The sequence below is a fragment of the Xenopus laevis genome, chromosome 4L, assembly GCF_017654675.1.
Source record: "Xenopus laevis strain J_2021 chromosome 4L, Xenopus_laevis_v10.1, whole genome shotgun sequence".
In the NCBI taxonomy this organism is placed as follows: Eukaryota; Metazoa; Chordata; class Amphibia; order Anura; family Pipidae; genus Xenopus; species Xenopus laevis.
In genome coordinates this window covers 8,000,826-8,126,592 of record NC_054377.1, presented here as the reverse complement: position 1 = coordinate 8,126,592, position 125,767 = coordinate 8,000,826, and the positions used below count along the sequence as shown (strand labels likewise).

General features: G+C 41.0%; 3 protein-coding genes across 3 annotated transcripts; 2 read left to right on the top strand and 1 right to left on the bottom strand.

Moving 5' to 3' along the window:
* Positions 1-1,574: 1,574 nt before the first annotated feature.
* LOC108713452 (ETS homologous factor) lies at positions 1,575-27,592 on the top strand. Its single transcript, XM_041589757.1, has 9 exons — positions 1,575-1,826; positions 11,775-11,874; positions 12,749-12,991; positions 20,059-20,118; positions 20,355-20,414; positions 20,897-20,965; positions 22,331-22,396; positions 25,307-25,502; positions 26,923-27,592. Exons 2-9 carry the CDS (start codon positions 11,778-11,780, stop codon positions 27,020-27,022), a joined length of 891 nt encoding a protein of 296 aa, XP_041445691.1. The 5' UTR covers positions 1,575-1,826; positions 11,775-11,777; the 3' UTR covers positions 27,023-27,592.
* A 26,579-nt stretch (positions 27,593-54,171) lies between these two features.
* Positions 54,172-69,584, bottom strand: apip.L (APAF1 interacting protein L homeolog). The gene is made up of 7 exons (XM_018257327.2): positions 69,377-69,584; positions 66,556-66,656; positions 61,092-61,140; positions 57,203-57,320; positions 56,474-56,609; positions 55,323-55,490; positions 54,172-55,190 (listed from the first exon to the last, which is right to left on the bottom strand). The coding sequence occupies exons 1-7, from the start codon at positions 69,422-69,424 to the stop codon at positions 55,091-55,093; spliced, it is 720 nt and encodes a 239-aa protein (XP_018112816.1). The 5' UTR covers positions 69,425-69,584; the 3' UTR covers positions 54,172-55,090.
* Positions 69,585-69,901: 317 nt separating this feature from the next.
* On the top strand, positions 69,902-120,564 carry pdhx.L (pyruvate dehydrogenase complex component X L homeolog). The gene is given in 11 exon segments (NM_001093954.1): positions 69,902-70,039; positions 75,642-75,725; positions 79,938-80,038; positions 89,264-89,427; positions 91,258-91,356; positions 97,322-97,496; positions 98,091-98,238; positions 105,303-105,361; positions 111,274-111,432; positions 118,740-118,804; positions 120,064-120,564. Coding segments are annotated over 11 exon segments (1,437 nt in total). The 5' UTR covers positions 69,902-69,921; the 3' UTR covers positions 120,329-120,564.
* Positions 120,565-125,767: the final 5,203 nt, after the last annotated feature.

Here is a 125,767-nt window from a genome sequence, read left to right as displayed (position 1 = left end):
CTAATAATACTGGGCCCAACAGCAAATTCATTTTAGTGCCACAACATATCCAGATGTTGACCTGTTTTCCCAATAGATGTTAAAATGTCTCATTAATTAGGGCCTCATGGGGCCCCCTATACCTCCTGGGCCCCCCTGCAGCCACAGGGTCTGTTTCCTCTGTAGTTACACCCCTAGCCAGGTACCCTCAAATTTTAAGGTATTTATCAAAGGTCGAGGTGAATTTTCTAATGAAAAAAATTCGAATTTCGAGCTATTTTTTGTGTACTTCGACTAGGGAATACTCCAAATTGGAAAAAAAATTGCATATCGAAATTTATCATGTACTGTCTCTTTAAAAATTCGAATTCGACCATTCGCCATCGAAAACCTGCCGAATTGCTGTTTAAACCTATGGGGGACCACCAGGGGCGTAACTATAGAGGAAGCAGACCCTGCGGTTGCAGGGGGGCCCAGGAGTGTAGGGGGCCCAGTGAGACCCTAATTAATGAGCAATTTTAATATATCTTGGTAAAATAGGCCAACTTATAAATATTTTGGGGCCCTAAATTGAATTTGCTATGGGGCCCAGTAACAACTAGTTACGCCACTGGGGACCACCTAGAACCCACTTGGAGTCAATTGGCGGACGTTGAAAAATCAAAGTTCTTTTGGGAAATACTTTCGATCGATAATACGCTATTACTTTGATTCGACTTCGGCCGAATACAGAACTATTCAATTCGAAAAAGGACCCATTCGACCGAAAAAAAACCTTCGACTTAATTTCGGTTGGTCTTTCTAAATTCGAATTTTGAAGTTTTTTCAATTCGAAATTCGACCCTTGATAAATATGCCCCTAAGTGTTAGGGGCCGATTCACTAAGGGTCGAATTTCGAAGTAAAAAATACTTCGAAATTCGACCCTCGAATTGAAATCCTTCGACTTCGAATATCGAAGTCGAAGGATTTAGCGCTAAACGTTCGTTCGATCGATCTAAGGATTTTTCGTTCGATCGAACGATTAAATCCTTCGAATCGAACTATTCGAAGGATTTTAATTCAACGATCGAAGGAAAATCCTTCGATCAAAAAAAGTTTAGCAAGCCTATGGGGACCTTCCCCATAGGCTAACATTGACTTCGGTAGGTTTTATCTGCCGAAGTAGGGGGTCGAAGTTTTTTTTAAAGGGAGAGTACTTCGACTATCGAATGGTTGAATAGTCGAACGATTTTTCGTTCGAATCGTTCGAATCGAAGTCGAAGGTCGTAGTCGAAGGTCGAAGTAGCCCATTCGATGGTCGAAGTACCCAAAAAATACTTCGAAATTCGAAGTATTTTTCATTCGAATCCTTCACTCGAGCTTAGTGAATCGGCCCCTTAGAGTCCCAACAGAAGCGTCCCAGTCCTCACCAACCCCCAATGCCCTACACGTCTCTCTTTCTTCTATAAAATAACATTTCCTGTACAGATATTAGACATAAAGAAATATATTTCCACCCTCAACGGCTTCTCCCCCTTACGGTGCGATGTCATCTTGTCCAACCAGTTCTTGTTGCTTTACCCGTATGTAAATGAGGCAGCCAATGGCATCCTGCTTTATTTGTCCCGACCTAATGAGATATAAAAGGAAGTGGCGAAAGGGAAAAACCCTGATTGGCTGATTGGATCCCCGTATCAGGCACAAATATTTAGCAATAAAGTCCCTGCCCGTACGAGTCAGAGCAGTCAGAGTGTGCTGCTATTTTATCCGTCACTGCTCAAACCACGAGTACAATAAGTAGCATCCAGCCTCCCTCCTGCTGCCGATTTGCTCTCTGCAGGATTCCTTCTATACACCTGTCAGCAGGTACGTTCCTCCGTCTGTAACAAGTACAAGCAGAGATAAGGGGAGTAGTAAAGGGCCACGGGATCCCTGGTATTGTCTTTGTAGAATTGTATTTCTGCCATTGTTTTTGGGAGTTTTTTTTTTATTTATTTTTTTATTAATGAATTCATTTATTGATTGGCTGCCGGCACTGCATGTTTCCGAACGTTTTTTTTCTTTTTGGCTATATATATTTATTTAATACGTATACGTTTTTTTGTACGAGTTCATTTGTTTTAAAATAAATTGTATTCTTCATTTTTATGGTACTGTGCTTTCATGAAGAATTAAAAAAAACAACAGTATTTCTTTATTAAAAGGGTGGTTCACATTTAAGTTAACTTAATGGGGCACATTTACTTAGCTCGAGTGAAGGAATAGAATTAAAAAATACTTCGAATTTCAAAGTATTTTTTTGGCTACTTCGACTACGACTTCGACTTTGAATCGAACGATTCAAACTAGAAATCGTTCGACTATTCGACCATTCAATAGTCGAAGTACTGTCTCTTTAAAAAAAACTTCGACCACCTAAAAACCTACCGAGCATCAATGTTAGCCTATTGGGAAGGTCCCCATAGGCTTTCTAGCCAATTTCTGATCGAAGGAAAATCGTTCGATCGATGGATTAAAATCCTTCGATCGAACGAATAGCGCTAAATCCTTTGACTTCGATATTCGAAGTCGAAGGATTTAACTTCGAGGGTGGAATATCGAGGGTTAATTAACCCTCGATATTCGACCATTAGTAAATGTGCTCCAAGTGTGTTATAGAATGGCTAATTCTAAGCAACTTTTCAATTGGTCTTCATTATTTTTATAGTTTTTTAATTATTTGCCTTCTTCTTCTGACTCTTTCAAGCTTTCAAATGGGGGTCACTGACCCCATCTAAAAAAACAAAACAAACGCTCTCTAAGGCTACAAATGTATTGTTATTGCTACTCTTTATTACGCATGTTTCTATTCAGGCTTCTCCTATTCATATTCCAGTCTCTTATTCAAATCAATGCATGGTTGCTAAGGTAGTAAACCCTAGTAACTAGATTGCTGAAACTGGAGAGCTGCTGAAAAAAGCTAAATAACTGAAAAACCACAAATAATAAAAAAGGAAAACCAATTGCAAATTGCAAATCTCTACATTATACGAAAAGTTTATCTTAAAGGTGAACAACCCCCTTTAATGGTACTGTGCTTTTGAGAATATTTTTTTTTTAAAATTTTTATTTATTTATGGCACTGTATTTTTGAGATTAATTGTTTCAAAAAATAGTTATTCTTTTCTGGAATTGTGTTTTAAAATTATATATACATATATTTATCCATGGCATTGTGTCTTTGAGAGTATTTAAAAAAAACAAAAAACCTTAATTCAGGTACTGTGTCCCAAAGCACACATTATATTATAATGGCAGCTGTTATTTTATTAAGAGAAAGAATTAGATAAGCAATAACTAGAAGTTAGCAAAAAAGAGACAATATAGGCAAAATTTTGGCAATTAGGCACAGAGATAGTGGTCACCCTTGTCAAATGTTGAAAATGACCAAAAACAATCATTTGAGCATCATCAAGTACTGATTTAGGTTCAAGTAAATGAATTCCTTGTTTTTAAAATGAAATAGGTATGGGATCTGTTATCCATAATGCTCAATACCTGGGGGTTTTCCAGATAAGGGATCTTTCCGTAATTTGGATCTTCATAGAAGTCTACTAGAAAATCATGTAAACATTAAATAAACCAAATAGGCTGGTTTTGCTTCTAATATGGATTAATTATATCTTAGTTTGGATCAAGTACAAGCTACCCTTTTATTATTACAGATAATAAGGAAATCATTGTTAAAAATGTGAAATCTTTGATTAAAATGGAGTCTATGGGAGACCTTTCTGTAATTCGGGGCTAAAGGATCCCATACCTTATTTTAATGTCCTGGTAAGAATCTACTTTCCATCATCGAAATCTGATGATCTAATAATGATATATGTAAAATACACATAAGAGTGGGCATGTAGAAGTAAAAGCAAATCATACCCACTTGAGAGACCTCCGTAAATCCATAAACAATTCTACATCTCCTACAAGCTGACACTACAAGCCTTTCCAGGGCTCCAGGGAAAATACTTTCGGTTCATAAGAAAGGAACTAGCGAGGACGGAGTAAGATTTTCGCTGCAGGTTTTTTTGGGGAACTGAACAATGGACTGAACTCTTTACCTTTCTTTGTTGTGCTGCAGAAATAAGTTGTGGTTTGATGACGTGTTCAGGACAGTCGGTGGGAGAGTAGGAAAAAAAAAATGTAATAAATCAGTTTGCAGAATATTATGTTTTTCTTAGGCTGCCCCATGTTAATATTCCTTAATGAACAATCACTAGCCTGTTATCTGGTGGCTGGGAAAAAAATAAAAAATGTAAAAAATAAAAAAAAATGATGTTTAAGGTTACTGTGGGATTTCATCTTGTGTCGCCTCTGGTGTTTGTAAGCAGAAACTATAGTTTTACGGACAAGGGAGAGAGTATCTGTTAACATGAAGTTATTTGGGGACAATTGACTTTATAGTAAATGAAGACATTTAATATGTTCTTAGCAGGGGACAGGTTATAACACGCACAGTAGGTGACACGTGCATTGTTACAGTTGTACAAACATAAGCCCAGCCTGTATACTGGCACCCATGTAATACAATATTAAAGGAGCTTCTGCTATGGGAAAGCAGTTTGTATCCATGGGATGGACACTCAATGCAGCTAATAAACTTATTTAACATTCGCTTTGGCTTCCTGCTGTAGACATTTGTATAACCGTATTCATTATAGGGAACAAATATTCCTGATTTGTAATAAAGGCTTATTTTCATAGTAAATGTTGAGGGTACGTAGCTTTTACAGTTGTCCTACAACATTTATCAACAGGTTCATTGTTTGTTGACACTATAACAGCCTCCTAAATGGTAATCCTAGTCCTTAAGAGATGTGTTGTTTTTGGAGAATTCTTCTGCTGTTGTAATGTTTATTTTAGCTGCTATAGATAGATGATTGATGGATGGATGGATAGACAATAGACAGACAGACAGACAGACAGACAGACAGACAGACAGACAGACAGATAGATAGATAGATAATGTATAGATGGATGATGGATGGCTGGATGGATAGATAAATAGATGATGATATGGATGGGTGGATAGATAGATAGATAGATAGATAGATAGATAGATAGATAGATAGATGATGGATGGATGGATAAATATATGATGATGATATGGATGGATAGATAGTTGATGGATGGATGGATAGATGATGGATGTATGGATGATGGATGGATTGATAGATGATGAATTGATAGATAATGGATGGATAGGTAGGTCCATAGATAGAAACATAGATGATGGATGTATAGTTAGATATTATTAACATGTATTTATATAGCGCCAACATATTGCGTAGCACTGTAGATAGATAGATAGATAGATAGATAGATAGATAGATAGAATCATTTACTGTTTCTGACCATTGGGGTTGCCGTTTCTTTTGAGTTTATGAAATCCCATTATTTTAACATGTCAACAGCAAAATTATCCAGAGGTAGCGATGATGATGATGGCTCCTGATATTGTGCCCCAAGAGTAGTTATTCAAAGTGAATGTGGACGAAGGGGCAAATTTATTGAAATTCTAATTTGGGTTTTTGCCTCTATTTGAGGCAATCTCTGCAGAAAATGGTGAATTTCATTATTTTTGAACTTGAGTTTTTGAAATTTTTAAGGTATATATATATTGATATACTCAAAAGATTTGGCAGCTAAATCCTGGCAAGCCTTATAGAATATCAGTCAATAGGAGGATTTATTTTAACATTTTGAACTTTTTTTTCATGAAAAGCAAAAATGGATAACTCAAAGTCTGTTTATAAAGCACTAAACCTGGAGAAATCATTTGAAAACTCAGATAAGTTTTCTTCCAAATTTGCCTGTTTACAAAGCTTCAACTTGGAAGGAAATTTTCATTCTAAAAATAATTGGAAATATTTTGGAAGTCAGAGGACTTTGCTGTTTCTTCTCATGTTGCCCTGTTCGGGAACTTGTTTGGCAGCTCATATCTGGAGAAATTCCTATATTTTCAATTCTTTTCACAAAAAATAAAATGGCTAATCTGGAATGCCTTCAAATCCGAAGGAGATGTTTGAAGCTTCACAAATAGACGTCGTTGTAAACTGGTCGTTGAGTGGAGATTGGGCTTCTCCTGAACTTTAGCAAATTGAAATGGCAACGCTAGAGGTAGAGCTGGTTCGGGAATAGACAGCACAGTAAGTTTTTTAACAAACCACGCCTTCTTTTAAAGATCCCACCACCTTGTTAATGCATTAATGTTCTCAAGTAAGACACGGAGACTTGAGGTGAGACCAGGATATAGAGGTTCTTTCATTAGGTAGGCCCTAAGCAGTGTTGGACTGGCCCATCAATGTACCAGAAAACTGGGTCGGACTAAAGGTGGCCATACACGGATAGATCCGCTCGTTTGGCGATGTCGCCAAAGGAGCGGATCTCCCTCCGATATGCCCACCTTAAGGTGGGCAATATCGGGCTGATCCTATCGTGGGCCCTAGGGCCCAACGATCGGATCCTAGCGTTCACCAAACGGGCGGTCGGATCGCGGGACCGCATCAACGAACAGATGCGGCCGCGATCCGACGGGATTTTTAATCCCATCCGATCGAGATCTGGCCGACTTTCGGCCAGATCTCGATCGGGGAAGCCCGTCGGGGGCCCCCATACACGGGCCAATAAGCTGCCGACACGGTCTGTCGGCAGCTTTTATCGGCCCGTGTATGGCCACCTTTAGTCGGGTTGCCACCTTTGCTGATGACTAAACCCAAACACGGGGGCGGGGCAGATAACATTGGGGTGGGGCGGTGATGTAGGAACAGGCATGATGACATCAGAAGTGGGTACAATGATGTTAGTCGAGTTATGACACCAGGGCAAGGTTATTGCATCACTTAGATGCAACTGGCTGGATTTCTATCCAGTTTTCACAATGTTTTAAATGGTTGATGCCCAGTTGAAAGCCACACAGGTGGCACCCCGATCTCTATCTATATTCTGCCTGACGATTAAGCCCAATCCTTTAATTACATGTATGAGATCTTTTATACAGAAATCAGTTATCCAAAAAGCTCTGAAATACAGCAATGCTTACTTAGGAAAAAAACATTCTTACTTTTGATTGATTTGCTTTTTTTTTGTATCTGTATAATAAGAAAGGTGAGTATCTTAGTATTTAAATGCTTTTCATACAGTTTTGGCCAGAATATTGTTAGGGTTTCATAAGGTTGAAAAACAAACAGAAAGTTCGGTGCCGAACAGGCCTTACAAAAACCAAACTTTTTGGGTCAAAACAGGTGGCAACCCTAGGACTGAGGCATCTGGTGCTCACTAGGGCTGAACTCAAGGGATCCTCCTCTTAGGGTTCTCCCTACACTGTCCCTTGCCTCCTTTCTGCTTTACTCTAGGCAGGGTATGAGCCTGGGGTACAGGGCTCTGAGAGGGAGAGTGGGGTCTGGGCGGAGAGTAAGCTTGGGGTTTGGGTGGGGAGCGAGCTTGGGGGATTGTGCCTAGGTTGGTGGGGCCCACTAGTCCAGGGCGCACCAAGTTTTCTCCCAGTGTCCTGCCAACCCAGTCCGGCACTGTCTGAAAAACACCCATTTAAGCCCAGGGGGTCACGTCGCATTGGCTGCCTATACCATGGCCTGTGGTCCAAGGCTTTCAGGTGGTCCCCTGGCACCCCAGTCTCACACTGGCTCTTTAAAAATGGGGAGAAGTGAGTGAAAAAAATGTCACAGTAAAACATGTATCTTGTAGCCCTGAGTAACGGACAGAGTACTGCAAGACCACGTTCCTTGGGTTCCTTCCCATATTGCCTTGGACTCCTTTATGTCTCATGCCAGCGCATCATAAAGAAACCCATAATGCAATGGGGAAAATAAGGAGTTACAGTACTATAGGAAGGAGTTAACAAACAATCAATCCCTAGTGCAAGAATTAAGTTACACCGGTGTAGAACTGCAATTAGTAACCAAGGTAATGAGACCCAAGCACTAATTACTCTCCTCCTAATGATACGCCTTGGCCTTGGCCTTTCCCGGCTTTTCTAAGACAGACACAGGAATACTGCATTCCGTCCAGCATTGCTGAAATACAACTCCCAGCGTCCTGCAACCAGAATTGCATTTTAGCTGCACAGGGCATTAGCAGCAGGATACTCATGCCTCAAAAGTTGAGATAGACCCCACCACCACCCCCTTCCATTAGATTGTGGGTGCCATAGGTGCAGTTTGCTTGAGGAACCAGGGAAACCAATGAGTCCCTTCTTCCCTAAGCTCCCACTGTAAACTCAGGGTCTGCACCCCCTATGGATAAACCACTGATGATGGCCGAAGGCTCAAGTTTTCGTGTGCAACCATTAAATCTTTCCAACCAGTCTGGGGAACAGGGCAGAAATCAGCGGTCTGAAAAATTCTCTCGTATTTCCAGTATGATCACGACAGAGGATGTGGTTCTTGCCCGTCGCATTCCCTTAACATTTAAACATTTAAACATACATAAAAAAAGCAAAAACAGAAGTAAAACTGTGATTTTATGACTTAAAAGGTTTGTGCTGCAAACTGTCACCCAATGTCACCACGAGCCTCCAAATGGGACTTTCAATGACAAACCAGGGGCTTTTTATCTGAAACCCAAAAAATAAAGCCAAGATCTTTGCTGCGTTAATGCGAAAAATCCCTCCGGAACAAAGTGGGAGCCGCACACGCGCCTTCCTAAAGCCTTTTTTCTAAGTGATATGACCGTATAAAACACCTAAATCTTACTGGGGGGGGGTTAGTTATTGCCAATGGAAGAATGTAAAATGTGTTTATTCGTTACTGTTCTCTGGTTCTGGCTCCGGTAAAAATGTTGCAGAACTCAGTTCCCCTGCAGGCTTCGGCTACATTGCTTCAGAAGTGAAAACCATCAGTGCAGAGAATATATAGGCAGCCCTACAGATGATAATTCCGATTCGTTTTTACATTTACAATGAACTTATGTTTATTATTCTGAGTGTTATCTGCTTTCACATCCCTAAGGGGAGAAGAGCATTTCTGGGACTTTGCACCCACAGGTGCGAATTTATTAGACAGGCTCGAATTCGCTGCGAATTTCCACGCTTGGACGCCGGCGACAATCCAAGGTGCCCATTGACTTTAATGTGCGTCTAATTGTTGCCGGCGTCTGAATAGTCATCGGAATTCGAATTTTCAAGGGATATTCGCAAATTTTTCAGGAGAAATTCGCCCCTTAACTAGTACCACTTAATGCACCTACTTGATAATGTGCAAGTGGACATCCATTGCATGCATGCTGTTCAGTGATGGGTGAATTTGTCCCCTTTCGCTTCATTGCGGATTTCCTGTGAAATTCGGAAAACTGCGAAAACTTAGCAAAACGCAAATTTTGACGCCAGCGTCAATTTTGACGCCTGCATTAAAGTCAATGGGTGTCCGAATAATGTTGACTCGCGACAGTTTTGACGCCAGCAAATTCGCACCTGTCAAATTTATTCGCCCATCATTAATGCTGTTACATTAACTGGAGATCAGTGGTATCACCCAGACCCAGGGATTGCGATGGGCAAAGCAAAGACTCCCATGCCCCCCTGCCCTTTGCCTCTGACCTGCCCTTAGATAGAAGGATTATGGAGGTGGCCCCCCATGGGTTTTTTGCAGGAGGTCCCTATGACGTTGCTGGAAAGTCACCCTTTTAATTGGTTGCTTTTGGCCATGTTATTGGTGGTATTACATCATCAATATAATCACCATAAAGTGCTGATGTCTGGGTCCCCACCCTAAGTTAAGAATTCTCCGGTTGTAGGTTTTAAGAATGTCTATTCAACTACACATATATATATATACTGTAGATATACTGAATAGTATAGTAGGAAATGAAAATAAAATAAAGTGCGAATGGGTTAATTTTAGCAATTCGGCAGAAATTCATAAGAAGGGATCGGAGCTGTTGAGGCAGATGCCTTTCTTTGCTTTGGATGTTTATTTATTAGCAAATCAGAGCTTATGTGAGACGGTATCAGAGCCGGGAAACAGGTGAAGAAACCCGCTGAGTCTGCCAAATCAAACGGCTTGTCCTTTCATTAGTAGCCACAGATAACAGCTTGCTTGCCCACCTGCCAGCGCGGCATCCACTCAACGCCTGGTTTTATGGCGGATTCATTTTTATAGCCCTGTACCTTTCAAAAACATCCATTACTGTGAGCATCCTTACTTATCAAACAGAACAGCCTTGTATATCTATATCTATATCTATATATATCTATATATACAGGTATATCTATATCTATAGATACAGGTATATATATATATATATATAGTGAATAAAGTACCCCCTCTTGTAAAATATAAGGATATTATAAGTTACCGAGGAATTTCATGACCATATAAAAACACGAGGCCGAAGGCCGAGTTATACAGGTCATGGAACTCCGAGGTAACTTCTAATATCCTCATATTTTACAACTGGGGGAACTTTATTTATTATAATACACAAATTTTAGTGAGTCATGTGACAGAAATTACATCACTACTCACCGTTTATAACTGATGACATCACTACTCACCGTTTATAAGGATATAATTTACAAGATATTCATGGCTTTTGTGTATTATATATATATATACAATATCCAACCTTGTACCTCTTGTGTCCTTTCGACAGAAGGACATAAAGTTATAGGAACAGGAGACGCATCTATACACAGAAATAAATGGTTAACGACCACAAGCACTTGCATGGCATTTTAACACACACAAGCTTGAACATGTTTTTTGCTACTAGGATGCTAAAGTAAATACTAAATAAAGAAATCTACCCGGGACCTGTAACTCATAGCAACGCATAAGCAGTTTTATGGGATAACATAACAACTAGTTTGTTGGACCACTTTTTCCTATATTCAGTCCTCAGGCTGGGGTTTGTATTATATCATGAAACTATTAGCAGACACTTTGTAATATTATTTAGAAGGCCATAAATGAAGGGAGAAGTCACATGGAATTCATGATGTGTATAGCCCTACAGTGTTTATAGAATCTGCTACCATGAACTTTGGAGACAACTTCCTTTCTCAGGTGCAAGTGGTGGCTTGTCCATATAAGCTTGTGTCTATAATTTCCGCTTTGTAATAAACTTTGTAGGGCCATAGCCCAAAAATAATTTTGCTTGCCATCTCCATTTTTCTGTGGTGGAGACTGGCTTAGACAACCTGGGACTGAGAATCACCAGGATCATAACATAGTTTAGGTGAAGAAATTTGACTGCAACCAATCATTTAGAAGACTGCATCTTCATATAAAGAAATAGGTAATGGTGAAGTCACACTCATACAGTCACCATGCAGAAGACAATGTTGGGTCACTCAGAAGATTCTATAAACTTCAAAAATGGTCTGCGTGGTGGGTAATCCTTTGGACCAGCCATGCCGTGTTCACCCAAAGGGGATAAAAAGCTCTAAGAGGAAATAGCTTGTAAATAATTTGTGGTGATATGAATTATATCTTGTTCTGCTTTCTGTCAAGGTGAACCACGTGGGAACATTAATGTTCTAAAACACTTCAAAAAAGATTCACTTCCCTCCATACTCTATATACATATATATCAACTTGCCTTCCATCCCAGTGAGTAGACGTTTATAGAGTGGGGATAGCAGGTATAAGATGTCAATAGTAGGTCAAGAAGGTGATGGTAGGACAAGATGACACCAGTAGCTATTTGTATTAAAGCTGTCCATCCTGCAGTTGTCCTGTTATGGTAAAGGTACAGCTGTGGTCCATCACCAGCTGAAGAGCCCTGACTCTACTAAAGATGTCCTTTCTTCTTCTATTTCAGATCATGATTTTACAAGGAAACAGCATTATGAATATTAACCATGGCACAAACCCGCTTGTTCACCAACCAGTCTGGAATAACCCATACCCTCCTTGCGATGGTAAGAACATCCAAGCTTTGGATGGAGCAATAAATGTCAAGAGATTTGGTTCTATCTGAGAAGCCATAGATTCTGTGTTTCCTGGGTGGAAGTTGTCACATATTAATATGATGGATCCATTTCTTTGTGGTTCATCATTAGAACCTCTCCAATTATAAGCTTACAGTATCATTCAGAAACTACCCAACACTACAGAAAACATTCACTCTCTAATGTTTCCTAACTTCCCTAATTCACTTGTTTGGGTCCCCACTAGGAAGGCTTGCTCTAGAACAAAAGGTTTGGGGATTCATTTACACATGAGGTCATTGGAGATAATCCTTTATAGTATTCTGACTGGGGAAACCAAGGTGTTTTGGGTGAGGCTTCAGGTGCAATTTAAGGATTGGAAGGAAAGGGACAGTCAAGGGAAATGCCCTAGTCCAGAATGAGGTCAACAGAGAAGAAGAGAAGGTAAGGTTGGAACCAGAGTATCTTATTATATCAGTTATGTATTCCATTGATCAATCTAACAAGTAGGGATGCAACAAATCCACTATTTTGGATTCAGCCGAACCCCCGAATCATTCGTGAAAGATTCGGCCGAATACCTATCGTAATTCAAATCCCAATTTGCATATTCAAATTAGGGGGAAAACATGTTTTACTTCCTTGTTTTGTGACAAAAAGGCACGCGATTTCCCTCCACGTCCCCAATTTGCATATGCAAATTAGGATTCGGTTCGACCAGGTAGACGAATCAGAATCCTACTGAAAAAGGCCGAATCCCGAACCAAATCCTGGATTCGGTGCACCCTTACTAACAAGTGATTGATAAGTAGTATAACATTATAATGGGAGAAGAAATCCTCTGACCACATGTTTTGTTTCCCAGCTGCAGGCTATTTTGGGGGTCAGTGGCAAGACGTCCATCCTCAGTACTGGAGCAAGTTTCAGGTGTGGGAGTGGCTACAGCAACTAATAGACACCAACCAACTGGATGCCAACTGTATCCCTTTCCACGATTTCGACATCGCCGGCGAGCATCTGTGTAACATGACTCTGCAGGACTTTACACAGGCCGCGGGCTCAGTCGGACACATTCTGTACAACAATCTACAGAATCTCAAGTGGAGCGGTGAGTAAAGTGGTTAAGGGTCTCTGAGTTTGCTCCAGCCATGAACCTATAACCCAAAATTGCCATAGAAATGACATTGCCGTTGGTCCTCAAGTGCCATGGTCTACGGCCATAGTCTCCCAAGACTTCTATAGCCTATTGCATTATTTTTGGACTGGTCCAGCAATGATTACTCCTTTACATAAAAGCTTTTGGAGAGCTTTGTCTTAGACAACAACTAAGTTTTCCATATAATATATATATATAATACACAAAAGCCATGAATATCTTGTAAATTATAGCCTTATAAACGCTGAGTTATGATGTCATCAGTTATAAACGGTGAGTTCTGATGTCATTTCGGTCACATGCCTTCGGCCTGTTTTTATATGGTCATGAAACTCCTCGGTAACTTATAATATCCTTATATTTTACAAGAAGGGGTACTTTATTCACTATATATATATATATATATATATATATATATATATATATATATATATAATACACAAAAGCCATGAATATCCTGTAAATTATATCCTTATAAACGGTGAGTAGTGATGTCATCAGTTATAAACGGTGAGTAGTGATGTCATTTCTGTCACATGACTCACTAAAATTTGTGTATTATAATAAATAAAGTACCCCCAGTTGTAAAATATAAGGATATTAGAAGTTACCTCGGAGTTCCATGACCTGTATAAAAACACTCGGCCTTCGGCCTCGTGTTTTTATATGGTCATGAAACTCCTCGGTAACTAATAATATCCTTATATTTTACAAGAGGGGGTACTTTATTCACTATATATTTACAAGGACATGACATCAGCCAACGGCAATAAATGTGCCATTAAAACAAAGCGATTACTTCTCTGAGAGTGAAACCCCACTAAGTAAACACTGTATCAGGCCGTAGGAGGATCTAGAAGACAGACTAATCCGCAAGAAATTGTAACGACCGGAAAATCAGGATTTACTTGATGCTGAGAATCACTGCTGAATTCAAATATCTGAGAAAGAAGTTAGAATTTTAACGTTCATTTTTGTTCTAGACTTTAGCCTCGGGGTTGTCATTAATATTGCAGCAAAGGAAACAATACAGTAGTTTTAGTTTAGTATCAATAGAGTTTTTAGGGAATTTCTTATAATAGCCTTGTGGATAAGAATTACAATGTTGATAGTTCCCCTTTAAAAATGTATTCATTTAAAGGAGCGTTAGATTGTGAACAAAAGCGTTGCCAACAGATAATTTATATCTTCATAAGTGGCCTATCAAAGAATATTATCAGATTGGCATAAAAGTCCAACAAGTATTTCCCCTTTACATCTTTTCCCTCGAGCCGCCATTTTGTTATGGTCTGGGTGTCACTTGTTGATCACCCACTACTGTTAATTCATTGGCTGATTAAACCTAGCATGTTTGTGTGCACTTGGTTTGTGTGTGAGAGCACAGAATGTCAAACAAGCTAAAAAGACTTAATTTACTACTTAAGATGTTATCAAATGCGATTATCCAATGACAAGTGGAGGTGGATTCATTAGGGTAGTTTCAACTGCAGCAACCAGATTGCTGAAATTGGGGAGATGCTGAATATAAAGCTAAATAACTCAAAAACCAAAAACAATAAAAAATTAAAACTAATTACAAATGGTCTCAGAATATCACTCGCTACATCATACTACAAGTTCATTAAAAGATGAACAACCCCTTTAAGTCACATTTTTTTCTCTCAAATGTGAGTATTCTTACAAAAAAAGGTTGAACTGGAAAAACCTAAATTTTGTTAATCATTAGAATTAGAATAGCTTTGTTCCATTAAGTTTTATCAATTCCGAATTTAATTTTGAACCTACCCCTCCCATAGACATATATAGAAGCTTTCCAAATTTAAGATGTCAATTTAATTTTCTAGATTTTTTTCTTTGTTTGGCAAAAATCTCAAAAATTTTAATTCAGAATAATCTGAGATTGTGTTTTTTTTTTGCTTAGACTTTCTCGATTGCTAATGCATATTATGTTAACTGCTGGCAAAAAGTTGCAGATAAAATTCGGGAGGCCCATTTATGAAAATTCGAATTGGTGAGGTTGTCGAGGTTTTTTCTACTTCGAATAAACTCACAATTTAAAAAAAAATCGAATGTTTGCTCATTATTTAGAAAAAATCTGAATGTAAAGAACTTGATTGACTAAAATCGTGGAACAAACTAGAATAGCTTGAATTTATTATTGAGTTTATAATCTTAAAAACTCGAATTTGTGAGTTTAATTAAAAATGGCATGAATTTTATCTAGGACAACTCCCATTGATTTTTACATAAACTTGCCAGCTTTTAGGTGCCGAAGTTTTACATTAGAGTTTTTTGTGCCTAATAAATACCAAACATTTGAGTTTTTGAAAATATTAATTGAATTTGTTAATTTTTGTGCAAACAAAATAACTAAAATTGTGGCAAAAAACTCGAATTGTTGCCAAAAATCAAATTAGAACTTTGATGAATCACCCCCTCAGTCTTCCATTCCTTTTTACAAATTAAACTCTTTATAATAAATGTGAAAAGTAAAATAGCTCGAATGTTGAAAAAATATACCTTCCATGATTTATAGAGGCTTGCAAGATTTTAGCTGCCTAATTTTTTCGATTTCGATTTTTTACAAATGATTAATTTCACAAATTTTAATTTGGAAAACTAAAATTCCAAGAAAAATTGAGATTGCATGTAGGGATGCACCGAATCCACTATTTTGGATTCGGCCGAACCCCCGAATCCTTTGTGAAAGATTGGCCGAATACCGAACCTGAATCCGAACCCTAATTTGCATATGCAAATTAGGGATGGGAAGGGGAAAATTATTTTATTTCCTTGTTTTGTGACAAAAAGTCCCTCCCCACCCCTAATTTGCATATGCAAATTAGGATTCGGTTCGGCCGGGCAGAAGGATTCGGCCGAATCCGAATCCTGCTGAAAAAGGCCTAATCCTGGCCGAATCCCAAACCGAATCCTGGATTCGGTGCATCCCTAATTGTGTGTTTCTGCGCACCATCCTTTTTTTTTTGCAGAGAAAATGCAATCTTGAATTGCAATAAATCGGCCCCTTGCTGTTAAGAGAATATCATTTTTTTTATGGAAAGTTTTTATTTATGTGATATTTCTAGAAATGTTCAGAAGCATAATTCCCCTTTCAGGTTTGTAAAAGAATTATAGTCCCCAGAAATAACCAACGAATAGTGATGGGCGAATTTATTCACCAGGCGCGAATTTGCGGCAAATTCCTGCGATTTGCCACCAGCGAATAAATTTGCGAAACCGCATGGGAAAATTCGCCAGTTTTTTTTGGATGCCGGCGCATATTTCCCACAAAATATGACCTTTTTTTGATGCCGGCGTCAAAAACACGGACGCCTGCGGCAAAAACGAGACGCCGGCGCCATATTGCAAATTTCACAGGAAATTTGAAAATTTTTCAGCCAAACGCCCCAAATTTGCCCCTCACTACTAGCGAATGATATTTAGAACAATCATGAAATGTTGAAGAAATCCAATTCATAATTTTCAATTAAATTTCAACTCAAAATTATTTACGTATATGAAACAGTGATTTAAATATGGAATGTAAATATTTTTACCGACCTGCAGTGTTCAGGCGTATGGTTTCCCTTTCGTGTTTGTAAGATATTTGGAACAACATTTCTAGCAGTGTTCTTCAACATTTGAGCTAAAAAAATGTGTTTTCGGGTCTTCATTAGAGAAGTGAAAGGTCAAATTGAGAGTCTGTTATGCAAGATTTTGAGATTTCCTGCTTCCTTTATCTCCAAACTTTTAAGCTCATTGTGAGCAGGTAAACTGATTTCAAAGAAATTAATTCCATTTTCCTCAGCCTTTAATTGTTTTGGGGAAAAGGAATTATGCTTTGCTTAAAAACGGAGAGTGAAATATTTGGGAAACATACACTGAAATAGTAAAATGTTCAATAAATTCCATTTCTTGCCCCATTTTAATGTGTGGGAAATGTTCACTCTTTTTGTTTTGCATTTATTTTCCCGAAAGCAGAAACCTGTGCAAGTGATTTGTTGAAATTCGTTGATGAATTGGCGAAAAGTCTGTCAACATTGTAATTACAGTCAAATTAGGGTTTCAATGAATAATTGATTAAATTTGACTACATTTCTAAATCTGTCATCTATAAATCAGGCTCTAGAGCTGGCAAGAGCTGGCAACACCAGATACTTTAGAAGCTCAACTTTCCACAAAACTTATAAACACACAAAGAAATTGTGGCATTTGTGAATTTATAACATCTGGAACTTCAACCTGATACCAAGCTCAAATTTTTTTTTTTAATTCTAAGGAAATACAATTTTTCACTAGAATTGTATGTTTAAAAATGAAGGATTTACATAAAGAAACCAAATCCCTAATTCCTTGTTTACGAGTATTAAGATACACACCCTGGCATGACTACCTCTATTCTTCCTCCTTGGCAGAGCTAAATACTCTAGTATCCAAATTAGGAACCTGTTGGGCCAAGCCATATTTTCTTCAAAGTGAATCTGACTCTCTAGTTTCCTCAACAAACTTTTTTAGTTAATCAGATGCAAAATACATCAGGCCAATATAAAAGAGTTCAACTTATGTAGGGCTCCTATATTCCTGTTGATTATTAGACCTGTAAGGCATCTTTCTAAATTTAAAAAAGGCCAGGGTTAGATCATAATGCAGTGATCCCCAACCAGTAGCTCGCGAGCAACATGTTGCTCCCCAACCCCTTGGATGTTGCTCACAGTAGCCTCAAAGCAGATCTCAAAGCTTATTTTTGAATTATTTTTTATTTTTTTCAGGCTTGGAGGCAAGTTTTGGTTGTATAAAACCCAGGTACATTACCAAACACAGCCTCAATGTAGGTTTACAATCAACAAAGGGGTTACCAAATAGCCAATCACAGCCCATATTTGACACCCCAAGAACATTTTTCATGGTTGTGTTGCTCCCCAACTCCTTTTACTTCTAAATGTTGCTCACGGGTTCAAAAGGTTGGGGATCCCTGTCATAATGTATCCAGTCAAAGGATTAGCACATTTGAAGAGCTAAACCAACCTGAGACCAATCTAAGCATTAGAAAATGTGCAGGTATAGATCAACCAGGGCCCTATTAGACCAACCTGTGCCTACCAAGAAAATGATAACATCCATATGGCCTGACCAACTTGTACCAAATAAGAACATTAGAACAATCACAGGCTTAGGCCAACTTTTATCTAATAAGAACATTATAATACTAATGGGGCTACCACCTTGTGTCCAATTAAAACATTAGACCTTTCAGAGGGTACAAGGCACAGGCCAACCTGTGTCAACCAAGAAAAGTATAATATTCATAAAGCTTGACCAACTTGTACCTGGTAAGAACATTAGAAGTTTTATAGGGTTAGGCCAACTTCTGTCATGAACACCCACGGGTCAAATTGTCTCCAGAAAGAACATTAGATCATTTATGGAGCGACTTCACTTTGTGTCCAATAAGAACATTAGAACACTCACAGGTCAACTTGTATCCAGTAAGAATTTTCAACCTGTGCCTAAAAAAGTATAGAATCATAAAGCTTGACCATCTTGCACCTGGTAAGAACATTAGAACTTTCCTAGGGTGCTAGGCCAACTTGTGCCCAAGAAAATTATAACATTTATAATATAGCTTGATCAACTTGTACCTGGCGAGAATATTATAACATTCATAGTGTTAGGCCAACTTGTGCCCAATATTGAACACTCATGGGTCATCTAGTTTTCAGAAAGAACATAAGATCACTCATGGAGCTATGACACCTTGTGTCCAATATTAACATTATAACACTCACAGGCCTCATGGGGCTACCAGCCTGTGTCCAATAAGAACATTAGAATTTAACAGGGCTATAGGAACATTAGAACTTTCATAGGGCACTAGGCCAACCTGTGCCCATCAAGAAAATTATTGGTTAGGCCAACTTTCGTCCAATAAGAAGAATTGAACACTCACGGGTCAACTTGTATCCAGTAAGAACAATAGATCACTAATGGAGCTAGGCCAACGTATGTCCAAAAAGAACTTTAGAACACTCACAGGGCTTGCAATCTATCTATAAAATTATTGCATTTATATAGCTTGACCAACTTGTACAAGGTAAGAACATTAGACCTCTCATAGGAGGATAAGACTTGAACACTCACGTGTCAACTTGTATCCAGTAAGAACATTAGATTACTAATGTGGCTAGACCAACTTCTGTCAAATTAGAACATTAGAACACACACACAGGCCAACTTATGTCCAATAGGAACATTAGAACATTCACAGGCCAACTCATATCCAGTAAGAATTTTAGATCACTTATGGGGCTAGGCCAACTTGCATCCTATAAGAACATTACAACAACACTCATGGGGCTACCAACCTGTGTCCAATAAGAACATTAGAATTTCACAGGACTAAGCCAACCTGTGTCCAATAAGAACATTAGAGCTTTCATAGGGCACTAGGCCAACCTGTGCCCATCAAGAAAATTATTGGTTAGGCCAACTTTCGTCCAATAAGAAGAATTGAACACTCACGGGTCAACTTGTATCCAGTAAGAACAATAGATCACTAATGGAGCTAGGCCAACGTATGTCCAAAAAGAACATTAGAAGACTCACAGGGCTTGCAATCTATCTATAAGCCCCTTGGCATGCAATCTTTTTTATTGTCTGGGGACACAGGTATGCAATCTTGAACTGACACAGCAATTGTCATTGTTTCATTGTTTGTGCAAGTTCTAGTCAACAATGAAATGGTTTCACAGCAACAGCTCAAGCATAAAATAATGTAAAAGCAAATTTATTTTAGATTTTCTAAGCTTTTTCCCTTCCCACCATTACAATAAATTGCGCTTTCGCATGTTGCAGACGGATCTATAAATATTACTGAATATCCATATGCCATTGTAAGCAGCAGTCCTGTCCTGCTTTATGGCTAAGATTATAGCCTATATCTATATAAAATTGTCATTGATGTTCTTCGGAAAGCAAACATTCTCTGTATTTACCATTTTCAATGATTGTGTTCCTTGCAGGTCAGTGTGGAAGCCAGATGCCACAGTCATTCAACGTTGTCATAAAAACTGAACAAACAGGTAAGTGGAAGGACGGAGTATGTGATTTGCTCAAAGCTCCCGGCAAATAATATTTACATACTTATAAATGAGATTAACCAAGGCGATCAAATATTTAAATATACCTACCCGCCTTGATAAGTAGCTGAAAACTCTCCAGCTAAACAGGAGAAAGCCAACACTACCAGACTTGGGTGGAGAATGCTGGGAGTTAAGAGTCCCCCTACTCTTCTTATTGCTATTATTTTATTTTTTAGAACCTTCTTCGATGCCACCATGGAAGGATGAAGGATATTTTTATGACAACAGCTATGACGGTATGTATGACACAGAGTATGGATCCATTGTAGGCGCCAACTAATGGTATAATGGTTACACAAGGGATGACTATTGGTTTAGCCAATATCCTATTGGGGATAAGTCTCATATTGATTGGCCACATTATTCAGAGGTGCCATCTGATGATCTCCATACGATAACCCAATGGGGGACACTGGTCAACCTGGTGTTCTGCTTTGGCCAGTCAATGTTGGAGCAGTGGGGTCGCGCATTGATCAGCCCTTTAGCAAATGCTAGCCTGAATGTTGGAAGTCCACTAGCCCTCGGGGTTCAGACCATGGTATTATTAGTAGGAGCCATTGCACACCCTACCGGGGGGGATCAGTGGGTCATTGCAAGAGTGGAATTAAGAAGGTGATGGTCAGTGGGACACCAATTCTGCACTGGGGCCTACAAGCTTCTGATTATGCCTCGGCCAACTTCACCTAAAGACCTTACTATGTTCCTCCTTATGTTGTAGAAATGTACGAGAGTAAAACATTCTGCCGGAATCAGCATTCCTTGCCTTCCCCCAGCCCTTACACCATGGGTAAGTAATTAAGCCCAGCAGGAAACTAGAAATGGGGTTGACACTCCTTCGAAACCAGCCACGTGTAAGATCCACGTGCTGAACTCTAACTCGTTGGCAATTCACTTAGATGCCATAGCACGACCGCACAGAAACCGATTCAGTCAGCGGCAAGCAGCCAAATTAAATTCTAATTAGGCAAACGGGAAGTGAATTGAAGATCTCTGGTTTTAAAGGGTGAGGCGGGAACTGTAACTAACCGACCAATTAAAAAGCACAAACATAAGAATTAGACAACACACACCAAGAAGATATTCCATATTCAACCAAACTGAGCTAAGAGCCTACAATTATTATTATATATAGTATTACATCGTTTCAACTGCTATATTTGAATTATCATGAACATTTTTCCAAACATTCACCTTAGTCACTTTACTTTTTGTATTGCATTAAATAATGTACCCCAACCTATTTATAAGTATATTAGACTTTACCTTGCAGTTACATGTCCTTTATGAAAACCTTTTAGTGGCTCTCATTAGTGACTTCTAATATCCTTATCATTTACAGTAGGGGGTACATAAACCATTATAATACATGAGTGATACTCAGAGTTCCCTGTATAACTCAGTCTGCAGCCTTGTGCCTTTATATGGTCACAGAACAACCCCTCAGTGACTTCTAATATCCTTATCATTTACGGTAGGGGGTACATTATCAATTATAATGCATGAGTGATACTCAGAGTTCCCTGTATAACTCAGCCTGCAGCCTTGTGCCTTTATATGGTCACAGAACAACCCCTCAGTGACTTCTAATATCCTTATCATTTACAGTAGGGGGTACATTATCCCTTATAATACATGAGTGATACTCAGAGTTCCCTGTATAACTCAGCCTGCAGTCTTGTGCCTTTATATGGTCACAGAACAACCCCTCAGTGACTTCTAATATCCTTATCATTTACAGTAGGGGGTACATTATCCCTTATAATACATGAGTGATACTCAGAGTTCCCTGTATAACTCAGCCTGCAGCCTTGTGCCTTTATATGGTCACAGAACAACCCCTCAGTGACTTCTAATATCCTTATCATTTACAGTAGGGGTACATTATCCCTTATAATACATGAGTGATACTCAGAGTTCCCTGTATAACTCATCCTGCAGCCTTGTGCCTTTATATGGTCACAGAACAACCCCTCAGTGACTTCTAATATCCTTATCATTTGCAGTAGGGGGTACATTATCCCATATTCTATGAGCTTAATGCTTCCATTAGACCTCAGCTGACCCTCGCTGTATGGAACTTTCCACCGTCTCTATTACACCATCCCTGGCAGGGACTAGTCACTGAATAACAATGGCTTTATTTGTCCTTTAGTCTATACAGAACCCGATGGGAAAAAGGCTCATGAACATCCTCAGAAAGCCAGCACCAAGAAGCACAGTAAGTGATTGTTAATATGCCAAAAAAGGTAAATAGTGGAGCCCTTATCTATAGTGCAGGATGCGTGGGAGGGGGACACCCATTTAATGAAAGAAATAAACTGAACTTTGGAATCGATTCAACAACAGTTACTTTGTCACTTGGTTTATATTGAGCTGTAGGATTATTCAATATTTTGGAATAGGCTAATCAGGAGTCCCATCCATTGTCATAAACATGTATTCACCCTATGTTTCCCCTTTTGTGGCTTAATATCCCCCCTCCCTGGCTGTGAGAAGGACCATCTCTGTGTTAACTTTCGCCCTTGTGTTTCATGTGTTACTACTGCTCTTACACAAGTTACTAGCACTTTACTCTCCCATGCACTAAATGCTCCAGGAAATCTTACGCTGGGCATTCGCGTCATTTGTTGCTGTTTTTATTTTCTTTGCTATTATTAGCTCTTTGAGGAAATAAGTAAAGAGATGACAAAATCCCAGGTTACACCATAGAATCATAATTATATGAAATATTTCCTGCTTCCGGCAGTACAGCTTTGTCATGTTTCAGCAAGATCAGAGGTCCTTCCGTGTCAGTTCTGCCTCTACATTTATATAAGTTGTCTGTCTAATTTTAGTTTATGTTCTATATTTACTACATTCTAAAAATAAACTAGTTATTCTGGGATTGCACTTTGCAGTCTAATTGGACAGCATACAGAGACTTTTGGGCTGTACAATAGTAGGTATAGTAGAGAGAGATGGTGTATATAGTAACAGTGGATAATAGTCTCTGGGAAGGGAGTGTGACTGTGGGATAGCAGGTATAGTAGGGAGAGATGGTGCCTATAGTAACAGTGGATAATAGTCTCTGGGAAGGGAGTGTGACTGTGGGATAGCAGGTATAGTAGGGAGAGATGGTGCCTATAGTAACAGTGGATAATAGTATCTGGGAAGGGAGTGTGACTGTGGGATAGCAGGTATAGTAGGGAGAGATGGTGCCTATAGTAACAGTGGATATAGTCTCTGGGAAGGGAGTGTGACTGTGGGGTAGCAGGTATAGTAGAGAGAGATGGTGTCTATAGTAACAGTGGGATAATAGTCTCTGGGAAGGGAGTGTGACTGTGGGATAGCAGGTATAGTAGGAGAGATGGTGCCTATAGTAACAGTGGATAATAGTCTCTGGGAGGGAGTGTGACTGTGGGATAGCAGGTATAGTAGAGAGAGATGGTGTCTATAGTAACAGTGGATAATAGTCTCTGGGGAAGGGAGTGTGACTGTGGGATAGCAGGTATAGTGGGAGAGATGGTGCCTATAGTAACAGTGGATAATAGTCTCTGGAAGGGAGTGTGACTGTGGATAGCAGGTATAGTAGGGAGAGATGGTGTCTATAGTAACACTGGATTTAATAGTCTCTTTGGGAAGGGAGTGTGACTGTGGGATAGCAGGTATAGTAGGGAGAGATGGTGCCTATAGTAACAGTGGATAATAGTCTCTGGGAAGGAGTGTGACTGTGGATAGCAGGTATAGTAGGGAGAGATGTGCTATAGTAACAAATGGGGTAATAATCTCTGGGAAGGGAGTGTGACTGTGGATAGCAGGTATAGTAGGGAGAGATGGTATCTATAGTAACAGTGGGATAATAGTCTCTGGAAGGGAGTGTGACTGTGGGATAGCAGGTATAGTAGGGAGAGATGGTGTCTATAGTAACAGTGGATAATAGTCTCTGGGAAGGGAGTGTGACTGTGGGATAGCAGGTATAGTAGGGAGAGATGGTGTCTATAGTAACAGTGGGATAATAGTCTCTGGGAAGGGAGTGTGACTGTGGGATAGCAGGTATAGTAGGGAGAGATGGTATCTATAGTAACAGTGGATAATAGTCTCTGGAAGGGTGTGTGACTGTGGGATAGCAGGTATAGTAGGGAGAGATGGTGTCTATAGTAACAGTGGGGTAATAGTCTCTGGGAAGGGAGTGTGACTGTGGGATAGCAGGTATAGTAGGGAGAGATGGTGCCTATAGTAACAGTGGATAATAGTCTCTGGGAAGGGAGTGTGACTGTGGGATAGCAGGTATAGTAGGGAGAGATGGTGCCTATAGTAACAGTGGATAATAGTCTCTGGGAAGGGAGTGTGACTGTGGGATAGCAGGTATAGTAGGGAGAGATGGTGCCTATAGTAACAGTGGATAATAGTCTCTGGGAAGGGAGTGTGACTGTGGGATAGCAGGTATAGTAGGGAGAGATAGTGTCTATAGTAACAGTGGATAATAGTCTCTGGGAAGGGAGTGTGTCTGTGGGATAGCAGGTATAGTAGGAGAGATGGTGCCTATAGTAACAGTGGGATAATAGTCTCTGGGAAGGAGTGTGACTGTGGGATAGCAGGTATAGTAGGGAGAGATGGTGTCTATAGTAACAGTGGATAATAGTCTCTGGAGAAGGGAGTGTAACTGTGGGATAGCAGGTATAGTAGGGAGAGATGGTGCCTATAGTAACAGTGGATAATAGTCTCTGGGAAGGGAGTGTGACTGTGGGATAGCAGGTATAGTTAGGGAGAGATGGTGCCTATAGTAACAGTGGATAATAGTCTCTGGGAAGGGAGTGTGACTGTGGGATAGCAGGTATAGTAGGGAGAGATGGTGTCTATAGTAACAGTGGGATAATAGTCTCTGGGAAGGGAGTGTGACTGTAGGATAGCAGGTATAGTAGGGAGAGATGGTGCCTATAGTAACAGTGGGATAATAGTCTCTGGGAAGGGAGTGTGACTGTGGGATAGCAGGTATAGTAGGGAGAGATGGTGTCTATAGTAACAGTGGGATAATAGTCTCTGGGAAGGAAAGCAGAATGAGTATGGAAGTTGTTTCCAAATGTATCAGCATCAATTCCATAATACATTTAAGTGAAATTATAGTTCCTCTGTGTAATTCTTTCAACAGATCCTCGTGGCACACACCTATGGGAGTTTATCCGTGACATCTTATTGACGCCAGAGAAGAACCCTGGGTTGATAAAGTGGGAAGATCGTTCAGAGGGGGTATTCCGCTTCCTAAAATCAGAGGCGGTTGCTCAACTCTGGGGGAAAAAGAAAAACAACAGCAGCATGACTTACGAAAAACTGAGTCGCGCCATGAGGTATGCCCTTTACCCTGGGAGCCGCCATTAGTGTTTTAGTCCCACCCATTGCTTAGGGTAATGACTCCTGGCCCCACCCCCTTTAAAGGGGCTGTTCATCTTTAATTTAATGTTTAGTTGAATGCAGAGAGTAATATTCTGAGACAATTTGCAATTGGTCTACATTTTTTATTATTTGTAGTATTTCAGTTATTTAGCTTTTTATTCAGCCTCTCTCCAGTTTGCCGTTTCAGTAATCTGGTTGCTAGGGTACATATTCCTCTTGCAACCATGCACTGATTTCAACAAGGGATTGGAATATGAATAGCAGAGGCCTGAATAGAAAGAGGAGTAATACAAAGTAGTAATAACATGTGTAACCTTACAGAGCATTTGTTTTATAGATGGGGTCAGTGACCCCCATTTGAAAGCAGGAAAGAGTCAGAAGAAGAAGGCAAATAATTAAAAAACTATAAAAAATAAATAATGAAGAGCAATGAAACGTTGCTCAGAATTAGCTATAACATAGTTAAAGTTAAGTTAACCATCCCTTTAAAGGGCATGTAAAGGCAAAAAAATAAAATCCCATTTTTACTTTAATGAAAAAGAAACCTATCTCCAATATACATTTATTAAAAAAAGTTTACTGTTTTTTATAAGAAACCTGACTGTATGCAGTGAAATTCTCCCTTCATTTACTGCTGTGGATAGGAATTGTCAGACGGTCCCTAACTGCTCTGCAGGGAAACAATCATACTTATGAACAGCAGGGGGAGTCCCCGCCTTACTTCCCAGCCATGCAGAACTCAAGCAGCTTTGTTTGTTTCCCTGTAGAGCAGGCGGCGACTGTGTAGAGATTTATATTGGATTTTATTTTGCCTTTACATCCCCTTTTCTGTTTCCAACTCGAGCTGCAGGGACAAAGATCACGGAGCCAGATTTAAACAGATAAACTGGGATTCTATTTGGAGGATTATTTTGCTGCAGCCACTGGTTCTGCAGAGTTGGAGAAAGTTTATATTAAACAATATAAAAACTATAAAATCCACATTAGATTACATGACAACACAGGACCCAGTGCAGTCTGTATATTCTGATTATTAATCAGTCTTGCTGTATCGGCTTCTGGCAGATATTATTTGACTTGTGCTGTTTTGATCATTTATGACGATCCCTAAGCAGCCCAGATCACACTGAGCATGTGCACAGTCTTGGTCTTGCAAAGATGTATAACAAAGTTACAAGATGGTGACCCACTGTGGCCAACTTTGAAAGCATAAATCATTTGTTTGATTAGACTTGTGGTGCAGTAAGTTCATGTTTATGTTTAGTATACAAGATACAGCATTTCTAGCCTTATTCTATTTTCGACTTTACTTCCCCTTTAAGCAACTATCAAAGTGTTATTGACCATCTCCACTGTGTTTCTTGTATGGAGCAGGTACTACTACAAGCGGGAGATCCTGGAGCGGGTGGATGGGAGACGGCTGGTGTACAAATTTGGGAGGAACGCCCGTGGGTGGAAGGAGAATGAAGTCTGAACTCCTGGCCGATACCTTGGATTCAAAGACTGTTTTATTTATGTTTAAAAAAAAAATGAAGACTTTGAAGAAGGAACTCAGGAGTCAGTGCCAAGGATTCTTCTTTTGTTTCAAGCAAGAAATATGCACACGGCATTATGGGACATTGGGATGAGGATAGGGGTCGATAGGACTTTGATATGGACGGGAGGAGGGATAGAGCCCTTGGCAAGAGGCTGAGGAGGTACGGACAGGAATCCTACCCCCAGCAGAGATGGTATGTGCTGATGTATTTATGAACTGCAGTGCAGCCTGGCCTGATGATCCTCTTGCTATCAACCTGATGGGGACATTCATCTTAAAGCAACAGCAACTGCCCTTCCTTCAGCTGCCTCGCAGGGATGGTGATGCAACAACCATCAAAGGGTTGGGGTCACTCAGCTGGCTGGATATCGTTGCTCTCTGATACCAGATGGATCCCATTTACATCAAGGAAGGTTCCAGGCCGACCCACTTTTACACCACGCTACTATCAGCATTTTATATCTCCTTTTCAAGTCCTTCCAATAACTGTTAAACCATATACACACACATATATATATATATATATATATATATATATATATATATATATATATATATATATATATATATATATATATACATATATATATATATATACATATATATATATATATCTATATATATATATATATATATATTGTGCTTCCTCAACCTTCCACTTTCCTTAGTGTGGTTATAGAACTCATGCTGCTCATCCCTGACAAAAAGCATGAGCCAGTGGAAAGTTCAGCTGCTCTGTACTGGCTGGCTTATATTCTCTGTCAGCGACAAACAGCATCAATATCATTTGGTTGCACCAGGAGATCGGTTGAGGGAGCACAGCAGATGCAATTCAATATGATATTCACTACAGGTTGGTGAATATACTGTATAAATGTATAGCCATACATGTCTGAAGATGCTCTATTGAGATATATATACAGTAAAGATACAGTGAGATATATATATATACATAAATATATATATATATATATTTACATATATATTTATATATTCATATACATGTAAATATATATATATATATATATATATATATATATATATATATATATATATATATATATATATATATAAATATATAGTGAATAAAGTACCCCCTCTTGTAAAATATAAGGATATTATAAGTTACCGAGGAGTTTCATGACCATATAAAAACACGAGGCCGAAGGCCGAGTGTTTTTATACAGGTCATGGAACTCTGAGGTAACTTCTAATATCCTTATATTTTAAAACTGGGGGTACTTTATTTATTATAATACACAAATTTCAATGAGTCATGTGACAGAAATGACATCAGAACTCACCGTTTATAACTGATGACATCAGAACTCACCGTTTATAAGGATATAATTTACAGGATATTCATGGCTTTTGTGTATTATATATACATACATGTATAATATATATACATAACATTGCTCCGAAAGAGCCTAAACATGTGCGTCCAATAGACCACTGCTCTGGCTCATCCATTAATAAAATACTACAGGTATGGGACCTGTTATCCAGAATGCTTGGGGCCTGGGGCTTTCTGGATAATGGATCTTTCTGTAGTTTGGATCTTACGTCTACTAGAAAATCATATAAACATGAGATAAACCCAATAGGCTGGTTTTGCTTCCAATAAGGATTAATTATATCTTAGTTGGGATCAAGTACAAGCTACTGTTTTATTATTACAGGTATAAGACCTGTTATCCAGAATGCTCTTGACCTGGGGTTTTCCGGTTAACAGATATTTCCATAATTTGGATCTTCATACCTTAAGTCTACTATAAAATCATGAAAACATTAAATAAACCCAAGAGGCTGTTTTTGCCTCCAGTAAGGATTAATTATATCTTAGTTGGGATCAAGTACAAGCGACTGTTTTATTATTACAGAGAAAAAGGAAATCATTTTTAAAAAATGTGGATTATTTGGATAAAATGGAGTCTACGGGAGATGACCTACCCATAATTGTGAGCTTTCTGGGTAATGGGTTTCCGGATAACGAATCCCATAACTGTACATGGGTTTGCTAATATCAGACGTTCAGCGACTGTGCCATACAGACAGAGACTGGTAATAATGTGAAATATTGGGTTAATGTATTTTTACGGCTTTATGAATAAAAGGAATTTTGGATTATTGTAGATTATTCTAATGTCGTTATTTAATATACTGAAGATCCTTGTTGCTGTATCGTCCAATAAGAATAAGGGGGGGAGGCACTGAATAAGGTCAATAAAACAAAAAAAGAAAGCAGACCCTGTGTCTATTTTGGGGGGCCCAGAGGGGCACTTACAGTTTCAATATAAGGCTCAGTTGTGACTACAACTTCACTTCCGGTGACGCAAGGATGGGGGCAGTCGTTGAATACATTGGTACCCAAAGTTGGACTGGGGGAGGTGGGGCCCTCCAGAAAACCCAAGATAAGGGCCAACCCCCCATTTAAGGGCCCCCTCTGGCACACCACCACCTCCAGCACCAGGATCCCTGTGCTCCACCACAACACTTCATAGCTGGTGATGGGTGAATAAAATGCGCCAGGCGCAAATTTGCTGTGAATTTCTGCGTTTTCCCGAATAAATTCTCGAAACTGGTGCGAAAATTCGACAAACGTCAAAAAATTTTTGGATCCCCATTGGAATAGTCACTCGCGGCAAAACCGCCACTCATCAACATTATTCGGATGCCCATTGACTTTAACGCCGGCGTCAGAATTGATGAATTTTCACTGTGAATTGCACGGGAAATCCTATAAAATGTAGGTGCAGTGAAGCGGGAAAAATTCACCCATCACTGTTCGTAGCCTTTCCATTTGAGCGGCCAATGGGACCCAACAGGATCAGCACCCACTGATGTTGGCACCATTTACTACTGGTTCTTGTGCGTCAATTCCGCCTTCTCTTCCATAATGGGCAGGAGTGCTCCTATCCAAAATTCCACTTTTGTGTTCATAAATGAGTCCTCACATGTTATTATCAAAGTTCAGGGGGTCCTACAGTGATTTTGCCCCCATTATTGTCCCTCATTGCACTCATTGCATAGTTTATAGAAATGGACCAGGCCCAGACTGTGGGTTCTGGCAAATGCCAGAGGGGCTGCTGTAAAATGCCATAGACAGTCACTATTTATTGGGCTGGTGGGGGGCTGTTTGGGCCTCTATGTACTTGGAATGCCAGGGTATAATGTGAATCCCAGTTTGGGTTGGCACCTCTGCTATGATGCGGAGGGGGTGGACTGTGACGCAGAGGGGGCCGGGCTGCGGAGGGGTCGGATTGTGACGTTGGGGTGATTGCCATGTTAATCATAGGGAATCCTGCGCAGTTTTCCTAATTTTGAAAACCGGGCAGGCAGTTTGACCCCGGCAGCCCTTCAAAACCCTAATCCCAGTCTGGACCTGAAATGGACCAGTGCTCATAAAACATGAGGCTTGAGGATAGATAACAAAGGGAAAAAGTGCCTAATATAGTGTAGTAGTTTTAACCTTAATAATACACCTTTATGTGATCTCACACTATATGGGGAAAGTGTTCCTTTCCTTTCACCTATTGGCTGGAAACGAATGGAGTTGCGGGACGCTTAAGCAGCGATCCTGGACTGCGGGTTTTCCAGCAAAAAGAGGGACTGTTGGGGGAGCTATTGGAGATCTGGATATTGGAGAACAGACAATATTGGAATAATACTTGAAGGTCTACATTAGGGATGCACTGAATCCAGGATTCGGTTCGGGATAGGAGCAGGATTCTGCCTTTTTCAGCAGGATTCGGCTGAATCCTAATCTGCATATGCAAATGCAAATTAGGGGCAAGGGAGGGAAATCTCGTGACTTGTCACAAAACAAAGAAGTAAAAAAGTTTTTCCCCTTCCCACCCCTAATTTGCATATGTTAATTCAGACCCGGATCCGGTTCGTTATTTGGCCAAATCTTTCGCAAAGGATTCGGGAGTTCGGCCGAATCCAAAATAGTGGGTTTGGTGCATTCCTAGTCTACATAATGTATTAAACGTTTGTGAGTACTCATAGAATGGACATTGGGTTCCGGCTGATGACGTGGAGTACAGGAATCCTAGATACTTTTTATATTTGGCCCTCATTGCATTGACTGCAAATCCCTGCTTGCAACCCTACAGCTTCTCTCCTATGAGGTGTAACAAAAGGGCAAGGGTAAGTGTAGGGTAAATAAAAGCCTCTTGGAATTTACATAGAGCTGTGACATCACGTCCTTTTATTGCCCAGACCAGACGTTGCAGCGGTGAATTGAGTTTGTTCTTATCTGCGGATCACAATTCATGTTCTGGGCGGATCTGACTATGTGATCCAAGTCTGCCGTGGACAATAGAGTGAGAACGTTTGTGCTTTCGTTTATAGATCGTCAGCTTCTCGTGTGTAGCAATGGCAAACAATGATCCTGTACTCCAGAGAAGCCAATGCTGCATGTGAGAGGCACACAAACCCCAACTGGCCGACTACATCCTACTGTTTGAGTAAAATATAATATAATACAATAAAATTGTGCTTAGTACAGGGGAATACATAAGCTGCCATCGTTTTATGGGATCTCTCTGTACAGACTATGAGCAAACTTAGGGGCTGTTCCTGCTGAATTGTGCTTAGTACAGGGAATACCTATGTTGCCATAGTTTTATGGGATCTCTCTGTACAGACTATGAGCAAACTTAGGGACTGTTCCTGCTGAATTGTGCTTAGTACAGGGGAATACCTATGCTGCCATAGTTTTATGGGATCTCTCTGTACAGACTATGAGCAAACTTAGGGACTGTTCCTGCTGAATTGTGCTTAGTATAAAGGAATACCTATGCTGCCATAGTTTTATGGGATCTCTCTGTACAGACTATGAGCAAACTTAGGGGACTGTTCCTGCTGAATTGTGCTTAGTACAGGGGAATACCTATGCTGCCATAGTTTTATGGGATCTCTCTGTACAGACTATGAGCAAACTTAGGGGACTGTTCCTGCTGAATTGTGCTTAGTACAGGGGAATACCTATGCTGCCATAGTTTTATGGGATCTCTCTGTACAGACTATGAGCAAACTTAGGGGCTGTTCCTGCTGAATTGTGCTTAGTACAGGGAATACCTATGCTGCCATAGTTTAATGGGATCTCTCTGTAAAGACTTTGAAGAAATTTAGGGGCTGTTCCTGCTGAATTGTGCTTAGTACAGAGGAATACCTATGCTGCCATAGTTTTATGGGATCTCTCTGTACAGACTATGAGCAAACTTAGGGGACTGTTCCTGCTGAATTGTGCTTAGTACAGGGAATAGCTATGCTGCCATAGTTTTATAGGATCTCTCTGTACAGACTATGAGCAAACTTAGGGACTGTTCCTGCTGAATTGTGCTTAGTACATAAAACCTATGCTGCCATAGTTTTATGGGGTCTCTTTGTACAGACTATGAGCAAACAACAGCCCACTATGACTTTAGATCTCCTTTCAATGGCCTGAAGAAGTTGAAACAGGAGCCAACCCCAGACCAGTCTTTTAACCCTTGAGGTGCTCATGTTTCTTCATTAAATGCAAATCTGGCAACTACACCGTGTGCATATGATACAGGGATATAATGTTGCTTTATGTCTGACCTGCTAGAAGTAGAACCGGTTCTGTCGAGGGATCATATTTCCTTCTCGAAGAAGAAGCGGCAATAGCGATGTCTCGGCATGGGTTAACACAATGACAGTCCCCTGCACAGAATAAGAACCTGCTCCCATAGTCTCACTGTTTGCATTTTGCCCAAGGCTTTGTTAAAGGGTAATAATACATGTCTGTGGTTGTGTGGGAGTAGTCATACTGATACCAAATAAAACTGAAATATTAACCATTATTTTCAATGAGACTGTGCCCCTGGGAGAAAATGTATTATTAACTAATCTCATAGGCACCAAACACTGGTGTAAAAACAGAATTATTATCTCTTGCAAGAGTAAGTGCCATATCCCTGCTCTATAGAATTCAGCCCTGGTTGGTTCTGTTTGGTAAGGAGAAATCTTGAAAGCCCTAAGCTCTTACCTGTTCCTCTTCCATGGTGGACTCTTGAACTACCCGGTACCCTAACTGGACAAAGCAACCCTTTCCTATCTGGATCAGGAGTGCCTGTACCAACTAGAGACTCTCAGAGCGACAGTTTTATGCAGTGATCTTACTGGCATGGCTGGGGTTAACATGCTCATTTTCTGCAGTGATCTTACTAGAATGTATGGAGTTAATGTAGTGCTCATAATTCATTCTCTGCAGTAATCTTACTGTAAAGTCTGAGGTTAAAGAAGTGAACGTTGTACATTTTATGCAGTGATCTTACTGGCATCTTTGAGGTTAATGCGTTTATCATCGATTTTCTGCAGTGATCTTACTGGCATCTCTGAGGTTAATGCGTTTATCATCCATTTTCTGCAGTGATCTTACTGGCATCTCTGAGGTTAATGTGTTTATCATCGATTTTCTGCAGTGATCTTACTGGCATCTCTGAGGTTAATGCGTTTATCATCCATTTTCTGCAGTGATCTTACTGGCATCTTTGAGGTTAATGCGTTTATCATCCATTTTCTGCAGTGATCTTACTGGCATCTTTGAGGTTAATGCATTTATCATCCATTTTCTGCAGTGATCTTACTGGCATCTCTGAGGTTAATGTGTTTATCATCCATTTTCTGCAGTGATCTTACTGGCATCTTTGAGGTTAATGTGTTTATCATTCATTTTCTGCAGTGATCTTACTGGCATCTCTGAGGTTAATGCGTTTATCATTCATCTTACTGGCATCTCTGAGGTTAATGTGTTTATCATTCATCTTACTGGCATCTCTGAGGTTAATGTGTTTATCCTTCACCTTTCTGGCATCTCTGAGGTTAATGTGTTTCTCATCCATTTTCTGCAGTGATCTTACTGGCATCTCTGAGGTTAATGTGTTTATTATCCATTTTCTGTGATCTTACTAGAATTCTTGGGGTTAACACGGAGGCGTATTTACCACGGCCTGTGCCCAAAAAAACGGTCTTAAAAAAACCCCTCACTTCCCCCACTGCTGGAAACTTGACTATAAAATCAGGCAGCAGAAGCAGGGGGTCCCTCTAGTGGTGGACGGCTGAAGTGACATCATTTGTGCATTGCACTATGATGTCACAGGTCCATTGCCCAGAGCAGCACCAGACCTGAATATGTTACTGGGTTAACATAGTACATGTTCTCCATTTTCTGCAGTAGTTCTCATAGCATATCTGGGGTTAATATGCTCAATATCCATTTTCTGCAGTAGTTCTCATAGCATATCTGGGGTTAATATCCTCAATATCCATTTTCTGCAGTAGTTCTCATAGCATATCTGGGGTTAATATGCTCAATATCCATTTTCTGCAGTAGTTCTCATAGCATATCTGGGGTTAATATGCTCAATATCCATTTTCTGCAGTGATCTTAATGGCACGCCTGAGTAATTATGGCTAAAGGCAGTGCCAAATTGGGGGAAAAGGCCTAAAAGTTTTGGCAATGCTTAATTGTGTACATTGTATTGATCCTTCACCAACACTAAATTAGTCCATAAATAATTCTATTCAGGGCAGTTCATTGTTTGATGATGTCATCACAATACCTCCTCAATTACAGTTTTAAAAGGAATATAAAGTGGGGTTGTTTGTTTAACAATTTACTACCCCAGCACCTTATAAAACCCCACCCCGGCTGTTTGCTCTGCTAGTCAGTGAACCATCAGTCGAGCGCAGCAGTCCGAGAATTTATAGGGCACTTACTAACATTTACTACTATGAAATATCTCATTCTCCGGAGGCAGAAATCCTTATAAAACTCACATTAGGATTTTTATGGTCAAAGAAGGAGCCCAAAAGAGTAAAATATTAACAGCAACCCTTTAGTCACCGAGCAGAACAAAAAGCGCATCATCCACTGCTGCTGATGTCACCTCAATAAATGGCAGTTTCGGATGGCACCCTGGCACGGGTGTATGTTTTTGTAGAGGGCGAGGAATGATGGCTCCTCCTACAGCTGTCCAGATTAAGGTTGGTAAATCACTCATTGGCATTAAACGGAGAAATCACCAGTCTTGTTGGCTTTTAGATTGTTGCACCCTAAGGGGTTGTGGAATGGATTGGAAAAGATGGGCATCTCCTTGCTTGCCCCTTTGATTGCCTGTGATTTAGAGAGGGTAGCCATGTACCGAGCTCTGGACTAAAAATGCGGCACTTGGTGCAGAACAGCTTCCACCACTAACCCCTGGTGCAAGTGCCCTATTGGATGCAGAGTTGCTCTCCATAAGGCTGCAGAGTTGATAAACAACGTAGTTTATCCTTTATTATTGACATCAGAGACCCATCAATGGGTTCTACTGTTCTTCAGCAGCCTTGGCTCAAACATCTAAATTCAAATTTGGTACGAGTTCTAGCCTAAAAATGTGGCACTTGGTGCAGAACAGCTTCCACCACTAACCCCTGGTGCAAGTGCCCTATTGAGTGCAGAGTTGCTCTCCATAAGGCTGCAAAGTTGATAAACAAGCTGATTTATCCTTTATTATTGACATCGGAGACCCATCAATGGGTTCTACTGTTCTTCAGCAGCCTTGGCTCAAACATCTAAATTCAAATTTGGTATGAGTTCTAGCCTAAAAATTTGGCATTTGGTGCAAAACAGCTTCCACCACTAACCCCTGGTGCAAGTACCCTATTGGGTGCAGAGTTGCTCTCCATAAGGCTGCAAAGTTGATAAACAAGCTCATTTATCCTTTATTATTGACACTGAAGACCCATCAATGGGTTCTACTGTTCTTCAGCAGCCTTGGCTCATACGTCTAAATTCAAAATTGCTACAATGAAATGTTCCATGAGCACAATGACCCATTGTCCACTGACTGAAGGAGAACACCGGATAATAATAAGGCACAATCACATTTACAGGGATGGCCAATTTGATCTGTTTCCCAAATCAGCTGTCCCTACTTCTCCGTTATGTTCTCTTTAGCTCTCAAATTTTGGGACATTTGGGGGTAATGTAGCAAAAAGTTACAGCATTGTTTCTATCGTTGTTTTTTTTTTCTCAACATTGATAGGGGTCCTATGATCTCTAAACCTGACTCTGGCGACACCAATGTTGATTGCAGTGAGCCCTGAGGCTCCATTTGCTCAATTGGTTCCACCTAGAGAACTTCCTTGTGAGTGGGCAGAGGTTTAACAGGTTGGAGCAGTGTTGCACACACTCTGGAGCCAAAGAGAGATGACTGGCTTGGAAGGGAAGGAGTGTAGTGTATTTCAGGCACATCAATACATGTTTTCTTGTGATTGCCCACCACATGCCGCATTGAGCACAAACATGTACTTGAAAACCATTGTGCTACAGGTGCCCAGCTTGTGAAATGTGTTCCCCCGCAGTAGACTGGATTAGTGGTGGCTCACTAGGACACCTCAGGCACAAGGCCCACCAGGCATTGTCTTCTCTATTCATCGCTCTTCTGTTTTCTAACATTTCTGTCCCCTCTTCTCTTCTTTTTTGCCTCCGCTTATTCCATTTATCCTCCACCTTTCACACCATTTCTGTTTTCCACAACTCTTTGGTCTAATTTGCCCTCATCCATTCTGGTATTACTCATTTTATAGCTACATTGTCTTCTCCTTTTGTTTCTCTGCATCCCTATACCATCGTTCTCTTCTCATCCCCAGTCCCTTACGTTTCTCCCCTCTACACCAATTTTTCCCACCCCATTTATCCTGGCCACCTACTCCAGTTTCTACATCCCCAGCATGCATAGTCCTCTTTGGGGAAAAACAGACATGAAGCCATCATCTCATATCTAAGCTTAGCTAATTGAACAAGGTGTCCAGGTTTGAAACAGCCCAGGACTAGGGGGGAGATGCATGAACTTGGTGGACAATAAGCTCAGTTCACGGAGACTAGAGACCTCTTGACATTAATAGAATCTGTCGCTATTCCAGCAAAACTTGCCACCCACTAGCAAGAATATTACTGAATATTTCATTCCTTGGATGTCCTACATATAGGGACCACTCGGGTGCTAACTAGGTGACCATGCTAAACAGCACACCACATTGTGATTCGACAGGGTGTCCAGGTTTGAAACAGCCCAGAGCTAGGGAGGAGACCCATGAAGTTGGAGGACAATAAGCTCAGCTCACATAGAACTTGTTACTGTTCCAGCAAAATTTGACATTCACCGGCCAGAATATTTTTGAATATTTCATTCCTCGGAAATGATCCATTGAAACCTGCCTATACTGGGATTGTTTTGCCAATAAGTGAAAGCTCCTGACTGTCACCAGCAATAAATTTCCCTGGAATTCTATCCCTCCTCCTGGGGCAGGATCGGCGATGCCGCTGCCAAACTGCAAACACTGCCCTCGTCTGTTTTTGAGGCAATTGCTGTAAAATAATCTGTTAATTGCTTGTTTGTTTAGGTATATGTGTGTGTGATGCAAACAGAACCAGCCAGGCTAATTATAGTTAATGCCACGTTAAACACTAAGCGAAGGACACAAAACAACATGAACTAAATGTGCCAATAAATGACAGCCTACAGCCTCAGTCACCAGCCTACTAAACCCAAGAATATGCACCTCGGTGTTGTAAGAAACCACAGGTAGATTTGCCAAGCTAAAACCATCATCACTTTTCTGCTTAGTCACAGTTCATTTGGTTCTTACCAGTGAAACCAAGTCCCTTATTTACTGATTCTCCTTTATCTATATATATATATATAGCACCAACATGTTTTCCAGCATCTGCTCCAGTGGATCTTCTACTTTGAGGTCCATGTCACATTCACATGCACTAAGGGACACATTTATTAACCTGCTGGATGTTTTTAGAAATGTTGAAGAAAACCAGATAGTGCCTTAGTCTTAATTGAACTCCCAAAGATGTAATGAAGGAGTACTAAACACTGATCCACCATGCCAACAAGGGTTCGGTCAAGATAAAAAGGATTGGTTGACCTCTTTAAGGTGTTTAGGCAGAGCAGAGTCCTGAGTCAAGGGCCCACCACCTACTGCAGCACTACTCCACGACTGCTACCTTTCCGCCACCACCAATGCTGCCGATCATTGGGTGACACCACTTTGACAACACCAACTGTGCTCAGGGTGGTGGGGCCCAACAGAACCAAGGTCAACCTAATTTTCACCAGGGGGTATGACTCCCATCTAACAGTATAGAGCAGGGATCCCCAACCTTTTGAACCCATGAGCAACATTCAGAAGTAAAAGTAGTTGGGGAGCAACGCTAGCATGAAAAATGTTCTTGGGTGCCAAATAAGTGCTGTGATTGGCCATTTGGTAGCCCCTATTTGGATTGTCAACCCATATTGAGGCTCTGTTTGGCAGTGCACCTGGTTTTTATGAAACCAAAATTTGCCTGGAATTCAAAAATAAGCAGCTGCTTTGAGGCCACTGGGAGCAACATCCGAGGGGTTGGAGAGCAACATGTTGCTCACGAGCTACTGGTTGGGGATCACTGGTATAGAGCAAGGATCCCTAACTATTGCCTCGTGAGCAACATGTTGCTCACCAACCGCTTAATAAAGCCTACTGTAGGCTTCCAGTTCCCATAGGGTCTACCAAATAGCCAATCACAGCCCTTATCTGGCACCCCAGGAACTTTTTCATGTTTGCGTTGTTCCTCAACTCATGGGTAAAATAGTTTGGGGACCCCTGGTATAGATTAATGTCATTGGCTCTCTTTCTGCACTGCCCCTTGACCTGCCTTCAAATTCTCCAGACATAGATAATGGGGGTATTGTACTAATACCCACCCCTATTTCGATCACCCTGACTGTAATTTTGTGCCCTTACCACAAATACAGGCTTGGGTGCCATGACATAACTGATTGGATGGCATGGAAAACAGCCTTTTGCACCAATCATCTTACTTATTACATATCTGATACTTCTCCCTGGTCAGGCCTATTTGTATGAATCCATAAGGCTCTGCCACAATCATCTTCTACATGAGCAAAATGCCAACTGTGGGCACTGATCTGTCTCCTGGCAAACTCACTGAAGCCTCCCAAGGAAATACAAATAATGAATAAAAATAAGCCAATATGCCTGGCAGGCTGAATATGAAAATGGAATGATTGAAACGAAATGGAGTGCCCGGCCTGATAAGCCCCGGATTATATCCACCCACTGTGTATAATTGTTGCCCCATTTGTCAGACAAAGAGCTTTTTTATTCGCCTCGTGTATTGGAAACCCAGAATAAATCTCAGCAACAGATGGTAATACACCGGCTCGGGTAATGGGTTAATAGGGTTGAGTATCATTTTATTTTTTATAGTGAGAGAAGCCATTATTGGAGTCCCATTAAGATGAAGTCAGACGGTTCCAGGTTGTGTATATATGGGTGGGGTTGTTCCTATGTACATTAAACGCTCTTTGTCTTCCCATATATGTTTGTGTACAGTACACTGTGTCTTTTGCCCATATGAACTCGCCCTCCTTAGCTTGCCTTGGCACCCATCCACACCACAGCTTGTGCAATGACAGGACTGCAGAACATAATGGGGAGTTCATGTGACACTCGCTGACTCCCACTAGGGCTGCTCCATTGTATAAATCACTTCATATGACCCGAAATGTTTTATATTTCATGTGCCGTTTTTATCATGCTGCACCTTTGTGCCTCTTTGCCTCAGTTCACCCCAGATTTGTATTAGGTAATTATTAGCTGGTCAGCTCTCTTAGTGATGATACAGACAGTAAAAGCGACTTTTACAGGGGTTCAAAATGCAGAGGGAGGGGACAGACCTTTGATTCCCATCTCCTTTAATTCTACTGATACAGAATGGAACCTACAGATAATAAAGTATAATAAAAGTGCATCAAAGAATAGATGTTAAACAGATAGCTAGAATCTCAGCTGCCATAAAGCAGGACAGGACTGCTGCTTACAATGGGGATCAGATAGGATCTGTGCAGCCACTGCGACAGAATGCTCTGTTATACAGATAGCTAGAATCTCAGCTGCCATAAAGCAGGACAGGACTGCTGCTTACAATGGGGATCAGATAGGATCTGTGCAGCCACTGGGACAGAATGTTCTGTTATACAGATAGCTAGAATTTAGCTGCCATAAAGCAGGACAGGACTGCTGCTTACAATGGGGATCAGAAAGGATCTGTGCAGCCACTGGGACAGAATGCTCTGTTATACAGATAGCTAGAATCTCAGCTGCCATAAAGCAGGACAGGACTGCTGCTTACAATGGGGATCAGATAGGATCTGTGCAGCCACTGGGACAGAATGCTCTGTTATACAGATAGCTAGAATCTCAGCTGCCATAAAGCAGGACAGGACCGCTGCTTACAATGGGGATCAGATAGGATCTGTGCAGCCACTAGGACAGAATGCTCTGTTATACAGATAGCTAGAATCTCAGCTGCCATAAAGCAGGGCAGGACTGCTGCTTACAGTTGGGATCATATACAATTTAAATAATTAGTATTAGGCGCTGTTTAACTGATCCCTAAACGACCATTAATCCCCTTTCCCCAGGTATAAATATTCTTTAGTTTATGGGACATTAAGGGTGGTGACACGTAGCGTTCCGGGGAGATTAGTCACCCAGCGACAAATCTCCTCTTCTTCGGTAGACTAATCTCCCTGAAATGCCTTCCCGCTGGCTAGAATGTGAATCGCTGGCGGGATGGCACTCGGATCGCTTTGGTTTTCCAAAGTTTCAATGTGAGGCAACTTCTGGGGGAAGCGATCCGAGTGCCATCCCACCGGGAGATTAGTCGCCCGAAGAAGAGTAGATTTGCCGCTGAGTGACTAATCTCCCTGGAACGCTACGTGTCACCACCCTTAATGTTGTTACAGAGTTTCCCATCCAGAAACAAAGTCATTCAGTAGAACTGGTGACTCTAACAGGTGAGTAGTTTATGTCCCTGGGTGTAAATCTTCTTTAATCCACAAATGTTTACTCACTTACACAATTCCTCCGTTTTCACGTGCTGATCTAACAGAGAAACACGCCCAGTCCAAACCACGGCAAACAGGTGCCTGAATGACCTCATATCGTATCCGGCAATGTGCCTCTTCAATATTCATAGGTGCTGCCATAATGGGGACGCTCAAAAGGGATTCATTTTTGTTTGGAGAGACTACTAATATAGGGTGGACTTTTAATCATATATTTATACAGTATATGGCAGGTGGGTTGATATTCTATTAAAGGGGGTGGTTCACCTTTGAATTAACTGTTAGTATGATGTAGAGAGTGATATTCTGAGACAATTTGCAATTGGTTTTCATTTTTTATTATTTGCAGTTTTTGAGTCATTTAGCTTTTTATTCAGCAGCTCTCCAGTTTGCAATTTCAGCAGTCGGGTTGCTAGGATCCACATTACCATGGCAATCATGCATTGATTTGAATAAGAGACTGGAATATGAATAGGAGAGGCCTGAATAGAAAGATGAGTAATAAAAAGTAGCAAAAACAGAATTACAGAGCATTTGTTTTTTTTAGAAGGGGTCAGTGACCCCCATTTGAAAGCTGGAAAGAGTCAGAAGAAGAAGGCAAATAATTTAATGACTATAAAAAATAAACAATGAAGACCAATTAAAAAAATGCTAAGAATTGGCCATTGAACTGAAAGGTGAACCGCCCCTTTAAAGCTTTTCTGGAGGCAAAACAGATGCTCGTTATGTTATGAACATAACTAATAAATGAGCCCGAGTTTCACTGCATCAAAAGATTTGTAAGACTAATTGACTGGGGCCGAAGGCATGATAAATTGTTTTTAATTCTCACCCACAAACCTGAATTTCAGCTCGAGGGTGGGGAGATACACAGAGTTTGAATTTCCACGTAATTAAAACCACAGATATTAAGCCGCTGACACACCGGCTAAACCAGCATTTAGTTCTGATGTCGGCCGAACAGAAACAATAACTGTGTTTACTGGTTTTAGAGCCACGTTATATTTGAGAAGCTTGGGGGCTGCCCTTCTGGGGAGACTTGGATCAGGGGCAAAAAGGATAAAGTAGAGTGAGATTTGGGGTGAATATGTATTTGATGCCCTTAGATACTCAGTCTAGGGATGCTCTATTTTATGATTCGTCTGAATCTTAAATATTTCACAATAGATTTGACCCGGTGGGGTAACTATAGAGGAAGCAGGGGGCCCGGGAAAAGGGATCTGCTTACTCTATAGCCAATGAGAACCCCCCTTCCCCAGCTGCTCGCTTACTTCTGGTGGGGAAGCAGAGAGTATTGGCACGGATAGTGGGCGGAGTCTGGGTGCATGAGTGGGCAGGGTATGGGTGGGGAGTAGGCGGGGTCCATGCAGGAAGTGGGCGGAGGTAGGAAGTAGGATGGGGAACGGAGTGCGCTGGATTTTTTTGCAGGAAGGCCCAGCGCACTCTAGTTAGGCCACTGATTCAACCAAATCCTGAACGGAATCCAAAGGGATAGAAAGAAAAGATTTGAGGTCTCCTTCTTCCCATCACCAAAAATCACGTGATTTAAAGGGTTCGGATTTGGTTCAGATTCGGTTCGGCCTGACTTTTGGATATGACCGAATCCAGCTGACAGAGGCTCCAGGTCTTAGTGCATTCCTAATTCAGGCATAGTATAAATGACCGATACACTGATTCGTACCTATTTCATGAGTAGTGATGGGCCAATTTATTCAGCAGGCATGGATTTGTGGTGAATTTCCACGTTTCACTGTCCGTGAATGATTACGCGAATTTGTGGTGAAAATTCGGCGTGACAAAAAATAAACTGACGTGTGTCAAAATTGTTGCGCGTCAAAATTAATCGGACACCCATTGACCTTAATGCATTTGGACTAAATAGTCAGGCATATTAAAATAGTTGCTTGCGTCAAAATTGGTGCGCGTTTTATATTATTTTGCCACCCATTGACTTGAATGTCATTTTTAGCCGTTTCGCCCATCACTATTCATGAGCTCAGGGGCCTAACTAGATACTGGTCCTTCAAGGGAGGCTCTGGCCAAAAGTGGGGATTGAACTGGAAAAGGTTAACAACCCCATGAAGGTTGAGCAGCACCCATGTGACCAATGTGAAGATCTCACTGGAACAATGAAGGTTCTGGGATCTTGAGACAAAGTGGGACTGGTTCAATGGCATTGGCAATGATGGGATTAGTGAAGGACAGTTTCCAGTCTAAGGCTCAAGGGGTAGAAAAACATTGACTTTAACAGGACTCACCTGACCTTGGATGTTGCTCTCAGTTTCTTCAAAGGAGGTGCTTATTTTTGAATTACAGTCTTGGAAGCAAGTTTTAATTGCATAAAAACTAAGTATAGTTTCAAGTAGAGCCTCCTGTAGGCTATCATTCCACATAGGGGCTACCAAATAGCCAATCACAGTCCTTATTTGGCAGCCAAGGGACTTTTTCATGCTTGTGTTGCTCCCCAACTCTTTTTACATTTCAATGTGGCTCACGGTTAAAAGGTTGGGGACCAATGCTCTGACTACTTTTTGCCAGTTCGGGAGGTTTCCATGAAGGTTGGACATGGTTTCAGCTGCCCAGTGAACATAGATAGGGTTGCCACATGTCCGGTTTTGACACAGGCAGCCTCACTTAACGTCACTGTCCCACCCCAACATCTGCTGTCCCTTCCCCCTTCCTTGACATTCTTGGTTGCAATGGTGGCAACCCTAGTAGACCTATTACAGTAACAAAGGATCTCATAGTGGTCCCCAACCTAGGACATCACCATAGACTGTGGGCCCGTGGTATTGGCTTCTTTGCTAGGCCCCAGGTGGCCCAATCTGATGCTGTCCCTTGCAGGCCCTCAAGGTGCCTCTCCTGTGCTCAGACCATAGCAAAGGTGGGCAAATTAACTAGAGAGCAAAAATATTTTTGGAATGGTGCTCCAAGCTAGAAAAAGAACCCTTATTAAAAGGGTGGTTCATCTTTAAGTTAACGTTTACTGTGTTATTGAATTGCGAATTCTAAGCAACTTTTTAATTCGCCTTCATTATTTCTATTTTATAGTGTTTGGACTATTTGCCTTCTTCTTTGACTATTTGCCTTCTTCACTGACCCGCATCTAAAAAACAAATGCTCCGTAAGGCTACAAATGTATTGTTATTGCTACTTTTTATTACTTATCTTTCTATTCAGGCCTCTCCTATTCCTATTCCAGTCTGTTATTCAGATCAATGCATGGTTGCTAGGGTAATTTGGACTCTAGTAACCAGATGGCTGCTATCGCAAACTGGAGAGCTGCTGAATTAAAAGCTAAATAACTCAAAAACCACAAATAATAAAAAATGAAAACCAATTGCAAATTGTCTCAGAATATTCCCCTCTACATCATACTAAAAGCTTATTTAACGGTGAAAAACCCCTTTAATTATTTATTACTTGTTGACTGCATTTGGGTCTCTCTACATTGACCAACAGTCTTCGCTTTGTACTCCATGCCCCAAGAATTAGAACTGTGGGTTCTTCCCTGAAGCCGTCTTATTTTTCCCCAAATCTCCAGGAAGCTTTCTGATTGGCTGATCTGTGCAAATAGCTACAGACCACCAAGCCACAGAGAGAGTGAGGGTGAGGCACGAGAAGAGCCTGGGAAGGGGTTAATAATATAATCATATTTAATAGGCTTTTAGCGCCGGCGGAAATCCTATCAATTCATTGCCAGCCTTCCAAATCACCGTAGTGCCAGGCACAGCAACCCTTTAATCCCCCAATTAATTCAGTGCCCCCAGGTGACTGCAGAATTTGCGAGAGGAAATGCTGTTAATTTAATTTCCTCTATTTTACAACAGCCGCATTTATGCAAATCCCAAGGTAAATATTTGCTTGTTGGATTGTGTCATAACAAGAGAGAACATCGCTGATAAATGAGAGAGATACACTCGGCCTCGCTGTTTATGAAACGTGGATCTTCTCGGGTCGCTCTTCCCCCCGCGGGTGTATTAGGTTCAATGGCGCCCTCTAATGGCACCCACTGTTGGGCTCCTCTATATTCTCCAATATCAATTCATAGACAAGAGAGGTCCCTGATCCATTGAAGAAGGGCTCCCAATCAGCAGTTTATAGTATAGGAAGGAATGGGATCTGTTATCTAGAAACCTGTTATCCAGGAAACTTGGAATTTCACGAGGGCCATCTCCCATAGACTCCAGTTTAATCAAATCATTCAACTGTTTGAAAATAATTTCCTTTTTCTGTGTAATAATAAAACAGTCGCTTGTACTTGATCCCAACTAAGATATAAAATTAATCCTTATTGGAAGCAAAACCAGCCTATTGGGGTTATTTCATGTTTATATGATTTTCTAGTAGACTTAAGGTATGAAGATCCAAATTACAGAAAGATCCCTTATCCAGAAAACCCCAAGTACTAAACATTTTCGGTAACAGGTCCCATACCGGTACACAGGTATGGGAATCGGTTATCCAAAAAACGTTATCCAGAAAGTTCCAAATGACAGAAAGGCCATCTCCCATAGACTCCATTTTATTCAAATAATCACATTTTGTAAAAAAAAAAAAAAATTCCTTTTTTTCTGCAATAATAAAACAGTACAGGTATGGGATCTGTTATCCGGAAACCCATTATCCAGAAAGCTCAGAATTACGGAAAGGCTTCCGAATAATCCAAATCTTATTAAAAATTATTTCCTTTTTCTCTGTAATAGAAAAACAGTAGCTTGTACTTGTTTACGTGATTTTATATTATACTTAATGTATGAAGGTCTAAATTACGGAAAGATCCCTTATCCGAAAAGCCCCAGCTCCAAAGCATTCTGGATAACAGGTCCCATACCTGTATAATTAATCCTTACAGGAGGCAAACTAATCCTACTGAGTTTATTTAATGTTTACATGATTTTATAGTAGACTTAAAGTATGAATTTCCTTTCCAAATTACAGAAAGATCCCTTATCCAGAAAGCCCCAGGTACTGAACATTCTGGATAACAGGTATTGGGAATCTGTTATCCGGAAACCCGTTATCCAGAAAGCTCCGAATATATACAGGCAGTCTCGCATAGACTCCATTTTATCCAAATAATCCAACTTTTTAAAAATGATTTCCTTTTTCTGTGTAATAATAAAACAGTAACTTGTACTTGATCCCAACTAAGATAAAATTAATCCTTATTGGAAGCAAAACCAGCCTATTGGGTTTATTTCATGTTTATATGATTTTCTAGTAGACTTAGGGGCAGATTTATCAAGGGTCGAATTTCGAAGTTAAAAATAGTTCGAAATTCGACCGTCGAAAATCGATTAAATCCTTCGAATCGAACGATTTTACTTCGACTTAAAAAAACTTAGGAAAATGCTGTAGAAGGTCCCCATAGGCTAACATAGCACTTCGGCAGGTTTTATTTGGCTAAGTATTGAAGTCAAAGTTTTTCTAAAAGAGACAGTACTTCGATTATCGAATATTCGAACGAATTTACTTCAAATCGAATTCAAAGTCGTAGTATCCTATTCGATGGTCAAAGTATCCAAAAAATGACCTTGAATTTCAAATTTTTTTACTTAGAAAATTCCCTCAAATTCACTTCGACCCTTGATAAATCTGCCCCTTAAGGTATGAAGATCCGAATTACAGATAGTTATCAGGAAAACCCCAGGTCCAGAGCATTCTGGATAACATATATATATACATATAGATATTTATGATGATATTATATAATTGAACCTGACTCTTTTGCATCCTCCTGACAATGTTCCTATTTTCCTTACGATTATTTGTACTTTTCTCATGTTGTGCCGCACAAAGGGAGGATTGGGCTCGGCACTAATAAAAAAGAAGGGGACAATAAACATAAATTGATAATGAACGTATGAATAAATAACAAAACAGCCCTGCCTCTCCCCTATAGGTCTCTCTCTCTCTCGTGTTATATAAGATGAACTGCATTTGTGATGATTAATCATATGTTACACTGTTTGTTATTGTTTGTGTTGCTCTTTATAGAACTATAATTTGCCTTTGGTGATTCCTTTACCCACCGCCAGTAACACATTAGAGACCTTCTTATAATATACAAGGTCTCCTCCAGCTCATGAAAAACACCCCGGTTCATGACTTGGTCCACTGCCCTTATATAGTGAATAAAGTGCCCCCTCTTGTAAAATATAAGGATATTACAAGTTTCAGAGGAGTTCCATGACCTGTATAAAAAAGGCGGAAAGCTGAGTGTTTTTATACAGGTCATGGAACTCCGAGGTGACTTCTAATATCCTTATATTTTGCAACAGGGGGTACTTTATTATTATACACAAGGTTCAGTCATGTGACAGAAATTACTAAGCTCCGATTATAACCGATGACATCGCTAAGCACCGTTTATAAGGATATAATTTACAGGATATTCATGGCTCTTGTTTATTATATAGTGAATAAAGTACCCCCTCTTGTAAAATATAAGGATATTATAAGTTACCGAGGAGTTTCATGACCATATAAAAACACGAGGCCAAAATATATATCCTTATATTTTGCAACTGGGGTTACTTTATTTATTATAATACACAAGTTTCAGTGAGTCATGTGACAGAAATGACATCAGAACTCACCGTTTATAACTGATGACATCAGAACTCACCGTTATATAGGATATAATTTATAAGATATTCATGGCTTTTGTGTATTATAAGTGTATTTTATATTCTACCTGTGCCACATTGTGCCCATCAGTGTGCAATACATATAAGGCTTGCACGTGGCACTCCTTTCGGTGAAGTCATGGGCATGACTGTGCCCATCTTGTGACATCATACTTCACGTTTTATCAAAGGATTTTACTATAGGTGATAGGGTCCAGCACATTTAGATTAGTAATGGGTTCTTGCCCCCTGAAAAAGAAACGGCGGCCCTGAGGCCGCATGTCCCACGATGAACAATTTGCGAGTGCGCACACGCATGTACCGCCCACCTGGTGCCCGCATCATCCTAGCACCAGCACTTAGGGTGCAAAACCTAGCTCCCCCGTGCGTGTGCTTTCAAGCAGTGGAGCTTTAAGTCCCCAGTGCTCCTTAAGATGCAGCATGCTGCCCCTAAAATTTTGCCGCCCTAGACCCAGACTTTTGTGGCCTCGCCACACATCCGGTCCTTCCTGGATGTCTCACAAAAGCAAACTAAGTGTGAATACAAACAGTAGCCATAGCAGGGCGGTTTCCCCAATTATTATAAACCACAAAGTGTCAATGGCCAATTCTAAGCAATGTTTCAATTGTTCTTCATTATTTCTTTTATCATAGTTATTTAATGATTTGCCTTCTTCTTCTTCTGACTCTTTCCAGCTTTCAAATGGGGGTCACTGAGCTCATCCAAAAAACACAAAAACTCTGTAAGGCTAAAAATTTACGGTTTTGCTATTTTTTATTTACTACTCTTTGTATTCAGGCCTTTCCTATACATATTCCAGTTTCTTATTCAAATCAGTGCATGGTTGCTAGGGGAATTTGGACCCTGGCAACCAGATGGCTAAAAGTGCAACCTGGAGAGCTGCTGAGTAAAATGGTAAATAACTCAAAAAAAACACAAATAATAAAAAAAATAAAAAGTAGGGATGCACTGAATCCACTATTTTAGGATTCAGCTGAATCCAGAATCCTTTGTGAAAGATATCTATCCATCTCTATCTATCCATCCATCCATCTGTATCTATCTATCTATCTATCTATCTATCCATTTCTATATCTATCCATCTATCCATCTATCTATCCATCCATCCCCCTCTCTCTCTCTCTCTCTCTCTCTCTATCTATCTATATCTCTAGCTATCTATGTATCCATCCATCTATTCTGTCTGTATATATCTATCTATCCATCTCTCTTCTATCTATCTATCTATCTATCTATCTATCTATCTATCTATCTATCTATCTATCTATCTAATCTATCACTGTCTGTCTCGATCTCTCTCTCTCTCTATATATATACAGAAAGAGGTACCGAATAAGTTATACCCTCATACCTAGAATAAATAACATGGCAGCTCCCACCTCTATGCATATATACACAGGTATGAAACATAATGTGCACGTGCTACTTATTAATAAGTAAATGAGTAAAAGTTAAACCTCACAGAGGACATTTATTTGCCTTTAATAATTGAAACCAACCCAGGATCCCCCTGCTTGTTGACTTTGGCAGCAGGAGGAGACAAACGACTGCGCCGACCAATCGGAAATTCAGCTTTGCCAGCCTTTAAATATGGCCGCCAGTGAGCAAATTAGTAGGGGGGTTTAATCTGTCATACAGGCATTTGGCAGCAGCGAGTGCATTTACATTGAATAGAATCTCCAGCCCACGGTTCATACCTTGAAGGGACAGGCCTGTCAGGAAGTAAGTGGGACAATTAGAACATGCAAATTCCTTATTGTTGTCTTTAGCCTTGTGTAAATTGCACCCACCCACCCACACAACATGCTGATCTGTATCCAAATTCTATTGCACCTTCTCAATCTGAGTGAAATGTAATGAAACAACACCAATGGCACCAGTCACTCCGCCTTATAGGCAGCTCCCAAAATCCCTTTAAAAATAACTCTCTGACACTTCTTAAAGTGGACCCGTCACCCAGACCTAAAAATCTGTATAATCAAAGTCCTTTTCAAATTAAATATGAAATCCAATTTCTTTTTTTTTATTAAAGCATTCACAGCTGTTGTAAGCCCATTTAAAAATCTCAGCTGTCAATCAAATATTGTCTACCCCTCCTCTATGCCTAGGCATAGAGGCGGGGCAAGCAATTACTTTCACTTTCCATTCAGCACTTCCTAGATGTCACTGCTCTCCCCACATTCCCCCCCGATCTCTTCCCCATTTAATCATGGAGCCGGGGCATGGGGATGGACATCAGGTCCCCCATTCTCGTGCACAAACAAGATTCTGAGATAATACAAGACTTGTCTTAATAACAGTGTCCTCAAAATGGCTCCTGCCTGCTTGTTATAATTATGAATTCCCAGACTGAAGGAAACAAGATTCAAATAATTTATATAGTGTAATTAAAGTTCATTTTGCTTGACTAACATGATAAAATAGGATTTGAAATAATTTTTTTGGGTGACGGGTCCCCTTTAAGCACCTTCTGATTAGCGGCTTAATACCTTCATTTTCATATTCTGTCCAGCAGTCCTATAACCATAATGATCCAGGACTTCAAAGTTGCCCCAGCAGCTCCCCATCTTGGATCTTGTTAAGCATCTCTTGTGAGTCAGTGGCACTGCACATGCTCAGTGGGCTGCTGTTGGGAAGCTAAGCTTAGGGAGTGTGGGAAATCATCAAGCAGAAAGTAAAGTTCATCTGCCATAGAAACTGATGCTACAGGGCTGATAATTAAATTCTGATGCTAATTGCATTGGTTTCTGTGCTGCCATGTAGTAATTATGTGTATTAATTACTAATCAGCCTTATATTGTGACATTTCTATTCTATGTGTACTGTATATTATGAGTGGGTCCCTAAGCTCAGTAAGTGACAGCAGCACAGAGCATGTGCAGTGAATCAGCAGAAAAGAAGATGGGGAGCTACTAGGGCATCTTTGGAGACACAGATCTTTACTGCTAAAGGGCTGTGGTTGCCTTGGGCTGGTATACAAGCCCAAAACACAGTATGCATTATATTTTATAACTTTAGTTCTCCTTTAAAAGACAAACATGAAAGTAAATCTTGGGAAAAGGTCTGTATGGCAGCATAGGTATTCCCCTGTACTAAGCACAATTCAGCAGGAACAGCCCCTAAGTTTGCTCATAGTCTGTACAGAGAGATCCCATAAAACTATGGCAGCATAGGTATTCCCCTGTACTAAGCACAATTCAGCAGGAACAGCCCATAAGTTTGCCCATAGCCTGTACAGAGAGATCCCATTAAACTATGGCAGCATAGGTATTCCCTGTACTAAGCACAATTCAGCAGGAACAGTCCCTAAGTTTGCTCATAGTCTGTACAGAGAGATCCCATAAAACTATGGCAGCATAGGTATTCCCCCTGTACTAAGCACAATTCAGCAGGAACAGCCCCCTAAGTTTGCTCATAGTCTGTACAGAGAGATCCCATAAAACTATGGCAGCATAGGTATTCCCTGTACTAAGCACAATTCAGCAGGAACAGTCCCTAAGTTTGCTCATAGTCTGTACAGAGAGATCCCATAAAACTATGGCAGCATAGGTATTCCCTGTACTAAGCACAATTCAGCAGGAACAGCCCCTAAGTTTGCTCATAGTCTGTACAGAGAGATCCCATAAAACTATGGCAGCATAGGTATTCCCTGTACTAAGCACAATTCAGCAGGAACAGTCCCTAAATGTGCTCATAGTCTGTACAGAGAGATCCCATAAAACTATGGCAGCATAGGTATTCCCTGTACTAAGCACAATTCAGCAGGAACAGTCCTTAAGTTTGCTCATAGTCTGTACAGAGAGATCCCATAAAACTATGGCAGCATAGGTATTCCCTGTACTAAGCAAAATTCAGCAGGAACAGCCCATAAGTTTGCCCATAGCCTGAACTGAGCACAATGCAGACAGTGTTAGTAAATACTCCACCAAAACAATTATTTTTATATAAGATGTTTATTATGATTTCCATGCTTTAAGAAACAGAGGAGAGTCCAGCAATGTAACTGCCCGCTGAATGTCGGGTGCTGTAGGGTCACTGTTATAAGACACTGACACAATCCAATTCATTATACACAGTAATATCGGAGTGCAGTGCTGTTCAGTCTAGTGACTCTGCTGTCATTGAGATTCTGGGAGTTGTAGTTTAGCAACAATTGGAAAGCCACAAGGATGATGTAAATGCTAGTAGAGTAAATGCTAGTGTGCTATAAACTACATTGCATGACCAAAGGTATATAGATATAACATTAGTAAATATCTCATGAAAATTTCAGCCATTCCCCCCCTAGTAAGGGAACAAGGGTAGAAATTTACTGAATTTTAGTAAATGTGCCCCATCTATGAAACTGCAGGTGATTGTATGAAGGGAGAGGGGCGTGTGCTTCTTAGTTATAGATTTGTGCTATAGAGAACAGGTTTTGTTATACTGTGACTTTAAAGTCAGCCCCCCTTGATACCCTTGGATTCCATGGACTGCTGGGAGTTGCTGACAGAGCTCGAGACCCACAGACGCCCGAGGAATGGAATTTACCCCCTACCCCTACTCTGAAGCGTGATAAAGTGCCAATTGAATGGTTAATTAAATTATATATATATGTGTATATATATATATATATATGCTATTCATGCAAATGTGAATACACCTTAATTTTGATGCACAATATATATATATATATATATATATATATATATATATATATATATATATATATATATATATAGTGAATAAAGTACCCCCTTTTGTAAAATATAAGGATATTATAAGTTACCGAGGAGTTTCATGACCATATAAAAACACGAGGCCGAAGGCCGAGTGTTTTTATACAGGTCATGGAACTCCGAGGTAACTTCTAATATCCTCATATTTTACAACTGGGGGTACTTTATTTATTATAATACACAAATTTCAATGAGTCATGTGACAGAAATGACATCAGAACTCACCGTTTATAACTGATGTCATCAGAACTCACCGTTTATAAGGATATAATTTACAGGATATTCATGGCTTTTGTGTATTATATATATATATATATAAGCAAAAATAGAAGAAAAAAAAAATAGAAAAAATAGAGTGCCGCTTTTTTCTATTTTTGCTTCTATAACATATGAACAGGCACCCAGGTCCTCAACCATGGAAACGGTGTGCACCTTGGGACTGTGAATATATATATATATAATATAAGTGTCTCTTTTACCAAATACAGACAAGTTTCCTCTAATCAAATTGTTCCTTAAAGTTGTATAATGAGAGTGCTGGGATAATTTGTTTAGTTCAATATATATATATATATATATATATATATATATATATATATATATATATATATATATATATATATATATATATATATATAGTGAATAAAGTACCCCCTCTTGTAAAATATAAGGATATTATAAGTTACCGAGGAGTTTCATGACCATATAAAAACACGAGGCCGAAGGCCGAGTGTTTTTATATAGGTCATGGAACTCCGAGGTAACTTCTAATATCCTCATATTTTGCAACTGGGGGTACTTTATTTATTATAATACACAAGTTTCAGTGAGTCATGTGACAGAAATGACATCAGAACTCACCGTTTATAACTGATGACATCAGAACTCACCGTTTATAAGGATATAATTTACAAGATATTCATGGCTTTTGTGTATTATATATATATATATATATATATATATATATATATACCTCCGCCCCTATAAACAAAGTCGTTTGTTCAAAGGGTGAGGAGATAAGGAGCTCTGAATAAACAAACCCTTCCCTTCCAAAAGATGCATCTGACAAGAAGCCACTCGTTACACTCACCTGTGGACTGGTAATTCGTTTTATCGCTTTTACCTTCGTCTGGCAAAAACAGGTGGTTTATTTCTAACGGGAAGTTAGAAAAGGGAAAGGGACTTCATTCTCTTCTTTAGTGCAAGAAATAATAAAGCCGTTATTAAACTAAATAATAGCTATTAAATTAAATAGCTATTACCATTATTAAAATTAACTATAAAGCTATTCATTAAAAGAATGGATAAAAGGCAGGTTCAGCACAGGCCCTATTGCTGAACGAGGGGTTTATTGCCTCCCTTTTAAAAATCCCTATAGTTATATCCGGTAGGACTTTCAGGGACGATTTATGTATTATAAAAGTCTCCACTGAACAGAGTGGGCGGGGCTTTGGATTCAGCTGCATCCCTGATTCAGCCAAATACCGAAACGGAATCCTAATTTGCATATGCAAATTAGGGGCAGGAAAGTGGAAAAACGTTTTTTTACTTCCTTGTTTTGTGATGAATTGTCACGTGATTTCTCTTCCCCGCCCCTATATGCAAATTCAGATTCAGTTCGGCTAGGCACAAGGATTTGGCCAAATCCGAATCCTGTTGAAAAAGGCCAAATCCTATTTGAATCCCAAACCGAATCCTGGATCCGGTGCATCCCTAATACAAGATGGCCGAACACAGCAAAGCTGTACATTGCAATAAAGTCAGAAATTCAGCGTAAAAGTAAATATTTTTACATGAACAAAGCACAAATAAATTAGACCAATCAGAATAAGAACTTACGCTTTTGATGCTACCGGTCCTTTTAGCAGTGTTAAAATCAGACTTACAAGGGGCAGACAATGTATATTTTACAGTAACTTAACCCTTGTTGTACCCAGAAGTGCACAATAACAACAGCTGCACAGAACAGAATAAGGTGCAATGCTTACCCAAGTGCTACGACAGTTTGAGGTAGAGCATCATCAGTTGGGTTTAGATCATGAACGGACAACCTCCAGACTAACGGACACTGCGGAACGCTACAAACGTTGTAATGGTAAACTGTCCATGGTAAACTACCATGTAATGGTAATGGGAAACTGGTTTAAAGGAAATAAAATCCGCCAAACTGCAATGGGAGCGTAATTATCTGTTTCTCAAATACTATTATTTAACGTACAGTTTTTTTCTTTTAAAGGGGTACTATGCCTTTTAAATAAACTCTAAGAGGATGTAGTCTGTTCTTTGCTCTTCATTTGTTGTAGTCTTTCCGACTTGCAGTGCATCTGGTTCTCGGTGGGGTCACTGACCCCAGCCACCGAAAGTCTGTTGCTCTGTAATGCTACAATGCTATTGTTGCTTCTTTTGACTTATATTTTATATCTAGCGAATGGCTCCCTAGCAACCAGACAGCTGCTGAATTACCCAACTGGAGGTGAAAATTCGTGCCAAAAACCAGTTCTTCTTGCTCCTGTTTAAACAGCAGGTCTCACGGGATCCATTGCACTTGCGGGGGGGGGGGGTAACTGCTACTTGTATTGGAAGATGGTGGTCATGGAATATTATAATGAAATGTCACTGCACGGTAACAAACAGTGTGAATCGTGGGAATAGGAGATAAAAGTCCTGTTAAATATCTGACTCAGGAGACGGGGTTAAACAATCCCTTTCTCTTCAGTGGGGACGGCCGATGGGTCCAAGCCGTGTTGTTTCATCTGAACAGCGATGTCAAACAGGTAATCGTAACACTCACACCTGGAGAGAGAGACGGGAAAGAAGCAGAAGTGAATGAATAAAGTGAATTAATCCACTCTAGAAAATCCGAATAAACCTTGTCTTATTCACTGGCTGCAGTTCCATGCCAAAAAAGAACATATATTTACTTACATGGTCTTCGCTTTCTCCCAAGTGTCTCCCCAGACGTAGACTCCGTGGCGGCGGACCAGCACAGCGCAGGTATCCGGATATTCCGTCATGGCCCTTGCCATGCGCTCTTTGAGGTCTTTTTCTTCTGGAGTATTCTCCACGATGGGCACGGCCAACATATCATCGTATCTAAAGAGGGACAGATTGATCGCTAGATATGCAAAGTACCATTTAAAGGGTAAGTTAGGGTCAAATGTGGCACCATGTACTTCCCCCTGAGAAAGCAAATTCAGTCTTTATCCAGAATTTACCCAGGCACCGAGTTTTAGTCCTCTCTACTGCTATTGCCAGCTATTGCCACCTTTAGTTTAGTCCTCTTCCTATGGTCAAGGTATGCAGGCTGATTTACAGGCAGAGTCCATCCCATAGCCTGACCACAGGAAAGAGAGCAGCCCATGAGCAGGGAGCATAAAAGTTGTACCTCTGGTAAATAGTATGGATATTAAATTCAGTTACCTAGGGTGAGGTTGCTAATTGTCATTAAAGGCGTTGTTTGCCTTTAAATTAACCTTTAGTATGTTATAGAACTGCCAATTCTAAGCAACTTTTCAAATAGTGTTCATTGTTTACTTTTTAGAGTTCTTTAATGACTTGCTTTCTTCTTCTGACACTTTCCAGCTTTCAAATGAGGGTCACTGACCCCGTCTAAAAAACAAATGTTTTGTAAGGTTATTATTACTCCTCTTTCTATTCAGGGCCTCTCCTATTCATATTCCAGTCTCTTATTCAAATAAGTGCATGGTTACTAGGGTACTTTGGACCCTAGCAACCATATGGCTGAAATTGCAAATTGGAGAGCTGCTGAATAAAAAGCTAAATAACTCAAAAACCACAAATAATAAAAAAAAATGAAGGCAGATAATATAATTTCATACAAGAAACAATTAATGATGTCTCATATACAATGTGTGATGCTGCCTGCAATACTTTCCATAATGCATGGAATACATTTTGGGGCCACTGAGTGACAGGCTGTAGTAAAACAGATTTTATTATCAAGCTGAAAAGACATCTATAAGGAGATCTCAGTGTCCAAAAAGGGCACTGGTGTGATTGTTCTATTCCTTGATATACCCATTAAGATTTGCAGGGCCACAAAGCTGTGTAATTACCTGTAATAGCCACCAGAGGTGCCCTTTTTAATCCCCTTGATCATCTCTTGGTGAGTGATGAGGAACTCCTTCCCTGGGAACAGTAGAGTAGCCATGACAGCGGCCTTGGAATGAGTATGGATCACAGCACCGGCATCTACAAATTAAAAAAAAAAAATGAAGGATTTAAGCATTCCTGATGTTTGGTATTGGGACTTATTTCTACTAAGCTCTTGGGTATCCCTGTCCATGGACAAGAAAAATAGTCTAACATAAGTACTTACCCAGGTACAGAGCTGTGATTGTTTATATTTCTGCTCCTCGCTGCTCTCTTCCCTTATGGATCAGTAGAAGGTGGATCTTTTCCCAAATTTCACCCGTTGCCCTGATCTCTTAGGGCAAGAGAAAGCAGAATGATGGAGCCAGACCATCCATTAGTGGTCAAAGCGCTATCAACTTGCCTTACCCCAGCCATAAAGATTGGTGTAGTGGGTAAACCCTAATGATTGCCTGATCGGTCAGCATGAAACCCAACCCCCTGCCTGACCAGAGGGAGGAGAGCAGCCCAGAAGTAGAAACTCAAACAGAGACACAGCTCAGGGCCTGGGTGGCACTATACATCTGCAGTCATCAGAATAAATAGATATAATATATGATTTGACATGCGGATATGGGTCAATGGCTGAAATGTACAGGCTTCCTCTTCTGTGTAGCCCCACCAACCCTGCCCCTGGTCTGAGGGGTTCCTACCTCTCATGGTGTAAGCATTCATAAAAAGTGGGGTGCACTGGCTCTTCTTTAAATTTCGGTAAGGCGGGGGGGAGCTGATGTCCTTTTCATCGATGTCGCAGACAAACAGGTCATCTGGCTGTTGAAAAACACACGTGTTACATGGATATCCAATTTATATTTAATAACCAATGGGATGACAGTATACAGAATGTATCAGTTAATAGTGCTGCTCCAGCAGAATTCTGCACTGAAATTCATTTCTCAAAAGAGAGATTTTTTTTATATTTAATTTTGAAATCGGACATGGGGCTAGACATTTTGTCAATATCCCAGCTGCCCCTGGTCATGTGACTTGTGCCTGCACTTTAGGAGAGAAATGCTTTCTGGCAGGCTGCTGTTTTTCCTACTCAAAGTAACTCAATGTGTCTCAGTGGGACATGGGTTTTTACTATTGAGTGTTGTTCTTAGATCTACCAGGCAGCTGTTATCTTGTGTTAGGGAGCTGCTATCTGGTTACCTTCCCATTGTTCTTTTGTTTGGCTGCTGGGGGGAAAAAGGGGGGGGGGGGATATCACTCCAACTTGCAGTACAGCAGTAAAGAGTGACTGAAGTTTATCAGAGCACAAGTCACATGACTTGGGGCAGCTGGGAAATTGACAATATGTCTAGCCCCATGTCAGATTTCAAAATTGAATATAAAAAAATCTGTTTGCCCCTTTGAGAAATGGATTTCAGTGCAGAATTCTGCTGGAGCAGAAAATGTCTTTTTTCCCATGACAGTATCCCTTTAAAGGGATACTGTCATGGGAAAACATGTTCTGTTCAAATCACATCAGTTAATAGCGCTGCTCCAGCAGACTTCATCAGTTTCCCACCTGCCCCCAGTCATGTGACTTGTGCTCTGATAAACTTCAGTCACTCTTTACTAAATGGTAAAATCCAGGTCCCACTGCGACACATTCAGTTACATTGAGTAGGAGAAACAACAGCCTGCCAGAAAGCAGTTCCATCCTAAAGTGCTGGCTCTTTCTGAAATCACATGACCAGACAAAATGACCTGAGATGCACCTACACACCAATATTACAACTAAATACACTTGCTGGTCCAGAAATGACATTTTCTATTGTAGAGTGAATTATTTGCAGTGTAAACAGTGTCATTAGAAATACTGTAAAAATGACACCATAAAAATCATTACAGAATCCCTTTAAGAAGTCTATGGAGGCAAAGTATTGGCGTGCACTCTAGGGCAGAGCAGGAGCACTTCCTATTGGCCAAAAAGGGCAATGCAACTGCAAATAAGGAAAACAGAAACAGACACGGATGGACGGCTAGTAAATTCATACACTCACTTTATAACACATATATAATAATGAGTGTGTGACATTAGCTTGATATCACTGTCCCGCTGAGCGCCGATAGACTTGTTCCTCTTTATTGAGACACTGGAGCTGGGCCAGCCTGCGGGGAACCAGTGCAGCAGCATTTCTGGTAATTAACGAATTAAACACCATTATTAAACACCATCATTACCTCTTGCTATAATGTTTTTACTGGAAGCCACCAATTACAGGAAAGAGGGAGGGGAGGCGGTTTAAAGGCATATTTAAGTTGGCGTTCTTCGCATGGGAGAGACAGACACTGTTTTGTTTTCCAGATGACACGATAAATAACAAGAGACAGTGGCAGTGTTTATAGGAATGGGCCGAGGCGAACAATGAAGTGACAGTGAAGATACCGGCTCCTTTAATTAACAGAACAGCAAAGGGAGAGGCTCCTAAATAAGCTTCTGCTGCCAGGGTTGAAAACCAGGGGACACACTTTAAGGCAGGGGTGTCCAAACTTTTTGCAACGAGGGCCAAATTTGGTGAGGTGAAAATGTGTGGGGGCCGACCACAAATATAAGCCATGCCTACCATTATTATAAGCCTCGCCCACCAATACTTTCTAGTTAAGGCCACTTTAATTCAAAACCATTTCACTATTTCCATTTTTATTAACATCACAACAACTTAGTTTCAACAGGTCACATTAACACTAACACCGCACAATGGCAATTTCATTTATAAATACTCCCAGAATTCATAGCACAATGACACAATTGCAATTTCAGGTATAGCATATTTTTGCAATAGTTTCAACCATCATCACATTTTGAACAATATGTCTACTTAGGGCTTAGGATGACCAACCTGCGGTCTGGCAAAAAACAAATAGGACTTTTGACAGCCTTTGGCTGAGGGTTAGGCCAAGCCTTTTCTAGCTCTCCCCTGGTCTGGTTTATCATCGCGCCCCCTTCTCTATTTTAACCCCTAACGGGCGAATAATTCGCCTTGACCGCTGCTGCCTTTCCCCACCGTGCGGATTCAGCCCACCCCATTCACTGCGAAAGAGCAGAGGAAGATGCGAAGACATTTGCTTTATGTTCCTAAATTGAGCAATGGAACCAACGTCCGGTGAAACATGAAGGAAGGTTTCCCATGATCCATACCTTGCGTGCGCGCTCCAGTGAGCGCCCACAGACTCGGACAGTGGGGACGCACACAGCGCAGACATCGCTCTTTAACCATACTCCAGCGCTGGGAGAGTGAACGGACTGCTGTGATGTCAGGATCCCGTGACTTGGAGGCAAGGGGGCTCGGCTAGGGTACTAGGTCGGAAAAGGGCGGAGCTGGTTGCCCAGGCCATGCCTGCTATCATATTCTAGTATTTTTTTGGAATTTGCTGCGGGCCAATTAAAAATGGATCGCGGGCCGCAGTTGGCCCGCGGGCCGTAGTTTGGACACCCCTGCTTTAAGGGGTCTTTCACCTTTAATTAACTGTTAGTATGATGTAGAGAGAGACATATTCTGACCTAATTTGCATTTGGTTTTAATTTTTTACAATTTGTGGTTTTTGAGTTTAGTTTTTAATCCGGGAGCTCTCCAGTTTGCAATTTCAGCTATTTGGCAGCTATGGTTCATAAAAATCTTATAAAAAACAAAAATGACACAGACTAAGGGGCCCATTCACCAAGCTCGAGTGAAGGATTCGAAGTAAAAAAACTTTGAATTTCAAAGTGTTTTTTTGGCTACTTCGACCTTTGACTACGACTTCGAATCGAAGGATTCGAACTAAAAATCGTTCGACTATTCGACCATTCGATAGTCGAAGTACTGTCTCTTTAAGAAAAAACTTCGACCCCCTAGTTCGCCACCTAAAAGCTACCGAACCCAATGTTAGCCTATGGGGAAGGTCCCCATCGGCTTGGCTACGTTTTTTTGGTCGAAGGATAATCCTTTGATCATTGGATTAAAATCCTTCGAATCATTCATTGCGCAAAATCCTTCGACTTCGAGATTCGAAGTCGAAGGATTTTCATTCCCAGACGAATATCGAGGGTTAATTAACCCTCGATATTCGACCTTTGATGAATTTGCCCCTTACTGTTAGTTGAAAAAGAAGCCCAGATGATATATAAAAAGTAGAAAAATCTTTATTAGGACATATTCAAGCCTGACGCGTTTCGTGCCAAAGGCGGGCACTTACTCATAGGCTCCATAAAAATCCTAGCAACCATGTATTGATTTGAATAAGAGACTGGAATATGAATAGGAGAGGGGCTGAATAGAAAGGAGTAATTAAAAGTAGCAATAACAATAAATGTGTAGCCTTACAGAGCATTTGTTTTTAGATGGGGTCAGTGACCCCCCCCCATTTGAAGCTGGAACCAGTTAGAAGAAGAAGAAGGCAAATAACTTGGAAACTTTAAAAAATACAAAAGGAAGGTCAGTTGAGAAGTTGCTTAGAATTAGCTATTCTAACGTACTCAAAGTTAATGTGAACCACCCTTTTAAGATAGGATCAGGGTTGGAATTAGGGGTAGGAGGAAGAGGAATGTGGAGATCCGTAGTGGGGTTCCCATACCTGAATTCTTTCTTTCTGGACCCCAGAAGGCGCAATGTAGATTTCATCCCTATGGGAAAACAAAGACAGATTAAATGTTATAGCAAATTTGTCATATAGGGTCAAGGTGTAGAACTGTAAGAATCCACAATGATATACACATCTAGATGTTTGTCGTACAGGTAGTTGGTTGAGTCCTATATATGGGCTTATAAGCTTCCAACGGCCATATGGGAAAGTGTATGGGCAGCTTTACTCAAGCATTTAGGAAGCCAGAGGCACTGGTAAAACACGTTCATCCAGCATCTGGGTCTTGCATTATGACTCAAATACTGGTATGGGACCTGTTATCCAGAATGCTCCAGACCTGGGATTTTCCAGATAATGGATCTTTCCATAATTGGAATCTTCATACTTTAAGGGCAGAGACACGCGAAGATTCGGGGAGATTTAGTCGCCCAGCGGGACGGCACTAGGATCACTTCGTTTTCCGAAGTCGTCCAAAGTTTCCTCGTGAGACAACTTCGGGTTTGGAAAACGAAGCGGTGGAGTGCCATCCCGCTGGTGATTTAGATTCTAGCCGACGGGAAGGCAGTTCAGGGAGATTAGTCACACGAAGAAGAGGTGATTTGTCGCCAGGCGACTAAATCTCCCCGAATCTTTGTGTGTGCCTCTGTCCAAAATCTACTAGAAATTGTGTAAACCTTAAATTACCCCATTAGGCTGGTTTTGCTTCCAATAAAGATTAATTATGCCATCCCATCCTGCTGCTGATTTAGACTCTAGCGGCGGGAAGGCAGTTCGGGGAGATTAGTCGCACGAAGAAGAGGCGATTTGTCGCCAGGTGACTAAATCTCCCCGAATCTTTGCGTGTGCGTCTGTCCTAAGTCTACCAGAAATCGTGTAAACCTTAAATTACCCCATAAGGCTGGTTTTGCTTCCAATAATGATTAATTATGCCATCCCATCCTGCTGGCGATTTAGATTCTAGCCGGCGGGAAGGCAATTCAGGGAGATTAGTCGAACGAAGAAGAGGCGATTTGTTGCCAGGCGACTAAATCTGCCCGATTCTTCGCGTGTGTCTCTGTCCTAAGTCTACTAGAAATCATGTAAACCTTAAATAAACCCAATAGGCTGGTTTTGCTTCCAATAAGGATTAATTATATATATATTATTATATGGGATCAAGTACAAACTACTGTTTTATTATTACAGAGAAACAGGAAATCCTTTTGAAAAATTTGGATAATTTGGATAAAACGGAGTCTATAGGAGACGGCCTTTCCATAATTCGGAGCTTTCTGGATAACCTGTTTCCGGATAATGGATCCAATACGTGTATTAGACATGCTTATAAGGCGCAGGGCAAGGCCATCCATTATTCAAACTCATGTAAAACCCCAACTAGACTAGAGAGGCCCGTGACAGATTTGGCTAGGAATGCACAAAAACGGCAATTAGCTGATGACAGGGGTGCATTAAGGCTTCCTGCATGTTTGGGCTCTATGACTACTGACTCAAAACAAGGAAACAAAGAGGAGTATGGCTTCCCCAGCCAGTGGAATTACAGTTGTATATCACAGGTTATATCAACGGAACATATAAGCAGGCATGTCTGTAATTGTCTCTTTGCTCCCCTTTGGGCCTGACTCATATCTGATTGGAGAGATGAAAGTTATTTATTATTGGCAACTCTCGATGGCTGAAAGGCAAGTAACTCATCCGACATCACCTAAATGTTACAGCTGACGGCAACAAAGGAACCTTCACAAGGAGACCGGCACGTGTCGTTTGTAATTGTCGGCTGATATTTAAAGGATATTTGCTTTTTTTCTGTTAAACGGTTTTCTCTGCCCAGGAACGAATGTCACCCTTGGTTGTTTGCCTGGGAACAAAATCTCCTGCATCTGCTTCCAAGTAAATTGGCAAAATGATGATTTGGCTGAAACCAGGAAGTTATTAGAACTTTATTATCCAATAATTTCACCTTTGAAAGTGTTTTCTAGTAAATAAACAAATGCAGTTTTCATAGAATTACATATTTCAATTGCTTTACCAATTACACTCTTAATAAAATAGTCATAAAGCAGGGCAGGACTGCTGCTTACAATGGGGGTCAGATAGGATCTGTGCAGCCACTGGGACAGAATGCTCCATTATACAGATAGCTAGAATCTCAGCTGCCATAAAGCAGGGCAGGACTGCTGCTTACAATGGGGATCAGATAGGATCTGTGCAGCCACTGGGACAGAATGCTCTGTTATACAGATAGCTAGAATCTCAGCTGCCATAAAGCAGGGCAGGACTGCTGCTTACAATGGCGGTCAGATAGGATCTGTGCAGCCACTGGGACAGAATGCTCCATTATACAGATAGCTAGAATCTCAGCTGCCATAAAGCAGGACAGGACTGCTGCTTACAATGGGGATCAGATAGGATCTGTGCAGCCACTGGGACAGAATGCTCTGTTATACAGATAGCTAGAATCTCAGCTGCCATAAAGCAGGACAGGACTGCTGCTTACAATGGGGATCAGATAGGATCTGTGCAGCCACTGGGACAGAATGTTCTGTTATACAGATAGCTAGAATCTCAGCTGCCATAAAGCAGGACAGGACTGCTACTTCCAATGGGGATCAGATAGGATCTGTGCAGCCACTGGGACAGAATGTTCTGTTATACAGATAGCTAGCATCTCAGCTGCCATAAAGCAGGGCAGGACTGCTGCTTACAATGGGGATCAGATAGGATCTGTGCAGCCACTGGGACAGAATGTTCTGTTATACAGATAGCTAGAATCTCAGCTGCCATAAAGCAGGAGAGGACTGCTGCTTACAATGGGGATCAGATAGGATCTGTGCAGCCACTGGGACAGAATGTTCTGTTATACAGATAGCTAGAATCTCAGCTGCCATAAAGCAGGACATGACCGCTGCTTACAATGGGGATCAGATAGGATCTGTGCAGCCACTGGGACAGAATGTTCTGTTATACAGATAGCTAGAATCTCAGCTGCCATAAAGCAGGACAGGACTGCTGCTTACAATGGGGATCAGATCTGTGCAGCCACTGGGACAGAATGTTCTGTTATACAGATAGCTAGAATCTCAGCTGCCATAAAGCAGGACAGGACTGCTGCTTACAATGGGGATCAGATAGGACCTGTGCAGCCACTGGGACAGAATGTTCTGTTATACAGATAGCTAGAATCTCATCTGACCCTGTAACTGCTAGAGGGCCAAGTGGGTTCCTAAAACGCGTGACATTTTAATACAAGGTATTTTCCCCAAACCCTTCATTTCAGTTACAAGTGTGCACACAAATGACTGATATACAACGTTTGTACACTGTTTTCATAGAAAGTGCAAATAAAAAACAAAAAAGAGCCTAAGGAGGGAGGCAATGCTGTGCCAGGAATGTGCTCATATCAGAACCAGTTAAAATGCTGATTTTCTGGTTTGAGACACACGCCGTTTTCTTCTAGTTTCTAGCGCCCTCTAATGAAACTTTTAGGGCAGAGACACGCGGTCAGATTCGGGGAGATTAGTCGCCCCAGCGACAAATCTCTTCTTCGGGGCGACTAATCTTCCTGAACTGCCTTCCCGCCGGCTAGAATGAAAATCGCCGGCGGATGGCAAACGCAACACTTAATTTTCCGAAGTCGCCGGAAGTTTCCTCATGCGGCAACGTTGGATCACTTCGGAAAACGAATCGATCCGAGTTCCATCCCGTCGGCGATTTTCATTCTAGCCGGTGGGAAGGCAGTTCAGGGAGATAAGTCGCCCAGAAGAAGAGATTTGAAGGGCGACTAATCTCCCCGAATCTGACCGTGTGTCTCTGCCCTTATTGTTAGAAGATTATATATCAGTGCAAGAAGCAGTGATCCTTTATTTGCAAACATTTCGAATCTCAATTAACCCACTCAGACACAGAAAGAAAAAAGTCTTAGAGGAGTTGTTCACTTTTAAATGAACGTTTAGTATGATGTACAGAGTGATATTTGCAATTGGCTTTGATGTTTTATTTGTGGGTTTTGAGTTATTTAGCTTTTTATTCAGCAGCTCTCCAGTTTGAAATTTCATCAGTCTGGTTGCTAGGTCTCCAAATGACCTTAGCAACCATGCATTGATGAATAGGAGAGGGCTGAATAGAAAGAGGATTAATAAAAAGTAGTAATAATAATAATACATTCGTAGTCTTAAAAGATAAAACTTAAAAAAAAAAATGAAAATTTTTTTTTCTACAGAAAGAAAAAAAAAACACTTAACTTTAAATTCGCAAAGTCTTTATTAAGAAATAACTTACTAATTCTCTGCTTGCCCTCCTCTTCAGAAACGGTGACAGGGCGACGATCCATCATGCGGCGCTTGATTTTCCCTCTATAGGAGATAGCTAGGGAGGAGAAATCGAGCGCCACGTGATGGATTGACGCCCTGTCGCTGTTTCTGAAGAGGAGGGCAAGCTTAGAATCAGTAAGTTATTTCTTAATAAAGACTTTGCGACTTTAAAGTTAAAAGTGTCTTGGTGTTTTGTTTTTTTTGTTAAGTACAAACTAATTTTTTTTAAAAAAAATGATGTTACTGGTCCTTTAAGGCCCCCATACACTGGCAGATATAAGATGCAGAAGCTTTCTGCCCAGTGTATGGGACCCTCCAATGGGCTTCCCCGAACAATATCTGGCAGAAAATCGTCCAGCTGTCAATCGGCCAGGCTTAAAAATCCCATCAGATTGAGGGCCGCATCAGTTCGTTGATGCACTCCTTGATCCGACCACTCATTTTTCGCCTTGTTGTGATCCAATCGTTGGGCCTGAAGGTGGGCATATCAGGGAAAGGTCCTTAGTTTTGCAATTGGGTCAATGACCCCCCCCCCTCATTTGAAAGATAGAAAGAGTCAGAAGAAAAAACCAAATAATTAAAAAACTATAAAAAAAATAAACAATGAAGACCAATTGAAAAGTTGCTTAGAATTGGCCATTCTATGTCATACTGAAAGATAACAGAAAACTGAACCACCCCTTAAAAGAGTTGCAATTTATTGAATGTGAATCCGTAGTCTATCTTGCCCTTTATAAAAAAAAGTGCAAAGCAGGCATACAGGCAATAAGATTGGAAGGTGGTGTAACATCAAGCACAAAGTTGTCTCTGTCTGAGCAAAGCTTCCTAAATAAGCCACTGGTACACAATAAGCTTTGCAGATAAAGGGTAAGTTGACCCTGCTTTGACGTGTCTGCTACTGGCTCAGATCCTGCATGTATTTTGGATAGGACTGCTGCTGTTTGGGGTACTATAGCAAAAGTCACAAAGCGTGCATGAGATCTGCTAACCCATAGCAACACATTAGGTCCTCTATTTAGAAAAAAAAACCTGATTGGTTGCTATGGGTTACTAGATTTCTTTTAAATATTACATAGCCCCTGAACGCTTTAATTCCTCACTATCACGATGGGCTGTTTTTCTCTAATCAGAAAGAAAGGATAACTCACCCGTACTTGAGGCTGATTCCCCCTCCGGTCCCTGTCACCCAGCCCAAATTATAGAACTGTCTGCAAAGTTCTGGGATCAGATTCCTTGGATGTGCTTTGTCCTGAGACACAGAAAAGGAGGGATTAGACATTGCAGCTGATACGGTCAGTGATTTATATTATATACTGAGTTTCCTCTATACCTTCTGCATGATAACTTGGGCCAGCTCTAGGTATAAAGGGTGCTGTATTGTTGGGTATTGATATAATGTTTGGTTTTTCCCCCAAATAAACACCTAAAACTCTGCTCCGAATGTGTATGGCTCTTGCTTGTAGCTCCGCCTCTCCCAGCCCAAAACGCTCACCGAGACACATTTGGGAGCACTGGCTTTCACTAAACACACCCTCTAGGCACAGAGAAGAACTGACCTGAGCCCCTGTACCCCCCAAACCCTCACATATAGCACCTGTTCCAACAGACATCAACCCAAAGCCCACCCATATGCACCCTATGGGCCAATCAGTAAAACCGATGCATATATGCAGTAGGTATGAAGGGTTATTATTATTATTAACATTTAATTTTAGAGCGCCAGCATATTGTGCAGCACTGTAAAATGAATGTGCTTATACAAAGAAATCACATGAATTACATATGTATAGAACGTACAGATTCACATACATAACTACCAGTACTGGCACAAGAGGTAAGGAAGGCCCTATGCAAAAGAGCTTACAATCTAAAGGGGAAGGGAATAAGACACAAGGTGGGGGAGTGGGCAAGATCAGAAATAAGCAAAAAAAAACAAACCACCTATTAAAGAGGAGTTTAACCTAATTAGAAAACTTCTAAGCAATGTCCCAATATACATTCGTTACAAAAACCCAATGGTTTTATAGTTATGTGTATCACTTTCTGCTCTCTGGTTCTGGCTGTGGAATTAATGAAGCCAGAGGCTTTTCTAGAATGCAACAAATCTTGTATTTGTTGTTGTAAAGGAGTGACAATATAATGTACTGCACTGGTAAAACATGTGTTTGCTTCAGAAACTCTACTATAGTTTATATAAACAAGCTGCTGTGTAGCCATGGGGGCAGCCATTCAAGCACAGGATACACAGTAGATAACAGATAAGTACTACTATAGTTTATATAAACAAGCTGCTGTGTAGCCATGGGGGCAGCCATTCAAGCACAGGATACACAGTAGATAACAGATAAGTACTACTATAGTTTATATAAACAAGCTGCTGTGTAGCCATCGGGCAGCCATTCAAGCACAGGATACACAGTAGATAAGAGATAAGTACTACTATAGTTTATATAAACAAGCTGCTGTGTAGCCATGGGGGCAGCCATTCAAGTACAGGATACTCAGTAGATAACACATACGTTCTGCAGAATCCCATTGTATATTACAGAGCTTATCTATTATCCTGTGTATCCTGCGCCTTTTCTACTTTCAGTGTTGAATGGCTACACAACAGCTTGTTTATATAAACTATAGTAGTACTTATCTATTATCTACTGTGTATCCTGTGCTTGAATGGCTGCCCCCATGGCTACACAGCAGCTTGTTTATATAAACTATAATAGTACTTATCTGTTATCTACTGTGTTTCCTGTGCTTGAATGGCTGCCCCCATGGCTACACAGCAGCTTGTTATATAAACTATAGTAGTACTTATCTGTTATCTACTGTGTATCCTGTGCTTGAATGGCTGCCCCTGTGGCTACACAGCAGCTTGTTTATATAAACTATAGTAGTACTTATCTGCTATCTACTATGTATCCTGTGCTTGAATGGCTGCCCCCGTGGCTACACAGCAGCTTGTTTATATAAACTATAGTAGTAATTATCTGCTATCTACTGTGTATCCTGTGCTTGAATGGCTGCCCCCGTGGCTACACAGCAGCTTGTTTATATAAACTATAGTAGTACTTATCTGTTATCTACTGTGTATCCTGTGCTTGAATGGCTGCCCCCGTGGCTACACAGCAGCTTGTTTATATAAACTATAGTAGTACTTATCTGTTATCTACTGTGTATCCTGTGCTTGAATGGCTGCCCCCGTGGCTACACAGCAGCTTGTTTATATAAACTATAGTAGTACTTATCTGTTATCTACTGTGTATCCTGTGCTTGAATGGCTGCCCCCGTGGCTACACAGCAGCTTGTTTATATAAACTATAATAGCCTTTCTGAAGCAAACACACCAGTTTTTCCAGTGCAGCAAAACAGTACATTATATTGTCATTCCGTTACTACACTTTAATTTCTTTGGTGTTACTGTTCCTTCAACCAAATCCAAGAGCCTGGCAGAACTGAGTCCAAATCCTATATAACGGGGAAATAAAATACAATGCACCCCCATTTAGATGCGGTATTTCCGCCCATGCACCGGCTCTTTCGACGCAGAAGAAGGGTTTCGATTCAGTTCTGTACTCAGGCCTCTTACCTTCAGGAGCTTCAGCGGGTCAAGTGGGGGGTTCGATCACTAGTCCTGAGAGGCAATTGCCCTCTCTGCACTGAAAAAACTGAAAATCCAATTTAAAAAAACAGAAATTTTGTTTTTACAGTCGCCCCGGAGGCCTCAGCGCCCCTGAATGTAGCACAAGCCAGTTCTCCTCCAGGGCTGTGATTGAGTTGGCTTCTGCTACATTGTTTCAGGAGTCAGAACTAGACTTGCAGAAAAAAGATAATCAACCAATTACAGCTATGGCTAAATGAATGTATAGGGGGAAGTTGCTTAGAATCTTTCATTATGCAAAGGACAGTGTTAATTCTGATAGCTGCACCACGTGACAGCCCTTTCCCTGGCAGCAGCTGCCCATGCATTACCTTGGCATTGTCTGTCTGATTGCAGTTGTCTCTGTTGCAGTAAAACATGTCTCTCAGCCTGTGCGACAGCAGGGAAGCCCTGGGATATTGCTCTGTAGTAATGGAATTACAGCTGGGAGAGATGCCTATAGACCAATATTACAGGCACAATTAAAGGCAGCCCTAACCAGGGTCCTCACGGTTGTGCTAGATATTTAGCATCATTTCGTGCTTGCGCGAACAATTCCTTAACACTACTGAAGTCGCTTTACTCTACAGCAGCCAAAGCAGTGTTACAAGGCGCCGTCGAGGATATTGTTCGTGATTTCCTGTCAGGCAGCGTGACGGACAGCTATTCCCGGGTCCTGATGGTAAATCAGGCGGCGACAGGGCAGCGTTTTTCCCAGGACCCAGCAGTAACGCTGTGACGTGTCTGTATATTCTTATAAATCAGAAACGGGGCGTTTTTAACGCGGGGCGTGCGGTGGCTCGGTTCGCCAGTTTTTCTATCAGGCGGGTCAAAAGACAGCCCCAGGCGGGGTCCTGATTTCAGTAGGTGCAGCAATATGGCCGCCTCCTTGAGACTTGGCTGTCAGGGCTTGATTAGGTCATTTCTCGGGGGTCTCCGGACTCATAGTGGAGAATGTAGCTTGAGGGCGTTACACACAGCCGGGACCCTCAGGGGTAAGTAACGAGCAGGGGGACTTTGCTATTGTATCTGTAGCCGCCCATTAACTCCCTCTGCTCTTAATGCTCCTGTCACTGATTCCTCCACTGCTCCTGAGGTAAAACTCCTGTCATTCGTTCCACAGGAAAGTTGTGAGCTGTAGTTCTGTTACTGACAGGCTTGGACTGAGATTTCAAAGGTCCATGGTCACCGGTGGAATTGAATAAAAAAGGAGTTGTCCCCCTTTAACTGTTAGTACATACCTCCCAACATTTTGGAAATAAAAAGAGGGACAAAAAAAGTAGCACTGCAATTTTCGACCACGCCCATTTTTGTGGCCACACCCCTACTTACCATATTCATTTTACAAAATGTGCCAGGTTATATAAGTTTGAACACATTTCTGTAGTTTTTATGTTTTCGGACAGTTTTGCTAATGAAGGTGAATTGCCCTTTAAGCTGTGGGTCTAACTTCTCCCCAAAGGGACCTGTTATCTTATATTGTTACAATTACTTATTTGCTTATCTCGACATTGTTACAAAAGTATCTCATCTGCAGCTGTGGTTATTCTGGGCTCTCTCTGCCGAAAGCCGATTAAGTTTAGAAACGTTGTTTCTATTTCTGGCTGTTCATTAAAAAAAAACTATAGAAAATAAATAATGAAGACCAATAGAAAAGTTGCTTAGAATTGTGCTGTTCTAAAACATACTACCATTTAACTGAAAGGTGAACCACCCCTTTAAATGGGTGCTTTTAACCTTTAAGTTAACTTTTTAGTATGTTTTATAATTAGGGATGCACCGAATCCACTATTTTGGATTCGGTCGAACCCCTGAATCCTTTGTGAAAGATTCGGCATATGCAAATTAGGGGGTGGGAATGGGAAACCATTTTTTACTTTCTTGTTTTCAGACAAAAAGTCATGCGATTTCCCTCCCCGTCCCTAATCTGCATATGCAAATTAGGATTCGGTTCGGCCGGGGATATGCAAAAAGGATTTATCCGAATCCTGCTAAAAAAGGCAGAATCCTGGAGTCGGTGCATCCCTATCTAGAATAGCTAATTCTAAGCTTTTCTATTGTTCTTCATTATTTGTTTTTTAATTATTTCCCTTCTTCTTCTGACTCTTTCCAGCTTTCAAATGGGGGTCACTGACCCCATCTAAAAATAAATGCTCTGTAAGGCTACACATGTATTGTTATTGTTTCTTTTTATTACTCATCTTTCTATTCGGCCTCTCCTATTCATATTCCAGTTTCTTATTCAAATCAATGCATGGTTGCTAGGGGAATTTGAACCCTAGCAACCAGATGGCTGGAATTACAAACTGGAGAGCTGCTGAATAAAAAGCTAAGTAACTCAAAACCCACAAATAATAAAAAACGAAAACCGATAATAAATTGTCTCCGAATATCACTGTCTACATCATATTAACAACCCCTTTAATTAATTAAAAACTAGGAAATAATTTTTAACATTAAATAAACCCAATGGGCTGGTTTTGCTTCCAATAAGGATTAATTATATCTTAGTTCGGATCAAGTAAAAGCCACTATTTTATTATCACACAGAAAAAGGAAAAGTCAGGATTATTTGGATAACATGGAGTCTATGGGAGACGGCCTTTCTGTAATTCTGAGCTATTAGGTTTATGTGTTATTCATTGTATTACCACTTGGGTGTTTTTGTCTCTTCCTGCTATTTACATGTTTATAATATGATGATGGAATACGCTGCATGGTAATTCTATGTAAATTATAGCACCTGGGACCCTACCGTGAAATGTTATTGTGTAATATGCCCAAAGGCAGATCTAAAAAGTCCATCACACATTTGCCAATACAGATGGGTTTGCATAGGACCGTGTTGTGATCTTACGAATAGAGTTGGCACATGGCCAGTAATTTAACCAGCCGGCCATTAAAAACGAGGCTTGGTGTCAATTTTAGTAACGGGGAAAAAAGATAAAAAATATAGGAAGGCTGGTAATTGCTATGATCGACCCCATCAAACAAGTGGACATGTATGATTATCTTAAACCTCTTGTATAATGCATTGGAGGGAGGGGGTTGTTTGTACAGAGCTCATGTTCTCTGTTTGAGCTAAATGGACCAATAACTGACGGTGAGGAATTTCAGCATTAAAGTCAGCCTACACACACAGAGTCTCTCTCTTTCTCTCTTTCTCTTTCTCTCTTTCTCTCTTTCTCTCTTTCTCTCTTTCTCTCTTTCTCTCTTTCTCTCTTTCTCTCTTTCTCTCTTTCTCTCTCTCTCTCTCTCTCTCTCTCTCTCTCTCTCTCTCTCTTTCTCTCTCTCTTTCTCTTTCTCTTTCTCTTTCTCTTTCTCTTTCTCTTTCTCTTTCTCTTTCTCTTTCTCTTTCTCTTTCTCTTTCTCTTTCTCTCTCTTTCTCTCTCTTTCTCTCTCTCTCTTTCTCTCCCTCTCTCCAAATCTTCCCCTAACTGGCCTTCAGGCTGGGACCCCTTAGCTCCTAACAAGGTTACAGATATATAGAAACATTGGGGTAACAGTCACCCTGCTATAGTTCCAGGGGTACCCAGGGCACAAATAAGCACTCACCCCAAATCTCCCCCTAACTGGCCTTCAGGCTGGACCCCCTTAGCTCATAACAAGGTTACAGATATATAGAAACATTGGGGTAACAGTCAGTGTCGGACTGGGGGGCCCGGGGCCCACCGGGACAGCTGTCTAGGGCCCCCCTCTGGCCTCCCCGTCCGGCCCCTACTTTGAAGTGCGCCGGCGCGCACGCATTCTGGTGCGCTCAGCGCGCACGCACGATGCTGTACTCGCCGCTTCGGCGCATGCGCAGGCTGCGCGGCGCAGTTTTTTCTTTCCGATTTGTGAATGGAGAGAGGTGGTCTGGCCCGGCGGGGGCCCATGAGGGTCGGGGCCCACCGGGTTTTTTCCCGGTGTCCCGCCGGGCCAGTCCGACACTGGTAACAGTAACCCTGCTATAGTTCCAGGTGTACCCAGGGCACAAATAAGCACTCACCCCAAATCTCCCCCTAACTGACCTTCAGACTGGGCCCCCTTAGCTCATAACAAGGTTACAGCTTTCATGTTGGAAGTGTCTGATAATTCATAACTACAGAATAATGAGCCAAAAGCCCTACATTGATGTGGTGCCTGTAGTTCTTGGCTGCTGTGTGCGTTCTGTACAGTAGGTGGCAGTAACTGGCCATATTTTATTATGTTGTGGCTGCTTTACCCCCGGCCTGCAGCGAATCCGATAAAATGAGGTCAACCCTCAAGAGGGGGTCCAGGAATAGTGTAATGGTAAAATGGTGTGTAGATCAGATTATCAGCTGACTCTTCATCTGTTCACATCCCCCAGCTTCTCTTTTGCTTCCTCATTCATCATAAACACACATGCACCCATACTGTATTCTGTGTGTGTGTATCATACACAGACATTCCTATAGATAAACACACAAAGCTGCAGATACAAAAAGACAGTGGAAATTACCCTCTCCCTTCCCCGCTGCTGTTTCCGGGCTCAGTGGGAATGCTAAACGCAGCCACCAGCTAGGTTTGCTTTGTAATTTGTAATTTATCCACAATGGAGGTTGTAAAAAAACCAAAAAAACAACAACAACATTTTGTCATTTTGCATCTTGTATTTTGAGCAATGTACCAACATCAGGTGGCTGGAGTCAGTTGGCCATAACCCGATTACAGTAAATGAAAGATTCCTATGCTGGACTCTTGCTAAGGAATGTGTTAAAGGAACAGTTCAGTGTAAAAATAAAAACTGGTTAAATAGATAGGTTGTGCAAAATAAAAAATGGATATAATATAGTTAGTTAGCCAAAAATGTAATTTATAAAGGCTAAGTGACTGGATGTGTAACATAATAGCCAGAACACTACTTCCTTCTTTTCGGCTCTCTAACTCTGAGTTAGTCAGTGACTATAAGGGGTTCACATGGGACATAACTGTTCAGTGAGTTTGTAATTGATCCTCAGCATTCAGCTCAGATTCAAAAGCAACAGTTATGATCAATGTGCCCCTCCCCTCAAGTCACTGATTGGTTACTGCCTGGTAACCAATCAGTGGAAACCAAGAGAGTAAGAAGTAGTATTGTGGCTATTATTCTACTCATCCAGACTTTATACATTACATTTTTGGCTAACTAACTATATTAGTTAGATCTATTTACCCAGCTTTTATTTTTACACTGAACAATTCCTTTAAAGGGGTTGTTCACCTTTAAATCATCTGTGAGTATGATGTAGAGGGGGATATTTTGAGACAATTTGCAATTGGTTTCTATTTTTTTATTATTTGTGGTTTTTGAGTTATTTAGCTTTTTATCCAGCAGCTCTCCAGTTTGCAATTTCAGCCATCTGGTTGCTAGGTTCAAAATGACCCTAGCAACCATGCACTGATTTGAGTAAGAGGCTGCAATATGAGTAGGAGAGGCCTAAATAGAAAGAGGACTAATAAAAAGTAGCAATATGAACACATTTGTAGCCTTACAGAGTATTTTATTTTTAGTTGGGGTCAGTGACCCCCATTTGATAGCTGGAAAATGTCAGAAGAAGGCAAATAATTCAAAAACTATAAAAAAAGATGACAAATTGAAAAGTTGCTTAGAATTAGTCATTGTATAACATACTAAAAGTAAAGATGAGCCACCCCTTTAAAGGGGAAATTAAACAGAATCCCACAGTCGCTCATTAGGAAAAGTCTAGTGAATTGGGGCTTTCTTGCAGCAGCACAGGTGTAAGTGGGGCAAATAGATGTAATGTTGAGCTGTGGGAGGGCAGGTTGTGCTGTGTGTGTGTAACTCATGCCGTACTTAAGAAATCATCTGTTTTTGACCTTGTAAACCGGGCCCTGTGTAATCCTGCTAATCCCATGACATGATTTCTTCTGAGCAGGTGTAACTCTTGGCATGCTGGTCCCTGGGCCACGGACCCTTTCGCTTCTTAATGTCGCTGCTAGGGAGTGTTGGCAAAGCACAAACCTCTCTTTTATCTGAATTAAACTCCGTGGCAAAGGGAGACCGATTATAGAGTTAGTTAAAAATCAATTGTTGCCAACCAGTTTCTATGGCAGGTGCAATTTACATGCTGTGCTAGAAGCTGCCCAGAGGCACAGGGAAGTGGTTATTACACAGGGATGGTCATGTTTATTCTGCTCCTCAATGCCTTGCTCTGCTGTCAGGTGTAGTAGCATATAAAGATAGATAGATTGATTGATAGAGGGATAAAGAGATTGAAAGGTAGATGGAGAGAGAGTAATAAATATAAATAGAGAGATGATAGTGATTTAGAGAGAGAGAGAGAGAGAGAGAGAGAGAGAGTAATAAAAAAACAAAGAGAGTAGATAGATGATAGATGGATAAAGAGATTGATAGGTAGATAGAGAGAGAGAGAGAGTAATAACTATAAATAGAGAGATGATAATTATTCGGAGAGAGAGGGGGAGAGAGTAATAAAAAAACAAAGAGAGTGGATAGATGGATAGATAGAGGGATAAAGAGATAGTTAGGTAGATAGAGAGAGTGTGTAATAAATATAAATAGAGAGAGAGAGAAATGATGGATAGTTATTGAGAGAGAGATGCTAACTGATTAAAATCTGTCTTCTCCTCTAGGGGTGCCCGGCGTCCAGGTCTCCATGCCAGCCCTCTCCCCCACTATGGAAGAAGGAAACATCGTTAAGTGGCTGAAAAAAGAAGGTGAGTCGTTCTAATTGGGGCATTGTCCTCCGCACTTCTGCTGTGCTGTACTAACACTCAACTATACTCTCATACTGTACATTCTGGGGAAAACACGGCAGTTCCAACCTGTATCTTGAATATAAATAGGGATGCACCGAATCCAGGATTCGGTTCGGGATTCGGCCTTTTTTCAGCAGGATTCCGCCAAATCCTTCTGTCCGGCCGAACCGAATCCTAATTTGCATATGCAAGTTAGGGCCGGAGAGGGAAATCGCGTGACTTTCTGTCGCAAAACAAGGAAGTAAAAAATGTTTTCCCCTTCCCACCCCTAATTTGCATATGCAAATTAGGAGTCGGATTCGGTTCGGTATTTGGCAGAATCCTTCATGAAGGATGCGGGGGTTCGGTCAAATCCAAAATAGTGGATTCGGTGCATCCCTAATTATAAATATGCAATGAAGGAAAGTTCTGTCTGTATTATAACTTTGCAGCAGTGATGTGCGGGTTGGGTTTTTCCCTCCCTGCACCCACCCGATATCCGCCCTCCCTGCACCCGACTTCCGGGTTCCTTTTATAGACCCGCCCTGCCCCTGATGACATCACAAAAGGGGCGGGTCGAGCAGGCGCGCGTCTATAAAAGTTTAAGCCGGCATTGTAAGGTCCGCGGGCACGGAGGGGCCCAGAAAGGGGGGGTGCGAGGTCGGGCCGAACCCGCACGACCCACGGTTATCAGGCTGTCCCACACATCACAGTTTAATACTTCACGGGGCTGTTCACATTTGTTAACTTTTCACATGTAACAGAATGGCCAGTTCTTAGCAACTTCTCAATTGGCCTTCATTTTTCCTTTTTGTATAGTTTTTGAATTATTTTCCTTCTTCTGATTCTTTCCAACTTTCAAATGGGGGTCACTGACCCCATCTAAAAAACAAATGCTCTGTAAGGCTACACATTTATAGTTATTGCTACTTTTTATTACTCATCTTTCTTTTTAGGTCCTCTCCTATTCATATTCCAGTCCCTTATTCAAATACAGCGCTGCGAAATATGTTGGCGCTATATAATATACATGTTAATAATAAAATCAGTTCATGGTTGCTAGGGTAATTTGGACCCTAGCAACCAGATGGCTGAAATTGCAGACTGGAGAAATGCTGAATAACAAGCTAAATAAATCAAAAACCACAAGTAATAAAAAAGGAGAACAGATTGCAAATTGTCTCAGAATATCACTCTCTATAGCATACTAACAGTTAATTTAAAGGTGAACAACCCCTTAAAAGGTATATAAATGCAAATATACAGAGAAACAATATTCCTTCTCTGTATAGCTCTGTATAGAGTGCAATAGCCTTAAAGGAGAAGGAAAGGCTAAAACTAAGTAAGCCTTATCAGAAAGGTCCACCTAAATATACTCGTAAACCCTCAAAGTAATGCTGCTCTGAGTCCTCTGTCAAAAGAAACAGCACATTTCTTTCCTTCTATTGTGTACTCATGGGCTTCTGTATCAGACTTCCTGTTTTCAGCTTAAACCTCCAGGGCTAGGGCTTGAGCATGCTCAGTTTGCTTCTCTCTCCCCCTCTCCCCTCCCTTTTCCACCTCCTTCCTCTCCTCCCTTCTGTAATCTGAGCCCAGAGCTATGAGTGGGCAGGGAGAGACTCAGGCAGGAAGTGATGTCACACCAAGCTAAAATGGCAGCTGCTATCCTAAATACACAGAGAAAGAGCAGTTTACACAGGTATGGTAAAGCATTCTACAGAATAAATATAGTCTTATAATTTGCACTATTGTGGCTAATGAATTGCAATAAACTACTTTGATAGCTTTCCTCATCCTTTAAAGGAATTGTTCAGGGTAAAAATAAATTAAAACTGGGTAAGTAGTCTGTGTAACCCCCCCCCCCAAATAAAATTTATATATATATTTTAAAGGGGAACTAAGATATATATATATATATATAATCTATCTTAGTTCCCCTTTAAAATCAAATCCTTATTAAATCTGTACTGTCATTACTGTTCATTTCTAGCCAACAATTGTAGAGTTTCTATGCAGCCAGCAGGAGGCAGTGTTGCACAGCGTAAACTTTGGCTAACGTAACCAGCAATGTCAATCATTCTGCTAGTGAATCCCAAGTAATCTCAGTAACACAGGGAAAAAATGGCTCCTATATGCAGTTAAATGTCATGTACTTTAATCCTATGCTGGTAGCCACTGTGTGTGTTTGCTTCAGATAATAATAACGGCCCATTTATGTTCCATTAGGGATGTAAAGCCTACATTTGCATAACAGATAAACTGTAAGAATTAAATGCTTTTAGTAAGTAGAAGGGTTAGGTGCCATTTATTACTCTGCGCATCTAGGATTAAACCTTTCTTCTCGCTGTTAACTGTATCTACAGCTGCTGAACAAGCTGATAAAATATGTAACTGCCAATTGACTTTATGGTGTTACTGGCCCTTTAATTGTGAGAAGCGTTTACACCCCCATAAGAAGTGTTGCTGGAGGTGTGAAGTGCTTTATAGGATTTATCGTCCTGCTCACAGCTGTATCCAAATGAAAACCTCTGTGTTTTGTACCCGTTTAGAGGGTCTTTCAGAGGACACAAGCTTTAAACCTTTGTTCGGCAAATCAACCTTCCCTGGTTAAAGGGCAAGTAAAGTCTAAAATAGAATAAGGCTAGAAATGCTGTTTCTTGTATACTAAACATAAAAATTACTGCACCACAAGCCTAATCAAACAAATGATTTATGCTTTCAAAGTTGGCCACAGGGGGTCACCATCTTGTAACTTTGTTATACATCTTTGCAAGACCAAGACTGTGCACATGCTCAGTGTGGTCTGGGCTGCTTAGGGATCGTCATAAATGATCAAAACAGCACATGTCAAATAATATCTGTCAGAAGCCGATACAGCAAGACTGATTAATAATCAGAATATACAGACTGCACTGGGTCCTGTGTTGTCATGTAATCTAATGTGGATTTTATAGTTTTTGTATTGTTTAATACAAACTTTCTCCAACTCTGCAGAACCAGTGGCTGCAGCCAAATTATCCTCCAAATAGAATCCCAGTTTATCTGTTTAAATCTGGCTCCATGATCTTTGTCCCTGCAGCTGGAGTTGGAAACAGTAAAGGGGATGTAAAGGCAAAATAAAATCCAATACAAATCTCTACACAGTCGCCGACTTCTCTACAGGGAAACAAACAAAGCTGCTTGAGTTCTGCATGGCTGGGAAGTAAGGCGAGGGCTCCCCCTGCTGTTCATAAGTATGATTGTTTCCCTGCAGAGCCGTTAGGGACTGTCTGACAATTCCTATCCACAGCATTAAATGAAGGGAGAATTTCACTGCATACAGTCAGGTTTCTTATAAAAACGATACACATTTTTTAATTTAAGTATATTGGAGATATGTTTCTTTTTCATTAAAGAAAGTAAAAATGGGATTTTATTTTTTTTGCCTTTACATGCCCTTTAAAGGGGAAACAAAAAAAAAAACTCCAATACATTCGCTTTATATTTGCATTATTACCCTCTATGTTCTCACTTCTCCTGGGCTGCTCTCTTTCCCATGGCCAATAAGTCGGCCGGTTCGGCTGGAGCTCTTTTTTTCTAGGCGTACAGGTGGGAGGTCTCTGACATGTTTAATGGCCCAATTTTGCAGGTCCAGAAAGGAGAGATGCTTGCTGGGGGGGAGGGTTCTTAGGTGCATGTTTGGCCTAACTGGGTATAGATGGCATTTGGACTATTTGGACAGGTATATTTTGGGGTAAATTGGGGCCCTAATTAGTTGTCCGTGCCGGGCGGTGTGCTGATAACCAACTAATAAAATCACTGTTTCATTATGCATGCGGATGTATAAATACAAGTATGGGACCTGTTATCCAGAATGCTTGGGACCTGGGGTTTTCCGGATAACGGATCTTTCCGTAATTTGGATCTTCATACCTTAAGTCTACTAGAAAATCATGTAAACATTAAAAAAAAACCAATAGGCTGGTTTTGCTTCCAATAAGGATTAATTATTTCTTAGTTGGGATCAAGTACAAGCGACTGTTTTATTATTACACAGAAAAAAGGAAAATTTGGATTGCTTGGATAAAATGGAGTCTCTGGGAGGCGGCATTCCCGTATTTCAGAGCGTTCTGGATACCGGGTTTCCGGTTAACGGATCCCACACCTGTATTGTTTATGAATAACATTCTTTAAAACGTCGCTGTCTTTAAGGTGAGAGCGTGAGCGCGGGAGATGCCCTGTGTGAAATCGAAACGGACAAAGCCGTGGTTACCATGGAATCCAACGACGACGGAGTACTGGCAAAAATTCTGGTAAATAAATAAATAAAACAAAAACTGTTTTTTTGTTCAGATACAATAATTAGGGCCATGTGACCGCATCGTGTCTACAAATTCAGCCGTTTCAGAACTGGCTTTTTCTGGGATTCTCCTCTTTGTTCCTGTGCCATCATCATCACACTCCTGATGGAAAGAATCACAGTGGCCTGCGGCCCCTTCGCTGGCGCTTTTTACTTAGAAAAGCATCTTTCATTCCTTGTCTAGATTTTATTACACACACCAGTAAGCTGAGGACTGCTGGCAGCACGAAATGCCTGGCAGACCCTTCTAAAATAACTCCGCTCATCTACATCTGATGGGGGGGGGGGGGTTTCTCTTGTGCTCAGGAGGGCTATTTATAGAGGCCATTTATAGCTGCAATTGCTTTGGCTTATAGATAACAGCAGAGATAGGAAATCGTTCTTATTGTGTGGCTTATCATATCAATAGAGCCATTATATATATATATATATATATATATATATATATATATACACATATATATACATACATGGGTTATATAGGGAACTCTGAGTATCACTCATGTATTATAAGGGATAATGTACCCCCTACTGTAAATGATAAGGATATTAGAAGTCACTGAGGGGTTGTTCTGTGACCATATAAAGGCACAAGGCTGCAGGCTGAGTTATACAGGGAACTCTGAGTATCACTCATGTATTATAAGGGATAATGTACCCCCTACTGTAAATGATAAGGATATTAGAAGTCACTGAGGGGTTGTTCTGTGACCATATAAAGGCACAAGGCTGCAGGCTGAGTTATACAGGGAACTCTGAGTATCACTCATGTATTATAAGGGATAATGTACCCCCTACTGTAAATGATAAGGATATTAGAAGTCACTGAGGGGTTGTTCTGTGACCATATAAAGGCACAAGGCTGCAGGCTGAGTTATACAGGGAACTCTGAGTATCACTCATGTATTATAAGGGATAATGTACCCCCTACTGTAAATGATAAGGATATTAGAAGTCACTGAGGGGTTGTTCTGTGACCATATAAAGGCACAAGGTTGCAGGCTGAGTTATACAGGGAACTCTGAGTATCACTCATGTATTATAAGGGATAATGTACCCCCTACTGTAAATGATAAGGATATTAGAAGTCACTGAGGGGTTGTTCTGTGACCATATAAAGGCACAAGGCTGCAGGCTGAGTTATACAGGGAACTCTGAGTATCACTCATGTATTATAAGGAATAATGTACCCCCTATAATGTGGGTACATAATGGGGATAATGTGACCTTTGTGTATTATAAGGAGATAATTCACAGGTTATTTAGATTGTATGTGAAGTAGGAGCCCATTTGCAGCTCTTTACATTACTCTGGGTCTGGTTTAGTGAGAGAGCTGGAATACACTGTGTCCAGATTTATTTAGTACCTGAAATGCTGAATTCTTTTCAAGAATGCGAAAATAATTGACAGCTGCAGCCCTAGTGGCTCTGCACGATTTAATCCCAGCGGATCCTTGTGTCCTGTATCTGGAAAAGGCAAAAATAACTCTTTGATAAAACATGATGAACGCATTGGTAACACCCCAGGCAGCTCCCACCTGTGTATATTCAATTGAAATGCAGAGTGGGATGGTGATGCTCCATAAACAATTCTACTTTACCATCTGTTTTGTGCCAATACGAAACCTGGAATGGGTTGTAAAAAAGGCTTCTTCCAATAAATATTTATAAATAGATTTTCTATTATTTTTCCACTCGTTTCAGTTGGTGATTCTGTTAAACAGGGACGCAAGTAGAGTCTGCCAACCAGTACCCTGCATAAGTCATTTTAACCCAGGGCCTGTCATGCATCCCTTATCTGGAAATCCATTATCCAGAAAGCTCTGAATTACTTGAGACAAAGCGTCCATTATAAGCAGATAGGTCTAATATTCTTAAATGATGGTTTTTAGTAGTCTTAAAGGGATTGTTCACCATTGTGTTATCTTGTAGGGGCAGATTTATAAAGGGTCAATTTGAAAATTCTAATTTTTAAATTTAAATTGTAATTTGACTAGGGAATAGTCCAAAATCGATTACAATTTAAGAAAAATTTGAAATTTATCATCTACTGTCCCTTTAAGAATTCCGATTCGGCATCCTGCCGAATTGGTGTTTTAGCCTATAGGGGACCTCCTACAATCAATTTACAGTTTTTCACCCAAAAAAAAAATTGATTCGAATTTGAATTTTATTTTTTTTAAAGGGGTTGTTCACCTTTGAGACAACTTTTATTCTGATGTAGAGAGTGATATACTGAGATAATTTGCTATTGGTTTTCATTTTTTATTATTGAAGGTTTTTGAGTTATTTAGCTTTTTATACAGCAGCTCTTCAGTTTGCATTTTAATCAGTCTGGTAACTAGGGCCCAAATTACCCTAGCAACCATGCATTGATTTGAATAAGAGACTGGAATATGAATAGGAGAGGGGCCTGAATAGAAGGATTAGTAATAAAACAATACATTTGTAGCCTTACAGAACATTTGTGGTTTTTTTTAGAAGGGGTCCGTGACCCCCATTTGAAAGCTGCAAACAATCAGAAGAAAAAGACAAATAACTATAAAACTATAAAAAATAAATAATGAAAACCAATTGAAAAATTGCTTAGAATTGGTCGTTTTATAACATCATATCTTAGTTGGGATCAAGAACAAGGTACTGTTTTATTACTACAGAGAAAAAGGAAATCATTTTTAAAAATTTGGATTATTTGGATAAAATGGAGTCTATGGGAGCCATACTTCTCCCAGTGGGAAAGCCATAAATGTTATTTCTGGAGCCGGCTTGCAACGAAATTCGATATAGATTTTCTTTAGTCTCTGTCCTTTTTACACTGTGTGACCCCCTGTGTCCTTTCTTTGGAATGTCATTAGGATTTTCTTCACAAGCGACAGCTCTTGGGACTAGCTCAGGGGCCAGATGCATATTCTGACTTCTGAAATATTTAGAGCTCAGGCTGATGTTAATAGTGAGATTTATATCCCTAAGGATTGGTAGCTGCAGCCAGAAAGAACAGAGCAGGAGTCCATTTGTTAACCCTTTACTCTGGGGCAGGCCAGACTCTGATGCTTTAATGCTCAAAATCCCATTGGCAGACAAAATCTTGGGTAACTGCTTCCAGCTTTAAAAGGGTGGTTCTCCTTTAAAGTAACTTTTAGTATGCTTAAAAATGGCTTATTCTAAACTTTTCAATTGGCCTTTATTATTTATATTTTTTGGCTTCTTTCAAATGGGGGTCACTGACCCCATCTAAAAAAACAAAACAAATGCTCTGTAAAGCTACAAATGTATTGTTATTGCTACTTTTTATTACTCCTCTTTCTATTTAGGCCTCTCCTATTCATATTCCAGTCTCTTATTCAAATCCATGCATGGTTGCTAGGGGAATTTGGACCCCAGCAGCCAGATGGCTAAAACTGCAAACTGCTGAATAAAAAGCTAAATTACTAAAAAAAAAACACCAATAATAAAAAATGAAAACCAATTGCAAATTGAGAAATGAGAATATTACTCTCTACGTCATACTAAAAGTTTATTTAAAGGTGAACAACCCTTTTAAAGGAGAAGGGAAGGCTAAAACTAAGTAAGCTTTATCAGAAAGGTCTATATAAATACACCAGTAACCCCTCAAAGTAATGCTGCTCGTAGTCCTCTGTCAAAAGAAACAGCACATTTCTTTCCTTCTATTGTGTACTCATGGGCTTCTGTATCAGACTTCCTGTTTTCAGCTTAAACCTCCAGGGCTAGGGTTTGAGCATGCTCAGTTTGCTCCTCCCCCCCCCTGCTGTAATCTGAGCCCAGAGCTATGAGTGAGCAGGGAGAGAATCAGGCAGGAAGTGATGTCTCTCAAAGCTAATATGGCAGCTGCTATCCTACACAAACAGAGAGCTTCTAGAGCTGTTTAATCAGGTATGGTAAAACAATCTACAGAATAAATATAACATTCTTGCACTAATCTATTGGCTAAAAATGCCTCCGTAGCTTCCCTTCTCCTTTAAGTAGGAAACATATTCCATCCTAACTGGATCCTGGGAATTCCATTTTCTGACATAGATAGTTACTGTACATAAATAGATGATTATAACATAGACCAGATGATTTCAGACTTCTTTTAGTTCAGACTCCCCTTTTGAGGTTCTGCATTTGACCAGGACTCCTCTTAGCTCATAACAAGACAAAAGACATATATACATGTCTATATCCGCCATATTTGCAAGAACACGTAGGACAGCACATACGTGTTTGCTTCAGATTCTCACCCTAAATGACCCTCGTGCTGATCTTTTGGTTACACCTACAGTAGAACCCCAATTTTACATTTCCCAGGAGGTGCCGGGATAAATCGTGGTGGTCCCCCCCCCCCCGCGGTCACCAGCAACCCCATTCTGACACTGCCTAGATTATATGGTGTACCCTAAAATATCTCTGTATAGAACAGACAAACAACTGGTATACAAGGGCAAGAACCAGCGTGGAGATCCCCTCTGTCTACTGTGTCCCCCTTGCTGATTAACTGGGCTGAGATGGGGTAATACACCCCCTTTAAGCCGAACAATTAACCCTTCGGATAACCCACCTCCTTCTTTCTTCAGCTACACAAAGTTCTACCCTGTGCTCCTATCTGTTTTATTTGCTTCTTGCTGTAGTTGCCTTCGCTGCCCCCTGTTCTTAGCTATGGGGCCAACACATTTTTGGCTTTCAGCATCTGAGACCTCGCGAGTAATTCTAGTGAAACATCTCGGCTATCGTTTATAACCCCCGTGGTGCTTTCAGGGGGCCTTTGGGCTGGGCACAACTGCTAACAACACATGGTTACTGTTGCCTCTATAACAGCAGGCTTGATATTCGTGCGTATCTAACCCGTAATGACCCACATGGGTCTAAAAACAGTATAACCCTCTGTGCCCACAGACTCGTTTTATTCTGTTTACATCTCATGATGAAGCCATTAAGCTGCTCTTAAAAACCCGCTCCTCTTATGTACACAGACTGCAATTGTTTATTTGTTAATTTGTGTGTCCCCTCCAGATTTCCCAGTCAATGTACCATTTAGGAGAAACTGCTGCACATCATTCCCAACTGTCCTTGCCCCAGTGGAGCTTACAATCTAAGGTCCCTATCACATTCCTATTAGTCCCTGCCCCAACAAAGCTTACAATCTAAAGTCCCTATCACATACCCATCAGCTCCTACCCCAGTTTATTTTATAATCTAAGGTTCCTATCACATTCCTATTAGTCCCTGCCCCAGTCAGCTTACAATCTAAGCTCCATATCACATTCCCATCAGCCCCTGCCCCAGTGAACTTACAATCTAAGGTCCCTATCAAATTCCCATCAGTCCCTTCTCCAACGGATCTTAACATCTAAGGTTCCTATCACATTCCTATCAGTCCCTGCCCCAATCACCTTACAATCTAAGCTCCATATCACATTCCCATCAGCCCCTGCCCCAGTGAATTTACAATCTAATGTCCCTATCAAATTCCCATCAGTCCCTTCTCCAGCGGAGCTTAACATCTAAGGTTCCTATCACATTCCTATCAGCCCCTGCCCCAGTCAGCTTACAATCTAAGGTCCCTATCATATTCCCATCAGCCCCTGCCCCAGTGAGTTTACAATCTAATGTCCCTATCAAATTCCCATCAGTCCCTTCTCCAGCGGAGCTTAACATCTAAGGTTCCTATCACATTCCTATCAGCCCCTGCCCCAGTCAGCTTACAATCTAAGGTCCCTATCATATTCCCATCAGCCCCTGCCCCAGTGAGTTTACAATCTAAGCTCCCTATCACATTCCCATCAGTCCCTTCTCCTAACGGAGCTTACAATCTAAGGTCCCTATGATTCTCTATATATTGAATAAGCCCCGTACTTTTATATGTATCTAAGGTATATAGATATATTAAGGAAAATGTTTTAGACCATTTATGTGGATTTCACCCTGAATAACAAATTAGTTCCAGCAGATTTCTCCTTTGAGAAGAACACGACCAACCTGACTTGGCCTTTCTGTGCTCACGACTCGTGCCAGTTGCCTCCAGACTGACATACAGAATGTTGATGTGCATTGTATGCTTCTCTAGCAATTTGCATTCTGAACGAGCCAAATGTTCCTTTTATTTATATGCCTGTCTCTCCGCTTTGCAGTTTAGCTCAGAATGCATTTCTTTTCATTTCATTAGCCTGTGTTCTGCATTAAGTACTCTTCCCTATGCTGCTTTTATGGAGTCCCATATTGCCTTATAATATTTATTGTTGTTGCATGCAGATCTGTACCGGTTAATCAGGAGCTCTAATTTCCTAGCCCGTGCAGCTTGCAATCTAAATTAAGGATGCACCGAATCCACTATTTTGGATTCGGCCGAACCCCCGAATCCTTCACGAAGGATTCGACTGATCTGAATCTTAATTTAGGGACGGGAAGGAAAAAACATTTTATACTTCCTTGTTTTGTGACAAAGTCACGCAATTTCCCTCTCCCCTCCCATAATTTGGATATGCAAATTAGGTTTCCGATTTGGTTCCGGCCGGGCCGAAGTATTCGGCCGAATCCTGCTGAAAAAGGCCGAATCCCGAACCGAATGCTGGATTCGGTGCATCCCTAATCTAAAAATGACACTGGGTTATCAAGTGACTGCATTACAAGGGGTCTCTGTCCAATAACTGCTTCTGCATAATGAAGGAAAACGATAACTAATGAACTTCTCTGTATATATTAATTACACATTTGCATTGGATTTAAAGTTATTTATTTGTAAATGTAATTCGTATTGAAAGCAGCATTTCCGTATCCTTTTCTCTGGCTCTGCCTCTTGAAAAGTCTATTCCTCCCAACTGTCCCTTTTTCGGAGGGACAGTCCCTCTTTTGACAGCTCAACCGGCAGTCCCTCATTTGTACTGGAAAGTCCCTATTTTCTATGCACTGAACAGCCACAAAAAGAAACAACGTTTGTAACTTAATTGGCTTTTAGCAGAGAGCCCAGAACAGCTAACAGGTGCAAATAAGATACTTTGTAACAATTTTGAGACACAAAAAAAAAACATTTTAGATAAGGAGAAATAGTTTCAAACTTTCATAACCTACCAAATTTTGTAAAATGAACATGGTAATTAGAGGGTGTGGCCACAGAAAGGGCGTGGTCAAAAATTTCACTGCTCTACGTGCGGAAAAAAATTTTGCTCCTCTTTTTACTTCTAAAATGTTGGGAGGTATGAAAGTCTGTTCTTCTTCTGATCTGTTAATCCATTTGCTTCATTGTTTCTGGAGTCAGAACCAGCAGTGGAGAGAATATAACACAGGCAAACATACAGCTTTCTGGGAGATTTGTCGCCCACCGAATAGCATTGTGTGCCTCTACCCTTAACCCCTGGTATAAGTGGATTCATTTATTCTCAATTTTGTTGGGGGGGGTGGAGACTTAGGGGATATTTAGGAATTTTATATCCCCTGATCGTTCGTTGCACAACAGCTGGGAAGATCAGTTTCATTGATCCAACGTTTAACAGCAGCTGTAGATATTGTGCCTGGAACACCAGCGGGTCAATAGGTGCTATTTATCAGATTTCTGATACCAGGCAGGGAGCACAATCAATAGTTCCATTTTGACAGGCAGAATGGAATAAGCTGCTTTTCTGCTCCCTTTGTAGTGGAATGGACATCTCCGAAATGCTGGCTCTCTCCCTCTGTGTGTTTCTGTAGACTAAAAAAAGAAAGCTAAATATTATGGCATATATGTGGGCACTTACCAGTACCTCAACTTACCTCTTTGCCATTGGCCAAAAATACCCTGTTGTCCTATTAATACATAAATAAAAAGTACAAAAAATATAAGAATATTAGAAGGATTAAAAAAGAATCGGACTAGAAATGTACCAGCCCAAGCCCCCCACTGCCCTTTTGCAGGGATCTGATGCAGATCTGTCTCCCAATAGATGCCCCAGTAGCTCCCTATCTTCTTTTCGACTGATTCACTGCACATGCTCTTTGCTGCTGTCACTTACTGAGCTTAGGGACCCACTCATAATATACAGTATAACTACAATAGGGATGCACCGAATCCACTATTTTGCATTTGGCTGAGCCCCCCCAATACTTCGCGAAAGATTCGGCTGAATACTGAACCTGAATCCTAATTTGCGTATCCCTTGTTTTGTGACAAAAAGTCGCGCGATTTCCCTCCCCTAATTTGCATATGAAAATTTGGATTCGGCTGGGCAGAAGGATTCAGCCGAATCCTGGATTCGGTGCATCCCTAATCTACAATACAACAGTCACAATACAAGGCTGATTATTAATGAATTCAGAGTCACATTACATGGCAGCTCAGAAATCCGTGCCGTGGAAAATAATAATCATAATAATAATGTAGCTTTGAATTCTATTACAGATGAACCTCACTTTCTGCCTGATGATTTCCCACATCCGCTAATAGTAATGTATGGGCCGGCCCAACACCCACAGGTCAGATGGGTGCAGGCTGACTTCAGCATTTCCTGGGTCACGACCTTACACCAGCAGCTTCCTGCTTCTATTTTTATAGGTGCTCACTCGTCACTCCCGCCCCTTTTGTAACATCATCAGGGAGGATTGGGCCTATGAATAGAGGGGAGGAGGCGGGTGCGGACGGGCTTGTGTTGGGTTGGGTGAAACCAAACCCGCACATCACTTCCCCCTAAGTTTAGCTTCCCAACAGCAGCCCAGAGCCCACTGAGCATGTGCAGTGCCACTGACTCCCAAGAGATGCCTAACAAGATCCAAGATGGGGAGCTGCTGGCGACAACTATTGAAGTCCTGGATCATTACTGTTATAGGGCTACTAGATCTCTGGGCTGGTACAGTAAGTTCACTATATACAAAACCGCATTACTATAGATTCTCTTTAGTTCTTTAAATTGTTATGGGTTGTTAAAAAGGAAAGGAAAGTAAAATCATCCCAGGGGTGACACGACTCCCTTATTGCAGCAGGGACATTTCTGCAGGCTCGCTGTGTAAACAATAATATCTCTCTCTCTCGCCTGCAATCCTGTTTATCTGCACATAAATCATCAGTTTGAACTGCACAAACGAGATTAACGTATTTATTAATGAGATTTTTAAGACCAGATGGTCGTTACACGAATAGACGCTCGGCTCTGGCGATGCGTGATTGCTGAGTGTTTCTGTTGTTTCCGTTCTAATGTAAATATTGTGTCCTGCAGGTGGAGGAGGGCAGCAAGAACGTGCGTCTTGGCTCTTTAATCGCTCTGCTGGTGGAAGAAGGGCAAGACTGGAAGCAAGTGGACGTTCCCAGTGTTAAAGTCTCTCCGACCACGGTCGCTGCAGCCACAAAAATCGCCAATGTGGCCCCAGTGGCAAAACGTGGGTATGTCTCCCGGCCTGTGTAACGCTTTGCAAGTCTTATCCTTCTAGAAATCCGAAATAGGAGGGGTGCCACAAATAACTAAAGTGGATATAGTTACCAAAGTATTGTCCAGTAAACTACACATTCATAATATTAACACCGACTGCTAAGAAAATAACGTAACGGTAAAAGTGCTCAGATTAGGTTGTGATGGAGGATATATGTCTCCTTTAATACTGCATGTGTGTCAATAAGACCATACATATATATATATATATATATATATATATATATATATATATATATATATATATATATATATATATATATATATATATATATATATATATATATATATATATATAATAAAATACTATAAATAATTTTGCCCATTCCTCTCTCACCTGCTGAAGTGCAATTTCCTGGTTTTATCTACAGAGTGGTGAACACTTGATGGTGTGAAAATCATAACCGTGTTCTTAATTAAACAGCACCAGTTGCATCATGGGAGTCACGCACTCCATGCTGATCCATCTTTAAGCTGTTTTACAGCTCCTTATAATATATAATATAGAATCACAAACCTGGCCAGCCCCGGGCAATTTAGGCAAAACATTAAAGAGATCCAACATTAATAAAAACACTGAATTATGGATCCATGGGGGAAATTCACTTAAGGGCGAAGTGACTAATGTTAACGAAAATTCGCCAGCGTGACGTCATTTTGGGATATCACCAATTTACTAACGGTCGCAGGCGTAACTTTGCTAGCGAAGGAGATAGACTCTAGCACCACGCGAAGTTTTGCTCTGGCGAAAAAACGTTACTTCGCAAATTCACTAAGATGCGCATTTTACTGAACGTTACCTGTTCCGCCAGACTTGCCTTCATCAGCTCAGACCAGGCGAAGTGCACTGGAGTGTATAGGGCTTCTTCAATTTCTAGTTGAAAAAAGTCCCAAAAAACGCTGGCGTCTTTTACTTTTTCATGGTGATAGGCTGGGTACCCGGGCTCCTCCATCTGGCACATAAACTATACACTGGGCACATGTGTAGGACATTGTAACAACTTTATTTTATTAAGGTTCCCTGGGCTTGTGTAGTGTAATGTATTTGCTGCAACATATACGTCCATTCAACTTTCACTTCCCACCATATGCAAATTAGCCAACAGTAGCGCAACTTCGCTTGGCGCAGTAACACTGTCGCAACTTCGCCAGAGTTCAGCGCCCTGAATGCAACTTCAGATTTTAGTGAATTAGTGTTGTCCTGGCGAATCTAGCCTGGCAAAGTGTTGCGCTGTGAGCGAAGCCGGCGCTGGCGAATTTCCGCAGGTTAGTGAATTTGCCCCCATGTGTCCGAGATTTGTGCTAAAGCCCCCATCATATTCCCACACATTCGGTCAGTTTTATTTAGGGATGCACCGAATCCAGGATACGGTTTGGGACTCGGTGAATCCTTCTGCCCGGCCGAACCGAATCTGAATCCTAATTTGCATATGCAATCGCATGACTTTTTGTCGCAAAACAAGGAAGTAAAAAATGGTTTCCCCCTTCCCACCCCTAATTTGCATATGCAAATTTGGATTCCGATTTTGTTCGTTATTTACCCGAATCTTTCGCGAAGGTTTCGGCCGAATCCAAAATGGTATATTCGGTGCATCCCTAGTTTTATTAGGAGCCAATTAACCTGCTTTTAGAGAGTGGGAGGAAAGACAGACAGGGATAGAACATACACACTCCTTGCTAATAGCTGCATGGCTGGAATCAAACCTAGGACCCCTAGTTGTGCCGTGCAGCAATACTAACCATTGAGCCATATATAACTAAATTGTTTCTTCCTCCTTCCACAGGCTTCGCATGAGTCCCGCAGCTCGACACATCATTGATACGCATGGGCTAGACACTGGTTCCATCACCCCCTCTGGGCCTCGAGGAATAATCACAAAAGAGTATGTGGATTTTAATGTACCAGTACAGTGTTGAATCCATTATGCGGAAACCTGTTATCCAGAGAGCTACAAATTAGGGGAAGGCCATCTCCACATATTAATCAAATAATTAAGTTTTAATGATTTCCTTTTTCTGTGTAATAATAAAACAGTCGCTTGTACTTGATCCCATCGAAGATATAATTAATCCTTATTGGAGGCAAAACCAGCCTATTGGGTTTATTGAATGTTTACATGATTTTCTAGTAGACTTAACGTATGAAGACCCGTTATCCAGAAAACCCAGGTCCTGAGCATTCTGGATAACCGGTCCCATACCTGTACAAGTAAAGCGACCATTTGGCGGCAGTTGCAGCATTAGGCGGCACCACCGGAGCGACAGAGGATCCATTGTGACATCACTTTTGGTTTTAAGGTTATTTGTGGGTAGCAGGTTGGTTCTGTTCCCATTTGTATCATGTTCTGATTGGCTACAGGTTGGTTCTAACTCTGTCCACTTCAAAGTTGATTGGACACAGACAAACATAACTGGCAACTGAAATTTATTAAAGCAATCTAAATCTAAAATCTAAAACGTGCGAATAGAATTGAGCTGCAAATTAGATCGAATTTGATTTGGAATTTTTTCACCAAAAAAATTAAAAAATAAGTCCACCAAACGACTCCAAATTGACTGTAGGAGGTCCCCCATAGCCTAAACACAAATTCGGCAGGTTTTAGATGGCAAATAGTAGAATTTGAATTCTTAAAGAGACAGTTCATGATAAATTTTCAAAATTCGAATTTCGATTTTTTTTTAAAAATATGAATAGAATTTGGACTATTCCCTAGTCGAATTACACTAAAATAAACTCGAAATTCGAATTTAAAAATTAGAATTTTCACTTCGACCTTTGATAAATCTGCCCCTAAATAAACCCAATAGGCTAGTTCTGATTCCAATAAGGATTAATTACATCTTAGCTGGGATCAAGTACAAGCTACTGTTTAATTATTACAGTGATGGGACCTGCTATCCAGAATGCTCTGGACCTGGGGGCCTCCAGATAACCGATCTTTCTGTAATTTGGATCTTCATACCTTAAGTCTACTAGAAAATCATATAAACATGAAATAAACCCAATAGGCTGGTTTTGCTTCCAATAAGGATTTATTATATCTTAGTTGGGATCAAGTACCAGCTACTGTTTTATTATTACACAGAAAAAGGAAATAATTTTTACAAATTTGCATTATTTGGATAAAATGAACTCTATTAATAGACTGCCGTTCCTTAATTCTGAGCTGTTTGCATAACGGATACCCGTGTAATAATCCAGTGTATTTACATGAACATGTTTCTACCGGAACCAACAGGCTCCAAACCAGTGTCTTCACCTGACTGAAACCCATGTGACCTGGATAATCCTGCGTGACCCCTCAGCGCCATTGATTTTATGTCCGTCATAGTTGTCGGACTTTTAGCTGCAGGGTCGGTCATTATGTCAGTGTCGCATTAATTCACATTTTCTCAATTCCACTAAATTATTAAACTAACACCCCCCCCTTCATCCCTAGGGATTTATAACAGCCGAACTGTTGGTGAGTTGCCATGGTAACAAAAACATCCATTTAATTGGTACCCCCGGGCATTACGGCCCCTTCACATCTTTCGCAAAATTCGTTTATTTGATGTTTTTTTTTTTTTTTTTAATTTAATGTTTTCTTTGAACAAAATGAGTTTGTTTGATCCTCTAATTCATCCCAAGGAAAAAAACAATTATTGTATTTTCAGCATGAAACACTCGGTTTACATTGTCCCTTTATGTGCCAAAAATACCCCCTGCCCCCTGGGCATTACAGAAGAATCCGCTCTCGTCTCCCCGCCACCAAACGTGGAAATCATTACCCCAAAGCCGCTGCTCCTCGTTTACTATTCTTGAAAATAATTGGATTGCTCTCCGAAGTTGTAATGGTTAAATGGGTTTGTTCAGCTTTAAATTAACTGTGAATATGATGTGATATTCTGTGACAATTTGCAATTGGTTTTCATTTTTTATTATTTGTGGTTTTTGAGTTATTTAGCTTTTTATTTAGCAGCTCTCTAGTTTGTAATTTCAGCAATCTGGTTGCTAGGGTCCAAATGACCCTAGCAACCATGCATTTATTTGAATAAGAGACTGGAATATGAATAGGAGAGGCCTGAATAGAAAGATGAGTAATAAAAAGTAGCAATAACAATACATTTGTAGCCTTACAGAGCATTTGCCTCTTAGATGGGGTCAGTGACCCCCATTTGAAAGCCGGAAAGAGTTAGAAGATAAAGGCAAATAACTCAGAAATTATACAAAAGAATAAATGAAGGCCAATTGGAAAGTTGCTTAGAATTGGCCATTCTATAACATGCTAACGGTTAACTTAAAGGTAAACCACCCCTTTAAATAATACCCCTCCTCCTTTGAGCAGAGGGGGCTGTCTTCTAACCCAGTAAAAAGCTTTTTTCTAAATCGAAAACCCCCGGGGGGTCTCCTGTTACTTCTGGCTGAATTACAAATAAGCAGGAAAGATGTATTTTTAGAAACTGCTAAATTCGTACCCCCCTTCCCCCATTTATTCATGCCATCATTATCCGAGCACATTTGCTGTAATTACAAAGCCAAATAACTATTAGGCTGCATTTTTTTAATATGTCCTATAAAAGTAATTTGAATACAATACGGGAAAGGATAAACACTACGTTGCAAGGAATTGTACCGTGCCTTTAAGGAGACCCTATATGTAATATTAATGGTGTTTCCTTGGTGTATAAAGTCATTATATTCCACGGTAGGGGGAAGGGCTGCACATGTATATGGTGGAATTCTACATAAATCATAGCTCTATTACCCTTTTATTTTTTACATTATACAGCAAAGTGTGTACTCCTTCTCTGTGTACAGGTATGGGATCCCTTATCCGGAAACCTGGTATCCAAAAAGCTACAGAAACGCCATCTCCCATAGTCTCCATTTTATCCAAATAATCCACATTTTTAAAAATGATTTCCTTTTTCTCTGTAATAAAAAAAAAGTTCAGGTATGGAACCTATTATCCAGAATGCTCAAACCTGGGGTTTTCCAGATTAGGGTTCTTTCTGTAATTCGGATCTCCTTACCATGTAAACGTCCATTAAACCCAATAGACTGGTTTTGCTTCCAATAAGGATTAATTATATCTTAGTTGGGATCAAGTACAAGCGACTGTTTTATTATTACACGGAAAAAGGAAATAATTAACTAAGATATAATTAATCCTTATTGGAAGCAAAACCAGCCTATTGGGTTTATTTAATGTTTATATCATTTTCTAGTAGACTTAAGGTATGGAGATCCAAATTACGGAAAGATCCTTTATCCAGAAAACCCCAGATCCCGAACATTCTGGATAACAGGTCCAATACCTGTATTTGGATCAAATGGAGCCTATGGGAGATGGCCTTCCAGTAATTCGAAGCTTTCTGGATATTGGGTTTGTGGATTACGGATCTCATACCTGTATATTGTACTTGATCCAAACTAAGATATAATTCATCCTTATTGGAAGCAAAACAGGCTAAATAACCCAAAAAGCGTAAATAATAAAAAATGAAAACCAATTGCAAATTGTCCCAGAATATCATTGTCTCCATCATACTAAAAGTTATTTTAAAGGCGTACAACCCCTTTTAGGGCAGAGACAGACGAGAACATTCGGTGCGATTAGTCGCTCGGCGATAAATCTCGACAAATCTCCCCGAACTGCCTCCCCGCCGGCTAGAATCTAAATCACCGGCAGGATGGCACTTTGTTTTTCCAAAGTCGCCCGAAATTTCCACGTGATGCAACTTCAGAAAACGAAGCACTCCGAGTGCCATCCCGCCGGTGATTTAGATTCTAGCCGGCAGGGAGGCAGTTCGCGGCGATTAGTCGCTTGAAGAAGAGGAGATTTTTCGCCGGGCGACTAAATCTCCCGAATCTTCTCGTTTGTCCCTAAGACTGCCATTCTAGGCACCAATACTTTAAGGCATATTCTTCCTACTCTCGTACAGCTTTTTGTCCAAAATTGATACATAACCTTACAATCTGCAGGGGGCAGCCTGGAGCTGCTTACGGTTTCAGAAACAGCACAGCTATCTCCGTATAGTAAATTTACTACCGTCTTTCCTGCCCTGGGCTCTTTCGGTTCTTCCGAATAGACTCCACTATATTAACCTTTCGGGGGTTTATCTGCCCTCCCTGGTCATGTGCTGTGGCCCCAAACACCCCTCCTGTTCATGAATTCTAAGCAATACTGTGTTCTCTATGGGATATTTTGTAAACGTTGCCCGTCTCACACACACATATAATTTAATCCCTGTCCTTTAGGGACAAACATTCCATTTGCAAGTTAAATAAAGACCTTTAAATACAAATTACTCTTATCGGGGCATCAGAATATATTTGCATGATGTAATGCTTCTACAAAGTGATCTTATATATATTAAAGGAGTTGTTCCCCTTTAAATTAACTGTTAGTATGATGTAAAGAGGGATGTTCTGAGATTATTTGCAATTGGTTTTCATTTTTTATTACTTGTGGCTTTTGAGTTATTTAGCTTTTTATTCAGCAGCTCTCCAGGTTGCAATCCCAACAATCTGAATCCTAGATTTCCCTAGCAACCGTTCATTGATTTGACCAAGACTGGAATATGAATAGGAGAGGGGCTGAATAGAAAGGGGAGAAATAAAAAGTAGCAATAAGAATACATTTGAAGCTTTGCAGAGCATTTATTTTTTAAGATGGGGTCGGTGACCCCTGTTGGAAAGTTGAAAAGAGTTGGAAGAAGACGGCAAATAATTCAAAAACTATAAATAATGAAGACCAATTGAAAAGTTGCTTAGAATTAGCCATTCTATAACATACTAAAATATAACTGAAAGCTGAATCATCCCTTTGTCATCAGGTATAAAGAAACCATAGAGGAGAACAATATACATTTTGGGTTGCCGCGGATATATCTTTGATTGGCTGCAGACTAGGATTCTATCCCTAAGCACTTACATGGAATAGGAGCTCATACCCCTGCTGTGATTACCTGCTCTGCTGCTGTGCCTGTTTAACCATTGCCCTGCCGTATCCATAATGGATTCAGCAGCGAGACCAGCGTGCCGCGCGCTTTTGCACACAAACACACCATATATCACTGGGCAACATAAATAGATTTTCTGACATGGATTCCCAGGGTTTAGCAGGAGCTGCTATTAATCACACTGAAAGCTGACGAGGGAGAGAAGTGAGAAATTAAATGAAAGAGGAGCAAGTTACTGCCCAGTCTTCCATTAACACGTTATTCTTCCTGGCTGCCGATGAACGGCTGTGCTGATGGTGTTCACACACACACACTGGTTAAAAGCCTGTGTATTTTGGGGGTTTGAAAGCTGTCAGTGTTGGTCAGCATTAGGGATGCACCAAATCCACTATTGGGGATTCAGCCGAATCCTTGGTGAAAGATTCCGGCGAATACTGAACTGAATCCGAACCATGTTTTGCATATACAAATTAGGGTTAGGAAAGGAAAAAGTGTAAAAAATTCTTCTTTTGTGACAAAAAGTCACGTGATTTCCCTACCTGCACTTAATTTACATATGCAAATTCGGTTCGGCTAGGCACGAGGATTCGCCGAATCCAAATCCTGCTGAAAAAGGCCGAATCCTGGCCAAATCCCGAACCGAATACTGGATTCGGTGCATCCCTAGTCCGCATAGACTGAAAGCTCCAGAATTAGTAACGAGCGAATTTATTTGGCAGCCATGGATTTGCGGTGAAATTCCACAGCTGAAAATTTTGCCATGAAAAAACGCCCATAAGAAAAGCAGATATGAGACTTTAATGAATTTGGAAAAAAAAGTCGCCATGTTACTGGTATCATCTCCGTTCTCATACAATGTTCATTCTGAGAATATGACTGTAGTTTTATATATTTCCCTAGGGATGCTCTAAAATGCCTGGCACAGAAGGAGGTACCAGGGGAGAAGCCAAAACCAGCTGCCCCGACCCCAACTCTACAAAAGATTTCAACGTCTCCACCTGCAGCGTCTCCAGCACCTGTCTCAGGACGGCTAACCTTTCCCCCAATGTCCATCCCTGGGAAGCCCCATACAGAGGTAATCACAGTTATTGAGATATACTAGGCCATCAAAATTGCTATTTATAAGGGTAGCTTTAAAGGGGTGGTTCACCTTTAAGGTAGCTTTTACTACGTTATAGAATGGCTAATTCTAAGCAACTTTTCAATTGGCCATCATTATTTATTTTTAATAGTTTTTTTTTAATTTGCATTTTTCTTCTGACGCTTTCCAGCTTTCAAAAGGGGGTCACTGACCCCATCTACAAACAAATGCTCTGTAAGGCTACACATGTATTGTTATTGCTACTTTTTATTACTCATCTTCCTATTCATAACCCAGTCTCTTATTGAAATCAATGCAAGGTTGTTAGGATAATTACTGAAATAGCCAACTTGAGAGCTGCTGAATAAAAAGCCAAATAACTAAAAAAAAAAACACACAAATAATAAAAAATGAAAACCAATTGCAAATTGTCTCATTCTCTACATCATACTACCAGTTAACGCAAAGGTGAACAACCCCTTTAAAGAAATGCACATTTTAAAATACTCGTTTCCTTGTCCCATCCCCTGGAAGTGAATCCGTGCCGACATTCCAGAGTAACCATGTTTCCTAAAAATTTCCTTTCAGGGCATGTTCTCTGAAATACCAGCCAGCAACATCCGAAAAGTCATAGCCAAGAGACTAACCGAATCTAAATCCAGCATCCCGCACGCCTACGCTACTACCGACTGCAACTTGGGGGCTGTGCTGCAGCTGAGAAAAGAGCTGGCCAAAGGTCAGTATCGAGGGGTCTCTATGCGAAAATCCTGGGGGCTGAGGCTTTCCCGTCGGCAGATAGGATAACCTGAAATAACCTTTCACTATTCTCAGATACATGTCAACACTATATAAATAAAGAATTATGGCTAGAAGTGTGCTGCGCGGAACCAATTTATAGAACCCCAACCCGCATATTTGCCTACTTTGTTCCGCTACCCGACCCGCAATTGCCTTATCCGCAACCCGCCGACTACCATTAAAGGAAAACTATACCCCCCAACAATGTAGGTCTCTATAAAAAGATATTGCATAAAATAGCTCGTATGTAAAACCCTGCTTCGTTTAAATGAACCATTTCATAATAATATACTTCTCTAGTAGTATGTGCCATTGGGTAATCCTAAATAGAAAATTGCCATTTTAAAAAATAAGGGCCGTCCCCTGGGATCGTACGATTCACGGTGCACACAAACATACCAACAAACTATACTTGTTTGGTCACGTGAGCCAATTAACACAGCGAGTTCTGTCTTTTGCTTTAACACTTCTTCCTGTTACAGTTAGAGCTGCAGTATTTCTGGTCAGGTGATCTCTTCCTGTTACAGTTAGAGCTGCAGTATTTCTGGTCAGGTGATCTCTTCCTGTTACAGTTAGAGCTGCAGTATTTCTGGTCAGGTGATCTCTTCCTGTTACAGTTAGAGCTGCAGTATTTCTGGTCAGGTGATCTCTTCCTGTTACAGTTAGAGCTGCAGTATTTCTGGTCAGGTGATCTCTTCCTTGTTTCAGTTAGAGCTGCAGTATTTCTGGTCAGGTGATCTCTTCCTTGTTACAGTTAGAGCTACAGTATTTCTGGTCAGGTGATCTCATCCTGTTACAGTTAGAGCTGCAGTATTTCTGGTCAGGTGATCTCTGAGGCAGCACACAGACCATCATGAAATGGTGGATCAAGGCAATAGATGTAAAAGGACCATATTTACTTAAAACCAGTTTGGTGAGATTCTTTAATATGCCACTTAATATGATATAAACTATCTGTTGCTTAAGTGTTCATTTTGGGGGTATAGTTTTCCTTTAAAGAGGAAGTGATGTTGCTGCGAACTGGAAGTGACCATAAAAAGTGGGCGGGGACAGAAGAAACATTTTGTAAAATTTTAAAAGGAATAAAATACAGACAATATAACATAAGAAATTTAAATGAGACCTGTAACCCACAGACCCGCATCTATACCTACACCTGAAAATCCTACCCTCATACCTGCCGGCTGCAGGTATTTTTTAAGGACACAACTGATTCTATCCTTTCTACTCTTGGGCTGCTCTCTTTCCCATTGGTCACGAAGGGCTTGTTCCTGGCTGAGACACTGCTAACGTGTTTTTGCGGTAACACTCCTGTCTATGGATGGTGTAAAGCAACACTGATTGCTCTATGAACTCTAGCATAAGGAAATATACATTCAGCTCTTGGTCCAATCATCTCCTGTGCCTGAACATAGGAAAGAGAGCAGCTCAGATGCAGAATAAATTCACTGTGGTTCCATTTATAATGTCCTTTATTGCCACCACTATTCCTGGGCTCTGGCAGAGAGTTAAGGCACCGGATCTGAAGCAGCCAATCGTAACAAGGCACACGGTTACAGAGCGGTTGTCTATTTATGTAGCAGCTGAATCTCATGGGGGGGGGGATTGTCCTTTTCCACTTGATTGGTTATAGCTTCAGACAGGGTTAAATAAATGCCACACAGACCACTGGAGCTCTGCACAAAGGTTTTATCTCTGTACAGCAGGGCTGACCCTTCCACACATTTTCAGATAAAGAAAAGCCTGAGAGCTAGAGATATATATATATATATATATATATATATATAAACAGAAATAAAACCGCACTCCAAGGTCTTTAATTAAATTTTGTCACTTTTTTCATCATATCAAGACCTTGGAGTGCGGTTTTATTTCTGTTTGTTATGCTATGCTATAACCAGCACCCAGGCGGTTGTATACATTTCGAGTGCTCCACTACAGACTGTGTATATATGTATATATATATATATATATATATATATATATATATATATATATATATATATATATATATATATATATATATATATATATATATATATATATATATATACACACACAAACAAAATTCACTAGCAGTTAGGGAGACATTTGCTACAGGTGTGGGACCTGTTATCCAGAGTGTTCAGGACCTGGGGCTTTCCAGATAACGGATCTTTCCCTAACTCATATATTCATACCTTACGTCTGCTGTAAATAAACCCAATAGGCTGGTTTTGCTCCAATAAGGATTAATGATACTGTATCTTAGTTGGGATCAAGAACAAGCTATTGTTTTATTGTTACAGAGAAAAAGGACTTTTTTGTTTTAATAAAAAATAATGTTACTGTTCCTTCTACATTCTGGATTATTTGAATAAAATAGGGTCTATGGGAGACAGAGCTTTCTTGATAATGGGTTTCCGGATAACGGATCCCATACCTGTACAATGTTCTTACATATTTTTATTTACACATATGGAAGGGAGCTGCTGCCTTATTTTTTCCCCAACCTTTTTTGGACCGGGGAACCGGTGCAAAAGCAACATTTTTTGCAAGGGGCAGGGTCGGGAGGGGGCTCTGGGGGTCGGGCGGATAGGGGTGGGGTTTGGTGGCTCGAGCGACAAATTGCACGCACCTCATCCAATTCGGCGCACCCGTTAATAGTGGGCTGGTCTCGGTGGCCCAGTTCCGGAGTGTCCGCGACCCGGTTCTGGGTTTTGGACCCCTGCCGTAGACGGTAAAGTATGAGGGTATCGCTCTTTCTTTGTACACTAGATTCTTTCCCTGTATTGTGGCATTTATAAAATGGGGCCCTGCCATATCGTGTCCCTGGTTGTTGGTATTCTCTGCATGCCTGGTTATGACTCCTGAAACAATGTAGCAGAAGCCAGCTGATTAACAGACCTGGAGGAGTTCTGACTTCTGCTACAATGTCTCAACAGTCAGAACCAGACACTGCTATCAATCGCAATTACATTTACACATAATATATGAAATAAATGTGTATGGGGAAAGTTATTTAGAATTACTTTTTTTTTTCCTGCAAAAAAAGCAGTTTTTGGGTGGAGTTCCCCTTTGATTTTAAATGTCGAGCCTTTGTGGCCTGGATTCCTTTGACCTTTCCATCTGCCAAGCAGCGTCTTCCTTCTCTTGTGAATCACTAGGCAAATGTGCGATTGGTTTGCAATAATTAAAACCACAGCCTACGGTGTCCCAATCCTGGTGTGTGACATTTCCGTGGGGTAGGGACACCAAATATTCAGAGGAGCTCTGCTCATAATTAGGGAGTCATTCGGCACTGCTGCAGTGTATTTGCTTCTCACGCCAGTTGTACTTGTCACCCTGAAATTAAAAGAAAAATTAACAGGAGATCCCCATATTCCAGATGGTATAGTCTGTTTTACATAGAAGCCTTAAAGGGGCAGCTCACCTTTAAGTTAACTTTTAGTATGTTATAGAATGGCTAATTCTAAGCAACTTTTCAATTTGCTTTCATTTTTTCTTTCTTATAGTTTTTCAATTATTTGCCTTCTTCTTCTGACTCTTTCCAGTTTTCAAATGGGGGTCACTGACCCCATATAAAAAACAAATGCTCCATAGGGCTACAAATGTATTGTTATTGCTACTTTTTATTACTCCACTTTCTATTCAGGCCTCTCCTATCCATATTCCAGTCTCTTATTCCAATCAATGCATGGTTGCTAGGGGAATTCTGACAACCAACCAGATGGCTAAAATTACAAACTGGCGAGCTGCTGAATAAAAAGCTAAATAACTAAAAAACCACAAATAATTAAAAGTGAAAAACAATTCCAAATTGTCTCAGAACAACCCCTTTAAATTACAAGGGGGCTATGGACTGTCATGCAATTACATTGTATATTTAACCAAATCTATTATATAGTGAATAAAGTACCCCCTCTTGTAAATTATAAGGATATTATAATATATATATTACCGAGGAGTTTCATGACCGAGTGTTTTTATACAAGTCATGCAACTCCGAGGTGACTTCTAATATCCTCATATTTTGCAATAGGGGGTACTTTATTTATTATGATACACAAGATTCAGTGAGTCATGTGACAGAAATGACATCACTGTTTATAATTGATGACATCAGAACTCACCATTTATAAGGATATCATTTGCAGGATATCCATGGCTCTTGTGTATTATAAGCAAATTAAAGGGAGGTAATTCCCGGTGCTTTCGTGCCAGTCTGCTTAAAAAACCATTTTGCAAAATAGCCCCTTCTGTGATTCCCCTTACTTCCCGAGATCAGTGCAATAAGAAAACACCCATGTCAAGCCCCTCCCACTACCAGACCATGTGTAGGAGAGCAGCCCAGGAGCAGGAAGTATAGAGAATCTGTAGTTCTGTTCCAGGGTAGGTACTGAGGACAATTGGGTTTCCATACATATATGGTAGCTTCTAATGTGAATCATGGGCACAGGTGCACTTACCCTTTAATTCTCACAATTCCTACTTTTCGAGGACAGTTTGGGTCTTTAAGTCAGTACAAATTACACTTATTATTATTATTATTATGTAGTTCAATAGTAAGTGGACAGTGACTGGTTAATCTTCCCTGATTCTTCCCTAAACTATGACCCTGCATTCCCCAGAGCCCCCTCTTCTAGCTACAGCCTGTTCTTTGCAAAATCTGTCCCCCACCCTGTATGAGCTGAAGGCAGAGCCAATACAATGTGCACAATGGCCTCTAACATAATTTGTCATTCGTTTTCTCTTTGGCCAGGGGGTTCCCAGCAGGTCACTGGCTCAGTCTCACAGCTCCGGAACAAAGGCCCCCATTTCTCACTGCAGGTTTGATCAGTATATCTCCATGGCAGGGGGACCACCAGATGTGAATATTGATAGACCAACCCTCATTGGCCTGCGCTGGCACCTGCCAAGCTCTGCGGGACTCTGCCAATATAATAACAGCCACAGCTTGCAAAGCACTGGCTGTATAGCAACACATAGGATCAGATTGCTCTCTTAAAGAGATACTGAGGCTCATTTATAAATACTGGGCACATTTGCCGATGGGCAGTAACCCATGGCAACCAATCAGATTGCTGCTTTCATTGCAGCTGGCTTTAAAAATCTAATCACTGATTGGTTGCTATAGGTAACTGCCCATGGACAAATTTGCCCAGTCTTGATAAATGAGCCCCACTGCCACCAGAAATTGAACCTTTTTTTACATCAACCATAAAATTGACTTTGAATACTTTTTACAATTTCACCTTAAAGTATTTGCCCAATGCTTTTACATTACCCATCTGACTCCCTGTGATCGCCTATGAGGGGGCTGCCATATTTGTGCAGCAGGAATCCGTTAGAATCAGGGGCGTAACTATAGAGGAAGCAGACCCTGCGGCTGCAGGGGGGCCCAGGAGGTATAGGGGCCCCACGAGGCCCTAATTCATATACAATTTCAATAAATATTGGAGAAACAAGTCAACCTCGAAATTTTTTGGGGGCCTGAAAAATAATTTGCTGTGGGGCCCAGTAATATCTAGTTACGCCACTGGTTAGAATCTCTAACTGACGGGCTGAGATGTGACAGTCAGGTTTAAGAACTTCAACTGACAATTACTTACAAAAGCAGACCTCTCAGCATGACCTATAGGTAACTTTTATTGTACATTCATATTTTAAAAAGTAGTAGTTTTTTAGTGTCCGTATCAGTTTAATGCAACGTGACCAAGCTCCCCTTCTGGAATAACCTCCTAAATCTGGTTATAAATGGTGCTGATGTCACTTCCTCCTTGTATTCCGTTATTAGGAGTCATATCAGAGTTCAGTGATGGGTATAAGTCTAAAGCCATCAAAGGGGTTGTTCACCTATAAATTAACTTCTAGTATGATATGATATTCTGAGACAATTTGCAATTGGTTTTCATTTTTTATTATTTGTAGTTTTTCAGTTATTTAGCTTTTTATTCAGCAACTCTCCAGTTTGTAATTTCAGCAATCTGGTTGCTAGGGTCCAAAATCCCCTAGCAACCATGCATTGATTTGAATAAGCGACTGGAATATGAATAGGAGAGGCCTGAATAGAAAGATGAGTAATAAAAAGTAGCAATAACCATATATTTTTAGCCTTATAGAGCATTTGTTTTGTTTGTTTTTTTGTTTTTTTTAGATGGGGTCAGTGATAATTAAAAACTGGAAAGTCAGAAGAAGAAGACCATTTAAGAACAATAAAATGAAAAGGCCAATTGAAAAACTGCTTAGAATTAGGCATTCTATGACATACTAAAATTTAAAGGGAAAATCAACTAAAAAAAAAATGTTTTGCCAAATAAAAGAAAATATAATTCTAAGCAACTTTGCAATATACATACAAATTATAAAAAAAATCGTTAGTATTCTACTAAAAGAAAGAAGCCATCACATATTAACCTTTAAAATCGCTAAGTCTTTATTAAGAAATAACTTACAGAAACTCTGCTTCCGCTCCTCTTCAGAAACGGCGACAGGGCGACGATCCATCGTGTGGCTCTCGATTTCTCCTCCCTGGCTATCTCCAATAAGGAAGGCAGGGAGGAGAAATCGAGCACCGCGCGATGGATCGCCTTTTATGAAGAGGAGCACGAGCGGAGTTTCAGTAAGTTATTTCTTAATAAATACTTAGCGACTTTAAAGTTTAATATGTGTTGGTGTCTTTTTGTTTCATAGCATACTAACGAAATTGTCTTTGCTGGGGAACTAAGACATTTGTTTAAAAAGTAACAAGCAGGAGTTAAGCAAATGCTGCTTTCAATAGCAATTGTTTTTACAAATAACTTTTAAAAACCCTGAAAATGTTTAATGTATATTGTAAAGTTGCTTAGAATTATGATTTCCTTTATTAGGCACATTTTTATTTTGGGGTTGACTTGCCCTTTAAAGCAGAGTCACTCCTTTAAGTGGTTATTGAACTGCTTGGGCACTGCTTAAATGCTTGTAATGTATACAGGATGCAGTATTTTCTATGTAAACCTCACAATTTGTTTCCTTCCTCCTCAGATAATATAAAGGTTTCCGTGAATGACTTTATCATCAAGGCCACCGCAGCAGCACTTAAGGTAAATGCAACAAGTCTTTGCACTCAAATCTATAATGTTGTGTTCGTTGCCTTGCACCCAACACAAGGGCATGTTTAATTGGGATACCCACCTTAACATGACACTGGAATGCTAACCTGATTGCTATAGTTCTACTGATCCTCAGGAAGTAGATTGACTGACAGCCTGGAAGACAAATAGGATTACAAACCATTAAAGGACAAGGAAAGGTAAATTCACAGAGTGTTGCCAATTTTACTGGGCAGCCACTCTAGTCACTGACCCCCTAGGCTTTTTAAAGGAATTGTTCAGTATAAAAATAAAAACCAGGTAAATAAATAGGCTGTGCAAAATAAAAATTGTTTCTTATATATACCTCCCAACTGTCCCATTTTTAGAGGGACAGTCCCACGTTTGACAGCTCAACCCGCAGTCCCTCATTTGTACTGGAAAGTCCCGTTTTGCTCTGCACTGAACAGCCAGAAAAAGAAACAACATTCTAACTGAATTGGCTTTTGGCAGAGAGCCCAGAACAGCCACAGCTTCAGATAAGATACTTTTGTAACAATTTTGAGATAAGTAATTGTAACAATATAAAATAACAGGTCTCTTGGGAGAAGTTAGACTCACAGCTTAAAGGACAATTCACCTTCATTAGCAAAACTGTAATACACAGAAATATGTTCAAACTTTCATAACCTGCCAAATTTTGTAAAATGAACATGGTAAATAGGGGGTGTGGCCACACAAATGGGCGTGGTCAAAAAATTCACCACACTACACGAGGTAACTTTTTCGTCCCTCTTTTTATTTCCAAAATGTTGGGAGGTATGTTCTAATATAGTTAGTTAGTCAAAAGTGTAATGTATAAAGGCTGGAGTGACTGGATGTTAAACAAAACAGAACACTACTTTCAGGCAGTAACCAATCAGAGACTTGAGAGGGGCACATGGGCCATAACTGTTGATTTTGAATGTGAGCTGAATGCTGAGGATCAATTGCAAACTCACTGAACAGTTATGTCCCATGTGGGCCGCCTTCAAGTTGCTGACTAACTCAGCGTTAGAGAGCTGAAAAGCAGTAGTGTTCTGCTTTTTTTGGCCAACTAACTATATTATAAAAATTTTTTTTGCACTTACAATCTATTTACCCAGTTTTTATTTTTATACTGAACTGTTCCTTTAAAGAGAAGAGGCTCCGACCCAGGATAGGAGGCTTAGCTATCAGAATCACTGGAGTAGCTAAAAAATGGTCACTTTCCAATAACTTTAGCTTTTTGTCCTTTTAAGTATAATAGCATTCGAGCCTTGAATGTCTGTGGCTGCCATTGCTCTGGAGATGCCCAGGTGATGTATTCACTACGTATTTTGAATAATAATTGACACATACGTTAAAGTCCTGTGCGAAACCAATTTCTAAGCCCCGGACCCGACCCAAACCCTCAGCCCGCGACCCAGAACCATAACCCGCATTTTTACCCACTTTGATCCGCTACCCGGACCCGCAACAGCCTTATCCGTAACCCGACCTGCCGACCGCCATCAAACAGGAAGTGATGGTGCTGCAAACCAGAAGTGACATCATCAAAAGTGGGCAGCGACAAACAAGTGTTTACTTTAAAAGGAGTAAAATATAGACAATATTACATAAAATGAGAAATTTAGATGAGACCAGCGACCCGCAGACCCGCATCTATAACCGCACCTGAAATCCTCCCCTCATTCCGCAGGGTGCCTGCTTTTTTGGCGGGTATCCCACTGGTACCTCAGGACTCAACATACGCACACCACCCCGGTGCACATGGGGAGAGACCATACGGGCTGAGCTGAGAATCTTTTCCTTCTGTCACTAATACAGAGACATAGATGAGGGCATAGATAACACCTGGAGCTGAGATGGGCTGTTCTTTGCTAGACGAGCTGAGATTTCGATCAGTTGTCTCTCTCGTGCTTGACACAGGCCCCTTCTTATCAAAGTACTGGTTAAATCTGATAGGGGCATTGGCTGTGCCGACTGCAAGCACACATTCCTCACGTCGCAGGAACCCTCTGCATTCACACACCAGTAATGTGACATCTTGGCGGCAGCAACACTGGTGAGCAGTATTGTGTTGCACTCCGAAGCTTAACCCTTGCTGTCGTGTATATCATGTGTCTAGACATAAAGCCGGCCCATGATACCAGTGGACGCTGGCATCTCGTATAAATGACACTGCCACAAACGCAAATACTGAAATTGCTGGAAAATCTGTGTTCATTCGTGTCATAGGAGAGGTTTAAAGGAACAGTTGAGTGTAAAAATAAAAACTGGGTAAATACATAGGCTGGAAAATCAAAAATGTTTCTAATATAGTTAGTTAGCCAAAAAAATAATGTATAAAGGCTGAAGTGACTGGATGTGTAACATAATAGCCAGAACACTACTTCCTACTTTTCAGCTCTCTAACTCTGAGTTAGTCAGTGACTATAAGGGGGGCCACATGGGACATAACTGTTCAGTGAGTTTGTAATTGATCCTCCGCATTCAGCTCAGATTCAAAAGCAACAGTTATGGACCATATGCCCCCTCCAGTCACTGATTGGTTACTGCCTGGTAACCAATCAGTGGAAACCAAGAGAGCTGAAAAGCAGGAAGTAATGTTCTGGCTATTATGTTACACATCCAGTCACTCCAGCCTTTATACATTGCATTTTTGGCTAACTAACTATATTAGAAACTTTTTTTATTTTGCACAGCCTATCTATTTACCAGTTTTTTTATTTTTTTACACTGAACAATTCCTTTAAAAAGTTTGTAATGGTGGCCTCTAGGGCCCCCCCCCCTATGGCTGCAGCCTGGCAAGTGCCAGCTGATTCATTCACTAGAGACTGCTGCAGACACCACTGACATTTGACAGTTGCTAGGAATGCTGAGCTCCCACTCACCTTTTCTGACTGGGACAGACTTGAGTTTCATTGAACTTAGATAGCATAGTGGATAGCCAACCCCTGACTGGAACAGATAGGGCAATGGTTGGCACATGGAGCTGCTTTACTTACAAAAACACTTGTCAGGTGGCAATTTGGTGCTGTGTTTTTGGCCTATTACTGCCATTGGCTTCAAAGGGGAACTATTGTGAAAATGAAAATGTAAAATAAGATTCTTTATACTTAAATAAGAAACCTTCTAAATACAATCAATTAAAAATTCTGCATTGTTTGAAACAATCAAGTTTATCTGCACTATTCCCCTCTCGGCATCTGTTTCTCTTCATTCTTCATGCAGCAGTTGGGTGTCAGATATTCATTGACAGCCAGATTCAATATATCTTAAAGGGCGGGGTTCCTTTCCTAGCAATTGTTTTAGAGCTCACTCAAATAACTGATTCCAGTACAAACAAAATCTAACAAAATAACTGCCTTTTGCACAAATTCTGCATGTAGAGAGACATGATGTCTGGTGAGTTTAATAGAGTGAGCTCTAATACATCTTCTAGGCAAAAGGAGCCCCCCTATAAAATATATTGGATCTAACTGTCAATGACTCAACTCCTGCATGATGACATAACGAGGAGAAACAGATGCTGAGAGAGGAATATTGAAGATAAACTTGACTATTTCATCATTATCATCATCATTTATTTATATAGCGCTGTCAAGATACGCAGTGCTTTCAGAAACAGTACAGAATTTTAAATTGATTGTATTTAATAAGTTTCTTATTTCAGTATACTGAAGCGAAACTTAAATTTTTGCAATAGTTCCACTTGAATATTGTACTCTAGGTTATGGTCTTGGAGCATTTGGAGGGGGCATCATCAGCACCCCCTGAATGCCAGTTTGGAGTGCGTGTGCCAGGTCTCACCCTGCAACAACACCCCTGAGCACATTTGGCACAGAAGCTCAGTGCACTGCCAGGCCTGCTGTACCTTCCCATGCCCCGAACTACTGCTTCATGACCTACCCCTCTACCCCCTCTAGTGCCAGGCATATTGTACCATGGGCATAAAAGACGGTTTCTGAGTGCCAGGCAGGTTCCCTTTTATTGCTGCTTGCATCTGTAATCCATTCAGAAGCAGAATCACTGCATTAAGCAGATATAATCCAAAGATTACATAACAACAGACTCCATGTCCCACCAGCTGTTACAAACATCATCCCCAGGCCGCTGGCAGGCTCAGACACGTGGAACCTACATTCAGGCGTTGGCTTTCTTTTTACTCTGTACCCCCTCATCTACTCAATGGATTGCTTGTATTGAATTGCTCAGCAGGCCTGTGTATAGTGGGTAGGAAAATTCCTCATCAAACACGGAGCATTTATCTGTCCAGAGGAAACAAACGTATCCCGTCTGCCTTTGTTTTAATTGCTTAAACCTGACTGCTGGGGAGTTGCAGTTCACTTCATCTTTTGTTCAGCTCACTGACTCCCTGCATGCCGGGTCCCTTCACTCTTACGGGAACTGCCCATATGCCATGATTTCAGTCGGGGAGGCCGCAATGTGGCTCACAATGTGCTGTATTTTACTCCACTAATAATTAGGGATGCACCGAATACAGGAATCGGTTCGGGATTCGGCCAGGATTCAGGCTTTTTCAGCAGGATTTGGATTCGGCCGAATCCTTGCGCCTGGTCGAACCGAATCCTAATTTGAATATGCTAATTAGAGGCAGGATGGGGAATCACATGCGTTTTCATCACTAAACAAGGAAGTAAAATATTTTTTCCCCACTTTTTCCTTTCCCTCCCCTAATTTGCATTTGCGAATTACGTTTCGGTTCGATATTCGGCCGAAACTTTCACAAAGGATTCAGGGATTCAGCTGAATCCCAGATAGCGAATTAGGTGCATCCCTACTAATAATATTCAGACTCCTGAATCTGTGCCAGGCCTCTATCTTTGCTCTGCAGAGTCACGGGTCAGGTTGCGGGTCTCATCTAAATTTCTTATCTAATGTAATATTGTCTATATTTGCAAAACTTGTTTCTGTCCCCTCCCACTTTTGATGATATCACTTCCGGTTTGCAGCACCATTACTTCCTGTGTTATGGTGGTCCGCGATTTGCAGGTTGGGTTGCGGATAAGGCAGTTGCGGGTCCGGGTCAGGTAGCAGTTCAAAGTGGGTAAATATGTGGGTAGCGGTTCGGGTCACGGGCTGCGGGTTCGGGTCTGGTCCGCGTCTTCGAAATTGGCAGGACTCAAAATATATTTTCGGCTTACTCTCCCCATTATACTGGTGCAATATGTTGGCATGAGCAGCGGTTCCCAGACTGTGGGGCAGGTCCCTCAAGGGAGGAGCTTGATGCGGTGGCAGGAGGGCTCAACCAAATGACCTTCTTATAGGACAGTTAGCATACTCCCAACTGTCCCGTTTATAGAAGGACAGTCCCTCTTTTGACGGCAAAACCTGCAGTCCCTCATTTGTACTGGAAAGTCCTGTTTGTCTCTGCACTGAACAGCCAGAAAAAGAAACAAAGTTTCTAACTTAATTGGCTTTTGGCAGAGAGCCCAGAACAGCCACAACAGAAGATTAGATACATTTGTAACAATTCAAATGTATCTAGATAAGCAAATAAGTAATTGTAACAGATAACCGGTCCCTTGGGAAAAGTTAGACTCACAGCAAAACTGTAATAACTGGAAAAAAAACACAAAACAATATTTTGTAAAATGAACATGGTAATTGGGGAGTGTGGCCACAAAAATGGGCATGGTCCAAAAAATGTTGCCACGCTACGAGCGGCAACTTTTCTTTATGTTTCCAAAATGTTGGGAGGTATGCAGTAAGGGTGAGATTTAAGGTGAAATTAACTATTTTGGGTATTCCTGAAACGGTGGCTGATTCACAAAGTTTTCCTATATTTGTAGCCTTGAGCTAATGGGAGCCAGTGGTTGGACCTCCAGGTGAGGCTTGAACTGGAAGCTCATTATTTGTGTTTCTTTTTCCCACCATAGCAAATGCCTAATGTCAATGTGACCTGGAATGGGGAGGGAGCAACAACACTGGAAAGCATCGATATCTCCATCGCAGTGGCCACCGATCGTGGGCTCATTACACCGATCATCAAACAGGCAGCCAGCAAGGGGATCCAGGAAATAGCTGCTACTGCAAAGGTGAGAGGGGTGCTGGTAGGTCCGGACTGGGATTCAAAATTAGGGATGCACCGAATCCACTATTTTGGATTCAGCCGAACCCCAGAATCCTTAGCGAAGGATTCGGCCGAATACCGAACCAAATCTGAACCCTAATTTGCATAGGGGTAAATATTTTTTACTTCCTTGTTTTGTGACAAAAAGTCTCACGATTTCCCTTTCCACCCCTAATTTGCATATGCAAATTAGTATTCGGTTCGGTTGGGCAGTAGGATTCGGCCGAATCCTGCTGAAAAAGGCTGAATCCCTAAACGAATCCTGGATTCGGTGCATCCCTATTAAAAATAGGCGCTGACATATCGGGTACAGAGAGGCTCACGCTGCACCCACTGACCCAACCAATAGTAATTATATGGCATCTTACAGCAGCCCCTCTGCTGTCAATCTGAGTCTGGACTCTGTGTAAGCTTATAAACATATTACCCTCAGGGTTGTTCACCTTTAAATGACGTTTAGTATGATGTAGAGAGCGATATTCTGAGACAATTTGCAATTTATTATTTGTGGTTTTTGACTTATATAGCTTTTTTATTCAGCAGCTGTCTAATTTGCAATTTCAGCAGTCTGGTCGCTAGGGTCCCAATTCCCCTAGCAACCATGCATTGATTTGAATAAGAGACTGGACTATGAATAGGAGAGGGGCTGAATAAAAAGGAGTAATGAAAAGTAGCAATAGCAATAAATGTGTAGCTTTACAGAGCATTTGTTTTTAGATGGGGTCAGTGACCCCCGTTTGAAAGCTGGAAAGAGTCAGAAGAAGAAGAAGAAGAAGGCAAATAATTTAAAACCTATAAAAAATAAAGGCCACTTGAAAAGTTGCTTAGAATTGGCCATTCTGTAACATACTAAAAGTTGGGTTTAACGGTGAACCACCCTTTTTTAAAGGGATACTGTCATGGGGGAAAAAGTTTTTTTTTAAAAACAACTCAGTTAATAGTGCTGCGCCACAGCACTGAAATCCGTTTCTCAAAAGAGCAAACAGATTTGTTTTATATTTCATTTTGAATTCTGACATGGGGCTAGACATATTGTCAGTTTCCCAGCTGCCCCCAGTCATGTGACTTGTGCTCTGATACACTGCAGTCACTTTACTTTACTGCTGTACTGCAAGTTGGAGTGATATCACCCCCAGCAGCCTAACAACAGAACAATGGGAAGGTAACCAGATAACAGCTCCCTAACACAAGATAACAGCTGCCTGGTAGATCTAAGAACAACACTCAATAGTAAAATCCAGGTCCCACTGAGACTCATTCAGTTACATTGAGTAGGAGAAACAACAGCCTGCCAGAAAGCAGTTCCATCCTAAAGTGCTGGCTCTTTCTGAAAGCACATGACCAGGCAAAATGACCTGAGATGCACCTACACACCAATATTACAACTAAATAAAATACACTTGCTGGTTCAGGAATGACATTTTATATTGTAGAGTGAATTATTTGCAGTGTAAACCGTGTTTTTTAGAAATAAAAACTACAACATAAAAATCATGACAGAATCCCTATAACATACCATCTATTGTGTCCAGTATTACCGGGTCCTAAACATTTACGCCAACCCTGGTCTAACTCGGTGCACTAGAAGCAACACAAGGCGGCAGGGAGTTGAATGCCAGCAGCATCAGGAGGGCAACAAATCCCTGATGTACATTGCATTTTGTGTACAGAATTCCACAGACCCCGCGAAGCATGAAAGGCAACATTTCTATTTAACCAGCTTAAATCAATTCCAAGTGAACCCTGGGTTTCTGAGGGGGGTCCTGCCTTAGTTACTGCCCAATCCCAATAGGATTTTCTTCTCGTAAATCATATTATAATGCCCAGGGGCTGGGATTGCCTTGTCCTATTCATCTCTGATCAGTGGCACGTTGGGACACTGCTGGGTTTATTTACCAGTTCAGTAAACTCCATTGTGCTCTGCTTCTCACTCCTGCAGCTCTCAGTGACTTCATTAAGCAGAAAAGACTTCCTCTGTGTTATTGAGTCGGAACCACCTCCGTTTTGTAATTGTCTGTCTCTAGCCAGTGTGAGATTTCAAATGAACATGGGCCAGTGGAAATCAGTGTTCTAACATTCACACACATTTTCACATTGTCTTCAAGTAGAACCTTTGGGGCAGTTCCTAAATATGCACATTGAATTGTGCTTAGTACAGGGAATACCTATGCTGCCATAGTTTTATGGGATCTCTCTGTACAGACTAAGAGCAAACTCAGGGGCTGTTCCTGCTGAATTGTGCTTAGTACAGGGAATACCTATGCTGACATAGTTTTATGGGATCTCTCTGTACAGACTATGAGCAAATTTAGGGGACTGTTCCTGCTCAATTGTGCTTAGTACAGGGAATACCTATGCTGCCATAGTTTTATGGGATCTCTCTGTACAGACTGAGCAAATTTAGGGGTCTGTTCCTGCTGAATTGTGCTTAGTAATGGGGAATACCTATGCTGCCATAGTTTTATGGGATCTCTCTGTACAGACTATGACCAAACTCAGGGGCTGTTCCTGCTGAATTGTGCTTAGTACAGGGAAATACCTATGCTGACATAGTTTTATGGGATCTCTCTGTACAGACTATGAGGAAACTTAGGGGACTGTTCCTGTTGAATTGTGCTTAGTACAGGGAAATACCTATGCTGACATAGTTTTATGGGATCTCTCTGTACAGACTATGAGGAAACTTAGGGGACTGTTCCTGTTGAATTGTGCTCAGTATATGGTCCCCTGCCTTAGGTTCTCCAGTCCTGTAGAGCTCATGGTTTTGCCTGTTATTGGGATTTTGTCTCTGCCCACCACCTGTTTTGACTTAAAGGGGTGGATCACCTTTAAGGTAACTTTTATTATGTTATAGAACGGCCAATTCTAAGCAACATTTCAATTGGTTTTCATTATTTATTTTTTATAGTTATTTGCCTTTTTCAAATGGACGTCGCTGACTCCCTTCTAAAAAAACGAATGCTCTGTAAGGCTACGAATGTATTGTTATGGTTATATTCAGACCCTCTCCTATTCATATTCCAGTAATGCATGGTTGCTATGGTAATTTGGACCCCTTGCAAATTAAAGAGCTGCTAAATAACTCAAAAACCTTCAATAATAAAAAATGAAAACCAATTGCAATATGTCTCAGAATATCACCCTCTACATCACACTAACAGTTATCACAAAGGTGAACAACCCCTTTAAGACTTATTTAATACTTGAAAGCTAAATGCCCTTAAAGGAGAAGGAAAGGTTAAAACTAAGTAAGCCTTATCAGAAAGGTCTATCTAAATATAATAGTAAACCCCCAAAGTAATGTTGCTCTGAGTCCCCTGTCAAAAGAAACACTGCATTTCTTTCCTTCTATTGTGTACACATGGGCTTCTGTATCAGACTTCCTGCCTTCAGCTTAAACCTCATTGCCCTGGGCAAGAGCATGCTCAGTTTGCTCCTCTTCCCTCCCCCCTCCCTTCTCTACTGTAATCTGAGTACAGAGCAGGGAGAAACTCATGCAGGAAGTGATGTCACACCACTTTAATACTGCAGCTGCTATCCTAAACAAACAGTTTCTAGAGCTTTTTACTCAGGTATGGTAAAACATTCTACAGAATAAATATATCATTCTAGCTTGCACTATTGCAGCTAATCTATTGGCAATAAAATGCCTCCATAGCTTTCCTTCTCCTTTAAGGGTGGGCTCACTACTATAGAGACATTAAAATGGCATCAGAAAAAGCTGTTTTGGGGTTTACTACATACAAGCCACATAGCAGTGTACAAGTGCAACACACAAGCATAAAGGTATGTAACTCTCCCTGTGCAGAATAACCTGCCGCCACATAACTGGGATCCCCAAAGTGAAATGTACCGGTGAATACAAGTGCTCGTTGCTAATAATCAAGAATCTTGTTTTTAGTGCAATCGCTTGAATATCCAGCACAGGTGTTGGCGTGTCTCCCAAGCCACATATAACACTGTGCCACACCTCACCCAGTGCCATGAGAATACACTTGGGCACAAGCCATGCCAGCGGCCATGTGAGATGGGAGTTCTCCCTGTTGCACTAAGGTTCTGTTCAGAGACAAGTACAGACAGAACGTACCCCAGTGTAACACAGGCCAAGGCACATTCCCTGCCATCTGATCTCATTAGTTCCATGGAATTCAGTGTTAACTGACTTTTCTATTAGTGATTTAGTTCAGTTTGTCAGCTGCCATTTGTGCTGCTTCGCTCTGTTTGGGGAGAGTCTAGCGATGCAGAGATGCTTGTGCAATCATTTTATTATACAGGAGAGCAGCATTGTCTAATGCACCTGGGACTGGTATAAGATAGCTAGAATCTCAGCTGCCATAAAGCAGGACAGGACTGCTGCTTACAATGGGGATCAGATAGGATCTGTGCAGCCACTGGGACAGAATGTTCTGTTATACAGATAGCTAGAATCTCAGCTGCCATAAAGCAGGACAGGACTGCTGCTTACAATGGGGATCAGATAGGATCTGTGCAGCCACTGGGACAGAATGTTCTGTTATACAGATAGCTAGAATCTCAGCTGCCATAAAGCAGGACAGGACTGCTGCTTACAATGGGGATCAGATAGGATCTGTGCAGCCACTGGGACAGAATGTTCTGTTATACAGATAGCTAGAATCTCCGCTGCCATAAAGCAGGACAGGACTGCTGCTTACAATGGGGATCAGATAAGATCTGTGCAGCCACTGGGACAGAATGTTCTGTTATACAGATAGCTAGAATCTCAGCTGCCATAAAGCAGGACAAGACTGCTGCTTACAATGGGGATCAGATAGGATCTGTGCAGCCACTGGGACAGAATGTTCTGTTATACAGATAGCTAGAATCTCATCTGCCATAAAGCAGGATAGGACTGCTGCTTACAATGGGGATCAGATAGGATCTGTGCAGCCACTGGGACAGAATGCTCTGTTATACAGATAGCTAGAATCTCAGCTGCCATAAAGCAGGACAGGACTGCTGCTTACAATGGGGATCAGATAGGATCTGTGCAGCCTCTGGGACAGAATGTTCTGTTATACAGATAGCTAGAATCTCATCTGCCATAAAGCAGGATAGGACTGCTGCTTACAATGGGGATCAGATAGGATCTGTGCAGCCACTGGGACAGAATGCTCTGTTATACAGATAGCTAGAATCTCAGCTGCCATAAAGCAGGACAGGACTGCTGCTTACAATGGGGATCAGATAGGATCTGTGCAGCCACTGGGACAGAATGTTCTGTTATACAGATAGCTAGAATCTCATCTGCCATAAAGCAGGATAGGACTGCTGCTTACAATGGGGATCAGATAGGATCTGTGCAGCCACTGGGACAGAATGCTCTGTTATACAGATAGCTAGAATCTCAGCTGCCATAAAGCAGGACAGGACTGCTGCTTACAATGGGGATCAGATAGGATCTGTGCAGCCTCTGGGACAGAATGTTCTGTTATACAGATAGCTAGAATCTCATCTGCCATAAAGCAGGATAGGACTGCTGCTTACAATGGGGATCAGATAGGATCTGTGCAGCCACTGGGACAGAATGCTCTGTTATACAGATAGCTAGAATCTCAGCTGCCATAAAGCAGGACAGGACTGCTGCTTACAATGGGGATCAGATAGGATCTGTGCAGCCACTGGGACAGAATGTTCTGTTATACAGATAGCTAGAATCTCATCTGCCATAAAGCAGGATAGGACTGCTGCTTACAATGGGGATCAGATAGGATCTGTGCAGCCACTGGGACAGAATGCTCTGTTATACAGATAGCTAGAATCTCAGCTGCCATAAAGCAGGACAGGGCTGCTGCTTACAATGGGGATCAGATAGGATCTGTGCAGCCTCTGGGACAGAATGTTCTGTTATACAGATAGCTAGAATATCAGCTGCCATAAAGCAGGACAGGACTGCTGCTTACAATGGGGATCAGATAGGATCTGTGCAGCCACTGGGACAGAATGTTCTGTTATACAGATAGCTAGAATACCAGCTGCCATAAAGCAAGGCAGGACAGTTGCTTACAATGGGGATCAGATAGGATCTGTGCAGCCACTGGGACAGAATGTTCTGTTATACAGATAGCTAGAATCTCAGCTGCCATAAAGCAGGACAGGACTGCTGCTTACAATGGGGATCAGATAGGATCTGTGCAGCCACTGGGACAGAATGTTCTGTTATACAGATAGCTAGAATCTCAGCTGCCATAAAGCAGGACAGGACTGCTGCTTACAATGGGGATCAGATTGGATCTGTGCAGCCACTGGGACAGAATGCTCTGTTATACAGATAGCTAGAATCTCAGCTGCCATAAAGCAGGACAGGACTGTTGGTTATCCATAGGAGAGAAGAAGACCCAACTACATGCGTAAGCACAAAAGGCAAATATAAATATAACATGTACAGTTGCAGGTCATATCAAATTTTTTTAAACATTGTATTCCTGGCTGAAAGTTTTGAATTACGACATTTACCAAGAATCCTTTTAACTCATTCCAGAGATGTTTCTGCAGACAATCTACATTTCATTGCTAGCGTTCCCTTGATATTAGACTTATTAAACGCTGCAATACTGTGGATTGTCTGGCATTCCTATACATGAAAGTTTTCTCTCTCTGAGAAACACAATGTGTTCTCTGAACTTCACCCCGCTGGAATCCATTGGTGTTTCATCGAAACGCTCCACGTGCTTGGGGAGGTTTAAAGATACGCATGTTTGTGGGAGGCCTCTATTTGAAAGATTTTTTTATTTTTTGTGGTTTTTGAGTTATTTAGCTTTTTATTCAGCAGTTTTCCAGTTTCAGCCATCTGGTTTCTAGGGTCCAAATGACCCTAGCAACCATGTATTGATTTGAAGAAGAGGATGGAATATATTGGGATAAATCACATAAATACAAAGGGTTTTATGAATGCCTAGCGGCATAGATCAGAGGCCGGGTTTTAGTCCCAAAAGACACAACCAGGGGTCATTAGATCAGCTCATTCAGAGAAGCACAAATCTCAAAGACTAAAGAGAGGGGAGTCGAACAGAAAGGTAAAGCACAGCAAACAAAACAAAATTTGTCTGTCCAGCTCAGTATAAACCTGTGAAAACTATAAATCGGTTCATATGATGATTGCACCCCTTTAAATAGTGTTCTGCTTTCTATGGGACTCTGACTACTGGTACACACAGTGCTGTACTTAGTTCCAGGGCTGGGCCTACCTAATAAGGGGCCCAATCTAGATGGTTTTGGTGGGGGGCATGACGTTATTTCTCTTCTGCTCTGTAGGTCCTGGCACAGAAAGCACGAGATGGAAAACTTTTACCTGAGGAATATCAAGGAGGGTCATTCAGGTAAGTTACTGAGTGAGCCTCACAGCCTGCATCAACCAATGATCCCTCTACCCACAAAACCCTAGAGTATAGCGCCACTAAGCTTTTATATTTTCCTGTAGAATTGTGCTTATTATGCCTGGGAATTAAATATGATGGGATGGTATAGTATCAGACCTGTTCCTGCTGAATTGTGCTTAGTACAGGGGAATACCTATGCTGCCATAGTTTAATGGGATCTCTCTGTACAGACTATGAGCAAACTTAGGAGACTGTTCCTGCTGAATAGTGCTTAGTACAGAGGAATACCTATGCTGCCATAGTTATATGAGATCTCTCTGTACAGACTATGAGCAAACTTAGGAGACTGTTCCTGCTGAATAGTGCTTAGTACAGGGAATACCTATGCTGCCATAGTTATATGAGATCTCTCTGTACAGACTATGAGCAAACATAGGGGGCTGTTCCTGCTGAATTGTGCTTAGTACAGGGAATACCTATGCTGCCATAGTTTTATGGGATCTCTCTGTACAGACTATGAGCAAACTTAGGGGCTGTTCCTGCTGAATTGTGCTTAGTACAGGGAATACCTATGCTGCCATAGTTTTATGGGATCTCTCTGTACAGACTATGAGCAAACTTAGGGGCTGTTCCTGCTGAATTGTGCTTAGTACAGGCGAATACCTATGCTGCCATAGTTTTATGGGATCTCTCTGTACAGACTTTGAGCAAACTTAGGGGACTGTTCCTGCTGAATTGTGCTTAGTACAGAGGAATACCTATGCTGCCATAGTTATATGAGATCTCTCTGTACAGACTATGAGCAAACTTAGGTATTCCTCTGTACTAAGCACAATTCAGCAGGAACAGCCCCCTATGTTGCCATAGTTTTATGGGATCTCTCTGTACAGACTATGAGCAAACATAGGGGGCTGTTCCTGCTGAATTGTGCTTAGTACAGGGGAATACCAATGCTGCCTTAGGTAGAATTCCTGCAGGATAGTGGCCCTTCAGAAGAACTTTCTCCGATTGAGTGATTGGTCTGACTTCTTTTTTTTCTGCTCTAAGACCTAATGAGCTGGCACCTGTAAAAACAAAGGGAAGAAATGCTTGACCATAAAATATACAAATATTATTGGCATTTTGCATTTTTTTCCAAAAAAAAAAATTTCAACAGCGGTGTATTGTTTCCCATGTTTGTCATTACTTCCCCTTTAATTATTTTGTCACACCTTTATCACACATCTTCTTTCCTTCTCTTGCCTCGCTCTGACCTCCAGCATTTCCAATCTGGGCATGTTTGGCATCACGGGGTTCAGCGCAGTGATTAACCCCCCGCAGTCCTGCATCCTGGCCGTGGGGCGATCCCGGGTCGAGCTGGGCTTCTCCGAAGGGGAGGAAGGAAACCCTCAGCTCTGCCAGAAACAAGTAATGAACGTTACCCTGTCCAGTGACGGGCGGCTGGTGGACGACGAACTCGCCACTAAATTCCTCGAATGCTTCCGGAAGAACCTGGAGAATCCCCTCCATTGTGCCCTGGTGTGACTAAGCGCTGTCCCTTTAATATAAAGGCTCACTCATTTTATTTGCCCATTCTTAACTATGCCAAAACGCAGCAGGAAGTGAGGCGTGTAATAGAAAATTGCTCCCCCCTTCTTATTGGCCAGGCATGGTTTTAGGGTTTAATGGTTAACGGTATAGCAATGAGTTGTGTAACAACATCCCCCCATGTCCATCAAATAACACTCATGGGGTCAATAAAAGACATTAATTTATTAGAAGCCAACCAGCTACTTGTGTTTATTACATTGCAGGCTTTTGGGCTGCACCCGGGGGAAATAAAGACTTGACATTAGTGACTGCACATGACCTGCCTCCTCATATGCAACAGAAAGGAGCACATCTATCAAGGATCGAATTGAAAATTCCATTTTTCTTATGGCCAAAACTGTCAAATTATTCAAATTAGATTCAAGTTATAAAAAAAAAAAAAAATTAGATTTTCGATTATTGCACTCTGGCCCTTTAGTAACTCAAACTCGACTACTTGCCACCTAAAACCTGCCGAATTACTGTATAAGTCAATGGAAGACGTCCTGCGATCAATTTCGAGTTGTTCGCAGCCTTTCTGAGATTCAAGTTTTTTTCAGAGAAAAAAAACCTCTACTCGAGTTTTCGGGTCGATCCTACACGTTGAACAAATCCGATTTTTCTTTAATCAATTTCCATTGGTCAAATTTCGAGTTTTTGGGAGTTTTTAAAAACTCGCATGTATTCGAAATTCAACCTTTATTAAATAAGCACCTGTCTAGGGTCCTACCATTTTTCCAAACTGGGGGGGGGGCACAATTCCAGAAAACATTTCTTGGGGTATAGAACTGTTTTATTGTCCGGATATAATTATTATTTATTGTTGGTGTCTCCTTTTGCCTGGCTTTGCTCTATAGGAACCATAGACTGCATTTACATAACAAAGCCCAACCTTTATAATGGAGAATAAACATGTTTGGATCTGTGCGAGTGAGCCTTATCTAGGTCTAGTTCCCCTTTAAAAGCCAGCTGTAGTAGTGCATCGTGCGTGCAGCTGTCCTCACTTGGACTTATTGCCTGCTTCATGCCGCCGCTATATATCGATATATTTTCCATGGAAAGCCGTTACTCGCCCTGGTGCAAGGGGCCCATCCAAGCGGAAGGCATTTTTGCTGTTTGACTTAATACAGATGCTACACATCTCCTCTTTGCTATTTTTGTCGTCTGGATCACATCCGGCCCCAAATAAATGATCAGCCTGGATGTGTGCCTTGTCTTGAGCTAATGCCTCATTGTTTGTAATAATCCAGCCGTGATTTCAGCGACATCATTCGCTCGCGGCTTCAGGTACCGTCTCGAGTGCTTTCTTGGGCAGGACCTGTTTATCTAAATGGTAAATCGGCGCTGTTTATAAGCCATTTATTTTCCCCTAAATGGACTGGAAAGTTTGAGGGCTGAGTTTGCTCGAAGAACATTGTATTTCTGTATATTTGCATGTAAAAGCAAAAAAATAAAATCCCACTTTTACTTTCTTTAATGAAAAAAAAAACCTATCTCCAATATACTTCAATTAAAAAATGTGTACCGCTTTTACAAGACACCTGACTGTATGCAGTGAAATTCTCCCTTCATTTACTGCTGTGGATAGGAATTGTCAGATGGTCCCTAACTGCTCTGCAGAGAAACAATCATACTTATGAACAGCAGGGGGAGCCCCCGCCTTACTTCCCAGCCATGCAGAACTCAAGCAGCTTTGTTTGTTTCCCTGTAGAGCAGTCGGCGACTGAGTAGAGATTTGTATTGGATTTTATTTTTGCCTTTACATCCCCTTTACTGTTTCCAACTCCAGCTGCAGGGACAAAGATCATGGAGCCAGATTTAAACAGATAAACTGGGATTCTATTTGGAGAATTATTTTGCTGCAGCCCCTGGTTCTGCAGAGTTGGAGAAAGTTTATATTAAACAATACAAAAACGATAAAATCCACATTAGATTACATGACAACACAGGACCCAGTGTAGTCTGTATATTCTGATTATTAATCAGTCTTGCTGTATCGGCTTCTGGCAGATATTATTTGACTTGTGCTGTTTTGATCATTTATGACGATCCCTAAGCAGCCCAGACCACACTGAGCATGTGCACAGTCTTGGTCTTGCAAAGATGTATAACAAAGTTACAAGATGGTGACCCCCTGTGGCCAACTTTGAAAGCATAAATCATTTGTTTGATTAGGCTTGTGGTGCAGTAAGTTCATGTTTATGTTTTGTATACAAAATACAGCATTTCTAGCCTTATTCCATTTTACACTTTACTTCCCCTTTAATGCTGGAGTTGGAGCTGCCATATTGCTTGTTTTTGGCTCCAGTCACATGTTTCGGAACCTCATTGGCTGGTTGAATACAGCTGGCAACAATCTGAAGAGTTCACCATGAATTTTACCTGCAATCAGGGTCGGACCTGGCTCCGCCAACCCAGACCCAATCCCTGCCTACCCTCCTCTGACGCTCCCTCCCCCGATCACAGTAAAATTAAGTTAGGCCTCCCAAACCTTAGTCCAACCCTGCCTGCAATGTTTCACCCCCCCCCCCACCAAAATAATTTTCAGGGCAGCCTATCAGTAGTGATGGGCGAATTTATTCACCAGGCATGGATTTGCGGGGAATTTCTGGATTTCGCAGACCGCAAATGTTTTTGCAAAACTGCTCATCAAAATTTTCGCATGTCAAAATAATTCGCCCATTGACTCTAAAGAGTTTGGACAAAAGTCCAAAAGAAAAAAAGTCCAAAGAAAAAATTTTCACGTGTCAAAATTATTCAGATGCCCATTGAGTCGCACGTGTAAAAATTGTTGTGCTTCACAATTATTTGGACGCCCATTGACGAAAATGTCTTTGGAGAAAAGAGTCGTGGATACAAAAATTGTCGCTCATGTCAAAATTGTCGCACGTCAAAATATTTTTGACGCCCATTGACTTCAATGCGTTTGTGAATTTTTTCGAAGTTTTGCGACTTTCTCGGCAAAGCGAAACGAGACAGATTCAGCCATCACTACCTATTAACTGATCCGTCCAGAGAAGACACCAGTGATGTCAGATACCTCCTTTAGGGATATCCCAAAGTGGTCACCTGAACTGAATCCAAACCCTTAGTCATGTGACTTCAAAGCTCCGGGCAACTCTGCGGTTCGCAACTTCTGCAAATGTCACTGGATTTGGGTTGAATCCCAAAATCTTGGGTATGGTGAATCCATGGAGGTCTTCCACGCAGTCTGTGCCAAAGCTGAAACACTCGCTACATCCTCCAGTCCTCCCTAGCTGCACCCCCTTCTAGTTTGCATGGCCTTAAAGGAACAGTAACACCAAAAAATTCAACGTATTGTTGCCCTACACTGGTGTTTGCATCAGGAACACTACTATAGTTTATATAAACAAGCTGCTGTGTAGCAATGGTGGAAATTGAAAAAAGTCTATATGGCACAGGTTAAATAGTGGATAACAGATCACACCATTATGTTCTACAGAGCTTATCTGCTATCTGCTGTGTAACCTGAGCCTTTTCTCCTTTGAATGGCTGCCCCCATTGCTACACAGCAGCTTGTTTATATAAACTATAGTAGTACTTATCTGTTATCTACTGTGAATCCTGTGCTTGAATGACTGCCCCCATGGCTACACAGCAGCTTATTTATATAAACTATAGTAGTACTTATCTGTTATCTACTGTGTATCCTGTGCTTGAATGGCTGCCCCCATGGCTACACAGCAGCTTGTTTATATAAACTATAGTAGTACTTATCTGTTATCTACTGTGTATCCTGTGCTTGAATGGCTGCCCCCATGGCTACACAGCAGCTTGTTTATATAAACTATAGTATTACTTATCTGTTATCTACTGTGTATCCTGTGCTTGAATGACTGCCCCCATGGCTACACAGCAGCTTGTTTATATAAACTATAGTAGTACTTATCTGTTATCTACTGTGTATCCTGTGCTTGAATGGCTGCCCCCATGGCTACACAGCAGCTTGTTTATATAAACTATAGTAGTACTTATCTGTTATCTACTGTGTATCCTGTGCTTGAATGGCTGCCCCCCATGGCTACACAGCAGCTTGTTTATATAAACTATAGTAGTACTTATCTGTTATCTACTGTGTATCCTGTGCTTGAATGGCTGCCCCCATGGCTACACAGCAGCTTGTTTATATAAACTATAGTAGTGTTTCTGAAGCAAACACAGGGCAACATTGTATTATATTTGTATTACTTTAAAACACTTTAAGAAGACTTGGGTAAAATGTTGCCAGTAACGCTTTCTGTCAGTTCTGTGGTCTCTCCATTGCCTGGGAAAGGGAGTATTTTGGTGGTTGACGGGCATGTGGAAAGCTGACAGTTGTGCGATATCCCTATTCCTACAGCCGTTCATGGAAACTTCTGCCTGTTTAATCCTTCTGTTTCTCTTTTTATGACAAATGACTTTATTGCTGCGCTGTGCACATTTTTCCGTCTTCTGCCCACATAATTGGGGGCAGTTTCTGTTGGAAAGATTAAAGGGATCCTGTCATGGGAAAACATGTTTTTTTCATAATGCATCAGTTAATAGTGCTACTCCAGCAGAATTCTGCACTGAAATCCATTTCTCAAAAGAGCAAACAGATTTTTTTATATTCAATTTTGAAATCTGACATGGGGCTAGACATATTGTCAATTTCCCAGCTGCCCCTGGTCATGTGACTTGTGCCTGCACTGTAGGAGAGAAATGCTTTCTGGCAGGCTGCTGTTTTTCCTTCTCAATGTAACTGAATGTGTCTCAGTGAGACATGGGTTTTTACTATTGAGTATTGTTCTTAGATCTACCAGGCAGCTGTTATCTTGTGTTAGGGAGCTGCTATCTGGTTACCTTCCCATTGTTCTTTTGTTTGGCTGCTGGGGGGGGGAAAGGGAGGGGGTGATATCACTCCAACTTGCAGTACAGCAGTAAAGAGTGATTGAAGTTTATCAGAGCACAAGTCACATGACTTGGGGCAGCTGGGAAATTGACAATATGTCTAACCCCATGTCAGGTTTTAAAATTGAATATAAAAAAATCTGTTTGCTCTTTTTGAGAAATGGATTTCAGTGCAGAATTCTGCTGGAGCAGCACTATTAACTGATTCTTTTTCCCATGACAGTATCCCTTTAAAGGAATGCCCTGGATGTGACTATCCTTAGTCACATCCAGGGCATCCTTCCCCCTCCCCCCATTGTCATATTCCTAGCAATTTTGCAATTGGTCTTCGTTTGTTTTCTTCTTCAGCCTCTTTCCAGCTTTCAAATGGGGGTCATTGACCCCGGCAGCCAAAAAAAAACTATTGCTCTTTAAGACTATCATTTTATTGCTATTGTTACTTTTTATTATTTAACTTCCTTTTTATTTCCTCAGATATTCAAATGCTAGTCTTTTGTTCGAACC

Bases quoted from the DNA above. Each gene is read 5' to 3' on its own strand.
- LOC108713452 (XM_041589757.1), top strand. From the start codon at position 11,778: ATGATTTTACAAGGAAACAGCATTATGAATATTAACCATGGCACAAAC. The intron at 20,119-20,354 runs GTAAGTGGAAGG...TTTATTTTTTAG, and splicing joins CATAAAAACTGAACAAACAG to AACCTTCTTCGATGCCACCA. The intron at 20,966-22,330 runs GTAAGTAATTAA...TTTGTCCTTTAG, and splicing joins CCCCAGCCCTTACACCATGG to TCTATACAGAACCCGATGGG.
- apip.L (XM_018257327.2), bottom strand. From the start codon at position 69,424: ATGTTTTACTGCAACAGAGACAACTGCAATCAGACAGACAATGCCAAG. The intron at 66,657-69,376 runs GTAATGCATGGG...TCTGTGTCTCAG, and splicing joins ATCAGACAGACAATGCCAAG to GACAAAGCACATCCAAGGAA. The intron at 61,141-66,555 runs GTGAGTTATCCT...GTTTTCCCATAG, and splicing joins GGAATCAGCCTCAAGTACGG to GGATGAAATCTACATTGCGC.